General features: G+C 39.3%; 2 protein-coding genes and 1 non-coding gene across 5 annotated transcripts; 2 read left to right on the top strand and 1 right to left on the bottom strand.

Moving 5' to 3' along the window:
- The first annotated feature begins 72181 nt into the window (after positions 1-72181).
- Lrig2 (leucine rich repeats and immunoglobulin like domains 2) lies at positions 72182-127186 on the top strand. 3 transcript variants are annotated; one of them, XM_047546819.1, is made up of 19 exons: positions 72469-72904; positions 87026-87091; positions 89275-89349; positions 89456-89590; positions 90418-90561; positions 90688-90831; positions 91867-92010; positions 92211-92354; positions 95193-95273; positions 95981-96052; positions 96364-96432; positions 110891-111054; positions 113350-113670; positions 114748-115029; positions 116262-116711; positions 117034-117183; positions 118438-118725; positions 120889-121045; positions 127002-127186. In XM_047546819.1, the coding sequence occupies exons 1-19, from the start codon at positions 72669-72671 to the stop codon at positions 127030-127032; spliced, it is 3153 nt and encodes a 1050-aa protein (XP_047402775.1). In that variant the 5' UTR covers positions 72469-72668; the 3' UTR covers positions 127033-127186. The 3 variants fall into 3 exon arrangements, with proteins under 3 accessions (XP_047402784.1, XP_047402775.1, XP_047402767.1); XM_047546828.1 differs by lacking the exons at positions 72469-72904; positions 127002-127186 and adding an exon at positions 72182-72434 and having other exon boundaries at positions 120889-121723; XM_047546811.1 differs by lacking the exon at positions 127002-127186 and having other exon boundaries at positions 120889-121723.
- On the bottom strand, positions 96969-99530 carry LOC124980851 (eukaryotic translation initiation factor 4E-binding protein 2-like). Its single transcript, XM_047546840.1, has one exon. It carries the CDS (start codon positions 99454-99456, stop codon positions 99094-99096), a length of 363 nt encoding a protein of 120 aa, XP_047402796.1. The 5' UTR covers positions 99457-99530; the 3' UTR covers positions 96969-99093.
- Positions 104883-104986, top strand: LOC124968346 (U6 spliceosomal RNA). The gene has a single exon (XR_007105683.1). It is a non-coding gene; the product is annotated as a U6 spliceosomal RNA (small nuclear RNA).
- Positions 127187-144179: the final 16993 nt, after the last annotated feature.

Raw genomic sequence — 144179 nt, 5'->3', positions numbered from 1 at the left:
GACCTTGAACTTGCAATCTTCCTGCCAGTCTCCCAAGTAGCTAGGATTGCTGTCTTAAGCCACCATGCCAACTCTGTTTTCTTTTTTTAAATTTTGATTTACTTATTTTTTTGTTTTTGTAATATTGGGAATTGAATATGGGGAGTTCTACCACTGAGCAACAGCCCCAGTCCTCTTTATTTTGAGTCAGGGTCTTACTAAATTGCTTAGGGCCTCGCTAATTTGCTGGGATTAGCCTCAAACTTGCTATCCTCCTGTCTTAGCCTCCCAAGTCACTGGGATTACAGGCATGCACCACCACACCTGGCTTATTTTTTATTTTGAGACAGGGTCTCCCTAAGTTGCTTAGCCTGGCCTCAATCTTGTGATCCTCCTGCCCCAGCCTCTGGAGTCTCTGGAATTACAAATGTGTGCCACCACATCCATCTCTTCTTTTCTTATTTCTTTTTCCTCTTCTCATCAAGTGGTGCATTGCACCATACCAATGTTCAACAAATGTTTTTAAATCAGCTATTCAATCAGTGAATCAACCAAGGCTTGCTAAAGTGATACCTGCTCTTGTAGAAGTACACTCTGTATGCTAGCTAAGTGGTTAAACACAACAAAACAATAGCAATTACCTGTGGTAGTAATGAATGGCCACTTCCCTAAAAGCCAGTGACATCCAGAGAAAGGTCAAGGAATCTTGGGAGCATAGTCATTCAACTAGCTCAAACCAACCCAGGGAATGCCTCTGAGGAATTACTTGGTGAATAGAGCCATGGAGAACACCCATATTCAACAACGGTTATCTCTGACTTTCAGCACTCAGCAGACAGCCTCTGAGAAACCTTGCACTATGTCCCATCCTATTTTCACACAGGGAGTGAGAAGGGGTGACTCCTGTAACCCAGAGAGATTCCCTGACATGAGGACTGCTGAGAGACTGAGCAGATGCAATAGGAATGCCTGTGCTCTTCCCTGACTGCCTATTTTGGCCATCTCCCTGCTTTTAGATTCCACAGCAGAGGGATCAGAGGCTTGTGCCAAGCCAAAGATATGGGAGAACGATCTGGAATCTACCTCAATAGGTAGGGCTGATTAAGACAAGTTGGGGGTGCACAGTGGGGAATGTTCAGTAAACAAACCTCTTGCAAGAATCTGGAGTCATAACAAAGCCAAGCCTTCCTACTCAGTTAACCTCTGAACACCAGTGGAAAATTGATTTTAATGTGTAAATATTAGACATAGGTGGGATATGTTAATAAATCATAGTATCTTGAATGACCTGGTTGGCCTTCAGTGAAGAGAATCAGTAGTTTTAGTTTGACTGCCCTGATCAGCCCTACTCCTCTCTCCCAGCATCACGGAAAGATCTCTCCAGGGTGAGGCTGCAGGTGATCAAGTGTATCCAGTGTTCTCTGTTCACCAGGAGCTTTGGGTGTACCTGTGATTCTTTCCATCCTGCAAAAAGGATCTGCGAATTGGGCCTCAAAAGGCAGGGGCTTCCATCCTCATTATGCTTTCCCAGTATGGCGGCCCAATGGTGCTGGAAAAATTCTGCTCCCCCAGCATTTCCTGTACCCTGAAAGTACAGAAAGGAGAGGAGTTTTCTGTACTATTCTTCCCTATGATCTGCTGTGAAAGGTGTTGTGTAGCATATGTAGGCAATGGAGCATACTTACCTTGACTTTAAGCTCTGTAGTGACCCTGGGTACATAGATTCTAGGAGCAACTGGCCTCCTCTAAGTCTTGGCTGCTCTAACTGGTAGGACTCCTAAGCTTCTCATTCACTAGTTGTTATCAGCCAGAGATCCCAGGCATTCTGGAAGCTCTGCATGGGAGTAGGAGCTGCTGCTGTTGCTGTAACTGCCTGGATCTACGGCAAAGAGCCAAGAAACAAAATTGCTTCACGCTGTGTGGACTGACTCCCCCAGAGCTGGCACAGCCAGGGAGTCTACAGAGCCATCTAAACCTCTGTCCAAGCAGTCTGTCTCTCAGTAGCTACAGAAACAGTGTTTGTTATCCTTTAGTTTTCAGTAGACTGGTGAAAATCTGATGGCGACAGTCTGCGTTTCTGAAGCTGGAGAACCGAATAGGCAAAACCTTTAGAAATGAGAAAGCTGTTTCCACCAGTGGGGTCCTGTCCCCAGTTGTTGCTGTCAGTACTTTAGGGACTCAGTGAGAAGACTCCCCACCAAGAACTTGGAACTAAAGTTGCCCTTTCAGATTTGAATCTTAAAATCAATGCACAATGAATTAAAGTATAGTTATTCAAAGTTTTAGTAACAAGGATGAATAGTTCCATGGCCAGTAAGACTGTGCTGTAACTTGAAAAAAAATTCATCTAAATTCAAGAAAGAACATAATCATTCAGGTGCAGGGTTGCTGAGCCCTGAAAGCTCAGGAAGAGAGAGGGTCTTAGAGCAAATGCTGGTGCTGTTTATCCAAGGGTTCATAGGTGAGAGGTTGCACTGGCTTCTCATTTTGAAGAAAAGTAAATTGCTGATTCAGAGTTAGATGAGTCTGATTCTATCATGACTTATAAATATTCATAACATAAAACAGACTTCCTACAACAAACAGATCCCCTTGTTTCTGATTCTGTGCTCTGTAAGCAACCTACTCTGGCCATCTGACTTCCCAAGTGCTGGTCACAGGACTTGAGTGTTGGCCCCTGTAATTCTTTCTATTTCTATTCATAATTTTATGAATAAAATGGTATTTTGATTTTGAATATCAGCCTCTGGGAAACTTGAGTCTGCTTTGGGAGATAAATCTACAATCTATGTATTAGGAATTCATAATCTATTTATCAGTAGATTGAATTGTTTGTATGTGTGCAGGACTTGGGATTGAGCTCAGGGGCACTCCACCACTGAGCTATATCCCCATCCCTTTTGGATCTCACTGAATTGCTGAGAATGGCCTTGAACTTGCAATCCTCCTGCCTCAGCCTCCCAAATTGCTGGGATTGTTAAGACTCACTGCACCCAGCAGCAGACTAGATTTCTAAACCAATATGTCTAGTGATCAGAACTTCACCCTAGTAAGTCACAGATCATGCCATGGAGGACCGTTTGGAGTCACTGAAACTTCTTGATAGGCTTGTGGTCATTTGTGCTTCTTAGTCTGACTTCTAAAGTTTTCAGGCATAGTGAGGGTTCTGTCTGTTTCAAGAGACTAGCAGGATATAATTGTGTTTGCAGTCCTGGTCTGGCATGGAACAGATTGTGTTTTCCATTTTTACCTTAAGCAAGTTGCCTCATCTTTCTATCCCTCAATCTTCTCATCTATGAATTGGTGATAACAAAAGTATCTACTTCATAGAACTGTTAGGGAAAAATGGTACTGCTTGTTAAACATTTCATGTAGTATCTAACATGAATAGATGCGCAATAATACAAACTTGTTCTTTTTTTTTTAATAGCTCTCACAAGATGCCAGGCTCTGTGCTAAGCACTGATAAACTTGCCTAAAGTTAAACACTTGGCAGGTTGTAGAACCAGAACTGGGAGTTCAACCAGGCCAAAGCTTATGTATTTGACTAGTGAGTTAAACTCTCTCTGACTGCTTAATAAACACACCAAAGAGTGTAATGTCACCTTTAAAGGAATAGATTTGGAAGTCTGTATATTTATTCCTAAGCCTGTTTGGAATTCCTCTTTTTACTTACCTAAGAAATCTGATATATATTTTTAAATATCTGTAACAAAGGCAAATCTTCGTTTTTTAAGGGCAAATCTTTGTTCTTTAAGATCTTACCTTCCAGTGACTAGGATGTAGTTTAATGGCAGACTGCTTGTCTGCATTCCTAAAGCCCTGAGTTCAATTACCAGCAACACACACACACACACACACACACACACACACACACACACACTTACACACACAAAATAAATAAACAAATAAAAAAAAGAAGCAAAGATGTGACCTTTCAGGGCTGAGGTGTATTACAATGGTAGAGTATTTACTTAGCATGTGCAAAGTCCTGGGTTCAATCCCCAGTACCACACATGCACTCTCTCAAGGATTTGATCTGTTGGGTGTGGTGGCACCTGACTGTAATCCCAGGGACTTGGGAGGCTAAAACAAGAGGATGTCCAATTCAAGGACAGCCTCAGCAATTTAGCAAGGCCCTAAGAAACTCAGCAAGACCCTGTCTCAAAATAAAGAATAAAAAGGGGGTGGGGATATAGCTCAGTGGTAAAGTGCTCCTGGATTCAATCCCAGTGCCACAAAAACTAAACAAAACTTTGAAGTCTGACAATGAGTTTGAGCTTGCTTCTGTCAATTGCTACACAGCTAGCCTTTGGCAAGTTACTTAGTCTATGTCTCATTCTTTTCAACCCTAAATTGGGAGTAATATTTGTAACCATTACATAGGATAGTGCCCAGTAAGTAGTGAGTATTACCTATTTTATCATTGCCAATAATGTTCAGAATTATTTATTGGGGCAAAGAGCTCCAGCCTGTTCTGCTGTCTTCTAGGTCATCTGAAGAGACTGCTGTTCATATCATTTTATTGTGCATACTTAAATCAGTAACTCTGGTTTAAATACTTAATCCCTTTTGTTTACAAACAGTTAAATAACCAGGTGGGAGCAATTAAGCACCCCCAAGAACCAAAGTGCATGTGCTTTTCTATCCATTCATTTAGATCTAGGCCTCAGACTATATTCCAAGTACCTGGGAGTTCTGGAAACATCCTACATATAAATGTGACATTAAAAAAATCAATTAATTTGCAAGTTTGATGTCAGAATGATCTTTTCTAACATAGTTTTACAAAGACTTTTCTCTTTGTTCTGCCATTCATTTTGTCCAAAAACTGTTTATTCTTCTCTTATCATTCCTCAAATACTAAAGGACTACATGGACAAAATTGCATCCTGAACTTTGTTTTCTCTGGGAAGGTCTGGAAAGGAACATTCTGAAAGCATAAGAACTGGATTTTTCTTTTTTTCCCTGGTGTTGGGAATTAAACCCAGGGTCACTTTACCACTGAACTACATCCCCAATCCCCAGCCCTTTTTATTTGGAGACAGGGTCTCACTAAATTGCTTAGGGACTTATTAATTTGCTGAGGCTGGCTTCAAACTTGCAATTGTCTGCCTCAGCCTCCTGAGAGGCTGGGATTACAAGTGTGCACCACCATGCCCCTCAAGAATCAGACATTTTAAGACAGAAATTGGGGGTTGGGGCTGTAGCTCACTAATAGACTGGTAGAGTACTTAGTATGTGTGAAACCCTAGGTTCAGTTTCCAGCACTGTAGGGGTGGAAGGAAGACAATAATTACATTTATCTTATAACTTTACCCTGGATCCTATACTGAAAAAGCAGAAGATAAGTCTGCAACGGTGATGCACAAGGACTAGGCACCACGTGAAAGAGGCACACTTTTGGTTGCACTGACTTTCTGAACCTTCTCCTTCTCAGCCCACCTGGAGAACCTCCCTGCCAACCCAAATATGTGAGTCACTGCCGAAACAACAGCACTCTTCACTTCAGGATCGGGTGAAGATTACCCAGTAAAGTCATTCTCTTTATACTCCTAAGATATTCCCTGGGAAAGAGGAAATACTTGAATACTTGAGAAGAGTAGATAAAGTCATGCATATTGGCATCATTCACATGTCTATTTGAAATTTATAAAAAAATTTTTTAATCTCTTCAGTCCAAACTTAATCTATTTGAAACTGACCACTGAGAGTTGGCCTCTTGTCTAAAGGTTTGGATGTAAGTAAATAATCTAGAAAAAAAAAAAAAAAAAACATTTAAAGACCTTGTTTTTGATCAGACTGTTCAAAGAAAGTCTTAAGTGGGTGAAAGTTCACTAGGCTGAAACAATAGAAATATTCGAGGTGGAATAAGGTCTTCACTCTTAAAGCAAGGTCTTAGTTCACCTTTGTTAGCCTTCTCTTGTAACAATGCAGACACACTACTTGGCTTGCCTCTCCGAATATTTTTCAAACTGATCTTGAGGTGTGTGCTACTCATGTTATTGGGGATTAAACCCAGGGCCTTGCACATCCTAGACAAGCACTCTACCACTAAACTACATCCCCAACCCTTCTATTATTTTTTATTATGAGACAAGAGTCTTTCTAAACTGTCCAGGCCGGCCTCAAACTTGCGTCAAACTTGAGATCCTCCTGTCTCAGCCTCCCAAGTAACTGGGATTATAGACATACACTACCATGCATAGCCTTCTCAAGATTACTATCAAGAACAAAACAACAAAAGAAAGAAAAGATTACTATCAAAACCACCCAGAGGGTCTGGGAATGTGGCTCAGTGGTACCGTGCTTGACTAGCATGTGCAAGGCCCTGAGTTCAACCCCCAGGATCTGAGCTAAAAGAGACAATCTGACTCATGCCCGATTTAAACTTTACTTTTCAACTTTAACTCTGATAGAAAAATGAACTTAATCCTTCACTAAATGAACCTTTAGGTTTGGAGAGGCGAATATTAAACAATATTTATTTTTACCTTACTGGCAAGTGAACCCAGGGGTGCTCTACCCCTGAACCACCTCCCCAGTCCTTTTCATTTTATTTTGAGATAGGATCTTGCTAAATTGCCCAGACGGGCCTTGAACTCACAATCCTCCTGACTCAGCCTCTCATGTCATTTGGGTTTGCAGGCATGTGCCACTGCACTCATCAAAAAATAGGATTATTTCAGCTATGGCCTTATAAACTCTTTTAATAGTAATGATGTGCAAAGCTATTTTTGACTGAGGGAAGACTTTTAAAGAACAAATAGCCACCAGGATTGGTAGCTCATACCTATAATCCCAGCTACTCAGGAGACCAAGGCAGGAGAATCATTAATTCAAGGCCAGACTGGGCAATTTAGCAAGATCCTATCTCAAACTAAAATATAAATAAAGAGCCAAGGGTATAGAGTGGTAGAGCACTTACCTACCATATTCTAGAGCCTGGGTTCAGTCCCCAGTGTAGGAAAAGAAAAAGAACAAACAGTCAACTTTCAGCTACTTACAACATTTTACCAACATAACAAAGACATATCCCTTACATGATTTTAATGCACACCAAAAGAATAGGGTTTAACATGATTGCTGCTAGAATATGCCCGACCCTCCCCTTATTCTGTAACTGGACGAAAAAGGAGGGGGATATTGGTTTATACCCCTTCTGAGTTATTCTTCTATTGGTTGGAAATTGCATGTTCTTCCCAGCTGCCCATCACATGCCCTTCACTAGCCATCAGCTCCATCATGGGTCCCCATTCAGTTAATTGAAAGCCATTGCCCCAAACTCCTGGTCTCTCTTCTCTCATAGGATATTGTTCCCTGTGATTGGTGTAATATAAGAGTCAATGTGAAAGAGGGCACATTTTTTTTTTGTTTTTGGTACCAGGGAATGAACCCAGGGGTGCTTAACCAGTGAGCCACATCCCCAGCCTTTAAAATTTTTTTTTTAAATTTTTTCTACTCTCAGTAAGTACACATCAATTTCATTTGGGAACAGGAAAAATGGGAAGGCTTCAGATTTCAGAGTAATCTTAGTAAAGTAATATGTGGTATTGAAAAATTTTTTCATTATCTTTTTTTGATAGTGATAAATTTTTTTAATTTTTAATTTTTAATTTTTTTAGATGTCAGTAGACCTGTATTTTATTCATTTATGTATATGTGGTGCTGAGAATCGAGCTCAGCGTCTCACACATGCTAGGCAAGTGCTTCACCACTGAGTCACAAGCCCAGCCCAGATAAATATTTAAAAAAAATATTTTTATACATGTATATAGGGTAATAATGTCTGTCTCATTCTACCATCCTTCCCATCCCTACCACCCCACCACTCCCCTTACTCCCCTCTGCATAATGCAAAGTTCCTTCATTCTTCCCTAGCCACCCCCCACTATGGAGCAGCATCCACTTACCAGAGAAAACATTTGGCCTTTGGTTTTTTGGGTTTGACTTCTTTCACTTAGCATGATATTCCCCAGTTCCATCCATTTACCTGCAAATGCCATAAATCCATTCTTCTTTAAGGCTGAGTAATATTCCATTGTGTATATATACATTTTCTTTATCCATTCATCTGTTGAAGGGCATCTAGGTTGGTTCCATAGTTTAGCTATCATGAATTGACCTGCTGTAAATGTTGATTTGGCTGTGTCACTGTAGTATGCTGATTTTAATTCCTTTGGGTATAAACCAAGGAATGGATAACTGGGTCAATTGGTGGTTCCATTCCAAGTTTTCTTAGGAATCTCCATACTGCTTTCCAAAGTGGTTGCACCAATCTGCAGTCCCGCCAACAATGGGTGTGCCTTTTTCCGCACATCTTCATCAGCACTTATTATTGCTTGTATTCTTCATAATTGACATTCTGACTGAAGTGAGACCCAGCCCTTTTAAAAATATTTTATTTAGAGACAGGGTCTCATTAAGTTCCTTGGGACCTTGCTAAATTGCTAAGACTGGCTTTGAACTCATGATCCTCCTGCCTCAGCCTCCCAAGCTGCTGGAATTACAGGCATGCACCACTGAGCCTGACTACATTTTTCAGTTTCATCCATATATTCTCCACATCTTCACCACAAAAGGTAGTGTAGACCTAGTGAATGATTATAGTAACTTAAGAAAATTATGATGTAGGGAGGGGAAAAAATTAAATTGAACACAAAACCTGTTACAATTGCATAACTTACAGTACATTTTCTAGGTACACAGGAGCTGTATTTAAGCTGCCTTCCTACATGTTCCATCAAGACTTCCACTTAATTTCATTAATTAGAAACTAAGACTTGTGGCCACATAGATTCACTGCTTCAAGACCAAAGTCCACATTCCATGCTTGAACTTCTCATGTTACCATGGTTTCAGCCTACTGAACTTTCACCCACAAAAGATTCTATAATGGCAGAGTGGTGAACTTTCACCCATAAAAGATTCTTTAATGACTGGGAATGTTGGCAAATGCCTGTAATCCAAGTGACTCAGGAGGCTAAGGCAGGAGGATGGTGAGTTCAAAACCAGCCTCAGCAACTTAGGGAGACCCTAAGCAACTCAGTGAAATCCTGTCTCTAAATAAAATACAGGGGCTGGGGTTGTAGCTCAGTGGTAGAGCGCTTGCCTAGCATGGGCGAGGCACTGGGTTTGATTCTCAGCAGCACATATAAATAAATGAATAAAATAAAGGCCCATCAACAACAATAAAAAAAATACAAAAAGGGCTGGGGGTGTGGCTCAGTGTTTAGGTGCACCTGGGATCAATCCCCAGTACCAAAAAAAAAAAATTTCTATAAGGAGGGCCAGCAAAATGAGTCTCCTGCCATTCTACCACTATAAGAGAACAAATAAAATTAGGGATACTCATTAACCAAGTTTATCTTTTACTGTACATCCAAGTTTTAGTGTACTAATGGTAATCCTGCTAAATGACCTTTCTGCTCATCCCAGGAAAGCTAACAAGTCATCACATCCTTCCCGTAGGTTACCTTGTAGACAACCCAATCTATGATCTTTCTAATGTGCCTTCAGGTGTAACAGCCCCTGCCATTTCCTAACCTCTGCTGTGTGATTACCCACCTACCTCTGGGGTGCTCCAGTCATTACCCTCAGAGTTTGTCTGTTCCTAGGAACTGTATCTTCCTTTGCCCAATGGCTCATTCTTTACCTCTGAGCCACTAAATCAAAAAACCCTAAATGCACCAGAAAGCTCCTGAATACAGGTTGTGGCCTTTGGCACTCAAATCACACAGAAGAGTTCAGGTGGGTACATGGGCCCTCCAAATGTGACCCCTATTTAAGTCTTTTCATCATGTGGCATGTGATATTGGCCATACTGTGAGTTCAACCCAGGGTTTCACACATGCAAGGCGAGTGCTCTATCATTGAGCTACATCTCCACTCCCTCTCCTTATTTTTATTTTTTTATTTTTTTGATACTGGGAATTGAAGCCAGGGGTACTTAACCACTGAATCACATCCCCAGCCCTATTTTTTTTTTTTTTTTTTTTTGATACAGATTCTCACTAAGTTGCTTAGGGCCTCATTAATTAAATTACTGTGGCTGGGCTTGAACTTGCAGTTCTCCTGCTTCAGCCCCTCAAGTCACTGGGATTACAGGCATGGGCCACCACGCTCAGCCTGTCTCCTTATATTTTTAATAAGCCAATAACTGTTGGAACACTGACAGATGCACACACATGAACACAACTTTCAAGGGCAAATGTTAATTCATAGAGATAATATAAAATCTAAACTAAAGCTGCATGTGAAGGGAATTCAGTCCACAGACTTGATCAGGAAGAGTGTTCTGTTGTGGCTGTTTTTAAATGATTTTTAATGTCTTTAGAAGGTTCATACAATTCTCATTTTATTCCAGTCTAAACTTCTCCCTGTTGCATTATATTCAAGTGCTTCACCCATGTATACTACTGTCCTGTCTTCTGAAAGCATTTGATATGAGATCCCCGAAACTAAAACCCTCAAGGGGATAGATACATATTTTCCTAATTGCCCTATAACACATGAACATATCTCCTTTTTCTTCTGGGTTTTCTTTCTTTCCTTTTTCCTTTTATTTTTTTATTTGTTTATTTTTGGTATTGGGGACTAAATGCAGGGCATCACACATGCTAGGCAAGTGCTGTGGCACTGAGCTACATCTTTGGCCCTTTTCTATTTATTTTGTGACAGGTTCTAAGTTGCCAAGGCTGGCCTCAAACTTTTAATGCTTCTATTTCAGCCTCCTGAGTAGCTGGGATTACAGGCTGCACCATTGCACTGGGCTTATTCTCCTTTTAATCTGTGCCTCTTGGATCTCACAGGCCATTCCCTTAGCTACTCCCAAACCACATGAAATTTTTAAATTTTTTTTTTTTTTTACGGGTCTAGGTCAGTTCTTAGATATATCTTCTTCACCAGACTTTGAACTACTGGAGATGGAGGGGAGGTTTGATTCTTTGGGCTACATATTAATAATAAATATTTCCCAAGGTATTCCTTAGTATTAACATGCCTTACTATTGTCTGGCAATAATTACCTCAGGATTTAGTTTAATAATTTTAATTTCTTCCTATTATACCGTAAAACATTTTCATTTGTTCAACAAATATTTATTGAATATCTACTATGTGTTAGGCATATGTTCTAGATAGTGGGGAGACAGTAATGTATAAAACAAAGCTCCCTCCTTCATGAAGCTTACTTATATTCTAGTAAAGAGAACAATTTCAGGCTGGGGATGTAGCTCAGTTGGTATAGTGCTTGCCTCATAAACACAAGGCCCTGGGTTCAATCCCCACCAGTGCAAAGAAAAATTTCAGTAGACATAATATCTGTAATGCTAAAGATTTAATGTTCTCTGGCTTTCAGATTTATTTGTCTTGTATGTATTCTTGTTTGTGTATCTTTCATGTAATCAGAGGATTTTTATCTCAAGTAATTGCATATTGCTAAGTATCTGCCTAATAATAAAATGTTCAAATATAACTAGTCTACAAGAAGTTAGCTCAACAGGTAGAAGATATTAATGATACCAACATTATCAACTTTGGCTGCCTCTACCACCTCCCTCCCTCCTCCTCCTTCTTCCTTCTTCTTTCTTCTTTTTTCCTCCTTCTTCCTTCTTTTTTGTACTGGGACTGAACCCAGGAGTGCTTTACCACTCAGCTACATTCCCAGGCTTTTTTATTTTTTATTTTGACCCAGGGTCTCAGTAAATTGCCAGGATTGGCCTTGAACTTTCAATCCACCTGTCTGAGCCTCATGAGTCACAGGGATTATAGGTGTCCACCACCATGCCTGGCAACTCTTGGCCTTATTCTGTGTACAAATAAGTTAATACCCTTTGTCTCATTGCCAAAAAGTATCTTACTAACCTTGGTCAGTTCTCCCTCAAATGCATACAGTTGGAAACAAGAGAAACAGGGAATGATATATTAGGTATCAATTAGCATCACTGAGAAAAATAATGTAACATTGTTGATGTTTCTTAAAAAGAGGCATTCTGGACAATAGTGTCATTGTGGTCAAATGTGGCTCAGGACAGTCTTTAAACTGAAAGTTCTCCATGCTGCCTTCTCTCTCCATTAATCAGGAGGGTCATAAAGGAGTTCTTTTCTTTGGATCAAATCTTCAGGATCATAAAGGAATACTTTTCCTTGGATCAAATCCTTAGGATCATAAAGAAGCACTTTTCCTTGGATTGAATCCTTGGACTGGGGTTGCAATCTCTTCTTGTGCCTGCTGTGGTATAGTCCTCTGTCTTCAAGAGGGTTTCCAAATTAAACCATTAATGCAGACAAGTTAAGAAGGTAACAAATATGATGGAAGTGATTTGAGAATTTGAGCTGACACACTCTGGCATTCAGACATGGCTGGAGGACCTGCCTGCCAAGATTTCGTGTACAGGAGGGATTACCAAGAGCTCATCTGAAAGGGAGAGATGACTTACAAGACAAGGTTGGAAGAGAGAGGAGATTCGGGGTACAGACTAGATTCATGTTTGAATCCTAGGGAATGGGAGCTAAAAGGGCATGCCAAACCCAAAAGAGTGGTTATCTGTACAATCCTGTGAGACATTAGAACTTTAATGTAGACCTTTCAGATGGGCTGTACTACTGCGTGGAGCAATGATTGGTGAAGGGTGCTTTTGCCCGCTGAAATGTGTATTGAAGACATCATAGGCCAAAGCAGCCAATATCATGGCCCCAAAGGAAGCAGGGCAGCATTGCACCCGAGTGAGTACTGGAGGCATATCACAGACATCAACAACACCAAGTGCTTTGGACCTAACCTGTGTGTGTACAGGTTGGCCTCAAAATGACACAAAAATGAGTCAGAGAAAAAAGGAGGTACCCATATGAGTCAAAGCATTGTTAGGAGTAAGAGTTAAGAGTATAGTTCTATAGGTAGGGAAGGGAGTTGCAAATAGGAAATTGGGGAGTCTAGAACAAACTCTACAGAGCTGGGTCAGAATTACAAATATCACTGAGTTCTTTTTTTTTTTTTTGAGGGGGGATGCTTCTTTGGTTTTTATTGTTGCATTATAATTAGTATATAGTTTTCATAAATGTTTGTACATGTGCATAATGTGTTTGTGGTTGTGTAATAGCCTGTACTCAGAGGGCCTACATACAATAATAGCCTAGTATTTTTTGTTTGTTTGAGACAGGATCTCCCTAAGTTGCTGAGGCTGGCCTTGAACTTGAGATCCTCCTGCTTTAGCCTCCCCAGCTGCTGGAATTAGAGGCATATGCCATTGTTCCCAGCCCAGACAGGTCTTGAAATTCGCAGACTCATGTAATACTACTCCTTTAGCAGCCCTAGTAGCTGGAACTACAGTCACACACCATTGTGCCCAATAACAGCCCCATACAAATCAGTATACCTAGAATCCAGATTTTATTGGGGGTGGGGGGGGCAGGTTACTGGTACTGGGGAGTGAACCTGGAGTGCTTAACCACTTAGCTACATCCCCAGTTCCTTTTATTTTTTAAGTTTGAGACAGCATCTCCCAGTTGATTAAAGCCTCATTAAATTGTTGAGGCTGGTTTTGAATGTGTAATCCTCCTGCCTCAGCCTAGAACCCAGATATTTTAAAATATTATTGTCCACTAAAGGAATAAGAGTTTCTCAGAGAAAAGACTGAGTTCAGGACTGGTGCTAGGAATATATAAGATAAGCCTGTTGTGTCATAAAATTAGGAAGCTCAAAGAATTTTGAAGACATGTCAAACAGTTTGAAGAGACTCCCACTGTCCAAGTTAGAGACTATTTGAGCACCAGAATAAATACTGTTAACAATAGATTATATACCAGGAGTGGTGGCATACACCTGTAAGCCCAGCTACTCAGGAGGCTGAGGCAGGATCCCAAGTTCGAGGCCAGCCTAGATAACTTAATGAGACCTGTCTCAGAATAAAAAATAAAAAGGGTTAGGGATATAACTCAGTGGTAGAGTGCCCCTGGGTTCAATCCCTAGAACCATACAACACACACACACACACACACACACACATACACATACAATAGATTATAATCCATTGAATAAAATAGGAATCTGAATTCATACTGGTAAAGCCAGCCTCAGCAACTTAGAGAGATCCTAAGCAACTTAATGAGACCCTGTCTCAAAATAAAAACAAAAGGGCTGGGGATGGGGCTCAGCCATTAAGTGCTCCTAAATTGAATCCCTGGTACCAAAAAAAGAAAAGAAAGGTTCGAGGCCAGCCTTGGAAACTTATCAAAGCTGTTTCACAATTTTAAAAAAAGGAAAAAATGATTATTTGACAACTATTATAGTAATAATCGATTAAGTTAAGAAACATCATTGGATAATAAAATTAATGGATAAAAGTTTGATGAGAAACAATCTTTACAGTCTCATACTATCTCAATAAGATATTTGTTAACTACAAAAAGAAAACCAGTAGTTTTGAAGTGGAAAAACCTGGCAGACACTATCAAGTCATCAAAATTAACCTTAACAATAATGGAACAAATCAATTCCTGATATTATGTACAGATCACATCACTTCTGTGGTATTCCTGCTAGGAATGCATAATCTGAGTCTAATCATGAAGAAGCATCAGACAACTCAAGTTGAAGAACATTCTACAAAATCATTGGTCTGGAACTCTTCAAATATGTCAAGGTCATAAAAGACAAAATGCATAAAATCTATTCTAGAGTACAGACTAAAAATACTTGACAACTGAATGCAATGTATGATCTGGAATTTCTTTTACCATAATTGACATTTTTGGGACAACTGTGCAAAATTTGAATGAGGTCTGAAGATTAGAAAGTATTATTGAAGCAGAAATCATTGATTTTTCTTTCTCTTTGTGGTGCTGGGGATTGAACTTAGGCCTTACACATATGAATCATTATCAACTTCTTAATTTTCATTATTCTACTGTGGTTATGAAAGAGAATGTCAATGCTTTTAGGAAATATACACTTGAGTATTTAGAAGAAAGGAGCATCATGTCTACAACTAATTTACAAACAAAAAAGCTCTGAAAAAATTATACCCACATACATACATACAGAGAGCAAGTGAGCAAGTCTATACAAAGTATTAACCTAGGTTGCTAGAAGAAAGAATTGAAATTAACAAGCAAGTAATTCATGACTAACATCAGTAATTCTGAGAATATGCCCCAAAGACCTTTTTATCGTCTTTGCCAATTATGATGTAATGTAAGACAGCAGCCTATGTGGCAGAATATCTTGAAAACCAGGAATCCACTCTGTTAATTTGAGATACACTTCTAACTCAGAATCAATTCAATTCATTCCAAGTTCAGTTCCAAATTCCTCTAGCAAAAATCACTTATTGTTTTTTGTTTTATTTTTTACTTTCATCTTTATATTAGGTGATTACATTAACAAATTCCACACAACTCTCCCTCTAGAACAATAGAAGAATCCAATTTGTGATAAACAAGTTGAATCCAAATAAATTCCAAACACTTGTATAATATAGAGATAAAACATTTTGGACCCGAAGCTCAAAGCTAATTAAGAATCAGCAGGGGCCACGGATTGAACCACCTCCAACCTCTCTTTGCTCTATTATTCCTATATCGCTGGTTGCAGGAAGCAGCCATATTGAAATACAAATTTTACTTGTTTCTTTGAAAAAAAGAAAAACAAATAGATGGTTTATTCTAAGAATGTACAGGAACTTATAGTCTAAACGTCCATAAATACATATTCTAGGAACTCTTATCACCTCAGAACCCTACTACAGTTTCTCTTTAATCTTTTTAAACATCCTGATTTTGTTACAAAAATTGCAGCTGCATCTATGGCAGGAAGAATAATAAGATAATAATTGGTCAAACATCAAAAGCATTTGGGTGGGTCTTCCACAGACCTTTAGTCTTCTCTCCCACCAACACCACGTTCTTAGATTTTTCTCCCCAGCAACATACATGTATTTTTTTGTTTGTTTCTTCTTTTTCCTTTCTCTTGAGTAATTACTATGAATTTTTGCCAGGGTCAAGAATTCTTCTCAGGAAAAAACCCCAAATAATAAAATAGCAGATAAACAGTACCTGAAGATGTAAACTCTTTACAGGCCCACGCCTCCCTTTGATTTCTTTCTCTATACTGAGTGGGATTAATTGGTGGAATTGCACGTCCTCAGTTTTGTACCAGGGACAGATCCTCTGCACGTCCTCAGTTTTGTATGAGGTAGAGATCCTCTGACCTATGCTAGGAAATTCCTATTAACTTCACTGGATAAATTTGGAATTACTTTCATCATCCAGTATTTACTAAGAAATAAACACATATTATTTTATGTGGGCTGTGAACCTAACATATATGTATACATCCAGCAAGTAGTTCCTTTCTTTTTTTAGTACCAGGGATTGAACCCAGGGGCACTTAACCACTGACACATATCCCCAGTCCTTTATAAACATTTTTTATTTAGACAGGGTCTCTCTGAGTTGCTTAGGGCCTCACTAAAGTTGCTGGGGCTGGCTTTGAACTCACAATCCTCCTGCCTCAGCTTCTTCAGCTGCTGTGATCACAGGCATGCTCCACCACATCTAGCTCAGCAAGTAGTTCTTGATGATAAAATGTTATAGTTAGGGAGAGTTTTAGAGATCATTCAAGTTGGCCTCTCTTTCATGTAGGAATTTCCTCCATCACTTTTCCAGCAAATGATTACCAGCTAAAACCCGGTTTTTTGTTATAACAAGGAGCTCCCTATGGTGTTGGGCTGCCCATTCCATTTCTGGACAGCCCTATCAGAACCCTGGCTTCTTTGGAGTCTCACAGCATATGTCTACCTCTCTCTTCCCAATGACAACCCTTCACACATTTGGTAGCTGCTAATCTGTCCCAACTAAGGTATCACCAGATCTCATGATAATTTTTTAGATCACATTAAATTAATGTGTGAACATCCAAAGATTCACAGTAGTTAGTGGAAAGTAAGATTGTGGTCCTGTTTTTATTGCCTTGCTTATAGGTATTTCTAATTTTCATAATAAATACTAACTTTAATAACAATGACAACATAAATTTTTTTTTGTTTGTTTCTGATAGATGCTGTTTACTAGCATGTATACCTATTTTCCTACAACAACCCTCAAGGATAGGAACTACAATTATCCCCCCATTGCACAGATGAGGAAACTGGGGCCCAAGGTCACAGAACTAAATTAAGTGATGAAATAAACTAGAACTCAGGTTTGCCTGATTCTTAACTTTTCTTCCTATAATGAAGAAAACATTTTTTTAATTTTAATTTTTTGGCTGCAAGAATTGGTGGGGGGGGGGTTAGTGTAATGTCCAGAAATTAATACAACGTGCTATCTTTGATTGAACAACACAAATTATGTTGAGATTATCATGTCCTTTATTTGCATACAGCATGAAGAATACACATGATATTTTAGCTATGATATGAAGTCATTGGCTCATATAGAAATTACCAAGTAATCCTCTGGTTCTTACTTCATTTTTCTTTTTCCCTTGATTCCACCTCTCCCCTGTCCCTCCCAGTAATCAATTTTTCAATTTAACTGTTAACCTTTTTTCTCTATGCTGATATAATCGCATAATAGACAAACAGAAATACACGAATTCAATATAGCTTTTTTTGTCATTTAAAAAGTGACTGCTTTTTGCTGGGTGCAGTGACGCACGCCTGAAATCCCAGCAATTTGGGAAGCTGAGATAGGAGGATTGAAAGTTCAAGGTCAACCTCACCGATTTAGCAAGATCCTCAGCAACTTAGTGAGACTCTGTCTCAAAATAAAAAAAATAAAAACGGTTGGAGGATGTAGCTTAATGGTAAAGCATCTGGGTTCAATAATCCCTAGTAACAAAGTACCAAAGTACCAAAAAAAAAAAAAAAGTGACTACTTTTAAAAATATTTTAGTGCAAATTTTATTCAAAACAAAGACAAGTCATACCTTGTAATATTCTCTACAAGTAATAAAAATTTTCTCTAGATTAAAACGATAAACTGCTGCTTTACCTGGAAGGCCATCTTCCATTACAACTTCACATTGGGACTGAGTAACCAATTTATCTTATTTGTATTTGGAATTTATAAAAGTATCTAAAAATTAAAAACTAGCAACCTTTGTTTAAGATTTCTTCTCTCTCTCTCTTTTTTTTTTTTTTTTTTTTTTTTTTGCAGACAGGGTCTCACTATGTTGCCCAGCCTGACCTTGAACTCACAATCCTGTCTCAGCCTTTCAAGGATCTAGGACCACAGGTGTGTACCACTGTACCCTACTAGACTTTTAATAGTATATGTACTGTTGATGAATTCCTTTAGATTCTCAGAAAAGTGTCTACATTTTTTTTTTTTTAAACTGGGGATTGAACCTAGGGACCCTTAACCACTGAACCACATCCTTAACCCTTTTTGTAAATTTTTTAATTTTGAGACAGGTTCTCACTAAATTGTTTAGAGCCTGGCTAAGTTGCTGAGGCTGGCTTTGAACTTGTGATCCTCCTGCCTCAGCCTCCCGAACCACTAGGATTACAGGCATGCACTGTAACACCCAGCTAATAAATATTCTTTTATATATGTCCTATAGTATTTTTACTCAATAGTCTGATTGAACTAGTAGTTTTAGTTCAATAAAATAGATATCGAAAACTAAGATTACTGGGTAAAGGACTATATGAATTTTTAAAATAATAGCCATTGTCAGATTGCCTTCTGAAAAGGCTACAACACTCTTTCAGTAGCCAGCGCATGAAAATGCCCTTTACCCAACATCCCTGTAGCAATAGTACTATAACCTATTCAGCTGTTATTCTTATGCAAACCCTGTGAAACGAGATCAAATGAAATTATTTAACAAATATAATAAAGATTATCTATCCCAATCGATAGCCACTGTAATTCTGTCAAAATATTAAAATTCTTTCATTAATATTTAGGAAATATACATGAGGTGTTTTTTTGTTGTTTGTTTGTTTGTTTGTCTGTATTTTGGGTTCTGGGAATTGAACTCAGGGGCACTCATCCACTGAGCCACATCCCCAACCCTATTTTGTATTTTATTTAGAGACAGGGTTTCACTCAGTTGCTTAGAGCCTCGCTTTTGCTGAGGCTGGCTTTGAACTTGTTATCCTTCTGCCTCAGTCTCCCGAGCTGCTGGGATTACAGGCATGCACCACCACGGCTTACATGAGCTTTTAATTAAGTAAATCTCACAAGTGTATTCTATCAATGTGTACGATTACATATAAAATGTACACAAATCATAAGTGCACAGACTAATTCATTATTACACAATAAACACATCCATGTGGCTACCACCCAGGTCAAGGAACAGACATTACCAGCATCAGTAGCTCACAAGCCCTCTTCATGCTCTTCCCAAATATTGTCCCCTTCCTCCTTCCTAAAGAGAACAACAGTCCTAACTTTTAACATTACAGGATAGTTTTGCCTGGCTTTCAAATATATGAAATAGAATCATGCAGTCTGTTCTTTGTGTGTGTCTGCTTTATTGCCCTCAACATTATCTTTGTGAGATTTGTTTTAGATGGAAGTTTATTCAGTTTCACTAATGTACAGTAGTTCATTGTATGAATAATATACTGCAACTTATTATCTATTCTGTTGCACAAGAAATTTCAGGTCCTTTTGAATTGGAAAACTGCCTCCATACTCCCAGCTTTGTACCATCAGAAATTTACATGATTACATTTCTGTCTACATGAATTATTGACTTTTAACTACTCGATAGGGCCAGACAAATTTGTATCAGTCAACTAGAGATCTCTCTTTTGGTTAACCTTAAGGCCCTAATAAATATTAGTTGGTCAAAGTTGTCCAATTAATTAAAACTACCTATGGCCTCATTTAACAGACGTTTCTGCACTTCATCCAATTCAATTTAACAAATATTTATTGAAAGTCTACTTTTGGCTGAGCACAGTTGTGCACATGTGTAATCCCAGGGATTGTTGGCACACACCTGTTACCCAATGACCTGGGAAGCTGACACTCGAGGATAACAAGTTGGAGGTTGGCCTCAGCAACTTAATGAAACCCTGTCTCAAAATAAAAAGGACTGGGAATGTATCTCAGTGATAGAGCACCCCTAGGTTTAGTACTCAGTACCAAAAAGAAAGGAAGGAGCTGGGCATGGTGGTGTACACCTGTAATCCCAGCAACTCAGGAGGCTAATGGATTACAAGTTCAAAGCCAGCCTCGGCAACTTGGTGAGACCCTAAACAACTTAGTGAGACCCTGTCTCAAAATAAAAGCATTTTGAATGTGGTTAAGTGCCCCTGGTTTCAATCCCTGGTATCAACAACAACAACAACAATGAAAAAAAAGAAAAAGAAAAAGGAAAGAAAGAGAGGGAGGGAGAGGGAAGGAAATCTATGGTGTTCCAGGCGCTGAGTGGGCTGACTGGGGTTAAAACAATGAACAAAACAGACCAGACTCACACCCTCATCAGATTTACATTCTAGTTGATGAGATACTTGTAAACAAAAACTTGAGTAATCAAGATAATTTTATTTGAGTGCGTGATGAAGGTGAAATGGTGCAACATTGGGAACTAAAGAGGGAGTCAAATAACTTTAGAAGTTAGCTACGTGATGACTGAAGTTTAACATTCCAAGCAAGGGGAATGGCAAGCACAGAGCCCTTGAGGAGGGTATGGGCTTCAAGACAGGAAAGTCAATGTACTGAGAGTAAAATTAATGGAAGCAAGTGCAAGAAAGGTAGGCAGGAGCTAGATCATTTAGGCTCTGAAGTGCTTTTGTTACAGATGCATTGGTGAGATGGACAAGGAGATGTACCACTCAGATCCTTTAAGGAAAGACTTGATGCCAGACAGGAAGTGTGGTCAGCAGACAGCCTCGAGTTGACAGCTCTTTCAGGGTTCACCTCAACTGCAGAGAGCCCTGCTACAGAAGGACATATGCTTCCTGTAGCAGACCACCACCTCTAGAGAATGAGTGACCCAGTATAAATAAAGCCCCAGCCATTCTGATCAGACATCCTGATCAGTTCTTACAGTCAGTACCTGTTTCAGAGCTACCTGATGGGTTGTTAAAAGCTTTGCTGGGTTTCAACACTCAATTTTTTTCTCTGTTCCATTTTGCTTCTTCTCCCTTTCTGTCACAGACATTAAATCTGAACAAACATCTCAAATCCTGAATTCCATCTCTCATCTGTGAACTCAACCTGCGACAAATGGGAAACCACTGAAGAATTTTAAGCAAAAAAATTCAAATTTAGATTTTAGATTATTCTTGCTGCTATATAGAGAATGAATTCTAGCTGGGCGCAGTAGCACATGCCTATAAGTCCAGCCTCTCGGGAGGCTGAGGCAGGAAGATCACAAGTTCAAAGCCAGCTTCACAATTTTGTGAGCATCTAAGCGATTTAGCAAGACCTTGTCTTAAAATTTAAAAATAAAAATAAAAAAGAGGCTGGGGATGTAACTCGGTAGTTAAGCACTCCTGAGTCCAATCCCTGGTACCAACAAAAAAGCAGGGGTGGCGTGGGGGACTGGGGTTGTGGCTCAGTGATAGAGCGCTTGCCAAGCATGTGTGAGGCACTGGGTTTGATTCTCAGCGCCACTTAAAAATAAATAAAAATAAAGGTTCACTGGAAATGAAAAAAAAATTTTTTTAATAAGAGAGAGAATGGATTATAGGAAGTAAAAATAAAAAGATTAGTAGTAATGTGCCAGGGGAGAGGCAGTATGGCTTAATCGAGGAAGAAAAGAGGGAGAAATGTGTGGATTTTGGATAAGATTTGGTTGTAGAATAGAAAATTGATTCTTTCCAAGCATTTTGATCAACTGTCTGAAAACATATATTTGGCATCTAGGTTCGATTTCTTAAGTGCTTTTTTATTTCTTTGATCTACTTGTCCAGTAATCATTTCAAAAAAAGAAATGGTTCCTGCCTGTGCAATATGGTACCTGCTTGCCTAGATGGTCTCCTTCCTTAAATCTCCTTCCTGTTTACTGTTCCAGCCCCCTCAGCTTTTCCTCCATTCCTCTAGAACAGCCAGTTTGTTGTTGTCTCATGCCTGGGGTGTTCAGGTTTTGCCCACCTAAATTCTCCTCATCCTTCAAGGCTCTATTTCTATACTACTTCCTCACAGAGGATTTCCCTAGCTCTGCCTTCTCTACCCTTAACCCCCACCCCATGGGGAGGCTAATCATGTGTTCACATAAATCTGTGTTCTCTTTCCTAGCACTTATCACAAGTTGTAATTATGCTGTGATTTTTATTATCTCTTTCTCACCAGACTTCCACAAGGGGCAGGAATGTGCTTGTTTTGTTTTCTGCTTCATCACTGTGTCTTGCACAGTAACTGGAACCCAGAAGATACACAATAAATACTTGTCAAATGAATGAACATGCCCTTAATGGGCCCACATTGGCATTTAGTGTCAATCCATGCCAAAAATATAAAAAGATTTTAAACTACAAATTTCAGGATCTCTTATTTTCTACATTTCTTATAAAGTTTAATAACCATATTATATGAGTGTAATTTTCTTTTTCTTATGGTACTATGGGATTGAATCCAGGGGTGTTTTGCCACTGAGCTACATTCCAAAGCGGTTTTATTTTTTATTTTGAGACAGGGGCTTGCTGAGTTGCTGAGGGTAGCCTCAAACTTGTGATCCTTCTGCCTCAGCCTCCTGAGCAGCTGGGATTATAGGCAGGTGCCATCGTATTTTAAAGTGGTATAAATATTTACAATAATAATTTTTAAAACTCTGCTCTATTCCCCAATCTTAATCTCCAGATATACAACTACTTTAAGCAAATTTGCTCAATCCTCTGTCTTTAAAAAAAGGTCTCTTTTCACCCTTATAAATCAAGTGCAATTACCACTATCAGTAATTTTAATCATATTTCCATTTGTGGTTTGCAATCACATTGGTGATTCATGTTTTGTTTTTGTAGTACTGGGGATTGAACCCAGGGGCACACTACCACTGAGCTACATTCCCAGCCCTGTTTACTTTATTTTGAAACAGGGTCTTGTCAAGTTGCCCAGGCTAGCCTTGAACTTATGATCCTCCTTTCTCAGCCTCCTGAGTCACTGGGACACTTTGGTGATTTCTTTCAGTATTAAGGACTAGAAATCTTTATTTGTTAAAAATGGCAGAACATGGCATATTCTTTTATCTCAAAGGTGTTCTAAATTTCTTACCTTTGTTTACTCTTCCTCTTCAGCATGAAAATTATCTTTCTCTATCTCTTTTTTTTTGGTTCTGGGGGTTGATTCCAAGGGTGCATGCCCAGTTCCTTTTATTTTGAGACAAGGCTTCAATAAGTTTCTGAAGCTGGCCTCAAATTTGTGGATCCTCCCGCCTCAGCTTCCTGAGTCCCTGGGATTACAAGCATGCATCACTACACCTGGCATCTCCTTTTTGATTGAGATATAATTCACATACCACAAGATTCACCTTTTAAAAAATTGTCTTTCTTGGGGGCTGGGGATATAGCTCAGTTGGTAGAGTGCTTGCCTTACAAGCACAAGGCTCTGGGTTCAATCCCCAGCACTGCAAAATAAATAAGTAAATAAATAAATAAATATTGTCTTTCTTTATGAAAAAGATGGTAAGATAAATTGACCTTACATGGTTTGCCAGCAGACGTGATTTGGCTTTCTAGAAACAATGGTCTCTTGTCCTCCTTGAAGAACAAAAGTGTTCCAAAATTAAGGCAAAATAGCACAGAAAGGCTGAGTCAGGGAAATTCAAGGCCTCAATTTTGTCTAAGGAAAAAGGAGTAGTGAATGCCTTTCAGTGATTTCCTCTCATAGGAAATCATTTCCCCTAGTTCATCATTCCTTATTCATATCATTGGTCTTTTATCAAACATCATGAGCAGAATTAGATACTTTTTTTTTTTTTTTTGGTAGTACTAGAGATTGAACCCACTGCCTTGCACATGCTAGACAAGTGTTCTACCACTGAGCTATACCTCCAGCCTTTTTTATTTTATTTTGAGACAGGATCTCACTAAGTTGCCCAGGCTGGCCTTGAACCTGTGATCCTCCTGCTTCAACCTCTCTGGCCAAACTTATTTATTTATTTATTTTTGGCAATTCCAATGACAATTTAGTAGGCCATCATTAAATGGGACATATCTAAAAAATGCCCCTCTCTCTTTTATGTACGATTCACAACACCCATCTAGGATCAATGCCTTGCTGTTTCTCAGCTGGGTGTATCCCATGCTTTACTGGTTTTGCAAAATTAGGCAATCCAATAGTGTAGTAGTAGGTTGGTTCAAAAGTTCAACTTTTCTCAGAAAGTGGTGGATATCAAAGTGATGCCACCACTCATGAAGACTTTGCTTCGTTTTAAAGACCACTGAGGTGATCTCATTGCTTCCCATGGAGGTGCTTCTCCGACCATAATCTTTACGCACAAAACTCACTGTTGAAAATGTATTATCACCTGGGCCTCACTGTCTTCTTCCACAAGGTTGGAGGCGGCTGACTCTACGTCACAGAGAATTCAGAAGTCTGCTTGTTCTCCAGACATACATTCATGATCTGTGGTCTGGTTTAGGTCAGTGGTTGAATTTTGTTTCCTGGCTCCCTCTACATTAGTGGTTAACTCTAGATAGATGGTCAGTTCTGGTAGGTCAGTGGTTGATTCTGAGGACAGCGTGAGGAAAGCCACAGCCTGGGCACACAGGACAGGGAGTACCAGGACCTTTCAGAACATGGTGCTGGTGCCTCAAGGAGGACAGGTGGCTGACTGGTGAGCAGGCACCTAAATTAATTTTTTGTGTAGTTTGGTGGACTCAGGTCCACCAAAGAGTCACCTGTGCTCTAGGTACTTTTACCTTTGGATAACCTTTGTAATATCATATTTACATATTGAAATGTAGTCATATTCCAAATCAAATACCAAATTTTGTTGTAGGTAGGGATGTGACTCAATGGTAGCTTAATTCCTACCATAAGAAAGGAAGGAAAGAAGGAAGGAAGGGAATAAAGAAAAGAAAGTTTGCTCTAAGATTATAACAGAATTTTGTGTAAGTGTTTTTAAAAAATGGTGGCACACACCTGTAATCCTAGTGACTCAGGAGGCTGAGGCAGGTGGATTGTAAATTCCTGGCCAGTCTCAGCAAACTGGTGAGATCGATCTTGTTTTAAAAATAAAAAATAACGGCTGAGGGTGTAGCTCAGTGGTAGAGTGCTTGCCTAGCATGCACAAAGCCTTGGGTTCCAAGCCCAGAACCACAAAAACCAAAAAAATAAAAGTTAAAAAGGACTGGGTATACAGAACAGTGGTAAAGCTCCCCTGGGTTTAATCCCCAATACTCCTGATCAAAAAAAAAAAAAAAAAACCCCAAGGAAAAGTGTTGTGGGGGGAGGGGCTTGTGAGAAAATATATCACATTTTAAAACTCTGAGATCAGTGAAGCATGGTGGTACATGTTTGTAGCCCCAGTTATTATAGAGAAGTTGAAGACCAGCCTGGGCAATATAGTGCATAGCAATACCCCATCTCAAAAATAAATAAGAATAAAAAATAAAATTCAAAAATCAGATTAGCCTTAGTAAGGGACCCTAGGGCCTCCCCAAATGATTTGCATGCTTTTTTGTTTTTGTTATTTCTTGCAGTGCTAAGAATCAAACCCAGGGCCATGTGCTAGGACCTTCCCAAATGGGAAAAAGAGTTAAGAGAATAAAAATGATGAAAGAATGATTAGTTTCATGAATAGAACATCTGTAGGCAATATTACTGAGTTTGACAACTGAACTTTTCCTGTGTAGTTCTGGGAGTACTGTCCCCATCTTTGTTTAGCAGTAAGAATTATTCCTTCCCCCAGCCCCGGGGAAATTTCCTGTTAGGTAGAAGGAAAAAGTGGTACCAAGTTGGTGGAGATATATTTTGAACCAAGCATTTGATCCTTTTTACACACTTCTCTCATTACACCGGGTAAAGAGCAGCCTCTTCCAATGCCTAGAAATTTCCTTATGCTAAATCACAGTCTCTGGATGCTCTATGGGAGTTTTGCTATCCAGGGGGTTCAGTAAAAGTGACTTTTCATGTTATATCTTTTGTACCTTTTGAATTATCTATGTGAGAGGCTGAGACAGGAGGATGGCAAGTTTGAGGCAAGCCTGGGCAACTTAGGAAGACCCTGTCTCAAAAATTTAAAACATTTTTGAAGCGGGGGTGGGCAATGATTGGGTACCTCAGTGTTAGAGCACTTGACTACAATGCAGGAGGCACTGGGTTGGACGCCAGTATTGCCAAAAAAGAAAAAAAAAAAAAGTAAGTTATTATTATAAAGACTTGATTAAGATGGAAATTTAAGATTTAGTTATCAGACTAACACAGCCTCTTGGATTTACTCTTTTCATACCCAGTTCGTTCATTTGATTTGTGATTTAGCACTGGGAAGTTTTAGTTTAGGAATCTCTTCCTGCAAACCACACACTCCCCCAAGTTATCTAAACAGATCACTTTATGCATGACATCTCATTTCTTCCACTCCACTCTTTGTTTCCCACTAGCAAATGAAACATCTTGTTAAAACAGAGACTACCACCTCAAGCTTGAGATCAAAATGACAGTCACATGTCAGTCCTGCTATTTACTAGCTACATGACCTTTCTGCGAGGCAATAAATGTGCAGGGATTCTGTTTCTCCTGTGAGGCTACGGAAGGTGCATTCACTAGATCAGGAGTCAGAGGATAGGCTGCGACTTCTGGCTCTCCCACTATGTTGTGTGACTTTGGACGTGCTGCTTGTCTTGTGAGCTTAAGTGTTTGATGAAATGGGAATGGTACTTCCAGGGAGGTTGTGAGACAGTGAGAAAAGCAAGAAAGTAAGATGCTTGGTACCTGGGACATGTAGCTGCTCAAGCCACAGTAGCACCTTTTTCTTCCTCCTTCCATCCACCTGAGTTGATTTTGTTTGTTTTACTTTCTAAAATGGGAATAGTGAACTTTATTGCCAGGCACAGTGCACACCTGAATTCCCAGTGACTCAGGAGGAGGAGGCAGGAGGATCTTAAATTCTGGCAACTTAGGCAAACCCTGTCTCAAAAAAGTAAAAAGAGCTGAGGTTGTAGCTCTGTTGTAGAGTGCCCCTGGGTTCAATTCCCAGTACCTCAAAACAAAACAAACCCAGCATCTCATGCAGACTCCCTGCCTCTCATAATACTTTATAAACTGTAAAGCAGAAAGTAGAATGTGTGGTTCTTTGGGCACCAGGCTGTGAATTTTACTGACCTCTCTAAATTGTGCTTGAATTCCAGAGAAGAGCTGTTTTTCTAGGTTGGAATTAGGCAAGCTTTTCCTAGAGCTAGCCCCAGGCAGTGTGAGGGCTGAGGCCCAGGGCTTCCCTTCTAGAAGGGGAGCCAAGGGCCAGTATTGTTCTTCACATACCTGGATGCTGGCTCACTCCCTCTGGAGGAGAGAGGCTGCTCGGGCCTTTTGAAGCACATTAGTGAAAACTCACATGGAAGCCAAAGCTGGAGAGTATGGTGATGCTGCTGCTGCTGCTGCTGCTAATAATAATAATAATAATAATAATAATAATAATACAACCTGTTGCAGGAGCAAACACTTGAGTCCCAGCTACTCAGGAGGTTGAGGCTGGAGAATTGCTTGAGTCCAGGTGTTCAGGGCCAGCCTGAGCAACAGCGAAACTCCATCTCAAAACAAAAATGATGATGATGATGATGATGATGAACCACATCTGATGGTCATATACCATGCTCTGGAAGAAGTCAGTGTGGTGCTTTCAGCTCAGTACTTTGATTTGTAAGGTTTTTATTGCATTTTCTATCTCTTGAAGTTTTATATTTATATATGAAGTTTTATATTTATATATGAATTTACATGTAGTATGTAATTTAAGCAGTTTTTTACATTAGGGGAGCAAAATTTTTTAAAGGGTTGAATTGAACATAAAATTAATTTTAGGCAGGACACTTTTCAAATTGCAATGGGTAGAGCTGGAAGTTGAACCACGGTGGTTTCCAGGGCAGGGCCCTTTGGCCACCTTCACCTCAGTAAATACTGCTGATTGACTGGCTCTGGCTCTGGCTCCAGTTCCAGTTTGCCTGCCAGGGACATCCAGACCCAGGAGATCTGACAAATCACTAGCATCCTTCACTTCTTTATTCTGATAATTTACACTTATCTGCCTCCCTATGCCCTGATATACTTTCCCTTTGCTTCTGTTTCTTTTGCATACACTAGCAGGGACAGACTTCTTCCCTTCTCTTTCCTTCCTAAAGGTTAATGTCAAAGACAGGTCCAGGCCAGGTCAGAAAATGTTACATCAGAGATACTGCTGCTATATTTACCCCCACTTGCCTTTCAAGCAAAGCAATTTATACGATGAAAAGCAGCAGAGACAAAATGTCCTGGCTATCATCAGAAAAGAAAAAAAAAATTAAATTGTAAAACTCTGCATGATTTTACTTTGTAATAAATTTCTCTTTGTGCTAAATTTTCTTTCCCTCCTTTCACTTTTTAAAAATTCTCTCTTAGATAGTTAAAGAAATGTATTACTTCACTCCAGGCCCAGGGACCTGCAGTGGCCATTCAAGGTTTAATCTATTCTAGGCTGTCACCATTGCCTCTGAGAAGAAAGACTAAACAGAAGAACTACAAAGTTATCACTGGATTTGCTTTGGTGTGAAGTTTCCATATAGACCTCTGTACTCTATATTGCTACTCACCAACCCCTATGAATCAATTATTTTTATTTTTTATTTTTTGAATGTGTCAGGCTGGCTTCTTAAACAAAGGGGGACATTGATTTTTATTTCTTTTCTTTTTTTTTTTTGGTACTGGGGATTGAACCCAGGGGTACTCTATCACTGAGTTATATCTCCAGCCCTTTCTATTTTTTATTTTCAGACAGGGTTTCCCTAAATTGTCCAGGCTGGTCTTGAGACTTGCAATCCTTCTGCCTCATCCTCTTGAGTCACTGGGATTACAGGTGTGCACCACTGTGCCCAGCTAACTCAATTATTTTTATTCTCCAAGACTCAGTTCTCTGCTCCTGAGTAAAACAGGAAGGATCCATTCTATTTCACCTGGAGGGGTACTGTTAGGTGAATAAATGTGAATAAGGTCTTTGTTTTTTTTTTTTTTTTTTTTTTTGCGGTGCTGGGGATCGAACTCAGGGCCTTGTACTTGCAAGGCCTGAGCTATCTCCCCAGCCCTGAATAAGGTCTTGACAGATGGTGGTTAATTCAGTTCTGATTCAATTCAACAATTCCCTACCCTCAAATGTTGGGGTCAAATCTGGGCCTTGCACATGCTAATCAAGTGCTCTGACACTGAGCTATACCCCAACAAACACCTTTCTTTCTCTCTCTACTTTTGTAATGAGTTCTCATTATATTGTTCAGGCTGGCCTTGGACTCCTGAACTCAAGCTATCCTCTGTTCTCAGCCACCTGAGTTGTGGTAACTACAGGCAGGTTCCACCCAGTAGCAATCACTTCTTGAAGATACATTAAGTGTGACAGAGGCTAACTCCCAGAGTAAGACATTGTACCTCCCCTAAGAGAGTTACAGTTTGATAATTGGTAAAAGATGATTTTACAAAGAACCATAATCCCAGGTAGCAAATAATGAGTATCAAGTTTTATATGAGGGGGGGAATTAAGAGATTAGAGGTAACTTGTAAAGGAGAAATGGCATTTGAGATAAAGCAGAAACAGAGGACATTCTAGAGAGAGAGAGACTAAAGAAAGGTGTAGAACTGGGTGTGGTGGCTCACACCTGTAATCCCTGATGCTCAGGAGGCTGAGGCAGGAGGATTACAAACTCAAGGTCAACCTTGACAATTTAGTGAGACCCTATCTCAAAATAAAAAGGACTGGGGATATAGCTCAGTGGTAGAGCACCCTGGGTTAAATTCCCAGTACAAAAAAAAAAAAAAAAAAAAGAAAGAAAGAAAAGAAAAAATACTGTTCAGGAACAACGTCCCTACTTAACCAAACATGTTTTTTTGTTGTTGTTGTTTTTGTTTTTGTTTCTTTAGTTGTGGATGGACAGAATGCCTTTATTTTGCTTATGTTTATGTGGTGCTAAGGATCGAACCCAGTGCCTGGGGCTGTAACTCCACTGAGCCCCAGCCCCAGCCCACCAAACATGTTTTTGATGGGGCTCTTTCCCAAGTGTTCACAAGGAGGAGTGGCATTTCATATGGGAGGGAACATGAGGACATTCCAGATAGAATGAAAACTCCTGGCTCCCCATTAGAAGATGAGCTTTCTGACAACAGGACCTTTGTTCTTCACCTCTGTCCTCCACTCTGTGGGCAGCCTAGCAGTGGGCCTCACTCAGGGTCAACAAACTGAAACTCCACCTGAGGGCCAGGGTACACTTACCCTCTGCTTTTGTTTCAGGTATTTTTCTTTGCAACAAATTTCGTCTTTGCAGTAACCTTCATCTTTTTATTCAGAGGTTGTAAAGAAAGGTATTGGGGATTGAACACAGATCTTCATGCATAATAGGCAAGAACTCTACCACTGAGCTACAGCCCTTGTCCCCAAATGTTTATTTTTATTTATTTATTTTTTTTGGTACTGGGGATTGGACCCAGGGGCACTTAACCACTGAGCCACATCCCTAACACCTTTTTTAATTTTAATTTTTGTATTTTTTTTATTGTGAATAAATGGGATACATGTTGTTTCTCTGTTTGTACATGGAGTAATCATAAATTTACATAGTAATCATAAATTTACATAGGGTAATGTTGTTTGATTCATTCTGTTATTTTTTCCCTTCCCCCCACCCCTTATTTTTGTATTTTAATTAGAGATAGGGTCTCACTGACTTGCTTAGAGCCTTGCTAAGTTGCCGAGGCTTTGAACTCACACTCCTCCTGCCTCAGCCTCTGGGAATACAGGCATGGGCCATGGCTCCCAGCCCCAAATGTTTATTAAGGAATTGGTGCTTTGATTTAAGATTTTGTTTCCAGAAATTAAATTGCAAATTCTTAACCTTTTCACTACTAAGGAGCTCTGAGGTATGGGTCTCAATTCTTCAAAAGATTTTAGCCTGCCAAATAGTTGAATTGATTAAATCATTCATTTTTCCTTAAGATAAGCAGATCTACCACAAGAGTTGATGGAACTCTAGACAAAAGTGAAGAAATTTGGGTAGCCTAAAAAGAACTGACAATTTGTATGAGGCCCTTTTGAAATGATGGGTACGGCTCACACACCTTCATTAACACCTTAGAGACTCTAGGACAGTGGCACTGGGGGCGTAGAGAAGGTTCAGGACCAACATTTTCCTTTAGTATGCTTAAATGTCCAGTTTTTTTGAGAGCTCCATTTATAGTGAGGCCTAGTGGGGCAGCTTATTGTCTTAGCAACTAGGGAGGCTGAAGGAGGAGGATGGCAAGTTTGAGGCCAAGCCTTGGCAACTCAGTATGACCCTATCTCAAAATAAAAAGGACTGGAGTTCAGTGCACCTGGGTTACCAGTACTCCCTGCAAACCCCGCAAAAAAAAAAAAAAAAAAAAAAAAAAAAGAGAGAGAAAGAGAGAGAGAGAGAGAGAGAAGTATTTTATAGGAAGAGAGTTGAGCTGGGAGTGGTGGCACATGCCTGTAATCCCAGTGACTCTGGAGGCTGAGGCAGGAGGATCACAAGTTTGAGGCCAGCCCCAGAAATTTTGGCCATAAAGCAACTTAGCAAGACCCTGTCCCAAAAAATAAAAGACCCCATTTGTGTGCAATGAATCAAAAAATAATAAAATAATTAAAAAATAAATAAAAGAAACTAGAGATGACACTTCATGGTAAAAAAAAAAAAAAAAAAAGGATGGGAGTTGAGAAGAGAGAACAGGTACTGAGTAATGAAGAAGGAAAAAAGAAGAGCACCACTGTGGGTATTCTTTGGCCTTGAGGATGATGTCTGCTGCTTTTAGTCTATTAACTAAATTAGAGCTTACTTTGGTTCAGTTGAGAAAGCATTGTATAAGAATAGGAAAATTACAGATTCTGAAGAGAGGCATATTTAGATTTCAATTCCTGTTTCTTCTCACCACCTCTATAACTTCTGAATATCATAGAATAAAATAATTATTATATATGAGATAAGATATGTTAAAATAAATAAATAAAAATCCAGGACTAGGAATGTAGCTTATTGGTCCTTAGCATACTTGAGGCCCTGGGTCCCCAGGGGAACTCTAGCATAAAAATAAATAAAATGAAATAAAATAAAATAAAATCCTGGCATTAATAGACATTAATTGAAACCTTCAGAATTATAATTGTGTTTTAATTTGGAGGCCTCAGAATTACACTTGCACAATTGACATTTTCTTATGAAATTTAAGTCTGGTTGAAATAAATTAGAAAGACCTCAGATATTTTTAGTAAAGATAAAGTGTGAGCCAAACAAAAGAGCATGACCTTAGTGAATCTGCTGATAGCTGGGAAGATAGACTGTTGACAAAGCCACCAATCTGTGTCAGAATTTTTCATTTGATTTTTCTAACACCTTGATCAGTTTTAGATTGGAAAGTTATTTTCAACATGAAGATCATCAAGAATGTACAAGTATTTATTTCTAGTTGCGACATAATTGTTTATTTCTATTTTAGAATCCTCATTCCAAAATCTCCTGGGTTGTAGGCCTGACATTTGGGGATGCAGTTTGTGTTTCCAAGCTTTTGCTTGACTTTCCTGTTTTATTTTGTTGACTAAGACCAGATGCTGGCCCTTAGCATCAGGGTCCTATCTAAACCAAGGGCCTTATCTCTCAATCTCTCCAGGGGCTGTAGAGAGCATGGGGGTGGGGAGGCGAATTCCCTAGCACTATTATTAAATCCCTCCTAAGCAAGACTATCTCTTTTTTTGTTTGTTTTTGCTTTTATTAAAACTTCTCCCAGTAGTGATAACACTTGCATATTCAGTAGATATTCCTGCTGTGTTTCTGAGTACCTTAATTTCAAAGAGAGTAAAAGAAAACAAAACAACCTACCTTGTTATAAACGATCTAGAAATCCAAAGAAGGAACAAGATAGGTGTGTGCCTCTCCTTCGCCCCACGCCTGAGGGCTCCTCCTCTGGGAAACTGGTTTGGTCAGATGGGGGTAGATAGGTAGATTTTTCCAGTTTTTAAGCATATTCCAGAGACTAGAGTTGAAAAATCAGTGACGATTTTGCAGATTTCTCTAAAATTGGTATGGAGCTCTTTGAACTAACTCTAAAAAAATAGCAAGACCATCCCATAGGCAGGATTTCTGCCCGAGACATCCTTCCCACTTCTTCCCTGGGTTACAGTCAGCTCAGTCACCCCCTCCTCAGTGAGGCCTTTCCATCACCTCTCCCCTTAGCATTCCAGGGGTGGGGAGGGGTGCAGGTTTTCAGTCTCCTTCCCACTCTGCTCTAACCTCTGCTGTAGCTCTGTAACACACTGATTACAAGTTGTCAGAGGGAGGCATATGTTCCTCAAGAGATGTGTATGTGTGTATGTGTGTAAAAACAAGTGCAAGATCTGGTATACAGTATTTAACTCCAGTTTGCAGAAGGAAGGAAGGAAAGGAGGGAGGGAGGGAAAGGAAAGGAAGGGAGAGAAAAAATTCTGTTGTGAAGGAAGGAAGGAGTGGAGGAAAGGGAGAGAGGAAATCCTGTTGTTTCTTCTCCCGAACCCCTGTCCTACAACTCCTTACCCTTAATACCCTCCTTCCCCCTCCCTCCATGAGAGAGGATAGTCTCCCAGGCAGGGAACACCAGTAGAGTTTTCTGCATTTTTAAAAAAAGCAAGTGCGTGTTGAGTTCCCAGTTCCCCAAGAATGGCAGATAGTCCACATGGAAACAGACAAGGTGTTTAAGCACTGAAATAGTACATTCAAAAAATTTTCCAGTTCCAATCAAAACCTTTGTTCTGAGTGGAGTCTAGCCCTGTAGAAGAAAAACTGAGAGTTTCAGTTCTTTTTTTTTTGACTCTGGTAATGACTTGGGGCTTTTTCTTTGCTCAGTTTGTTCATCCATAAAAATGAGTCTGTGTTAAAAAATGTGAGTTGTGATCCATTAACAGGTTGTGTCATCAATTTAGCAGGTTGCAACTGGCATTTTAAAGTAAAAATCAGAGTACATCATTTGTGGTAAAGATTGTTTCATGACACTTGGTTTCGGCAATATGTTATGATGTAAGTATTGGATCATGGTTCAAAATGCATTTTTTTTTGGGGGGGGGGTATGGGGATTGAACTCAAGGGTGCCTAACCACTGAACCACATCCTCAGTCCTTTTTTAAATTTAGAGACAGCATCTCACTAAATTGCTTAGTGTCTTGCCAAATTGCGGAGGCTGGTTTTGAACTTGAAGTCCTCTTACCTCAGCTTCTTAAGCTGCTGGGATTACAGGCAGGCATCACTGCACCTGCCCCCAAATGTATTTCTCAATGTGTGTCTAGGTCAAAAATTTTAAAGACAAAAACAATGAAAAAGCTAAAAACTGGTGGGGATGTAGCTTTGTGGTAGAGCCCTTGCCTAGCATATGCAAGGCTCTGGGTTCAGTTCACTCCCCAGTTTAAGGTGGAGAGAAAGAAAAGAGGAAAAGCTGAAAGAAAAAAGAAAAAAAAAAAAAAAGAATTAAAAAGACATTGCACTAGGTGATGAGTGAGGCCCCTTTCATCTTAATCTATATGAATTTGTCAGGATCTCAATGCAAACACCTAACAGAGAGGAAAAAAAGGAGAGGCAAGAATTGAAGAGAGATAAATTAGAACAGTTAAAACAGGAAGCAAACTATAAAACAGGAAGAACCAAAAGAGAGAGAGAACGAGAATGAGAACGAGAGAGAGAGAGAGACAGAGAGAGAGAGAGAGAAGAGTACCTACCAGAAAGGTAAAAAGTAGGAATTCTCTTAAGAGAATTGTTCAGTTCGTCCCCGCCGTACGTTGCCTGACTTCTCTATCATCTATTTATTTTGAATCAGGGTCTCACTAAGTTACCCAGAATGTTAGCAACTTAGCAAGACTCTGTGTCAAAAATAAAAAGAACTGGGGAGCCAGGTGTGGTGGCGCACACCTGTAATCCCAGTGGCTCAAGGAGCTGAGGCAGGAGAATTGCAAGTTCAAAGCCAGCCTCAGCAACTTAGCAAGACCCTGTCTCAAAATAAAAAATAAAAAGGACTTGGGATGTGGCCCAGTGGTTAAGCACTCCTGGGTTCAGTCCCTGGTACCAATAAACAAACAAACAAAGAGCGAACATAACAAAAAAAGAACTGGGGATATGGGGATACAGCTCAGTGGAGAGCACCTGGGTTAAATCCCCAGTACCAAAGCCCAAACAAAAACTAAGTTACCCAGGCTGGCCTCCAAATCCTGATCCTCCTGCCTCAGCCTCCTGAGGAGCTGGGATTGCAGGTGTGTCTCACTGGGCCTGGTTATTGCCTGCCTGTTTCTTTCTCTCCACCTGGCTCCCTTCTCCACCTCTGATATTATGTAGTCTTATATAGTCTTTATGTTCACCCTGCCCTTTCCAACTTCTCCCACCCACATCTCGGGGCACCCACATAACTATAAGTATGCAGGGGCAAGGTCTAATTACCACTAGGTGTCTGGCTCCCGCCTCTGTTCATCCTTGGTGGTCTGCAGCATGTGCTCTACACACTCTTGGAGTTAAGCAGTGTGTGTTTAGAACGTGGGATCTGAAAGAGGAGGGAGATAAAAATGGGCTGCCAAGTGTAGATAAAGTCTATTGGGTACTGGCAAAGGGCAGTTTCCATTCTACTTTCTGCATGTGTGCTGGAATAAACTGAGAAAGTCAAATTAAATAGGAGAAATACAGATTTATTAATGTGCAAAACGGGGAATTCATGGCGCAGGGTAAATCACAAGAGTGCGATTACCCACTAGCCCAACATGGTTCAGAAAGCCATCTGCCCCCTTTTATATAAGGGAGGGAGAGAGTGGGAATGTCAAGAGAATGGTAAATTAATTTTAGGGGGACCCAGTGGGCTTCAGGACATACAGTGCTCTGGGAAAAGGTCCATTGGACCTGTAGAACCAACAGTAGATTGTAAATTATTTATAACAACAGACTAGAGCTGGGGAGATAGCTCAGTTGGTAGAGTGCTTGCTTGTCTTGCAAGCACAAGGCCCTGGGTTTGATCCCCAGCACCGCAATAGACTATACTTGTTCTTGAAATAGGACAGAATGGTGTGACAGAAGTCTGTCCAAGTACAACTGTATAACTTATCTTTTTTCTTACAATATGAGTGTAGTCTTCTCTGGTTAGTGAAATTTCAGCAAGAAGACTGAGGCAATTGTGTCCCTCTTTTGGTCAATCCAGTTAGGTAGTAAAGGGACTTTTCAGAAAGCCTCTCACTGGGCTGGAAAGGAGAGAAAACATGGAAGGTGACACAGACCTTGACTATGAGGTGGGTTCTGAGGACTCTCAGTGCATCAAAGCACCAGTCTCTGGATATCATTTTCCTAGCCCCAACATTAGCAATAATTCTCTGCAGGAGCTGGTTATGGTGGCTCATGCCATCATCACAGCCACTGGACTTGGGAGGCTGAGGCAGTTTGAGGCCAGCTTCAGAAGTTTAGCAAGACCCTGTCTGCGAACAAAAAGTAAAAAGGACTGGGGATATAACTCAGTGGTAAAGTGCTCCTGTATTCAATTTCCACTTAAAAGGAAAAAAAAATTTCCCTGTAATCCCAGTTGTTTGGGAGGCTGAGGCAGGAGAATTTTGAGTTCAAAGCCAGCCTCAGCAATTTAGTGAGGCACTAAGCAACTCAGGGAGACCCTATTTCTAAAGAAAATACAAAAAGAGCTGGGGGGTTTACCCCTGGATTCAATCCCTAGTAACAGAAAAACAAACAAACAAACAAACAAAAATCTCTGCAGGAGCCCAGGTCTTTCTACCGAGCCAGAACAGTGTAGATTGAAAACTTGTGCCATTACTAATCAATTTCCGGTTTGATAATTACTGATCAATAGAGTCAGAAGTGCCTCCCATTACCCACTCCCTGCCCTCCACCCTAATCACCATACTTTGTTTCGGGGTGACGGGGTCATCCAGGGAGCTCCAAGCTGGGGCAGATAGAAATGGGTTTTTGAAACTCTGCTGCAAAACTGATAGAAAGAGTTTGGGCCTCAAGGCAAGGATGGTCTGATTTCTAAAATTCCTTCTAATTATTAGATTCTTAAGAACTAAGATTTAAAGGATTTAGTGAAGAAATGAGAAGTGATAGAAGATTTTAGTAGGCAACAAGTCTGGTTATAAGGGGAGCCCCAATTAGGACAAGGAGACAAGAGATCTTAGTGCATAAGCCTAAGCCCCCTACTCTGGTTATAAATGCTTCTGGATGGTGCTTAGCAGAAATTCATGAAAGATCTGCTTATTCTCAAGGCCTATGGAGGAAAAAGGTTAAAAGCAGTTATAGTTTGGTTAGTGTTAGGGTTAGAGTTAGGGTTAGGGAGGGGGGCAAGAATGGAGGAAGCAAGGACTGTATAGAGGGAAAAGAGGGGTGGCAGGGGTGGGGGGGAAGGGAAAAAAATAACAGAATGAATCAAACAACATTACCCTATGTAAACTTATGATTACACAAATGGTATGCCTTTACGCCATGTACAAACAGAGAAACAACATGTATCCCATTTGTTTACAATTAAAAAAAAAAAAAAAAGCAGTTATAGTTTGGATCTAGAATATACCTCAAAGATTCTCTTGCTGAAGGTTTGGTCCCTAAGGCAGCAGTTGGGGCGGGGGGTTCTTGGGAAGTGATTGGATTATGATGCCTCTGACCTCATCAATGGATTAAGTCATTCATGAATTAATAATTTTTTTGTGTGTGGTGTTGGAGATTGAACCCAGGGCATTGTGCATGCTAGGCAAGCACTCTACCAGCTGAGCTATATCCCCAGCCCCTGGATTAATAATTTTGATGGCAGCTGGGCACAGTGGTGCCTGCCTGTAATCCCAGTGGCTCACAAGGCTGAGTCAGGAGGATTGAAAGTTCAAAGATAGCTTCAGGGGCTGGGAAGATAGCTCAGTCGGTAGAGTGCTTGCCTTGTAAGCACAAGGCCCTGGGTACCCAAAAAAAAAAAAAAAAAAAGGTAGCTTCGGCAACTCAGTGAGGGCCTAAGCAACTCAGCAAAACCCTGTCTAAATAAAATATAAAAAGGGCTATGGATGTGGGTCAGTGGTTAAGTGCCCTGAGTTCAATCCCTGGTCTACCCTCAAAAAAAAAAAAAAAAAAAATGTTTTTTATGGCATTATTGGGAAGTAGTGGAAATTGTAGGAAGCAGGGTCTTGTTGGAGGAAGTAGGTCACTGAGGGCATGTGCTCAAAGGGTTTATCTTGCCCTGGCCCCTTCCTTCCTCTCTCTCTCTGCCTCTCAGTCATCATGAGGTGAGCAGCTCTGCTTCACCACACCTTGCCTGCCATGATCCTCTGCCTCACCACAAGCCCATAGCAATGGAACCCCCAGACCATGGACTGAAACCTTGGAAACTCTGAACCAAAATAAATCTCTTCTCTAAGTTGTTTTTTCAGGTATTTTGTCACGGGGATGCAAAGTTGACTAACCCAAAAGTCATTCCTCGGGATTCTTGGATTATCTGAGTCCCTGCCTAGAAGTTAAAGGTGAGCAGGTTAAATGCCAGGATTCCAGGGTTCAAGTCTTTTGCAACTGACCAAATGACCTTTGACATCTGGCCTGTCCTCTCTGTTTCTCATTCTTCCTTTTTTGGGTATTCAGGTAGAACAGAGTGCCTTCCATTGCTGAGCACTTTTTAAGGTAATTTGCATAAATCAAGAAGTGATAATAGTAAAAAAGAAAAAGTAGTATATATTCTTATTTTATATTAGAAAACTGAGGCACAGAGAAATTTAGAACATTGACCCAGGTATTTGGGTATGTGACTGAGTTAGGTTTAGTCTTACTTGAGGTTTTGTGACGCCAAGGTGAGTAACCTGTGCTTGTTGATAGGAGTGGGGATGGAAATGGTTAAAGAAGAAGCGGAAGACCGTTTTGACCCTGTTCTGGAGAAGTCATGGACCACTGCTTCCGTGGGGAAGGCAAGTCCTGGTTATTCTGGGTTTCCTACTCCAGAAATGACACTGGTCTAGAGCTATAGTTTTCAAAAGTTTTGCTCTTGTATTTTGTAGAGAAAGTTTGAAGTCAGGCAAGGTGGCACATGCTTATAATCCCAGCTACTCAGAAGGCTGAGGCAGGAGGACTGTGAAATTGAGACCAATTTGGGCAACTCAGCAAGACCCCGTCTCAAAAACAAACAAATAAATAAAAATGCCTGGGCTGTAGCTCGGTGATAGTGCTGTGGATTAAATCCCCAGGACTGCAAAAATAAATAAAAGAAATAAAAATAAAAGATCTGGGAGTGTTGATCAGTGATAGAGGACTTGCCTAGCATGCAATTCCCTGGGTTTAATCCCTAGTATTGGGGGAAAAAAAATTGAAAAGCCATGTGATCCATTGTGGGTTTTTTTTTTTAAATCTTTCATGGTATTGGAGAATGAACCCAGGGGCGCTCTACCAGGAGCTGTACCACTGAGCTACATCCCCACCCCTTTTTAATTTTTTTATGTTGAGACAGTGTCTCTCTAAATTGCCCAGGGTGACCTTGAACTTGTGATCCTCTTGCCTGAGCCTCCTGAGTTGACAAGATTGCAGGTGTGGTTGATGGTGCCTGGCTCCCTAGTACATTTTAAAGTTGATATTTAACGTTTTGTGTTGTACGTTTAAAAGTTGTAAGACATAATTATCGGCCTTTTGTGAATATTACTATAATAAAACAATGAAGTCACTTTTATTTACTTAACTACTGAGCTATATCCCCATCCTTTCTTAGTTTTTAGGGTCTAGGTAAGTTGCTCAGGGTGGCCTCAAACTTGCCATCCTCCTACCTCAGCCTCCCAAGATGCTCAGATTACAGATGTGTGCTACCATCTGGCCAATATTTCACTTCTTAAGCAGTAAAATTTTATTAGAAATTTGTCTCTTTATCATGTGGAAAACCCAGGGTCTTTTTTTCTGTGGTACAGCAGATAGCCCTAGGGCTTCAGGCATGCTAGGCAAGTGTTCTGCACTGAACTACATCTCCAGCTCAAGAACTTTGTCTCTTGAGGAGATGAAAAGAGTGGGGTGGTGTTTATGATTCCTTGGTTAAAATAATTGTGGAATTTTCCCTTTGATGTCTTGAAAGTTTTTATACCTCAGAGCAATACATCAGTCAGCAGGATTCTTACTGGGTAAGAGGTAAGAGGTAACTTTTTTTTTTTTTGGTAAAGTGGATAGGGTTATTGAGAAAATTAGATGGGGAAAAGAAATCAAGGCCAGAAGAATTCCCTGAAATGAGTGACACTAAGCCATTTACTACAAGTGAGGGATGGTTACATAGATTCAGGAATAAGTTTGTACTAAAAAATATAAATATGATGAAGGCAGTATAGTGAACAGAGTAAAGAACCCGCACATTTTCAAAAAGAAAAAGGAAAATTATCTGCCTGTGTTCTGGCAACATAATCAGAGAGTGTGGGTGACAGCCATCTTGTTCTGGAATGGTTCCAGCAATATTTCAATCTAGAAGTGAAAAACACTTGGAAGAAGAAGGGATGGAACTTAAAGTCCTATTTTGCCTGACTACCATGAATCTGTTTGCTATAAAAATGTAAATGTTGAGTTTGTATTCTTACCTCCAATCATAACCTCATTGTCTCTGCCCCTTCAGGGCATCAGTTGGTTTGTTAAGGCCACATACACCCACCTTGTATTTGATTGCATTTGATCAATTGATGTAGACCCTCATCTGGGTATAATGCAGTGTTGGAAGTCATTCATTATTGCTTATGCAATAGCATTGATCAAAGCTGCAATGGATGAATTAAAACCTAAAAATATAAATATATAAAGACCTGCTGGAAGAACATGTAAGTGTTGAATGACTTTAAACTTGCCTGGAGATGGATGGAGAAAGTTGGTGAAGGATCTGTCAACATGCTTGATGAAGTGGAAGAACATACTGAAGGTCACTGGGATGGGTTAACAAATGAGTTGGAAGAACATGTTAAGTCATCTACATCAGAAGAGGAAAATAAACTAAAACAGAATTAACAATGTTGGGGGCTGGGGTTGTAGCTCAGTGATAAAGCACTTGCCTAGCACGCACAAGGCACTGGGTTCAGTTCTCAGCACCACATATAAATAAATAAAATAAAGGTCTATTGAGAGCTTAATTTTTTTTTTTTTTAGAAAAAGAATTGGCAATGTGGATAGTACAGAAATGTGCCCAGGTGTTTTGAATCACACAGACATTAAAAGACAATATTATGGAATGTGATCTCAGATGGAATGCAGCATTAAAGTCACCTGTATGATCACTGAAGCTTACAATCCCAACAGCAACACTTTCATGAGTTAAAAAGAAAGAGATAACAACTTCTAATTACAATGTTCTTCTAAAAAAGTTTTTGGCAAATACCTTTGACTGTCAAGGATCCCAACCATCCATATCACCATGGCAATCCTCTACTCCTGATGTTCAGTCATTGACATTGACATAGCTTGATGATGCAGGGTAACTCAGCAGAGCATCCTCCTCCTGAATAACCACAAGACTCAAAAGACTTGCTCTCTCAGGGTTGGGGATATAGCCCAGTGGCGGGGCATTTGCCTAGAAAGTGCAAATCAAAACAAAAGAACAGAACTCCCTTGCCCCTTGTCTTCTTGGCAAATCTCAGCTAGTTCCTTCTTTTTAGGGTCCCTCCCCTTTTATCTGAGGAACTTGAAGTAACAACTCTGCTTTGGTTTTTTTGGGAGGGTGATAGTAGGAATTGAACCTAGGGCTTCATGCATGTTACACAAGTGCTAAGTGAGCTATAGCTCATGACTCTGCTTTAAAGGAAATAACAGTTTATTGTCAGCCAATTTGAATGACTGTGGATGGTTCTAAACACAGATTCAAGTTACCCTCAATAACACTTTCCGCCCAATAACACTTTCTACCATGGAAAAGGTTACATGAACTTTTTATAGTTATAGAACACAAGAAAATCATAAATCAGGGCTGGGGCTGTAGCTCAGTGGCAGAGCACTTTTTTTCTTTTTCTTTTTGCCGTGCTGGGGATCAAACCCAGGGCCTTGTGCTTGGGAAGTAAGCACTCTACCAACTGAACTATATCCCCAGCCCCAGTGGCAGAGCTCTTGCCTAGCATGTGTGAGGCACTGAGTTTGATCCTCAGCACCACATAAAAATAAATAAAGGTATCATGTCCATCTAAAATGAAAAAAAAAAAAAAGTCATAAATCGATGCATTTACCAATCACGTGAGTGGGGGCATCATGTAGGTAGGACCATGGAACTACACCCCAAGCCCTTTTTAAAATTTTAAAAAATTGAATCAGGATCTCACTAAGTTGCTGAGGCTGGTCTTGAACTTGCAATCCTCTTGCCTCAGCCTCCTGAGTAGCTGGGACTACAAGTGTGTGCTACCATGCACAGCTGACTCTGGCCTGCTTGAGACCATAATCAAGATGCACTACCCCCAAATATAACTAGGAGACCAAAATATGCCACTCTAAAACATGTCTTTTTTTTTTTCTTTTTTGGGTGCTGGGGATTTGAACCCAGGGCCTTGTGCTTACAAGGCAAGCACTCTACCGACTGAGTTATCTCCCCAGTCCCTAAAACATGTCTTTATATGGGTGTAGTGATGCCCTTCTGTAATCCCAGCTACCCATGAGGCTAAGGTAAGAAGATCACAAATTCAAGGCCAGCCTCAGCAATTTAATAAGATCCTGTCTCAAAAAAGTGATAAAATAAAATAAAATAAAAAGGACTGGTGATGTAGCTCAGTGGTAGAGTCCCCCTGGGTACAATTCTAGTACTACAAAAACAAACATGTCTTTTTGGCATATTGATTATTTTACCTGTTTTGAGAAACTGCAAACAGAGAAAATAAATTTGTATGTAAATAGGACATTTTCATTTGCAAAAGTCTTTCTCTTTCTGCAGCAGAAAGAGAAGCAAGACTAATCACTAGAGGCTCTTTTGCAGCAGAGAAGGCAAGACCTTAATTTGCATAACAAACCCCACTGTGTTAAAGGTGCTTTTCCTGGCCATCTCTTCTTAACACACACTTAATCTTGTCTTTCTCCATACCTTTTTTCCCTTTGTTTCAGAGAATGGTGGTATTTAAACCTTAAATTTAAACTTTCCTTGAGACCTACCTTAGAGGTTTACCCCAAATGTCTTCTTGTATATATGAAACTATATACCCGTGTTCATAAACTTCTGTTTGTTATTCTTCTTTTAAAGAAGTACTCCTCTGTTACAGGGGTCCCAGTTAAGAACTATGAAGGGTAGAGAAAATTATTTTTTCTCCCCAACAAGATGTAAGGCTAGATTTATCAGAGATTATGCAATATGTTAAAGAACAAAATTACAATTTAGTTTAAAAATCTTTTTTTTTTTTTTTTTTTTGGTATTGGGAATCAAACCCAGTAGTACTCCACCACTGAGCTACATCCCCAGTTCTTCTGATTTTATTTTGAGACAGGATCATGCTGGCCTTGAATTTGCAATCTTCCTGCTGCAGCCTTTGGAATCTCTAGGATTACAGGCGTGTGCCACCATGCCTGGCTTAATTTAACAGTCTTAATTGGCTTTATTTTGTTTCTAGAATTGGGCAATACTTTATTCCATAAAACAGAAAATTGTTCCACTGGGCTGAGCAGAAAAGTTCAGTTTCATAGATAGAGAAAGGCTGAAGAAAGCAGAGAAGAACATGAAGAGCAGATTGGTCATTTCAGAGTTATTTGCCTTATAATACCGGATAGAAAAAAAAAATAGCTGGTTTATCAATTATCTTTTTTTGATGTAGTGATTAAGATAATAAACATTATCATGCTTATTGAAACTGAACTGTTTGGGAAATTTAACCATCTCTCTAATCCAGAGTTCCCTAAAGGTGCAAGAAACACCTTAGTTTCAGCTTGGTGACTGCACAACTGACTGCATTTTCATTTTTTAGCCTGGTTTGTTGCAAGATCTTAACCTGTTTAATGCAAGATCTTAGTTCACGTCAGTGGCCTCCTGTATTTTGTGTTTAGCAATCCCAGTGTTAGATCCCCATTGGATAGAGAGGTGTTCAGAGGATATTCATTAACTTGAAAGTTATTTCATTTGGAGAAACTTGAGTAAAAAAATGCAATTCTACTGATTTTGGCACGTTTCATAAATGGAGACAAGGAGCAGTTGAGATGTGTTCCTTGTCTTAGGTCAGGTGGCTTTAATAAAATACCTTAAACTGGATAATTTACAAACTACAGAAATTAACCGCTTACACTTAGGGAGACTAGAAAGTTCAAGATGAAGTCATCATCAAATTCAGTGTCAGATGAGGGCTGGATCCTCATAGAGCTTCCTATGTGTCCTCACATGATGCAAGAGGCAAACACCTCCTTTATAAAAGCTTGGTCCTCAAGACCGGATCACCTCCTAAAGTCCTCACCTCAGGCTAGGGATATAGCTCAGAGGTAGAGTGCTTGTCCAGCATAAGGAGGTCCTTCATTTGCTCTCTAGCACCCCCTGCAACCCCCCACCCCCACAAAGGTCCCACCTCTTAATACTATCACATTGAGGAATAAGTTCCAGTAGATGAATTTGAGGAATATTATTACTAGTAAGTAGTAGTAGTATTTTGTGGTGCTAGGGATCACAGACTCTCCTATGCGAGGCAAGCAATTTGCCTGAGGTATATCCCCAGCACAAGGCATATCAATATTCATACCTTAGCAACACTTTTCTTTATCTTGTTATCTTTTTTGGTGCACATACAGAAGGAAGTGGCTCTTTAAATCACCCTAAGTGTGTTTCCAGTTACTCAGGAGGCTGGGACAGGATTGCATAGAATCCAGTCTGGATAATTTAAGTGAGACCCTAACAATGAAAAATAAAAAGGGTTGGGGATGTAGCTCAGTGGTAAACCTACTTGGGAATAATCCTCTACCTAAGGGAGGAAAATTAGGGGAGTGCTTTTAGGTATCCTGAAGATAACAACTCCTTTGTGACTCTGGAGTTTCTGAACTCTGCAGGGTATTGAGAAGGGTACAGAGGACTCTGGGCACAAGCCATGGAGCACAGCTTGAGTCAGGAATAACTTCATTTTTATGCAAGTATTTATCCCTGCTCAGGGGTAAAGGAGGGCCTATTGTGATTCTACTGCCAGTTGGGATGAAAGAAACAGTCAATGGAGAACCAGCCTATTATCTCAACTCAGTCTCCTCCAAACAATGCTCTGGTTGATAGTCTCCACTCCTTTTCCAAGGGGAGGGAACAGCTGATCTATGAAATCTTCTGTCCAGGAGTGAAAAGGATTTGGACAGACTGTTCTGGGGGAAGGTCATCTTATCAGAATGTCATCCAAGCAAGCCCCTTACCCAAATTTACACAATATATTCACTGCATTTGTGCACAGCAGAGCTACTCAAAATATAAATCATTGGAATATCTTAGGAGAGTTAAAAATGCAAATTGTTGGGCCCTACTCCAGACCTACTAAATCAGAATTCCAGGGTGAGGCCCAGGAAGCTGTGTTTTAACAAGCTCTGCAGGAGATCTTTAGGACTGCCAAAGTTTAAAAAGTACTGCTACCTAGGACACACATACCTTCTCTGTCCTTGTCTGTCCTCTCTCTCTCTCTCTCTCTCTCTCTCTCTCTCTCTCTCTCTCTCACACACACACACACACACACACACACACACACACACACACAGGCCTACAACTCCTGCAGCTGCTAATGCCACTTGCTCATTTTCCTGTGGTTTCCCTCAGCAGGGCCCTGGGATTTGTTTTTCTTCACTGTGGACCTTGATCATTTCCTGCTGCTTCCAAGAGGTTGGGAGAGGAAAGAGCAGGATGAAGGCAGGAGGGAGGGGAAAGGGGTTAGCTGAGGCAGTGGAGCTTTCAAGAATGAAAAGGAAAATGCTTAGTGACAATGTTTCTTTGTGAAGAGTTCAGCTTTATGTTGATGGAGCTGCAAGTCATTAGCAACCCCAGCACACGGTGGGAGTTGACCTGGTCATTCTCCAGGGCCAGATCGCCCTCTGCTGCTGACTGATAAATAATATTCTGGGACTGGACCTGCCAAAGAAAAGAGGAAGAGTCTCCGGGGATGGGGTGGAAGAGAGGACGTGACTAAGGCCAAAAGGTCAATAAGTCACCACTTCGGACTGTAGCAGAATCTTGTTAAAATCTTGTTTGCAGGGAAGGAAGATGTAGCCAATTTAGTGGGTGTTTCCAGGATTCATCCAACAAACAGTGGGGTTCTGCCAGGATCTCCCATGATTCCATGCTCCCAGTTTGCTCTGGCTCTGTAGCCACTCATTGCTCACCCTTCCCTCGCCCTGGACAGAAAGGGTGTTTAAATTGAGAATAGGGAAACAAAGAGAAAAAATGGTGGAAATATTTGGTACGGAGCCATTTATTTATTTATTTTCTTTCTCTCTCATTCTTTTCCACTTTTTATTGGTACATTAAAGTTATACATAACAATGGGATCCGTTATTCTGCATTTGTATGTGCACGCAATATAATTTGACCAATATCAGGTATAGGACCATTCAGAGGCTTTTAGTCAAGGCTCAAGACTTTTAAAAAATTTTTTTTCTTTTTTCTTTTTTTTTTTTTAATCTTCTTTTCTCAGACTCCTTTGTTTCTATTGTGTCTGTGAAAGCACTTTGTCTTTTAGTCTTTCTTCTCCTGCCAGGGAACTCTTACCCCACAGCTGTGGAGTCAGCCCTTCTTTCCAATTTTATTGCCCCACTTTATTAGTATTGAGAATGATGGCTCATGTGGGTCACTGGTGGAGAGAGCAAAGATTTGTTCCCAGAATAAAAGTTCAGGCCCAGCAGTTGCTCCTGCCAACACAGGCAGTGACCCATTTCCTCGTGCTTCTTGCCTTTGCCCCTTCCCATCTCTGACCGTGGCTGACCACAAGAGTGCCTTTGCCCCACCACTTTCCACCCTCAGGTTTCTGCAGAGTGTAAAACTCCTGTCAGGGAGATCCCTTTCATATCAGGTCTGGAAAAAACTATCCTAAAGGGTCTGGGATGAGGTGGGGGCAGGACATGGGATGTGGAAAGTGGGCTTAGAGGTGGGAGTATAGGCAGGGAACAGACAAAAGTAGCCATCAAATTCTTGTTTTGGTGTTGGTACCAGAGATAGAACACAGGAGACTTCTACTTCCGAATCACACCCCCAACCCTTTTTAAATTTTATTCTGAGACAGGAATTCACTAGGTTACTGAGGCTGCCTGGAGCTTGAAATCTGCCTTGTCGGCTTCCTGGGTAGCTAATTACAGGCATGTTTCACTAGACCCAGCTTAGCAATCAAATTTTTCAGAATATTATGATGTCACAAAATACTCTAACCTCTCTGGCAAACACTCTGATGTGTAGGGTGATAGGGTGAGTCTATGTGAGGCTGAGCCCTTTCATCCCAAACAAAAATAATGGTTTTTTTTTTTTTTTTTTTTTTTTTTTTGTAGCAGGGATTGAACCCAAGGATACTTTACCAATGAGATGCATCTCTATCCCTTTTATATTTTATTTTGAGACAGGGTCTCACTAAGTTGCTGAGGCTGGCCTCAAACTTGGAATCCTCCTGTCTCAGCCTTCTGAGTTGCAGGGATTATAGGTGTGTTCTGTGGCACTCAGTTCAATTTCATATCTTGCAAGGAATTTACTTGGTTGTCTTCTTTGTGAGCAGGGTTGCATCTCTAAGCAACTTTGTGCCTGGAGTTGGATCAGAACTCTAAATAGGAGGAGTATATTCATAGGCACTTTCGTGAGAAGTAGTCTGGTCTCTGTACGCACAGGCAGGTAGGAGTTTAAGGAAAAGAATGGTTATTAGAAGGTATGAACAGCTACATAATTTTCAGGATCCAGTGAAAAATGAAAAAGACAATGCCTCTTGACAAAGAAATATTAAGAATTTAAAGGTGGTAATAACAGAACACTAAACTAAGAACATTAAAATAAACATGGGCCCATATGTGATGGCACAGGTGCATGCCCGTGAAGCCAGCCTTGGCAGATTCCCTGTGGTATAGTTTGGATATAAAGTATCCAAAGACACGTGTGTTAAAGGCATGGTACCCAACTGGTGGCACTATTTGAAGTGATGGAACCTTTAGGAGGTGGGACTTAGTAGAAGGAAGCTAGGTCACTGGGGCAGGCCTCGAAGGGGCTATTGGGACCCCAGCACCTTCTTGACTCTGTCTTTGCCTCCAGCCACCATGAGGTGAAAGGACTCCTCTGCCACACACTCTGGTCATAATGTACTGTGCTGCCACAGGGTCAAAGCAACAGGGCCAAGTGACCAAGGACTACAAACTCTGAAACCATGAGTCAAAGAATGTCTTTCTTTTCTTTTCTTTTTCTTTTTTCTTTCTTTTTTTTTGACAGATCTGGTGATGAACTCAGGGTTGCTCTACCAATAGGCTACAACCCATTCCTATTTACTTATTCATTTAGAGGTAGAGTCTCACTCAGTTGTCCAGGCTGGTCTTGAGCTTACAATCCTCCTGTCTCATCCTCCCAATTCTCTGAGATTAAGGGCATGTGCTACCATTTCTGGCACTTTTCTTCCTTTTATATTTATTTTTAACCACTGAGTTTACTTAACCACTAAGCTACATCCCCATCCCTTTTTATTTTTCTTTTGAGACAGGGTCTCACTAAGTTGCATAGGGCCTTGCTAAATTGCTGAGGCTGGCCTTGGACTTGTGATCCTCCTGGCCTTAGTCTCCAGAGCCCATGCCCAGTGAGATGGTGTTCTGATTTTAACTGAGGTCCACAGGCAGCACTGCTCAAGGTCTGCTTTATTTCCTTTTCCCCTTCCCCCTACGCAGATTCAGTGCTATATTTGTGGGCGAATGAAGTAGCCACATCCTTCCTGACTTCTTTCTCAGAATTAGGAAATCCAGATTAGTATGAAGAACATCACTTGTCATAGATATCAGTCATTAAAATACTAAGACGAGGGGCTGGGGTTGTAGCTCAGTGGTAGAGCACTTGTCTAGCACATGTGAAACACTGGATTCAATCCTCAGCATCACATAAAAAATAAATAAAATAAAGGTATTGTGTCCATTTATAACTAAAAATATTTTAAAAAATACTAAGACTAGGGCTGGGGAGATAGCTCAGTCGGTAGAGTGCTTGCCTTTGCAAGCACAAGGCCCTGGGTTCGATCCCCAGCACCACAAAAAAAAAAAAAAAAAAAAAAAAAAAAAAAAGATACTAAGACTAGCCAGGGACAGTGGTATATACCTGTAATCACAGCAACTCAGGAGGTGAGGTAGGAGGATGGCAAGTTTGAGGCCAGCCTGGGCAACTTAGTGAGACTATCTCAAAATAATAAAAAGGGCTGGGGTTGTAACTCAGCAGTAGATAACACCTGGGTTTAATCCCCAGTACCAAAAAGAAAGAAGGAAAAACAAAACAAAACAAAAAAAAAAAAAAAACAGGCAACACAGCAATGAAGTATAATACATAAACATATTTAGTATGTTTAAATGTATTTCAAATATGTATTTAAATGGTGTAAGTCCCAATAATTAAAGTTGCTTTGCTGTTTAAAACAAGAAATGGTTGTTGTTACTTCTTCTAAGGGAGGTGACAAGATACTAGTTGGTGGAAAAATAGATCTATCTTGGTCTCTACTTCATCCAAAGGCCATTGAAGAAGAGGAAAGAGTTACGTTTCAAAGTGGCCCGAGAGGTAGGAAGTAGGGTAAGTGTTCACAGCTAGCAATGCACAGTCCTGAGGCTGGATCTGCAACAAAGGCTTGGGTTGAGTTCCAGGTTAGAGAGGTGGGTTGTTTTACGGAACAGAGTGAGTGGGTGGCAAAGGAAGAAGCATCTGAAAATTATGTAAGCGAAGGGGGCTTTAGGGGAAAAAAGATAGTCAAATGCACTTTTGAGTGTCTGTGTTTCTACAACATACATAGGCTAAATCACCCTCCCCAAGGTCAGTTACACACACTAATACCATGGGCTAACAAGTGATAAAATAAACATTTACTTAATATTTGTGTATCACATATTTCTTTTTTTTTAATTTATTTTTATTGTAAACAAATGGGATACATGTTGTTTCTGTTTGTACATGGAGTAACAGCATACCATTGTGTAATCATACATTTACATAGGGTAATGATGTTTGAATCATTCTGTTATTTTTTCCTCCCCCCACCCCTCCTACCCCTCTTTTCCCACTATACAGTCCCTCCTTCCTCCATTCTTGCACCCCTCCCACCCCCCATTATGTGTCATCATCCACTTATCAGTGAGATCATTCGTCCTTTGGATTTTTGAGACTGGCTTATCTCACTTAGCATGATGTTCTCCAATTTCATCCATTTACCTGCAAATGCCATAATTTTATTATTCTTTATAGCTGAGTAATAGTCCATTGTATATATATACCACAGTTTCTTTATCCATTCATCAATTGAAGGACATCTAGGTTGGTTCCACAGTCTGGCTATTGTGAATTGAGCAGCTGTGAACATTGATGTGGCTGTATCTCTGAAATATGCTGATTTTAAGTCCTTTGGGTATAGGCCGAGGAGTGGGATAGCTGGGTCAAATGGTGGGTCCATTCCAAGTTTTCTAAGGAATCTCCACACTGCTTTCCAGAGTGGCTGCACTAATTTGCAGCCCCACCAGCAATGTATGAGTGTACCTTTTTCCCCACATGCTCTCCAACACCTACTGTTGCTTATATTCTTGATAATCGCCATTCTAATTGGAGTGAGATGGAATCTTAGTGTAGTTTTGATTTGTATTTCTCTTATTACTAAAGATGGTGAACATTTTTTCATATGTTTGTTGATTGCTTGTAGATCTTCTTCTGTGAAGTGTCTGTTCATATCCTTAGCCCATTTGTTGATTGTGTTATTTGTATTCTTTGTGTAGAGTTTTTTGAGTTCTTTATATATTCTGGAAATGAGTGCTCTATCTGAAGTATGAGTGGCAAAGATATTCTCCCACTCTGTAGGCTCTTTCTTCGTATTGCTGATAGTTTCCTTTGCTGAGAGAAGGCTATTTAGTTTGAATCTATCCCAGTTATTGATTCTTGCTTTTATTTCTTGTGCTATGGGAGTCCTGTTAAGGAAGTCTCACCCTAAGCCAACAAGTTGAAGATTTGGACCTACTTTTTCTTCTATAAGATGCAGAGTCTCTGGTCTGATTTCAAGGTCCTTGATCCATTGTGAGTTGATTTTTGTGCAGGGTGAGAGATAGGGGTTTAGTTTCATTCTGTTGCATATGGATTTCCAGTTTTCCCAGCACCATTTGTTGAAGAGGCTATCTTTTCTCCATTGCACATTTTTGGCACCTTTATTTAATATGAGAAAATTGTATTTATTTGGGTTTGTGTCCGTGTCCTCTATTCTGTACCATTGATCTACCTGTCTATTTTTTTTTTTATTGTAAACAAATGGGATACATGTTGTTTCTCTGTTTGTACATGGTGTAAAGGCATACCATTTGTGTAATCATAAATTTACATAGGGTAATGTTGTTTGTTCTACCTGTCTATTTTGGTGCCAATACCATGCCATTTTTGTTACTATTGCTTTGTAGTAGAGTCGAAGATCTGGTATTGCGATACCCCCTGCTTTGCTCTTTCTGCTAAGGATTGCTTTAGCTATTCTGGGTTTCTTATTCTTCCAGATGAATTTCATGATTGCTTGCTCATATTTCTTTTTTTCCCTCCTTTTTTCTAATTTTTTTTTTTTTTTTTTGGTGGTACTGGGAATTGACCTCAGGGACACTCTACCACTGAGCTATACCCTAGCTCTAATATGTTTTGAAACTTCACTAGGTATTAACATGCTATTATTTATTTTCAATAGGTTCAAAAAACTATAACTCAAGTACTTGATAAATTTTAAATCAAGTATAAAAATTAATAGAGGGGCATGGGCTTAGCTCAATGGTAAAGCTCTTGTTCAGCATGTACATAGTCCTTGGTTCAACCCCCAGTGCCACAAAAACAGAAAAAAAAAAAAAAAAAAAAAAAGGCGAGGAGAAGAAAAGAAAAAAATAAAACTATTCACATGGGCAAAAAAATAAATCAGTATGCTTTGAAGTTCAAAATCAATGGATTTGGAAAACCTTTTCAAAATGGGTTATATGTAGAACAGAAAAGACTGTCTCAGGAATGTTCAGAGGTGGCCTAATTACTAAGAACTGCAAAAGCTGAGCTGTAAACTCTCTCAAAGCTTCCCTTATGTTCCTCCTTCCTTGGGGTCAAAGTCCCTAGGACTCAGCAGTAATCCAAGAATAGCTTTTTACCTCTCTGGGATTAAATTAGATGTCATTAGGTTAAGAAATCTGGTCATTGTTCACTTTCAACAATGTAAAACTTGTTACTTAACACTTAAAGCATTCAAGGCAGGAGGGTGGTTACTAATTGTTGTTGTCATAGTCTTGTCACTGTAATTATCACTGTAATAACTAGCCTGGGCTAAGCGCTCCACTGGAAAACTTCAGATGGAATATCGTGTTTAATCCTAACAGTATCTAGGCTATGAATATTTTTCCCCTCTTCCCTTCCCTATGGATATTATTTTTAATTCCCTTTTTATAGATGAGGAAATTGAGACAAAGAGAAGTTAGTTTACCTTAGGTAACAGAGCTAATAAGTGGTAGAACTGGGATTTTTCTTTTTCTTTCTTTCTTTTTTGTTTTTTCAATGCTGGGGACCAATCCAGGGCTGTACACATGCTAGGCAAGTGCCCTAAACCTGCAATTTTAATCTAGGTTCTTCCAGAACCAGTTTACTTAATCACCACTCTATATTGCTTCTCAAATGTACTGAGATGAAATGCTCTTGAGGTGCTCATGGTCTTTTTGGGGATACTGGTAGAGAAACACGTTGATACTACCATGTGATGAGCACTATAATAAAGCGTGTATCAAATTCATGAAAAGACCAAAGAAGGACCCCCAGCTCTTGACATTTGAGTTGGGCCTGAAAGGACAGGGGAGATTTGCCACTTGGAGAGGAGGAAAAGGGTATGCCAGGCAAAGGAAATTGCATATAGAAAAGGCGTGGGAAATGGCACATGCCTGTAGACCCAGCTACTCAGGAGGCTGAAGCGAGAGGCTCACAAATCCAAGCCCAATTTGGGCAATTTAGTGAGACCTTGTCTTAAAGAGCTGGGAATGCAGCTTAGTGGAAGAGCATTTGCCTAGCGTGTGTGAGACCCTGTGTTCAATCCCCAGTAACACACACACAGGTACCGGAGAATGGAACACAAAACATGTCAGATTTTGGGAAAAGTTCATAGTTTGCAAGAGAATAGGATGGTACAGTGAGGAATGAGAAAGGAACCAGTTTGTAAGAGAACTTGAAGACTGTTGAATCATGGAAAGTGTGAGGAGAACAACAGGGTCAGAGCTTCAGTGATATGCTGGTGTGCCTTCACCTAAATCACTGAATGTGGAGAACCTAAAACTTTTTTTGGGAGGGGTATCAGGGATTAAACTCAGGGGCTCTTAACCACTGACTACCGACCAACATCTCCAGCCACCCCCCCGCCCCCATTTTTTTAGACAGGGTCTTGCTAACTTGCTGAGGTTGGCCTCAAACTTTTGATCCCCCTGCTTTAGCCTCCTGAATCATGGGATTACAGGCATGCACCACTGTGTCCTGCAAAAGACAGCAACTTTATTCCAGTATTCCTAGTAATAGTCTTGAGAATCACCCTGATTACAACAGCTTTGGTCACAAGAATACTTTAAACCAATTATAGGGGCAGTGGATAAAATGCAATGATTACCATAGCCATTAGGGGTCTCCTGCTTGACCCCTGAAGTCAACTTCCCCAGAACTCCATGGATCTCCAAATGGAAAACAGAATTACTTAGAAAGTGGAATTAATCAAGTCATCCTCTGTGTCATATAACAAAGATTCAGAGAACTCACTAAACTAAAGCCTTGATTTTCACATAACCTCATTTATTTTAGTAGCTCGGAAAACTTCACGCTCTCTATTAATCCAGTAAGTCTTAACACCTTCAGAGATTCTGATATCATTAACGTAGACATCAGTATTTTGTTTTCAGCATATCAGGTAATTCTAATGGGTAGCAGAGACTCAGAACCACTGCTTTAGTATTTTATCCTTGCTACTTCTTCAGTCATGTGCTTAGTTTTATGTACAACTAAACTATATTGAACCTAAAAAAAAAAAAAAAAAAAAAAGCAATACAGATGCTATAGCTTGAATGTGTCCCCTATATTTTATATGTTGGAAACTTAATCCCCAAAGTCATGTATTAGTAGTATTTGAGGGTTGGGACCTTTGGGAGGCATTTGGGTAATAGGGCTCTGTCCACATGAGTGGAGTAATATACTCATGGATTAGTGGGGTATCGCAGGAGTGACTTTGTTAGAAAACTGAGCTCTCTCTGGCTCCTTTGCTCTGTCTCTCCATGTGATGCGCTCTGCCATGTTATGATGCATCAAGAAGGTCCTCGCTCACTGGATGTGGTGATGCATGCCTATAATCCCAGTGGCTCAGGAGACTGAGGCAGGAGGATCACAAGTTCAAAGCCAGCCTCAGCAAAAGTGAGAACCTGTCTCGAGATAAAATGTAAAATAGGGCTGGGGATGTGACTCAGTGGTCGAGTGCCCCTGAGTTCAATCCCTGATACCCGCCCCTTCCCACAAAAGAAGAAGGTCCTTGCTAAGTGCCAGTGTCATGCTCTTAAAGTTCCCAGTCTACAGAACTGTTAGCTACATAAGGTTCTATTCTTATTTTTTTTTCTCCCAGTACTGGGGATTGAACCCAGGAGTGCTGTACCACTGAGCTACATCCCTAGCCCTTTTTATTTTTTAGTTTGAGACATGGTCTAAGTTGCCTGGGTTATTCTCAAACTTGCAATCCTCTTGGCCCAGCCTCCTGAGTAACTGGGATTATAGCTATGCACCATGCTGCCTGGAATAAGCCTCTACTTTTTATAAATTACCCAGTCTTGGGTATTTTGTTATAGCAACAGAAAATGGACTAAAATAAAGGGCAAACATATAATAAAAATAATTGTTAGGTCGGAATTTAGGTGACTGTAGGGGGCAGAGCTGAGCAGCTGGAACAAAGGCCAGCCTGCCAAAGGTGACCATCAAGTGGGCTAGAAAATTCCACTGACCATTCACATCCACCTGTCACTCAGCAGGACCCCCACTTCCATCCCGACCTATAAAAACCCTGGGCAGCCAGGGCCACGTGCGATTTTCTCCGGGTCCCTACTTGAGCTGTACCCCGGGGGTCTGGGAATTTCTCTTGAGAGCCAAATTCCAATAAAACTTGCTCTGGCCACTTTCTGTCCGATTTTATTTGGCCACTAACCGTGCCTGCCGAGCTTATAATAATAACTAATTTAGATTTATGACTTCTAGACACACTAAAAGTTATAATACATACATTATTTCATTCCATCCTCCCAAAAATCTTATGAGATAGAGAATATTATCTCTTTTTCAAATGAAAAAACCAAGGTTGGGCTGCAGTTGTAGCTCAGTGGCAGGGCATTTGCCTAGCACATGTGAGGCACTGAGTTTGATCCTTACTACTGCATAAAAATAAACAAAATAAAGGCATTCTGTCCATGTTCAACTACAAAAAAAATTAAAAAGAAAAGAGAAAAAACCAAGGTCCAGAGAATTTAACTTAGTTGTCCAAGAACATGCATCTAGTATGTGGTTAATAGAGGACTTGAGGGGTTGGGGGTGTAGGTCAGTGGTGGAGTGTTTGCATAGCATGTAAGAGGCCCTGGGTTAAATTTCCAGCCACACATACACATGCACATGGAGGACTTGAATCCATATGTGTCTTACTCCCTGCATATAAACTCTGTTAAACATTGTTCCAGAACTGTGACTGTAAGAGATTTCATTTACAATTCAACATTGCCCAACCTTCTTTAGTTCCTGACACACCTATGCATTTGTTAGGGCCTGCCAGGTCATATTTAGGTGGAGTTTAGTTTTTAAACCACCTCTTAGTGCCTTCAGTACCATCTACCGCATTTTATACACATCATATTTCATACTCTGAAATTACACTTAGTTTATATCCATATGTGCAAAATGGGGGTGTGATCTAAATATGTGTTCACAAATTATGTATTGTGCACTTAAGAGTTTATGTCTACACTCACACACACACACACACACACACACACCTTATTTTATACATATATAAAAGTTGTGGACATGTAGAAGGGAGAGAACAGTGATTTAGAGTTCTACTTTTGACTACTCTGTAAACTTACACCCAGATTTGTAGAATCTCCTTTTAACCATCTGTAAACAGAGAGATAGTGCTTGCTTTTTTTCTGAGGATTATCTAAGGATCCAATGAAAGCTCAGACTCAGGAAGGAGTCTTGCCCATATATTTCTTTTTCCCAGCTAAATGATTTGTACCAATGAACTCTAATAAATGTACATGATGTGCTAGTCAATTTTTTGGGGGGATTAAACCCAGAGGCACTTTACCACTAAACTACATCTCCAGCCCTTTAAAAAAAAATTTTTTTTTTTTTTTTTTTTTTTTTTGAAACAGGGTCTCACTAAGTTGCTTAGGGACTCTCTAAGTTGTTGAGGCTGACTTCGAACAGTTCAAAGTCAGCCTCAGCCTCCTGAGCTGCTGCGTTACGGGTGTATGTCACTGCACCTGGCACCAGTGTCACCTTTTACAGAGTAATGTTGTGTTTCTGCATATCTCTGTTGATAAGCCTAAATTCTTCTCCCCTATTTCTCATCTACTGATACCCTTCTGGAATTCTGTGTAATGAACATGGGTCAGAGATTGTGAATTTAATAGGAAGCTGGGGAAAAGGCAGAAAGAAAGGGAGAGTAGGAAGAGTAGCAGAGTCATTTTTAGCACACACTTTTTTTTGTTTTCAGTATGGGCATTAAACCCAGGGTCTTATACATGCCAGGCAAGTGCTCTACCACTGAGCCACACTCCCAACCTCCTATTTTTACATGCTATTGGTGGGAGCATAAATTGGCAAGAAGTTTTAGAGAGCTTATTTTCAAATGAGAGGTCAACATATCAATCCCATTTTGTAATAGATAATAAAAAAATAAAATCTCAAGCTCATATTTACACCAGATTTGCACAGAAAAAGGTACCAAAACATAGACAATAAATGTTAAGCAGAGGCTATAACCCTGGTGAGAGTTAGTGTCTGGAAGGGAAAATTTCACATTTTCCTTCATATTCTCCTGTATAGTTTGAACTTGCCTATAATCATTTATTATTATTATTTATTTATTTTTGCAAAAATAAAATAAACCCAGGGCAGAGAATAGCTAGCTATGCACACATCAGCTGTGCTCCTGTGTCCTTAATCCTCAGCTCCTCTCTGCAAGGCAACTTTCAGTCCCAGGAGGGCACTGACTCCTGCCTGCAAGCTCTCCTTGTGCTGTTTTTCATTTCATCACCAACTGCTTAAGCAGCAGGTTCTCAGTGGCTGGTCATCTGGAACTGCTTCAGGAGGACAAACAAGAAGGACGAAGCTGCCAGTGCAGATTACCCAGTTGGCCTTCTTGACAGCAGAAAACAATTTAAACCTCAAAACATTAAGGAAAACGTCATACTAAAACATTAAGGAAAACTCCTTCATGCCTCTTCCTGAATCTGGTAGCGAGTTGGGTTGCACTGAAGGAATACTAGCAGTTGCATGTAACAAGCATCCTGCTCCATGACTTGGCAACGCCTCTCCCCGACCCTACTTGCTTAGGGTTTCAGTTCCACAGGCTAAATTGCATGGCCATTCTGATCCCCTATGTCAAACTGGGGCTTCCTCTTTGGAAAAATAGAATGTTTCACCATTCTCTTAAGCAACATGCCTGTAGGAGCTCAGGATAGAGGCAGATTCCTGAAAAGTGAGGCAATGAATTAAGGTAAGAAGTCCAGTGTGGAGTCAGGCAAATGGATATGCAATCTCCCCTCTGACACTTCCTAGTTCTGTGATTTTAGACAAATTATTTCACCTCTGAGTCCAAGTTTCCTATTCAGTAAAACAGGAAAAAATAAATATACTCACCTTTTAGGGTTGAAGGTGCTGCTGCCTTTAAAAGCTTAGTACTAGCTGGGCACGGTGGTGCACGCCAGTAATCCCAGCAGCTCCAGAGGCCCAGACAGGAGGATATCAAATTCAAAGCTGGATTCAGCAATTTAGTGAGACTCTGTTTCTAAATAAAATATAAAAAAGGACTGGGGGGGCTGGAGATGTGGCTCAGTGGTTAAGCGCCCCCTGGGTTCAATCTCTGGTACAAAAAAAAAAAAAAAAAAAAAAAAAGAAAAAAGAAAAAAGAAAAAGAAAAAGGCTTAGTACTGTCTACCTGACCTAGAGGAATGCTCAGAAGGTGTTACCTTTGTTGATGTGTTTTCCTCATTTCCTATCACCCATGACAATGGCACTGTTAGGAGTCTGGGCTCTATGTAAAGTATAAAAAGGCATTATCTAGATTTTAATAATTGAAAGCTGGAATTCATTGGGAAAAAAAAATGCTGGGCTCCACAGCAGGATGTGGTGGCACTCACTTGTCATCCCAGCTCCTCAGGAGGCTGAGGCAGTAAGATTGCAAGTTCTAGGCCAGCTCCAGCAACTTGGTGAGACCCTGTCTCACAATAAAAGAAAAAGGTTTGGGGATGTGACTCAGTGATAATACTCAATACATAGTACTAAAAAAAAAAAAAATTGCGATACAGAGTCATATTGTCTGAGATCAGTTCCTCGCTTTATTACTTATTATAAGTATGACTTTGGGCCATCCTCTGGGTCTCAGTTTTTTCACTAGCAAAAATGAATATAAGGATTCCCCTCTCGTATGGATCTTGTGAAGATTAATTGAGGTAATGCATTAAAATCGTAAAGGACCTGGAATATAGGCTTCTCTTTCTCTCCTTGTCTGGGGGACCTCTCATTAGTCCAATTAATAAGCTGTTGCTGTCACTGCAGTTCAGCCCCAGGATCAGGGTCCCTTAAGGATAGGCATTATTCTGTGGAAGTGTGATGATGGGGAATTTCAGGGACATCCTCATTTCCACAGGGGAGTGGAACACAGAACCACAGTTGGCAGCAGATGGACCTCCCTGGGCTCAGGTCTCCTGGGACATCATGAGGATAATCACCGAGAACTTCATTAGAATGAATCTGTCTGTTTGGCAGAACATCAGGGTCCCATTCAGGGACAGAAAGGCTCTGGCCTGGAGATAATGACCAGCCTGAGGCCTCTGGCCTTCTTCCATGCCCTGACCTTCAGCTCCCCTTGGGCACCCACAAACACACATGCATGCAGGCACGCACGCAAGTTCCTGGGCTTTTAGTCAACTAAAGGGTTTGTGGGTACATTCCCTGCCTGGAAGACTGGTGATCAGAGTGAGGCTGAAGGGCCCAGAAACGCACGAGTGCTCCGCTGATTGCTGAGAATGACCAAACTCTGAGGTTCCCAAGAGCCTATTAAATCATCACAAGTGCCTCATCCAAGAGAGAGCTCATCCCTCCATTTCTTGAAAGGATAAAGGAGCAAGTCTGGGGAGTGGCCCAGATAGCTGGAAAAAATAAAGTCGGACCCACTGCAGGTTAGCTCAGAAGCTCAAGCAGCCCAGGGTTGATTGGGTACAGATCGGAGGTGAGCATTTTCAACACTCTCCTCACCACAACTTGGCAGCATAAAACTGGAGTTGATGCTGAGACCGTGGGGTGGAGTGGGGGGTGAGGGGGCATGTTGAGAAGTCAGTCATTTTCTCAACCAGTTAACATGGCATCTATCTCTTCAGGCATGTATTTTGGGGAAGAGGGTTCCTGTCACAGTCATTCTGCTGACATCTGGCTCCTACCTGCTATACTGTCAACACTCCTACTCACCACCTAGAATTGTGAGCTTCTGTGCTGGCTTCGGCCCAAAGAGAATGTGGAAGAAGAATGCCATGTCTCCTCTTTCTTTTTTTATGGTTCTGGGGATTGAAGGCAAGAATACTCTATTACTGAGCTACACACCCCCAGTTCTTTTCACTCTTTGGTTTTGAGGCAGCGTCTCACTACATTGCCAAGGCTAGCTTTGAACTTTTGATCCTCCTGCCTCAGCCTCTCTAGTTGCTGGGATGAACAGACGTGTGCCACCACAACCAGCTCCATGTTTTCTTTCACAGCATTGTTTTTTCCTTTCTTTTTTCTTTTTGGTACCAGGGATTGAATTCAGAGGCATTCAACCACTGAGTCACATCCCCAGCCCTTTTTTGTATTTTATTGAGAGACAGGGTCTCACTAATATGCTTAGGGCCTTGCTGTTGCTGAGGCTGGCTTTGAACTCACGATCTTCCTGCCTCAGTCTCCTGAGACACTGGGATTACAGGTGCACCACCACATCTGGCTCTGTGTTGTTTCTTAATTCCTCACAATCACAAAAATACATATGGTGTGTATAATAGACTTTACTGTAGATCTCAAAGTGTGATTTTCAAAGTTTGGTCCATGGACTGGCTACTTAAGCATCTCATGGAAACTTGCTAGAAGGCAAATTGAGACTTGCTAAATTTGGAAGTTTAGGGGACCATCTCTTTAATCTGTATATTAATAACCTTCCAAGTGATTCTGATACTAATAAAATTTAAGAGCTTATTGCTTTATGTTTAAGGATATCTTGAAAAAAAATTACAATGTAGGTATAATATAAAGCTGCTCCCCTGTCCTTTATGCTCCAGTCATTTCCCCGCCTCCCAACTTCTTGTCAGTCTGTGAACGTCCTAGCTAGCTATTGGTTCATCAGTCAGATTGCAAGTATCCTTCTCCGTTATTGGTCCCATTAACCCATGGAATTCGACTGCTTAAGGATAACTCCCCGCCATTTTCTCTCTCTTCTCCTCACTTCCACATTTTTTTCTCTCTCCTCCTCGCTTTTCACACTCTCTCTTGCACACCTTCTCTCTCTTTTCCTCTCATTTTCTCTCTTACCCTGCAGGGAGACACTTTGTTTGCTTAATAAACTCTCTTATGTGAGTTCCTGTGTCCAGAGTGGTTTCTGGGTTCTTACATTGGTGCTGTGACTTGGATGGGCTCTTCCACTGTCTCTTAAGCAAGTGTAACCCCATCTGATGCCCCAGTGCCCCCCAGACACAGCCTCACCTTCCATTCACCCGGATGCTCTGCTCTGCTCAGCATCTATCACTGGACTTCAGATTGGTGAGTTCCCTAGGTGGGTTCCCCTAAGCTGAACACTCCTCTGCCAACCTGAGAAGTGACCATTGAGTGTCCAGGACCCTCGAGGCAGCTGAGGGATGGGGGTGCCCCCAGCCATGACTTTTATAGTTACGGCTGGCCCCTTAGTTGGTCTTATCTGCCAGGTGGGTTCCTGATTTTATGGTGGAGATTCTCTCTCAGGGTTGAGGCTCTTCACGCTCACGCTTACACTTGCACTCCAAAACCCTGACGTCAGGTCCTCAACTCTTGGCTTTTGCCTGGCAGACAGACTGATGCTTGTGTGATGACACCATCAGTGTGCTGCCTTCTCGTCTCCAGCCAACTACTCTGGCCTCGGAATGCCCTGGTCACAGACTTGGCTGTATCAGTCTCCACCATGGGATCTGGGTCCTCCATTCTGGCAGATTCGCCCCTGGGATTAGACAACTTTAGAACCCTTCGCCTGACCCCTGGCTTAAAGCCATCAAAACTTCATGATATTTGGCCAAGTACCCTTTAGATAATCACTCCAAAATGACCGCATAGTGGCACACAGCTTCTGTGAGCGAGTGGGCAGATGGAAAGGGATTCCTTATCTTCAAGTCTTTTCTTTCTTGCACTTCTTTGCTCTTCCTGCAAACTCGAATGCCTCCTTTTGGCTTCTTCTCCCCCTCTTAATCCCTCCTCCTCCTCCAACTTCGACTCAGCTAACAAACCACCCTGATACTGGTCCGCTGTGACAGAGGCCCCTCCGGCCCCTGCTCCTCCATCTCCTTTACCCCATTCTGTTTCTGCTTCCATTCCCCTGCCCAGCCCACCTAGTCCTCCTGCCACGAGGGCCCACATACATATTCTAGTACCCCCTATGGGAGGTGGCCGGTGTGGAGGGAGTAACCAGCCCAAAAGTCAGTGGCATGTCACAGTAAGGAGTATGATATAGCAGCCCCATTCCTCAAAAGTAGTTGGAGATAATGTTTCACAATTTTCTGCATCCAAACCTGAATTGATTACTAACCAGGAAAAAGGGTTAAAATGCCCTAGGCATCAAGTTTCTGCTAGAACCTGTTATCTCAGCTCCTTTCAGATCTCAATCAAGGCTTACATTGAAATGTAAATGGAGGAAGCCAGAAGGTACAAACCCAAGGGAAAAAAAAATGTCCATTTTAAATTTCTCCTGGGCTGCAATACAGAACACTCTATCTCTCCCTCTCACCCTTCTCTCTGCCATTCTCTTTCCCACTCTCTCATGCTATAATTAATGGCCGTTATTTTTCTTCTAGGACTCTTGTTTTTCTTAAATGCTATATTTTTTGAGCTCACAATTTTGATCCTACATACCTAGGTTAATGATTTTTGGTCAGTTCTTTTTATCCAACTCTAGAGTTATTTTTGAACATCTGTTACATTGCAATGGAAATAAACATTACAAGACCTTTGGCTTTTGTGTTTTGTTTTGTTGTCTGTGTACAACTAAATATAAGCACACATAAAATTAAAATTTTAAAAATGGATCCAAATACTTTTAATTCACGTGATTTAAAAAGGTTCAATTTAAATTGGGTAAACTAATAAAAGTAAAATGTTTTTAAAACTAACTCATAAGTCTCTAGGTGGTCAAACTCATAAAATGTTGATGTTTATAAAATGTCTAACATCAATTTTTTCTAGGACTTTTCTTCAACAGGAAAGAGATGGCAAATACTGTTGGTACACTTGTCTGATATCTTTTTTTTTTTAACAATAAGATGAGTGAATCAGAGTTGACATGTATGGGATTACTCAAATGTGTTTGTTAGAGACATCTGATTAATTTACAAAGTTATTAAATAACATTGAGTACTCTCAACTCCTTAAATTCCATGGAGTAACATACTTAAACATTATTAGTGTTTTCATAGGTTGGTAAAATTTACTCTTAATATGTCTGTTAAGTTCTGTTCTTTAGAACAACTAGTCTTAAAAATTGGGGTTTATACAATTATGGTTATCAAGCTGCTATTCTCCAAATTAAACTTGTCTGTAATGGTAATTTTAAACTTATAATATTTATTTCTATCATTTAATGTTCTATTTTAGGACCTGTCATCAATAGGGTATATGTAAAATTTGTTATTTTTTACACTGAGATAAACAAAATTTTAATGTAAATGTATTTTTAAAAGTTAGTGAGAGCCTGATTTGTTTAAAGGTTAATATTGGGAAACATGAAAGCATATTGCCACTTTGCCACACAAAAGGAAAGTTAAAAGCTCTCTCAGCCTTTCTTTAATTCATGTTTTAGATATAATGAATAACTCAGCCAAAATTCAAAATAGCTATTGCACAAACTGAATGTTTTATTTTTGGTGATTCCATTTTGTATTTTCCTTGTAAACTCTGTTGCCTGATTAATATTTTGCAGAAGTACTACTTCAAGAGCAAACACCGTAAATTAACTTGGAATAGTAAGCCATCACCTATAGGACAGATAATGTAGACCCCAATTAGATAAAAGTGGGTAAATAACTGTAAAGTCATAGACATTGAAATTAAAGCCCAGCACCCTTATTTTATGACTGGTGAGACTGGCTTGCTGGATGGTTAAGATCAAACTTAGAGATTGAAATTAAATACAGAGGCCAAGAAAAACTAGTATCTTGCCCTAAAAGTCAGCCTGAACCCAGGGAACAAGAGGACTTCTCTAAGGAGCTTTGAAACTCTGGGTTACATGACCTCCCAATCAGGGAAGTTAATGAGACCACTAGAGGATAAAAAGTCAATCAGTGCACCTGCTGCAGAGGAGGGTCTTTGGAAAGGGAGACATCCCTGATAATTCCAAGGGAAGCCACCTCATCGAGGAGACCCTGCCTAATGAATGGCACTAAGGAGCTAAGAGGCTGCTCTCAAGTTCCCCATGAGTGACCCCTGTGGGAACTCGACTGACTCTTTAACAAGACAGGAACAGGTCAATTTGACCAGCTTGATCTTAGACACCTAGCAAAGCAGTTAAAACCAAAATATAAAGACTGGAAACTACAAAAGAGAGATTCTTAGGCAAATGTGCCTGATAACTATCAAGAGAAACTGCCAGAGTCAGAAGATTTTAGTCAGTTTAAGGCCTACAGACACAGGTAGGCTTAATCTATGTTTGCTAGTAACAGAAATATAGAGATCTCTACTAAATGTAGTGTTTACATTCCTGATAACCTGGACAATGTTAAAATTCCCAAATAAAGGCCTTGTCCTCTTCAGCTGTGTTAGGCCTTGTTATGGGAACAACTTCTCAGTTCTTCCACCCCCTGGTGAGGGATTATTGACTTCTGTCATCTTCTTGGTATTCATTGGCATGTTCCAGATTCTGCAACATTTATCTTGTACTAATCTCATTTCAGTACTCATGTCTTTTTGTTCTTCTCTCATAGAAGCACCCACCCCCAGATGCCTTTACAACCTGCTCTTCCCCAACCAGACTTCTACCATGGACCTCTTGATTGACCCGATTTCTAAAAAGGGAACTCCAAACTGCTTGCCCCATGCTGCCCGCTTCCAGCTCGAAGAAGCCAGAGTGGTCATCATCCCCCTTTCTCTACAGCAGTAAGGAGTTCCTAAAACTAGAGGGGGGAATGAAGCCAGAATTGGGGACAGGCAGTTAGTATAGAAATAGGGGATCAGTCAAATCGAGGAAATGAAGTCCATGAAAGCCATCTTCCTCTGGAAGTCTGGAAGTCGAAGACTGCCCCTGGGAGAATGGACTTTTTACATCTCACCTGCAAAACCAGGCCTAGTCACGTAGGCAGGAAGGAGAGATAAGCGGGGAAAGAACTGGAGAACAAAAGATCTTATAAAAACAGAAACAGGGGAATATAATATAAAGCTGCTTCCTTGCCCTTTACATTGCAGTGCAGTCATTTCCCCACCTCCCAACTTCTTGTCAGTCTGTGAACATCCTAGCTAGCTATTGGTTCATCAGTCAGCTTGCAAGTATCCTTCTCTGTTATTGGTCCTGTTAACTCACGGAATTCGACTGCTTAAGGATAGCTCCCCACCATTTTCTCTTTCTCTTCTCCTTACTTTCATGCTTCTTTCTCTCTCCTTCTCACTTTTCACACTCTCTCTTGCGCGCGTTCTCTCTCTTTTCCTCTCATTTTCTCTCTTACCCTGCAGGGAGACACTCTGTTTGCTTAATAAACTCTCTTATGTGAGTTCCTGTCCAGAGTGGTTTCTGGGTTCTTACAGTAGGGAAGGCAGGAGACTAATTTAAAACCTAATCACAGCAGGGACGATGGTGCATGCCTGTAATCCTAATGACTTGGGAGGTTAAAGCAGGAAGTTCACAAATTTGAGGCCAACCTCAGCAATTTGGCAAAACCCTAAGTAATTTAGTGACACCCTGTTTCATAATAAAAAAATTAAAAAAGAGCTGGGGATATAGCTCAGTGCTCAAGTGTGCCCCAGGTTTAATCCCTGGTACTCTCCAGCTGAAGAAAGCAATGGTAGAGTGTCTCTGGGTTCAATCCCCAGTACAAAAAAAGAAAAAGAAAAAGAAAAAAAAAAAAAAAAAAAAAAGAAAGAAAGAAAAAAGAAAAAAAGTCAACAAAAACCTGAATATTGAAGCTTGTAGGAATATTTTAAAAAAGTATGCCATGGTTTGTTTGTTTTGGAGTGCTGGGATTGAAACCAGGGCCTTGCACAATACTAGGCTACCACTAGCCACAACTCCAACCCTTTCATGGGTGTTGCTTCCCCTTTTGCAGGTAGAAATTGATTTCTCTCTCCTTTTTTTTGGTACTGGGGATTGAACCCAGGGGCACTTCACCACTGAGCCATATTCCCAGCCCCTTTTTGTATTTTATTAAGAGACAGGTCTTACTAAGTTGCTGAGTTTGAACTTTTGATTCTCCTGTTTCAGCCCCCCAAGTTGCTGGGATTACAGACATAGGCCATGGTGCCTGCTCTCTTTCTCTTGATTGTTCTCTTCCTTTCTCTCTCATTCCTCTCTCTCTCTCCCACCACACACATACACTCCCCACATTCTCTGCACAGAGCCCATAACATTTTTGAATTTTATGTTTATTATTTTTGTGAATTTTTTCCAGATATTTACTACCTAGTATTATTTACATACTTTGAACTTAGTGTATTTTGAACATACCTTACTTATTCTTGGCAGTTTGCTTTTTGCTATTGTTCACTAAGTTTTGAGATTTCTCTTTGGTGTTACCATGTCTACCTATACTCTGTTAGTGGACTTTAGGTTGCTTCCAATATTCAACTATCATATATCATGCTGCAGTTAATACCCATGTATATGATCCTTCCACCCACGTACAAGAGTTTCTCTAGGATATTTATCTAGAGATGGAATTGCTGGGTCCTCCATAATGTGCATTTAATTTTCCTAGATCTTTCCAAGTTATTCTCCAAAGTGGTAATATTGATTTAATCTGCTAGAAAGACAGGGTGCAAGAGTTCCTTATTGCTCATTGCCAATATTTGATACTGTTAGACTTTAATATTTTTGTTAATTTTGCCAATTTGGGGATATGAGTGGTATTTTATTGAGTTTTAATTTGCATTTCTGATTTTTTTAAAGTTCAATTTTGTGTTTTTGTTGTTTTTGGTACTGGGATTAAACCTAGGGACACTTTACCATATAGCTACCTCCCCAGTAGTTTTTATTTTTTATTTTGAGAACGGGTCTCTTTAAGTTGCTGAATCTGGCTTCAAATTTGTGATCCTCCTGTCTTAGCTTCCAGAGTTGAGCCACTAGTATTACAGGTGTGCACCACTGTGCCTGGCTAAAGTTGAGCATTTTTTTATATGTTTATTTTATCATTAATAGTGTTAGCTTTGTGTCACTATAACAAATACCAGAGATAACCAACTTATACATAAAAATGGTTTATTTTGGCTCACAGTTTTACTGATTTCAGTCCATGATAGTTTGGCCCCATTGTTTTGGGACCATGGTGGCACATCATGGTGGGAGTGCTTGGTGGAGCAAAACCACTCACCTCATGGTCAGCAAGCAAAATAAAGAGGAAGGAGCTCGAGTCCAACTGTCTCCTTCAAGGATATGACCCCAAAGACCTGAAGACCTTTCAGTAGGCTCTACCTCTTAAAGTTTTCCACCACCTCCCAACAGTGACAGCTGGGGACCAATCCTTTACCACATGTGCCTTTAGGGGACAGTTCAGATCGAAGCTATAGCATTCAGGTTTCTTCCGAGATTTCATTTTTATTTCCTTCATCTGTTCTCTTGGTTTTGTTTTGTTTTGTTTTGTTTTTTCTTTTATCCATTGATATGGGGAGGTTTTTAAAATCAAAAGTTTTAATTTCCAGACTTGTCTTTTTTTGTACTGGGGATTGAACCTAGGGACTTTACCACTGAGCTCATTTTCAGTCTTTTTTATTTTGAGACAGGGTCTTGCTAGATTGCTGAGGCTGACCTCAAACTTGTGATCCTCTTGCCTTAGTTCCCTGAGTAGATGGGATTACCTTGCCCAGTTTGCAGAGTTTTAAAATATATGCAGAATAGGCATTATAAATATCTTTTTTTTATCATAGCTTGTATTTTCACATTATGACATTCTGAAGTACTGCAATTTTTCATTTTAATGTAGTCAGATTTTATCAGTATTTTCCCACCAAGTTGGTATTCTTCAAGTCATGATTACAAACTATATCTGGGTTAGTAAAGAATGAGTTGTTGTAATAGAGAGACCCCAAAATCTGGTGACTTAAAGAACAAAGACATTTAGTTTTCTCACAACACCAGGGAGCCTGGGAAATGTACCCAACTACAATATGCTTATTATGGAAAAAATGGAAGAATGACTGTCAGAGACAAGGAACAATCTCTGTCACACCTTCTCCACCCTGAGGGCACATATAGATGTTCTCAATTTTTTAAAAAAATATTTCTTAGTTGTAGATGGACACAACACCTTTACTTTATTTACTTATTTTTTTATGTGGTGCTGAGGGATCCCAGCACCACATAACCCAGTGCCTCACTAGTTCTAGGCAGGTGCTCTACCACTGAGCCACAACTCCAGTCCCACAATTTTTTTTATTCTAAAAGATTTGCTTTTCACATTTAGGCTTCCCCCATTTCCTTCGTTCATTTGTTTGCTCCTTCCTCTTCCCTTTTTTTTTTTTTTTTTTTTTTTGTGGTGCTGGGGATTCAACCTAGGCAAATGCTCTACTGAGTTATACCCAACCCATGTTTAGGTCTTTATTAGGGTTTTATTTTCATTACAGTGTGAGTTAGGAGTCTAATATTCTTTTCTTATGAATATCAAGTTGTTCTAGCATATTAGTTTTTTATTTTATTGCAGTGCTGGGATCAAACCCAGGGCCTCATGCATGCTAGGCTAGTGTTCCATTACTGACCTACACTTTTGCCCCTAGCATATTTGTTGATTAATTAGTCCCTTTTTTATTGCCTTGTAATATGACCTTTGAATTTAAGTTTCTTTGTGTACATGATTCTAATTCTGGACTTTCTGTTTTATTTGACTATTTGCCTATCCCTATACCCCTTTCTCATTTTTTAATGACTAAAGTCTTAGTCCCTTGATCTAGGTGTGTGTGTGTGTGTGTGTGTTTTAAGTACTGGGGATCAACCCCAGGACCTGTGCAAACTAGGCAAGCACCCTACCATTGAGCTACATCCCAATCCCTTTCTGTTATTTTCAAATTTTAAGACAGCCTGATTAGTGACCCAGGTTAGCCTTTAACTTGATGTCCTCCTGCCCAGGCCTCCCCAGTATCTGGGCTTACAGTGGTGCTCCACTGTTCCTGGTTGTATTTCTCTTATTAATAATGAGACTGAGCAATGTTTTTATCTACCTTTTGACTCTTTATATTGCTTTTTTGAAGAGAATGTTATTTTGGTTTTAGAGGTTTTTTTTTTTTTTTTTTTCAAATGGTAACGGGGATTGAACTAGGGGCACTCAACCACTAAGCCACATCCCCAGCCTTATTTTGTATTTTATTTAGAGACAGGGTCTCACTGAGTTGCTTAGGATCTCACTTTTGCTGAGGTTGGCTTTGAACTCGTATCCTCCTGTCTCAGTCTCCCGAGCCTCTGGGATTACATGCGTGGACCACTGAGCCTAGCTGTTACGTTTTTATCTTATTTAATTTTAGTAATTCTTTGCAAATTCTGGATACTTTGTCGGTTATGTGCGTTACAAAACTCTCTGTCTGTCTTCTAAATGGTTCTGGGGATCAAACCAAGGCCTCACATGCTCTATCACTGAACCTGTAAATACCTTTTTATTGTCTTTTGTGAATGAAAATTCATTTCAATGTAGTCAAATTTATCATTCACTTATGACTAATCATTTTTGTTTTGCATCTTGAGATATATATTTTTACTACAAAGTGAAAAAAAAATTCTCCAATACTCTCTTCCTAAAGCTTCATGGTTTTGTATATCATCCTTAGGTGTTTGTTGTTGTTACTAGAGATTGAAGCCAGGGGTGCTTAACTACTGAGACACATTCCCAGCTCTTTTTATTTTTTATTTTGAGACAAGATCTCTCTAAGTTGCTTAGGGTCTTGCTAAATTGCAGAGGCTGGCTTTGAACTTGTGTTTTTCCTGCCTCAGCCTCTTGAGTTTCTGGAATTACAGACACACAACACCATGCCAGCTTATGTTTAGGTTTTGAATTGATTTTTGTTGTTGTTGTTGTTGTTGTTGTTGTTGTTGTTGTTGTTTTTTGCAGTGCTGGGGATTGAACCCAGGGCCCTGGGCTTGAGAGACAAGGCCTCTACCAACTGATCTATCTCCCTGCCCTTGAACTGATTTTTGTATGTGGTGTGAGAAAGGATTCAATTTTTTTTTCCAGTTGGATATCTAAAAGAGCTCATCTTCATTTAATGAAAAGAAGTCTATCCTTTCATCACTGTTCTGAAGTTCTGCCAGAGTCATAAATCAAGTGTCTAATCAAGTCTGATATACACCAATAGTCTATTTAACTTTCCCTGGGGCAATACTATACTTTGTAGTTACAGTAGGTTTAAAATTTTGAAATCTGATACAGCAAGTTCTACATTTTATTTTTTAATTTTTTAAAAATATGACCATTGCCTTTTTTCTTTCTTTTTGTAAAAAATATATATGACATAGTTAATATGGTATATTAGTATAGCATATTATGTCATACATATATATATATATATATTTTTTTTTTTTTTTTTTTTAATTTGTACCAGGAATTGAACCCAAAGGCACTTAACCACTGAGCCACATCCCAAGTCCTTTTTTTTTTTTTTTTTTTTGAGACAGGGTATTGCTAAGTTGCTTAGGGTCTCCCTGAGTTGGTGAGGCTGACTTTGAACTTGTTCTTCTCCCGTCTCAGCCTCCCATGTGGTTGGCATTACTGGCGTGTACCACCACACCCTACATCACATATATTTTATATATTGACACAGCTATATGATTTTTTTCCCTTTTGCTCTACGTAATGCATTGACAATGTAATGAACTGTAGACTCTTTGCTTTTTCTTCTCCTTTTCCTTTTTTGGTGTGGGTGGATTAAACCCAAGGGTGCTCTGTCACTGAGTTACCTCCCCAGCCCTTATTATCTTTTATTTATTTAAATTTTTTTAGTTGTAGATAGACACAATACCTTTATTTTATGTGATGCCAAGGATGGAATCCAGTGCCTCAAACGTGCTAGGCAAGTGCTCTACCACTGAGCTATAGCCCTAGCCCCTATTTTTAAAAAAATTGTTTATGTATTTGGTCCTGGGAATTGAATTCAGGGGCAATGTACCACTAAGCTACATTCTCAGCCCCTTTTACTTTCTATTTTGAGACAGGGTCTTGCTAAACTGCTGAGACTTGCCTCAAATTTGGAATCCTTCTGCCTCAGGCTCCCAAGCCACTGGGATTACAGGTGTGTACCACGGCAACCGACTTTATTTTTTATTTTGAGACACTGTCTTGCCAAGTTCCTAGTCTGGTCTGGAACTCTTCTCTTTCTGCCTCAGCACCCAGAATGGCTGGGATAACAGGTATGTATTACCGCGCTGGGTGCCTTCTCAGGTTTTTAATTTACAACCCAGAAAATCTGTGCTATTACCAACCCTGCCTTTGGGTAACTTCTTAACCACTCTGCGCTTGTTTCCTTATTAAAACTCAGTGTTACAGCCATTGAAGGACCAGTCAGGGCAAAAGGTGCAAGTGCTCTTTGAGAAGTATTATTGAAGTTTTATTCATAACGTTGGAGAGTAGGCATAAGGTAGCAAGAATTCACTGTTCTCAGTAATTTTTCTACAGCATGTGTTTTGGGATAAATAAAAAATTTCCTTACAGCCTTCACATTGTTGATTGATATATACCCTCTATCTACCTGTCCTATTTATTTTTCTGAAAGTGTATACGGAGAACCCCCCCCCCCCCCCCCCCCCCCCGCAAATGAAGAAAGAAGAGTATATCCTTAGAGACATGCAGGTGCTTGGAGTTCAGCATTTATTGAACTCCCAGCTACAACAGAAGCTGGAAAAGCCCATATGAATAAACAGGGCCCCTGTCTTCAGGAACCTATAGACCCTCAAAGACAGTGATTTCAAGCTTGGCGTTTGAAGAGGACCAATTGCCTCCCACTCCGCCAAACGCTTCAGGACAGCACGCGCAGCAGACAAGCAGCAGGGGGCAGAAGAGGCCTTGGCTCGGTTCTGGTGGTGGACCTGGCCGAAGCTAGAATGGAAGCTCTCGCGGCCACTCGCGTCTGCGGCTCGGAAAGCAGCCCTTCTGCTATTCCCCTTTCTTGGGGTCTAGAGAAGAGGACAAAAACAAAAACCGTGAGGCCTGTAATCCCTGCGACTCGGGAGACAGGAGGATCTCAAATAGAGGCCAGCCTCAGCAGTTTGGCGAGCCCCTGCCTCAAAACAAAAAAATAAAAAGAGCTCTGTATTTCAGAGGCAAAACACCCCAGGGTTCAATACCCAGTGCCAAAAAAGGAAGAAGAGGAAGAAGGCGAAGGAGAAGAAGAAAGATCCTTTCCTACTACTACAGTAGCTGGAATGAGAACTTTGGACTCTGGTGGTGGCTTTGCCCCACGGTTTCCTTTTAAGGAACCACTGCGCCCTCCAGCGGAGGAACAGCGGCGGAACTGCGGAAGGGCACTGCAGACCGGGACACCTTAACGTCCTTCTAAAGGAGCTGGGCGGTCTACGGTCTCGCCCCGACGCAACTTCATCTTTTTGCACCGATAGGCTGAGTCCTGTGCGTGAAGACGTTGCGTCGTGGGGCGGGGCGGGCAAGCGGTGTCCATAGGGAGCCTTAGCCGTATGTCTCCAGCCGCTGCCCTTGCTGTCGCGCCGCAGCTGTCTGTCGCCTGCTTTTAGAGGGTACAGGCGACAGCCGGGGCTTCAGGTGGTCGCGCAGCCGCCAAACGCTTCCGCTGAGCCGCCTTTTCTGCCAGGCTGTTCTTCTCGGTTGGGTCCCGGTCGGGGGAAGATGGCGCCGGCGCCCCTAGGCGTCTGGGAGGAGCAGCTGCTGGGGTGTAGGTCGGGACCCCTTTCCCGGCTCCTCTTTCTCGCCCAGGTCGTCCTCCTGCTGCCGGTCGCCTGGGCGGGCCCCTGCCCCGCACCCTGCTCCTGCCGCATTCCTTTGCTGGACTGCAGTCGCAGAAAGCTGCCCGCGCCGAGCTGGAGGGCGCTGTCGGGCCCGCTGCCCCCCGACATCGCCAGCCTGTGAGTAGTGGCTAAGCAGAGGGACCAAGAGAAGGGCGAGCTCCCCTCCACCGTTGATAGGAGGGCGTGGTCACCAGCCTAAGTTCTGAAAGAAACTGCATTCCGTTGTTGTGAACTTGGTTTTGGGTTGTGGGAGCCTGAAAACGCCGGTATTAAGGTTTTTGGAGACTTGAATGAAGACTGGGGTCGAGATTCTAGGGGCCAGGGAGTCTGTGATTTTCTGGTTAGGGTGGAGGTGAGGCAGGGATGTGTAATGTCAAATAACTCAACGTTTCTAGGCACTTCCAGGGACGAGGAACGATTGGGGCGGGGCGGGGGTTAAGTGAGGATCCCTCGTGGGCTGCAGCATCACTCAGCTTGAGTGGTCCTTAGACACGTGATTTTATAAACAGGTTCACTTGAGACAAATGAATTGTCTCCTGCCCCTAATTCACATATATTGCTTAATTTCATGTTGTAGTTTTGGTACTTGACAGTGTTGAAACTTCATCATGTACCAGGAGATCCAGGATTAACCTAGAATATTTTTTTTTTCTAGAATATTTTTATAAGCAGCGTTCGTGAGCTGATTTAGGAATCACTGTAAAGAAGGGCAGGAGTATATTTTTCCCCAAAATCATGTGATGATTTGTTTTAATTGCGTTTCCTTGTGGTGTAGAACCCAGGAATGAGACTTCTTTGTTTATATATAAGAAACAAGTACAATGGTTGAATGAATAATTCTGGAATCTCCACTGCTGAATTTTAATTCTGACAGACCTATATTACATAGTGGCATTTGGAAAGGTCACTAATCTGAGTCAGCATAGAGGCATTGGGAACAAAGGTAGGTATTAAATAACTAATTATGAGGATTCTTAACCACCAACATGCAGTTATTTCCCTGCCACTAACTGAGCAACACGATTATTAATTGACAGACTTCTAATAGAAGAGTCATCTTAAAAAAAAAAAAAAAAGGCCATCATTAAAAATAATTTTTAAGGGTGCAATTAAAGTATGGGGGGTGTTTTGGATTTTCATTGGAAATAGAATACAAATAGGTCTGTTGCAGAGGTTAAGAAGTATTTATATATTTGCAAATAGATTAGCATAGATAGGGAAAAAACCTAAATCATATTCATTGAGAAAATTGACCCAGTGTAAAAAGAATTGCAATATAATAATATGGTATCTTGCCTTTTTTTTTTTTTTTTTTTTTTAATACTAGTGATTGAACCCAGGTGTGTTTAACCACTGATCCACATCCTCAGCCCTTTTTATTTTTTATTTTGAGGCAGGGTCTAAGTTGCTTAGGGCCTTGCTAAATTGCTGAGGCTGGCTTTGAACTTTTGATAGATCCTCTTGCCTCAGCCTCTCTAGCCGCTGGGATTACTGGTGTGCACCACCGCACCAGCAATAATATGATTTCTTTTGTTTTATTATAGTAACACCTGTAGTTAATTCTGGTTGTGTTGACTCAAATTAAGGAACTCATGTCAGTGTGTAGGGTAGTCTTTGTTTTGTAGCAAGTGCCTTTTTTCTAAGAAATTCTTGGAATAGCCACCTGATTATGACAGAATCAATCTGGCATAAATTTAAAAACAACATGACTTCATGTAGCTCTAATTGAATAAATGTGACTTACTTTTTAAGTGCCTACATTGGTAGCTAAGCAATAATTAAATAATTAAATTATAATTAAATAATAATTTAATAATAAATAATGTAAGATTTTATGACTAAGTTTGATTTTTGTTTTATCAAGACATTGTATAAAGCCAAGTGGCATTCAGAAATTTTAAATGTCCTATAATGAAATTGACATTTTCAGTTGAAGTGAAATGCTCTCCAAAGCAATTCTGTTACAGAAATATAATTGGATGGAAGTCTTACATTAGTTAAAGCACTCCTAGAATATTAAAAGACATAATTGTGCTATTTTATTTTATTTTAGTTTTTGGACTGGCAATTGAACTCAGGGGTACTGAGCTACATCCCAAGCCCTTTTTCTTTTTTTTAAATTTTGAGACAGGGTCTTGCTAAGTTGCTTAGAGCCTCACTAAGTTGCTGAGGCTGGTCTTGAACCTGTCATCCTCCTGTCTCAACCTCCTGAGTTGCTGGGATTACAGGCCTCTGCCACCACACCTGGCTGATGGTGTTATTTTAAATAGAAATGAAACATTCTTCAACAGTTGCCATTAGCTTTAAAACCACCAAGTGCACCTGGGTTTCTTCATGTAAGTTAGAATTTTTAAAACATGCAGTGGGCTGTGAATACAGCTCAGTGGTGTAGCACTTCCCTAGCATATTTGAGGCCCTGAATTTCATACCTAACACTCTAAAATAAATAAAATACACGCAACGTTCTAAATATATTGGTGATTCACAGTCAAATGCACAAAATGTGGACAAAATTTGTTAATTCTGTTTTGTTTTGTTTTGTTTTGGTTTTGGTTTGAGATGCTGGAATTCTAATCCAGGGCCTTGTGTGAACTCAGCAAATGTTCTACCATGGAGTTTACACCTGGATCCAATACTATTTTTTTTTCAAAACTTATATTGAGGGCTGGGCAGATCCCCAGCACTGCAAAAACAAAACAAAATAAAAAAAACTTATATTGATACTGTCTGCTTTTCTGTATGAGAAACTCTGCAAAGTATTATTTTGTTATTCATAACTTGATTCTCTAGGTGGGTGCAGAACTCTGTAGCACATTGTTCTGATTGCACACATGAACACAAGCATTGTAGGACCAAATAGTTAACTTCTTGTTTTGCTAAGTAAGGGTGTTAGAACCCCTCTCTTGTAGTTGTCATCATGGTCACGTGACAATAGTGCCAAGAAGTTAGATGTACATAGTAGAATTAAAGACCATTCTATTAAATTAATGTAGCTTTTTTTTTCTTTCTTTCTTTTTTTGAGTACTGGGGATTGAACCCAGGGGCACATAACCACTGAGCCACATCCCCAGCTCTTTTTTGTACTTAATTAGAGACAGGGTTTCACCAAGTTCCTTAAGGCCTCACTAAATTGCTGAGGCTGGCTTTGAACCCTCAATCCTCTCAGCCTCCTGATCCACTGGGATTACAGGCATGTGCTACCGCTCCCAGCCATTTTTAGCCTTATGAAAATTTGAAATCTTGTCTTTACTGTTTTCAGTATAGACTGCTGAAAACTTCATCATAGATCAGTATTTGGGAACCAAATCAACTTTATTGAATTACATATGTATTTAGTTACCTATAGTTTTTTAATCTCTTATAACTATTTAAAAGTTATTGCATTTGTTCCTTTAGAATAGTGCGAACAGATTAATTCTTTAGCTTACAGAGGACATTAACTTCCATTGAAGAACTCTGGGTAAGTCTTTTGTGTGTGTGTGTGAGAGGGAGTGAGATACTGGAGATCGTCAGGTGTGCTCTACCTCTGAGCTATATCCTGAGCCTTTTTTATTTTTGAGACAGGTTCTTGCTAAATTGTCCCAGATGTCCTTGAACTTTGATCTTCTTGCCTCATCCTTTTTTTTTTTTTTTTTAATATTTTTTAGATGTTGATAGACCTTTATTTTATTCATTTATTTGTATGTGGTGCTGAGAATCAAACCCAGTGATTCACATGGTAGGCAAGCACTTTACCACTGAACCACAATTCCAGCCCCCTGCCTTAGCCTTCTGAGTAGCTGGAATTATAGGTATTTGCCACTGTGCCCACCCAGCTCATCCCCAGCCCGTTTAGTTTTTTATTTTGAAACAGGGTCTCACTAAGTTGCCTGGGTTGGCCTATAGTCTTCCCACCTCTGTCTCCCAAGTAGCTAGGATTACAGGTGTGCCAGTGTACCCAGCTATATACTTTACTGTTTAAATATCTTCTAACCTAATGAAAAACTGGCATTTCACCAGTGGAGAAAAGATCACATCATATTAAAACCTTAGCAAAAATATTTTTGAAAAAGTCCTTTGAATACATTCTTTTTTTTTTTTTGAATTTTTTTTTGAATACATTCTTAAGTCATATTTTTTATGCCAAAGTAAATGACACTATTCATTTGTTCTGTATTATTCCAGTCATGAAAGATATTAGGATGCTCAGTTGATGCAAATAACATCAATTTGTTATTACAGCCCATCCAAATGATTAATTCCATATTTGAGATAAAATCAAACGAATAGAATAGTTAATGTAAGCTTTATCTTGTAAAAGTTTTTTTAGATATGTTGTGTTCTTTACCTCTGCTTTTATTGCTCTTTCCCAGCTTTTCCTAAAAAAAAAAAAAAAAAATGAGAGTAATTTGTAACAACTGCCAGAATAACTAGTGGTGATTTAAATTTAAACTGTAAATAGAACAATAATAGTGAACTGTCACTATTGTTACTTTAGATTTGTAACTAAATGCTTCTTAATTTCAGGTTTCTTTTACACATTTTGTTTTTTTATTATCTGTTTCAAATTAATTGTGATGATTTGCTTATATAATAAAACTCGTGGCAGATTGCAGCAGAAAGAGCTTACCATAAATGTTGCTTACTTAAGGAGATATTGGACATAGTGCCAGGTTAGACTGTGGGCATTAAGAAGTGATGGATTACTTTAATAATGAGAAACATCTCTGCTGATGCTTGGCTTTGTAATTATACCTTCTCCATCAGCATTGTAAGTGATAAGATGATTGTTTTAATATCCTTCCACTTCTAAAACCTTTATAACTTAATTATAAAATAGTGATACAAAGGTGCAAACTTAGTTGATAATCAGAAAATGCTTACTAATGATAATGGAAAATGTCATAGCTTTCTGTATATTTTCATATATAAGCAAGTACATTTGTTCCACTATTTTTGAACTATTGTAAATGGGAAGGGAATTGTGCACAACCATAGAAATAAAAAGATGTATTCCATTTGTGTACAGTGAATCAAAATGCAGTCTGTAAAAACAAAAAACATAATAAAAAATAAATAAATGGGAAGGGAAGAGAGATATTGAAAACATGGATTGGAGTAATATGTTATGGCTCACTATAGATTCAGCTCTGTTAACTTGAAATTTGAGGGCCAGACTTTGGGTTCCCCAAAGTGGAACATAAATCAGTCTGGAAAACAAGTCTGGAGTGTTTGTATTTTCTGTTGTCGTTCTGAGATATATTACAGATTAGGAAAACAAGAGAACATGTAGATATTGTTTTTCTTTGTCATAATTAGCCTTGTTTGGTCAATTTATGGTGTTATTCTGAAAACATTTGGTAGGAAGGTTTCTTTTTTCTTTTAACTGTAGGATGGGTGTTTGAACCCAGGGACTGATGCCATGCTGGACAAGCACTCTACCACTGAGCCACATCCCTGTCCCATAGGAAGAATTCTGATCTCAGAAAAGTAACAATTAAAATTAAGATTTGTCTGGTACAGCCGTGTGTCCATGTCTGCCTATAATCCCAGTGACGGGTAGGCTAATATGGGAAGATTTCAAACTTGAGGCCAGCCTCAGCAATTTAGCAAGACCCTCAGCAACTTGGCAAGACCCTGTCTCTAAATTAAAAAACATATAAAGGGCTGGGATGTCGTTCAGTAGTAGAGTGGTCCTAGGTTTAATCCCTAGTACCAATAGCGACAAAAAATCCTATTTTCCTGGCACATTCTGTGAAAAGGTAGATTAAAATAAAACATGCCCCCTTTATTCAATATTTATAATACTTTCTTCAACGCTTATTTTTAAATAAAGTAATACTGTCAGTCAGGCGTGGTGGTGTACACCTGTAACCCCAGCAATTGGGAAGGCTAAGGCAGGAGGTTCATGTGTTAGAGCCCAGCCTCTGCAGTTTAGGGAGATCCTGGCTGGCCAGGTGCAATAGCACATGCTTATAATCTCAGTGGCTTGGGGGGCTGAGGCAGGAGGATTGCAAATTCAAAGGCATCCTCAGCAACTTAGTGAGACCCTGTGGTTAAGCACACCTTTTCCTTTTCTTAAAAAAAAAAAAAGAAACCATACTGTGTACTTTGTATTATTTTGTGTTTGTACATGTATTATTTTTACTGGCTGTGGACAATTTGATTGTATATGGAATTTTTGTAAGTAATTTTTCTGATCTACATGAGCATATAGGTTTCCTTTATGGTTTTGCTAGTACAATAAATTCCTTTTTTTATATGCAATTCACTGAAAATTTATTTTAATTAAAACAAATTACAAAATCATCAAAATATTTTTTTTAATTCATTATTATTGTAAATAAATAGGATACATCTTGTTTCTCTGTACATGAAGTAGAGGCATACCGTTTTTGTAATCATACATTTACCTAGGGTAATAGTTTTTGATTCATTCTGTACAATAAATTCTTGATAGACATTTTTTCATAATTATGTGAGTTTGTATGTAGACTCTTAGTAAGTGGTATCACTTGGTAATTCTGAATCATTAAATCTTGTGATACAGGTATATACCTGAATAAGTTGACCAAATTTTTGGTGGGCTATCTTATTATTGGCATCTTTATGTTGAATTCAGAATCAATACTTAGATTAGTGGTTTAATAAGATAATGTAGGGGAATAGATCCAATTAATTTATTACCTTGGGAAGTGGATTTTACGTACATTTCCAATAGATGAATACTCAGAGAAAGAGATATTGCTGGGTCATGTGACCTGTGTACTTAGCCTTTCATTTATAATCTTTTAACTTTTAGAGAAATCTAATAAAGTTGGTATTGATATTCTTATTTTATTGTGTAAAAGACTGAAGCTCAGAGATGCTGAAGTTCAGGACTTGCCCAGGGTCCCAGAACTAGGTGTGCAAAGGTTGTTCTTAAATGATTATGTAGAGACCTGCAGTTATAGCTCAGTGGTAGAGTACTTACCTAATATATGTGAGGTCCCGAGTTCAGTCCCTAGTACATTAGAAAAAAGTTTGTGTAGAATTTTCTCTGTGGTTGTTGAATTGGTGAATTTGGTGAATTAGAAAAAATAAAATATGTCTGTTTAAAAAATAAAAATCTTTTCAAATATTCTTAACTTCTACCTTCAGTTTTTTGGGATTTACGTAAAAAATATTGCAAAATGTATTGTAAATAGTACAAATGAAAGATAGGATGTTTAATTTGGAGTAGTGTTATGCCTCATGTACTCTTCAAGATTTATTTATCCTGAAGATATTTACCCAGTGTCTCCAGCTATCTCTGGTTGAACCATAAAGAAAAAATTATTCCAAAGGACTCTCACTCAGATCTCTTTTACTTCTAATTCAGACAATGCTCAGAAGTGTTGGGGTTTCCTAGCCTGACCATTAGAAGCAACAAATTAAAAAAAAAAAAAAAGATAAATAGGCCATTACAGACAGAATGTTTGACAGTTCCAAGAAGTGAGAACTTTTGGTATAAGGCTGTTACATTAAAAATGGTAAAGGGCTGGGTGTGGTGGTGCATGCCTGTAATCCCAGTGGCTTGGGAGACTGAGGTAGGAGAATAGCAAGTTCAAAGTCAGCTTCAGCAAAAGCGAGGCTGCTAAGCAACTCGGTGAGACCCTGTCTCTCTAAATAAAATACAAAATAGGGCTGGGGATGTGACTCAGTGGTCGAGTATCCCTGAGTTAAATACCTAGTGCCAACCTCAACTCCCCCCGCCCCCCGCCAAAAAAAGGATAAAGGAAAAGCAAACCTAGAAAGAGTTTTTAGAAATTCTTGTGTTTAGTTCATTGAACCCCATGAACACTTGGATCATCAGCATGATAAATCACACCATGATAATTGATTATGTAGTAATCCTGAGAATTAGTAGTAACATACATATATATATATTTTAATATATATATAGTTTTATGTAAGTGATTTTATATGAATTTTTATATAAATATATATAAACATATGTAATATATATATATTTTTTGGTCCCTATATTGAATTCAGGGACATTTTATCACTGAGCCACATCCCGCCCTTTTTATTTTTTTATTTAGAGATAGGGCCTTGCTAAGTTGCTAGGGCCTCACAAAGTTGTTGAGGCTGGCCTTGAACTTGGGATCCTCCTGTGTCAGCCTCCAGAATTGCTGGGGTTACCTCTGTGTCCCATTGTACCTGGCCTGTGTTAAAAGTGGGGAGAAAGGTACACACATATAGGGTTGCTGGTAGTAATGTAAATTCGTGCAACCATTATTGAAAGTGGTATGGTGATTCCTCAGAAAACTTGGAATGGAACCACCATTTGACTCAGTTATCCCACTTCTCAGTTTATACAAAAGACTTAAAATCAGCATTTTATAGTGATTTTATAAAGATACTTATTTCATTGATGTAGCACAATTCACAATAGCTAAACTATGGAACTCACATAGGTGCCCTTCAACAGATGAATGGATAAAAAAAATGTGGTTATGTATATATGATGGAATATTTCTCACCCTTAAAGAAAAATGAAATTGTGGCATTTGCAGGTAAATGGATGGAGTTGGAGAATATCATGCCAAGTGAAATAAGCCAATTCCAGAAAACCAAAAGCTGAGTGTTTTCTCTGATATGTAGATGCTAATTCACAATGGGCAGGGGACTAGGGAAGAACAGAGTTTCTTTAGATTAGAGGGGATTAAAGGGAGGGGAGGGCGTATGAGGATAGGAAGGGTTGTGCAGTGAATCAGACATTATTACCCTGTGTACTTATATACCTGTATGATTGGTGGGATTCTATATGAATAAACAGAAGAATGAGAAAATTATACTCCATTATATATGATGTATCAGTGCATTCTACTGTCATGTATAACTAATTAAAACAAAAAATAACAATTTTTAAATTTTATTAAAAGTTACATTGTAATGAGATGGGGATTTCCATTCATAAAAGAAAGGGCAAATTATGCTGGATAAATAAGGCATTGTCATATATGTAACATTAGATACAATGTTTTAACTTTTGCCAAGGGTTCTTTTACCAGAGGTTTTGTTGTTGAAGTTCTTAGTTTGACCTTTTAATTTTTAAATTTTGTTCCTCACCCCACCCCTTTGCTATAGATTTTTTTTTTTTTTTTTTTTTTTTTTTTTTTTTTTGTGGTGCTGGGGATTGAACCAGGGCCTTGTACTTAGAAGGTAAGCACTCTACCAACTGAGCTATATCCCCAGCCCTGCTGTAGATTCTTTGAACAAAAAAGATTATTCATGACTTGGAAGTTTACATGTGTCACTTGTGTAGAAGTAAACTCCTGCATCTCCACTCCAAATTGTTTTCTTAAATTTCCCCTCTCCAAATTGCTAGTCGGTAGCTAGTGCCTGTAATCTCAGTGACTTGGAGGCTGAGGCAAGGAGAATTGCAAGTTCCCAGGCAATCTGGGCAATTTTAGCAAGACTCTGTCTCAAAATATAAAGAGGTAGGGTGCTCCTGGGTTCAGTCCCTACTACTGTAAAACAAAACAAAAAACCCTGTCATGATTGCACTGTATGGTCTATAAGTAATTTACATCCTGATGTACTATACAACAACATTAATGACACCTCTGGTTCCACATGGTATGGCATCCCTATAGATTAGCATGAGTGGGAGCTGAGTTTATAGCACCCAGATAAGGCCTTTTCTGAGACCTTTACTCTTCAATTGTAATATCCATAAATTTTTAGATATCAGTGGTGGTAGAAAATAAAGTTTCTTGACTTAGTTCTTACATACATTTTTGGGGTATTTCAAGGAGACATACATTGAAAAATATTTATTTCAGGATTCTCACTTTAAAAACAATAGCTGGGCATGGTGGCACTTGCCTGTAATCTCAGTGACTGGAGACTGGGGCAGGATTCCAAGTTTCAGGCCAGCCTCAGCAATTTGGTGAGGTCTTAAACAACTTAGCAAGACCCTGTCTCAAAAAAATTTGAAGGGCCGTGGATATAGCTAAGTGGTAAAGTGCCCTGGGTTTAATCCCTAGTACCAAAACCAAACCCAACAAAAAACAACAAAGACAAACTATCATTAGCATATGCAAACTAAATGGATTATAATGCTTGGACTTAGAGAATACTGAGAGTTTCCAATTAAAAAGAAATGTACAAATTCTCTTTTTAAAGAAATATATTTTAGTTGTAGACAAACACCATGCCTTCATTTATTTTCAAGTGGTGCTGAGGCTCAAACCCAGTGCTTCACATGTGCTAGGCAAGTGTATCACCACTGAGCCACAACCCCGGCCCCCAGATTCTTAATCTAAGAGTCTTACCTCTGATATTTGAAATCTTCAAACTTCAGTCATCTTCACCTTTTTTGAAGTACTTACTTAAAAAGATAGAAGCCGGGCTAGGACTGTAGCTCAGTGGCAGAGCACTTGCCTAGCTCATGTGAGGCACTGGGTTCAAGTCTCAGCACCACATAAAATAAATAAATAAAATAAAACAAGGGTATTGTGTCCATCTACAATGAAAAACTATTAAAAAAAAAAAAAAAAAAAAAAAAGATAGAAGCCGAGCATGGTGGACCAAACCTGTGGTCCGAGCCAAGGTGGGAGGATTCCTTGAACCCATGTCAAGACCAACCTTGGCAAAATGGTGAAACCCAATCTCAAAAAAAAAAAAAAAAAAAAAGCTAGACTGGGTGCACACCTGTAATCCCAGTAACTTGGGAAACTAAAGCAAGTTTCCTTTCATCTTGGGTTCAAGGCCAGCCTCAGCAACTTAGACCTTGTCTCAAAATAAAAAATGAAAAGGACTGGGGACTTAGCTTTGTGGTAAAGTACCCCTGGGTTTAATATGCCAAGTGCCAAAAAAACAAAACAAAACAGGAAATAAGAAAGGCCCATTTATGGGAACAAGATTATGTCTGCTATGCATTATTGAAGTTAAAAAAATCTTATTTTTTAGACTTCTTTCAGTATACTTTTCATGATGTATACTTAACATGCTTTCAGTGTGTTAACAATATGATATGTATGAATTTATTTTAGTGCCTTGAAGTACTTTGATTGTAATAGTTTGCTAAGGGTTAAAGAACTGGTCTCTTAAGGATGAAATACTGTTAGAACAAATGTAATTATTTACACTTGTTACAAAATAGTTATGTGGATGCAAAAAAAAATGTGTATTCCTGTAAGCAAATGTCATGTGATTAAATTCCAGAGTAAAATTAAGATGTAAGTTAAAATTTATCCATTTTTAATGAAATTGATGTTGAATTTGTCTAGTTTTGGGATGATCCCGACTCTGAAAACTATAAATGTTACTTTCAGAAAGAGAAAAAGTTGTAATGTTGACAGTGTTTGTAGGGCTCATGGGGCATAGCACATGGTCCAATAAATGTTTATTGTAAGAATACCTGGGGCTCGGGTGGAACTTAGTGGTAGAGTGCTTGCCTAGCATGCATGAGGTCCTGGGTTTGATCCTAAGCACCACCAAAAGAAAAAAAAAAAAATACTGTGATCAGATCAAGTCATATAATTCTAGTTAGACACCTGCTGTTTTGATAACTTAAGCAGCTATACTGGTATATACTAGTTGATCCTATTATGTTGGAAGTGTATTTCAGTTCACTTTAGTGTGTTTTGTTTTTTAGTACTGAGGGCCTTACACTTGCTAGGCAGGCTCTGTGCCACGAGCTGTACCCCGAGCCCTAATATTTTAAAATCTCATTCAAGGAAGATTTGTTTTAGAAGATTATATGGGATGCTGACCTGTGAGACTGTTTCAGAGCATGTTTCCTTAAAACAACATTATCCTGTAGAGATGGTAGAAAGTATTTTAGGTATCTGGGTTTGCTTGAAAAGCTCATCATTTCTTCAAAGATACAGTTTAAACTACTCTCTCCCAAATAGAGATACTGGACAGTTTTCACTAATACTGACTACAAAGTTGTTTATACCATATAAATTGAGCTTTATTTAAAAAAATTATTTTTAGTTGTAGATGGACACAATGCCTTGATTTATGTGATGCTGAGAATCAAACCCAGTGCCTCACATGTACTAGGCAAGCATTCTACCACTGAGCCACAACCCAGCCCAAGCTTAATTGTTATTGCTTTATATTTGTTTAATAATGATTTTCTTTAAAAATGATTCTGATTACATCAGTGATGAGTGACATTCATGGGAGAATTCTTGAGGAAAAATATGGTCAAAAGTTATGCTGCCAGCAAGATTTAGAGATTGGAAGGCATTATGGATATGCAGTGTTGTGATTAAAATGAAAGCCCAAATTCTTAAGGGGAAAAGCTGCTAAATTTTAAGTTATGGTATGTAGAATTAGATACACCATGCTAGCATGCTATCCAGATGTTATTAACTCTTTATTTGTTATACTGGCCAACTTGGGGCAGAATATGGAATATTTAAATTAGAACAGTTGAATTTCTGCTACAGTTGAAATGCCACAAAACAACAACTTTTCACTTGTATGGAATTATGTTTGTTGTTTAGTAACAAGTGTGTGTTGGATAAAGTATTCAAATATAAGATTTATTTATCATTTGGTTCTGGGAGTTGAATCCAGGGCCTTGCACTTTCTAATAAGCACTTGGTTTACCACTGAGCTATACCTTCAATCCTGAATATAACATTTTTATGTGACATAACTTCATATATATTTTTTTATCTCGTGTTTTCCATCACACCCCTTTATTCATGAGTATCTTTGAGTTGATACATCATGACATATCTTGCACTAAAGACTTTTGAACTATTGGGAAAAAGTGATGGTATAACATAACCTTAGTTATGTCTTGGTGTAAATTAAGCTCTTGAATGAAAGTACCTAAATTTTCCAGATTCTCAGGCATGAATTTAGCTGAGAATAAATTGTTATGCTGTGATAGAGACATCATTGAAACCTGCATGCATCTGTCAACTGCATGTGGTTGTCACAGTAAAACAGATTGATTGTGTCCCTATTGTTTGCCATATTATAACATATAGGACATCACTTGGGCAGCTCGTGTGGCCTGATTCCACTTCAGTCTTGTAAAGATGCCAGGTAGCATCAAGGTGAATTTTTAAAAGCCAATTTAAATATTTAAACTTACAACTAACTTCAGTAAAATCTCTCCCATATCTAATAAACTGCTTGTGCTAGAAGTGAGATGGACTTTTGAATTTATTGTTTCCCTACTTATTAGCTGTGACCTTGCATTGACAAGTTATTGATCTCTCTTTAGCTCTTTCAGTGTTATGAAAGTGAGGGTTGTAAAAGCATTTGTTTTGTAAAGGAACCATTGTATGAAGTTAGCCAATTTTATATATGTATATATGTGCATATACACATATATTTGAAATGCATAGAAGACTGCCTAGCACTTAATAAACATTAGCCTCCACTGTCATCTTTGTCATCATCCTTACCACAATTGGGGGTGAGATTAATTTCTCTCTTCTGAAGCTAGCTAGCTCTTTGTAGGAAAACCACATCCCTTTGAAGGATGTGGTCAACTCCAATTTTAATACAGAAGCTCACTATATGGCTCACTATATGGCCTTGTGAAATCTACAGCTGATATTACATAATCTTACACTGTAAGGGATGAAGAAACTCGTTAAGTAAAAAAAGCAAGAGACAAAATAATGTGTAAATTCTGCCATTTGTAAAAATTTGCTGGTATATGTATAAAATATCTGGAAGACTGAGTAAGAAATAGTGTGCAGTATTTTCATTTGTTATTGGGAAGAGGAATTGGTTAGATGGAAATAAGGGTTAGAGATTTTTAAAAGAATTTCCCAATATATTTTTTAGTTTTAGATGGACACAATACCTTTATTTACTTATTTTTTTATGTAGTATTGAGGGATCGAACCTAGTGCCTCACATGTGATAGGCAAGTGCTCTACCACTGAGCCACAACCCCAGGTCCCAGGGTAGAGATTTTACTGTATCCCCTTTTATACTCTTTGATTATTGAACCATGTGAATATATTCTTAAATACTGAAAGAAGAAAACAAAATTAAAAAGTAATAAGCTGTTTTGAAATCTAGTCAAATTCTTATGCATAAACATTTATTTTCATCTGTATTCACATTTAAGAGGACTTTTAGAATTTAGTTTCATTGCCTCTATCTTTCTGTTTGTGGTACTGGGGATCAAACCTCGTATTTCATGTATGCTAGGCATGCTGTGTATCACTGAGCTATATTCCCCCATTGGTTTTTAAATTCTACTTTTCAAAAAATTAAGGATGATATTTTGTCCTCTTTCAGGGATTTGAGCCATAATCGGTTATCTGACTGGAACATCAGCTTGGAATCACAAACTTTACAGGAAGTGTAAGTTATTTTTTATTAATGTTAAATTCTTTGAAGTGATGTAAAAAAAATTGAATTTGGAATATTTAATCCAGTGATGCTTCCAAAAAATTGAATGAAATTTTTTTAATTAAAAATTGTTAGAAAACCTAAACTGTTGTGTTTTACTTTGTTATTATCTCATAAACTCTGGGCATTGAGTTGGTGATTTCGAGCTGCAAATTGTGTAGAAATACTATTCTACTTCCCCGGAGCCAGAAGCAATATTTTTCTTCTCTTCAGAATAAATTTTATTTTTTTTTTCTTTTTGGCCAAGTGTTAAGCAGTCAAACTATGTTGTGTGAAGTATTTATAATGTCTTGGTATATCATCTGAGGTGGAAGCAGCATGTCAAAAGTAGATTTCTATGAGTATTTGGGTATTATTTGAGAATATAGTGGTTGATACAATTTTTTTTTTTTGGTGCTAGGGTTGAACTAAGGGCCTTGTGCATGCTAGGCTAGTGCTTTACCACTGAGCTACATATACCCTAGCCTCAATTTTCCTCTTAACTCAAGTTTTTCCTTTAACAAAATGTATAATTTAGGGAATTTTAAAAAACTTTAGTATCAGTTATCGCATTGTGATGTTCCCAGAGATCAACTATTGAGCTTTGTGGGCCTGTTTGCCCCTGTGCCAAACACTATGCTAAATATTAAACTAAATAACTCTCAGACACCCTTAGCTCTGGGTTAAGTGTTTTTTTTTTGTTTGTTTGTTTTGTTTTTTGGTACTGGGGATAAAACCCAAGGGTACTTACCACTGAACCACATCCCTATCCCTTTTTATCTTTTATTTTGAGACAGATTCTTGCTAAGTTGCTTAGGACCCCACTAAATTGCTGAGGCTGGCCTTGAACTCATGATCCTCCTGCCTCAGCCTCCCTAGTCATTGGGATTGCAGGTGTGCACCACCAGAACTGGCCTTAGCTTTGTTTTTTGTCTTTAAATTCTTTTTTGAGGTGGGGACGGAGGAGGTACCAGAGATTGAACTCAGGGCACTTAACCACTGAGCCACATCCCCAGCCCTATTTTGTATTTTATTTAGAGACAGGGTCTCACCAAGTGAGGCTGACTTTGAACTTGAGACCCTCCCGTCTTAGCCTCCTGAACCACTGGGATTACAGGCGGGTACCACTGTGCCTGGCTGTCTTTAAATTCTTCATGCTGTAATATCCCATGCCAGAAAAAACTGTGACCCTGAACCATTGCCTGGCCTCTGTGTAGGCTGCTGTCACTGAAGTGGATTGCATAGTAAAAAAAAAAAAAAAAAAAAAAAAAAAAAAATTTTTTCATAGCAGAGCTAACTTCTTCATGCTTTTGTTTCCCCTGCATTGTTTTCTCCCTTATTGGAAATACACTGCTTCTAAATTGTTATGGAATTGTGGAATTGAGCAAACATTTGATAAGTTTGTTAGCCAAAAGTAGGCATTGAGGAAAGCCTGAAATCACTTTATTGGGAAGTTCATGAGTTTTATACTTCAAATGAAGTTCAAACTTCATTTGATTTCTTTTTACTTCTTGTTTCTTTTCTATATTCTAGATTGCTGACGTTGTTCAGTGGTTGAAAACCAGGTTAATGAAATATGACCGTATTAAATTTGTTCCTAAAACATTTGAGACAATCTGTTGAAAGAACTGCTGGGAATAGATGTTACATGTCATGTCATGTGTAAAATTAGTTATAAGTTTCATCTGTGAGTGGACAAATTAATTTCATCTGTGGTCCTAAGCCTTAAATTGAATAGCCTTAAGTTTTGATTGTCATAAATGCAACTTTTGAGAGAACTTTGCTGGGACTAAACATATTTACTGTGCAAAAAAAATTTCCTAGCCTTTCTAATATTGATACCAATACTGCTAGATCAAACACAGTGAAAAAGAGTTTCTTTTTTTTCCCCCCTGTGCTGGGCATTGAACCCGGGGTCTTGCACATACTGTGCAAGTGATCTACTTGTGAACTATATCCCTAGCCCTGAAAAAAAATTTCTTATTAAAATCTTTAATTTAGCAACAAATAGGTTTTTATCTTAGTCTAACTCATTATAAGTCATAGACTTTTTCAAATTTGGCACCTTTACTAAAGAATTTGTATTAGCCGGAAACTAGAATTCAGAAGGTAGCATTTCCCTTGTTAAACTTTGAAATCTCTTTCGCCTTGCTTAGGAAAATGAATTACAATGAGCTAACAGAAATTCCATATTTTGGAGAACCAACGTCTAATATCACTCTACTTTCATTGTAAGTAATTAAGATTTTAGATCTTTTACTTAAATTATGAATAGTATATAGTTTTTTGGGGGTGGATCATTGGCAGTAACTTCAGTATTATTTTTGTTTTTTATAGAATCCATAATTTAATCCCAGAAATAAATGCAGAGGCACTCCAGTTTTACCCTGCTCTTGAGAGTTTAGACCTCAGCTCCAATATAATATCAGAAATCAAGGCATCTTCTTTTCCTCGAATGCAGCTTAAATACCTGTAAGCAAAATAGAGTTTAAATTAGATTTGCTTTAAAGTGTGTTTTTACTGTTCATAGATACCTGTCTTCCCCTAAATGTCTCTTGTTTATTGTGATTTTCAATTTGCTTTAATTTTGCAACAGGGTCTCACTAAGGGGTCAGGGCTACCCTTGAACTTGTAATCTTCCTGCCTCAGCCTCTGGAGTCTCTAGGATTATAGGGACATGCTGCTATACCTGGCTTATTATGATTTTGATATATGTGAAACAGAGCTTGGGTTGGTTGGTTGGGGTTGGTGTCATCACATCCCCTGCCCTCAACAAAGAGACAAAGAATGCACTGTGGTCAGAAAATATTGGTAGGCATCCAGGGTAATTTTTGAGATACAATTCTAGATTTTTTAAATCAAGTCTTGTAAAAGGTAAATAGGAAGTAAACTACTAAAGCTTGCCCTATATGATGATGATGATTGCATATATACCATTGATTTTATTTACAAAACTTTTTCATATCCCTTGCTTCATGTCAACCTGAATGAAGTAGAAATAGGAATAAGAGGTGTGTGTGTGTGTGTGTGTGTGTGTGTGTGTGTGTGTGTGTGTATTGCTGGTGGTGGAACCCAGGGCTTTGCACATGCTAGGCAGGTACTCTGCCACTGACTACACTCCAGCTCTATCATACTAAATTTGTAGATACAGAACAAAGAAAGCATTTAATTGATTTGGGAAGTTTGTATATAGTTAAGTGATACAGCTGGACCCAGTCATAGTCTTTGGGGCAGCTTTCCAGTGTAGAATTTTTATTTTACTGAATTTTTTTCTTTTGCTGTTATCTTGCTCATTTTAGGAATTTGAGCAATAATAGGATAACCACCTTGGAGGCTGGTTGCTTTGATAACTTATCCAGTTCCTTATTAGTGGTAAAATTAAACCGGAACCGAATTAGCATGATTCCACCTAAGATCTTCAAGCTACCTCACCTCCAGTTCCTGTGAGTAACTAAATGGATGGATTGTAAGAAGATAATTTTTCCTTACAGTGGTTTTTTTCTTTTTGATTATTGTTAGAGCAATTCAGCAAACCAGTTTTCTGACTGTCAAACTTTTTTTTATTTAAGGGAACTTAAAAGAAACAGGATTAAAATTGTGGAAGGTCTTACATTCCAAGGACTTGACTCCTTAAGATCTTTGAAAATGCAGCGGAATGGAATTAGCAAACTTAAGGATGGAGCATTTTTTGGCTTGAATAATATGGAAGAACTGTAAGTACTAACAATTAGTATAGGGGATTTTAAGGAATGGAATCTTTCTGGGACTTTTTTGTACCAAATGGTTAAGATAGTTGCTTTAATTATACAATAATAGTAATGTCTCAGTTCTCTGTTGAAATAAGTATACCTAAAGCTGTATGTGTGTGTGTGTTGGGGTTGAACCCAGTGCCTCACACATGCTAAGCACACACTGTCACTGGACTGCACCCTGAACTTTCATACAAATCTTTTAAAGTTTTGTTAGCTACCTGGTATTTTTGTCATTTATTTTTTATTTTTTATTTTTGGCAGGGTGGGGTGGGCAGTTACCAGGGATTGAACTCAAGAGGCAACCAACCACTGAGCCACCTCCCCAGCCCTATTTTGTATTTTATTTAGAGACAGGGTCTCACTGAGTTGTTTAGTGCCTCGCTTTTGCTGAGGCTGGCTTTGAACTCAAGATCATCCTGTCTCAGCCTCCCCAACCTCTGGGATTACACGTGTGCACCACCATGCCTAGCTCATCATTCTTACAAACTTCTTGTGTAAAAAGTTTATATTCCCTAATTCTTTGATTGAGGAAAATTATCAGAATTCATCTGGAATAGAAGTACTATACCACTTGTCTTGTTGATTCTGTAGATCTGATATTTTAGACAATCTTAATAACTTCTAACGCTAAATCTTTTTTTTTATGTTTTTAGTTGCAGATGTATACAATACCATTGTTTTCTTTTTCTTTTTCTTTTTAAAAATTTTTTTAGTTGTAGATGTACACAATACCATTGTTTTATTTTTAATCATTTTTATGTGGTGCTTAGGATCAAACCCAGTGCCTTACACGTGCAGGCAAATGCTCTACCACTGAGCTATAGCCCCAGCCCATAGCACTAAATCTTAAGGTAAATATTTATTGAGTAAGATTTTTGTATTACTTAGGTTGAGCAAAGGTATATGTCTTTCTGGGGAAGACTTACTGAAGATTAAAATTGTACTTGCTCTTGAAATGCCTTGTTTTGAAATATTCTCTTTTCTTAAATTCTGCAGAGAACTAGAACACAATAACCTTACACGAGTGAACAAGGGGTGGTTGTATGGCTTACGAATGTTACAACAGCTGTACATGAGCCAGAATGCTATTGAAAGAATCAGCCCTGATGCATGGGAGTTCTGCCAAAGACTGTCTGAACTGTAAGTGTTAGATGGTATTTTGTTGGAGGCTGTGAGACCAGAATAGGTTAAAATAAATCATTTCCATTTTCTATAATGAGATCTAACATCCTTTCCTAGGGGTTTGTTGAAAGCTCTAAATTTATCATGCAAATACAGTAGAAATTTGTAAGTTACACCAAAATATAATGAATTTCTTACCTCCTATTTCCTATTTTTAGTGATTTGTCCTATAACCAGCTGACCCGCCTGGATGAATCTGCCTTTGTGGGCCTGAGTTTACTGGAGAGATTGAATTTAGGGGATAACAGAGTAACTCACATTGCTGATGGTGTATTTAGGTTTCTTTCCAATCTTCAGACACTGTAAGTTTATCCATTCTTTTTTTTACTTGAAATAAATTAATTCAGACCACTAATCAGGGGTCTATTTATGTATGTTAATATTTTTTCCTTGCATTAGAACAAGATAATCTTATTTGTCTTTATATCCATAGATAAAACTTCTTTCATAGCCAGTTTATTTTATACTTTATTTCTGAGTTAATCACATAAATAGTAAATCCTCTCTTACAGAACCAGTTGCTGGGGTCAGGAATGCAGCAGTCATTTTCTTGTTTCTGTGACTTGACAGTATATCAGTTCTTATTCTAAAAAATGCAGGATGTATAGTGGGAACAGTTCTGTTTCTAGTTTGCTGCATGACTTTGGTTAGAAGAAACAATTATTATCTGTATGTCCCAGGTACTTTCAGATACTAGGATGTTAACTGTTCTTTTCCATGTAGGAGGCTGAGGCCTGAGAGATGAAAATAATTTGCTTCAAGTCATATAATTGATAAACATTTGGATCAGGATTAGAACCCAAGTCTGTTTGACATAAAAGCTCATGTGTTGCTGGACGTGGTGGCACATGCCTGTAATCCCAGCGGCTGGGGAAGCTGAGGCAGGAGGATCCCCAGTTCAAAGCCAACCTAGGCAACAGTGAAGTGCCAAGCAACTCAGTGAGACCCTGTCTCTAAATAAAATACAAAATGGGACTTGGATGTGACTTGGTGGTCGAGTGCCCCTAAGTTCAAACCCTGGTACCAGTACCAAAAAAAAAAAAGCTCATGTTTTATCATGAGATGAACAAAATACTTAACTTTTCCTGGATATCCTTTCGTTTGTTTCTTTATATATGAAAGAATTTAGAATTAGGTGGTTGCTAAAGGCTATTTCAACCTGAAAATCCTTTGATTCTGTAAGTTAAATGTTTTGCCTTTGTGGAATATAGTTTTATTGAATGAAGAGATATTTTAATGAAATATAGCAGTCTCAAACATTCAATAGAATAAGAGAAAACAAAGAATAATTAGTACAATTTATAGATTAAAAAAATTTCTGAGGGTAGGGGCCTTGAATCCAGGGCCTCTCACATGCTAGGCAAACACTCTACTACTGAGCTACCATCCCCAGATCTTTATTTTACACTTTGAGACACAGTCTCACTAAGTTGCCCAGGCTGGCCTTGAACTTGTGATCCTCCACCTTCAGCCTCTGAAGTAGCTGGGATTATAGGTGTGCACCTCCACACTCTGCAGAATTTATAGATTCTTAATAGTTCTTGAATAGCTGACTTTATGATCATCAGTTTCACAACTGATAATTTCAGAAACGAAGTAGGCTCCCATCTGTGAGACCTAACCATCAATGAGAAGGAAACATGATAATTTTGTAAAGGTATCTATATACATGCACAGGTTTGTGTGTGTGTGTGTGTATGTATCAATATATATCTAATATGTTTATACAGCAAGTGATTAAAGATATATGTATATTTTAATTTTCTTCAGGTTTGTCCTTGAAAAGTAAAAAAATAATTTCCTTTTTTTTTGTATTATCAGGTGAAACTAGATCAGTGCAAATTCAGAAATTTAACATCAGATACAGCTGCAGCTATTTGACAATTCATAGGATGGCAAACAGATTCAGTGTACTGCTGGTGATTACTTTTAGAATTAAAGTTCAGGGGTTGGGCACAGTGATGTACGTCTGTAATTCCAGTGACTCCGGAAGCTGAGGCAGGAGGATTTCGAGTTCAAAGCTAGCCTTAGCAACTTAGCAAGGGCCTAAGCAACTCAGCAAGACACTGTCTCTAAATAAAACATAAAAAAAGGCTGGGGATGTGGCTCAGTGGTTAAGCACCCCTGAGTACTGCACCCCTCAAAACAATTAAAGTTTAGGAAAGAAATCAAGGAAGTAAGTAGTTGTCTGATGCCACACAGAAATAGTTAAGGCAAAACAAAGGATCAGATCTGAGAAACTCTGGCTTTTAGCCCAATGCTTTTGCAAAAGTAAATATATTTTTTACTTAATTCAGTTAATGGTTTCTCTTATTGCTTTGTTGTGGAGGAGGATAAAGTCCTGCTTGAGGAGTTGAGCCTCTGGTGGCTTCAGTGTTTATTCCTTAGTAAAATAGAATGAACTTTGTTAGTCTTTCATTCTAAGTAAAGATGGTTAAGCAAGAAGAGGGTTCTATCTCCTTATTGTTATTCATACAGCTTTATGTCTAACAAAGCAGAAAGCTTTGTGCTTTATTTTTATTATAAAATGGCCTAAGGAAGCAAAAGTGATTAATATTTTAAAACTGGTATTTCCTCCATCAGCACATCATCTGGTATAGTTGCATTTCCCAGCTGAGAATTGAGCAGTAGATTTTAAAAGATCCATAATTTTCCTTTAAAAAAAAATAGTGATTTCTCTACACATGGATATGTCATTCTTGCTTCCCAGAGGGTGTGCTTAATTGCTCTTGATCTGTAAAGCTCTCTATTGATATTATTCTTTGTCAGCCATTCTAAGTTCAGAGGCCCAGGGGAAGGCTTGGGTCACCCAGAAATCCCATTACTCTGAAATTAGATTAATAAGTCATATCCCTTGTATCCTTCTTTGGCAGGATCCTATCCATTTTTTTTAGACACTGTTAGGAAGATTAGTGTTATTAGCAAGATGCCCAACTTAATTCTTAGCTTATGAGAATTCAGGTCTTGCACGTTTATCACAGATATACCTTTAAAGTGGAATTGGGTCTTCGTTATAAATAACTGGTAAAATAAGGATTAGAATTAGCATGTGTACCTTGACTTGTCATGCTGGGATCCTGCCCAATGGTGTGATGGTCATGTTGACTAACATAACTTGTATTTTCCTGAAAATTTTTTAGAGACTTAAGAAACAATGAAATTTCATGGGCCATAGAAGATGCTAGTGAAGCCTTTGCTGGACTCACAAGTCTTACTAAATTGTATGTATTTCTATTTGTGTATGTCTGCAAAAGTGTCTTTTTAAGAGTCAGTTGTAAATGTGATTGGATTTTGATGTGACCAGAAAGTCTGAGCCTTCTGGCCCCTCTGTTAAAGAAAGAGCTTTGTTATTTATCAAATAGTTTGTTGTTGTTGTTAATGGGACACTTTTTGTTGTTAAAGCATTTCTATGAGCACTTTTGCTTGTAGAACTTGGGTTTCTATTCAAGTAAGAGAAATGCACTGAGAAACTATAATTGAACTGGAAGAGTGTTTAATCATGTGAAATTATGAGTTAATTCATCTAGAAGAAGGGAAGAAGAGTCTCTCATGTTGATTTTAGGTCTTCCATGTGAAGAATTTCTCCAAATGTGTACACTTGGCTCAATTTCTTTGACCTGATGATCTTTTGTTAAAGAGTGAGAAATGGAAAATTTAACCCATTTAAGCATAATAAAACTACCAGTTTTGTAATTGCCAGGATGGTTGTTCAGAGGTATTTTATTGAACTCCAACATCTTAGTCTTCTATATTATTAATAGATTAATAAATTTCATAAGTTCTTAAAAATGCTTGTTATTCTACACACTATGTGCAGTTTTTTTTATCAGTTATACTTCAATAAAGCTGTTAAAATATTGCAAAATGCACATGAAACTTATTTTCACCTTTTAAAGGTAAATATTTAATTAATATAATTTTATTTCAGAATCTTACAAGGAAACCAGATTAAGTCAATAACAAAGAAAGCATTCATTGGTCTTGAATCCCTTGAGCATTTGTAAGTATTTTGCATAATTTACTCATTATATAAATAATATTCACTATTAGTAGAGGTTGTCACAAGCATTTAAAGTGTTTTTATAAGCCTAGTGTGGTGGTGTACACCTGTAATACCTGTGATTCAGGAGGATGAAGCAGGGAGGATTGCAAGTTCTAGGCCAGCCTTAGCAATTTAGTGAAACTCTGTCTCAAATAAAAATAAAGAACTGGGGATGTAGTTAGTGGTAAAGCATTCCTGAGTTCAGCCCCTAATACAAAAAAAAGTTCAAGTGTTTATGTAACTTAATTGTAGAAATCTCTTCATTTCAGAGATTTGAACAACAATGCTATAATGTCTATCCAAGAAAATGCTTTTTCTCAGACTCACTTGAAAGAACTGTAAGTAACTTTTTTTTTTTTTTATAAATTTTAAAAAATCATCAAATTAGTACCCATGCTTATGCTTAAAATATAATGAAAGTGACTCAAATGTTTCCAAAAGAGTACCATCAGGCAGGAAAAAAGAAAGTGTTAATATTCAGTTATTTTAGTGTCTAGATGTAATTTAAAAATAACCCAACAGTGCCAAGTCCAGAGTGTGTGGCACTGAGACCTTCTCTTTTTGCTTGTGCTGCTAGTGTTCATAATTAGGAAATCTTAGCACTACTCCCTGTGCTTTATGTATGTGTCCAACTGTGTGTTTTTGTTTTTTTTTTTTTAATCTTTTTTTGTCTATCAGAAGCGTATGTTCCCAATTCTTATCCCTTGTGTGGGTTAAAATTAAGATATCAATGTGATTTTGTTCTTTAGTTTGTGAGGTGAACTAAGCTTTTGATGTAATTGTCAGAAAGGATGTCTCTACTCTGTTCAAATTACTGAAATGTTCAAACAATTTCAGTTGAAAAGTTTATTTGTTTTTTTTTTTTTTTTTTTTAAAGCGAAATTTGGAATTTAATTAAAATCAGAACAGGGATACATTAAACAAACAAACAAACAAAAAATACTTTTCTGATTATCAATTTTGAGACTCAAAGCATCCCCAAAACACTGGAGATCCAGCTTATTCCTGAGAGATATCAACCATTAAAAGATTTTTACTCTTTGAACTATTCACATTTTTGTAGCAGAAAACAGAACAAAGTTCTGCAGACATCCTTCTTCTCTTCTGTCTAAAAGGTCTTCATAAGTAGGGTCTTTTCATAGTTCAAAAGAAAAACAGCTTTCTTTCCTAGTCAGTGGAACTGTTACTTCCACCTGGGATCTGGTCTCTTAATAAGAGAGCGCAGGGCACCCAAGCCAACCACAAACTCCCAGAACACCAGTGGCTACTTCACTTGCCTTCCTCTGAGGGGATGGAGGCATCAGTCTTTGAAGGAGGCACTTTCCTGGGATTACTGTGCCAGTCAATAGTACCAGGAGAGTCGGGTGGGGAAGACAGCAGACGGGGTGGGGGTAAGGAGAAGAACACGGCTATCCTGAACAAGCCACAGCAAGGCAGAATGGTCCAGTTTTATAAACCACTCACGACAAATTCCAAACACACACACCCAAAACTTAAGGGGGAAGGAAAGCGTTCAGAAGGAACTGGGGAATACAAAGGATGGTGACATGGAACAGCAGACTCGCCTATGGACATTTCTTACCTTCCTAACATTGGAAGATGTTTAGTTAAAAAGTTGCTGTTCAAAATTGTACTGAAAACATATCTAAAAATAGGTCTGTAGTCCTCTTAAAAATAAAAGGTCACTCCTCACTTAAGAGGAGTGACAGATATTATCAGATACCAACACTTGAGGTATCTTTGATGTATATTTGAAAGACAGCCTGGTAGAGGAAAGGGAAGGAAAAGGAGGAGGGAGGAAGGGAGGAAGAAAGGAAGGTGAAAATTCAGAGTATGATGGGAATGGTAAAAAAACTGGGAGGAACACATTTTTAAGCCCATGCTTATTTATCCCAGCAGCCAAACAAAGCAGATCCAAACAGGAAAAATACGTAGTTCTTTTCTAAGAACATTTTGAAAGTCGACTTTAAACTCAAAATAGAAAAAACTGCAATCTAAAAGAACAAATATCATAATGTTGATTGGATTTTATAACAGTGACTACTGAAACTGGGTACTAAAATGGATCAACAGTCTTCAAAGGTCATTCTTAGGTATTATCTGGCAGAATACTACGATTGGGCCTTATCCACCATGTGGAGGCCAAAGTGCCTCAATTCCTTAATATGGACCTGCTCTGGGAGCAGACCAAAATCACCTGGAGATCTCACAGTACAGAGAACTCTGCCAGCAACAAGATTCAAGCAGGGAGGAATGGCAGAAGAATAGTAAAGTACACCTGGTTACCAAAGGACTCCCTTCGGTGGTGAAGATTAAAAGTATCTGCACACATTTATTTGCACTAAGTAAAGGAATGGGAAGATGAACTATAATACCAAAGACAGAAGACACTCCTCCCAGAGGAAAGAGGGGAAGTGGACTTCAAAACAGTGTCACAGGGTAATGCTACCAGAGTTGCACAAAACGCTGCCCCTAAGGACAAAACTCAACTCAAAAGGGAAAGCAGCTCTCTTTTTATCATTTCCCCCTTCTGGTTTTAAAGACCCCAAACCCAGTACTGAACCACAAGTGGGGTTCAAGGAAGAGAGACAAAGAAAAGGACACAAATAACGATAAACTCGCCAAACCTCTGTATCCCCCATATCCCAGATGGTAGAATGAGACTAGCTTTGGGATAAATTTAAGTGGAGAGTGGTTTCAATAGAAAAATGACCAGTGAAGCCACAGTTAGTTTTCCTCTATGGACTGCTTAGTGCTAAGGAAATACCCCAAGGGCCTTCAGGCTAATCTAACTGGGCAGGGGACAGGAAACAGGGAGGAGAAATGGTCAGATGAATCTCATCTTCCCATCATTTGGCACCAGAGGAGGAGTGAGAGGGGGAGACTGCATTAGGGATGCTGGTACTGCCTCTGTGTCTTTTCACTGTTTGATCCTACAGGCAAATCAGGTACACATAGGCATTGGTGTTGCTGCTTTTCTTCTCCTCCTTGCAGGGAAGTCAGATGTCCATCTCAAACTGAGCATCATCCCCAACTGCATGCTTCCTGTCATGATTGTTCAAGTTGTTCAAATTGTTTACTTCTACTTTGGAGTCCTCAATTAAGGTGCCAGGGCTAGTGACTCCGGGAATATTGGGCAGATGGCAGGGCGGGGTCTGAGCCATGGCAGAATTGCGACGGTCCAACAGAAACTTCCTATCATAAATGATTCGGGTTCCTCCCGGCGTGGTGGAGAAAAGCGTCCCCCCGGGCGTGGTGCAATAGTCATGAGGTAGCTGCGCGGCGTCGCTGATGGGCACGGTGCGGGTGGGGATGGCGCGGCTCTGGCTGGGCTGGTGGCCGCTGCCGGCGGACGAGGACATGGCTCTGGGCGCGGGCTCTCGGCTTTGTCCCGCGGGCGGGCAGGCGGGCGGCGGCGGCGGTGGCGGCGGCGGCGGGCCCGCACGGCTCCGGCTCCTCAGGCGAGCGGAAAGGCGCGCTCCGCTCGCTCCTCGTTCAGTTCCTCTCGCTCCCTCGTCCCGCTCCGCTCCCGCCGCCGCCCGATCCTCTGGCCTCCGCCTGCAGCCTCAGCAGCGGCAGCAGCGGCGACGACGACGACGACCGGAAGCGGGCCGAAAAGTTTATTTGTAATAGCAAAATTTATGTTCTTTTTCATTCATGATTTCTTTTATTGGTTTAGAGATTTCCTGGGGATGGGGATGGCTAGCTGGGCATTGGTATTAATTATGATTTCTGATGATTTGAATATGCACCCAGATGTCAGAACCACTGGACTCTAGCCATTTATTTTGTCTTGTCTGGAAGCTACTCATAGGATGGTCTGGGTTCCAGAACTGATTCTTGATGAGATAATGATAGAAATTCAAAGTAAGCTTTTAGAAACTCGGAATCATTTGACACTTTTGTTGTAATTTATATAATTATTGGTCTGGAATGAATTGGGACTTTTGAAAACTGGTTCTTAACACAGATAATTTGAGATAAAATGGAAATGTGTGAGTTTCTAAACTTCCTGGATTTAAATCTTGCTCTATTCTTTACAACTTGTGACAGTGGGCATATTGTTTAGCCTGAGACCCAGTGTCTTTTCTCAAAATGGACATAGTACTTCCCTCAGGGTTATATGGACATAAAATGAGATAACTTGTTTATTAAAATTTTCATTTATACTGTGTAAGGTACTATTCTGGATGCTGAAAGCATAACGGTAAACAAAGCAAAGTATTCTTGTATCATATTACAATTAATTTTACTGAGGAAGATAAATAATAAATCAGTAGATACCTCATCAGGTAATAAGTTTTCTGAAGAGAAATGAAATCAGGTCAGAGGTGAAGAGAGTGACAGGGATTGCTATTTTAGATAAAGTAGTGAGAGGAGACTCTTGTGAAAATTCAGCATTTGAACATGGATCTTAATGAAATGAAGCAGCAAACCATGTAAATATTGGGTGAAGAGGTTTCTGGGCAGGGAGAAATAAATGAAATGAGGTCAAAGAGGTAAGCAGGAGCCAGATCATGCGGGACCTAATAGGCTATGAGGAATGGAGGATTTTTCTTTTTTCTAAATGCATTGGAAAACTTTGGAGTTTTTTTAAGAATATGCTGAGCATAGAGCCTGGCACGTAGTAAAAGTTGAATAGGTAATATTAACAACAAAAATTTAAATCATCATCAATTATTTTCTGTTAGATTAAAAAAAAATTTGGAGAGGGGTAGTGTCTTGATATTTTCAATTATTTTTCCTAGCCTTGGTAACTTGTTAGGACAAAACCTATTGCAAATAAGTTGTATCTCTGTTTTGAATGCCAGCAAGACAATTTTGACAATTTTTTTTTTTTTTTTTTTGGTACTGGGGATTGAACCCAGGGGAACTCAACCACTGAGCCACATCCCCAACCCTTTTTATATTTTACTTCGAGACAGGGTCTCACTAAGTTGCTTAGAGCCTTGCTAAATTGTTCAGGCTGGCTTTGTGGTGCTGGCGATTGAACCCAGGGCATTGTGCATTTGAGGCAAGCACTCTACCAACTGAGCTATATCCTCAGCCCCTTGACCATTTTTATGAGAACCCAATTTAAGAAATAATTTTGATAGTTGCTGAAAGCAAATATTATAGTTTTAATCTTCAGAGATTGATTTAATAATTTGGGAGTTGTGTCAGAGATCCTTTGCTTGATTGACCAAACAAAGTTGGGTTCCTCAATCTCATAGGCCTACCTGTGTACTTTTTTTGTTAAATAAGTTTTACCAATTGCTAAACCAGTTTAGCAATAACCTCTCCGGATATGTTGTTACCCTACGGTGCCCTTGATATCTGATCTGGTTTCTCAGGTTTTTTGTTCTGCATTATTCCCCAGGTGATGTCTAATTACCCTGACCTGTCTTCAGCAAGAATTCTGTTAGGTTGGTTTAACCAAAATTCCCCTTCCCCCTTCTTCTCCTTCTCCTTCTTCTAGTTCCCCACCTTCCCACTATAGTTCTTAGTAATTTTCCATTTACTAACCCCACCTATTTCTTGGCTATAAGATTCCCAGTTGCCCATGCTATATTTAGAGTTGAGCCTAGTCATCTCTCCCACTTTAAAAAATCCTGCTGCAGTATTCTCTACACCTATCGAGATGGTCTCAAATAAAGTCCTCCTTACCATGCTTTAACAAGTATCACTGAGTAACTTTTTCTTTAACAGTTTTGTGCTGTGACTCCGGTAGGATCAGATTCATCATTGGACCCCCAGACCTCTCACCCAGGATCCCAAGTGTACACCTTGTGAAGCCTTTGTTTTCATTCCTGACTGATTGATCGGGGATCCAATGGTGAGTTAGACTGGTTAACCATTACTCCGGACAAATGTCCGTTGAAGCTGGTAAGGAGAGATTTTGATTCTTAAGATTCTGATACTTTCTGAAACTGGGATGAGTGCCAGACTTCTTTTGAAGGCTCGAAGGTCTTTCTGGCCCTGAGTGGAGATTATTCCCTGACTGCCTGGGCCAGAAATCCTTCCTGTCACTCTGAGAGGCCTCTCTGTTCTCCCCCTATTGGATTCAGTCTCTCCCATGTGAACTTTGTGTCACCTGACTCAGAACCCTTTGCTGATTATGCTAACTCTGTAAATTCTGTCTACCTCCTTGTTGAAACTTCATTGACCTCTTTGGGAAGCTTAAGATTTCCTCTAAGATTCTTACTTCTCATTGCTATTGTTTCTTCTCCTTTCTCTTTAACCACCTTTAATCTTCCCTCCAGTTCCCTAGGGTCCTTTGATATGCTCCCCTGCAAATTCTTACTTCCCATATCCTTCAGTTCATCTCTTTAAGGCCTTTTCCTTCCCACTCCAGCCTCTCAGTCACTTGAACTCTGCCCCCTGTCCTCCACTGGGGGCTCTCAAGGGATTCACAAGTAACCTCCCCCCCCAAAAAAAGAAGTAACCTCCCAAGACTGAAAAGGAAAATGGCTAAATAAAAATAGACTAAATATTTTATTTATACTCAGATGGGCTTTGGAGATATTCAGATAGTCCCTAGATATCTCTTTAGCCTCCATCAGATCATGTATCAAGCAAAAGAAAATCTTAAAAGTCTCCTTCACAAATATAATGATTCCCTTTCATTCTCGGGGAATATGTTCCAAGATCCACAGTGGATGCTTGAAACCGAGGATTGTACCAAATCTATCTATACTATGCTTTTTCCTATATGTCTTGTAGCTTTGCCACATAGTACCAAAGTATGTCTGTCCTTCCATGTTTTATGATCTGGTGCCTTCTTTGCATCACTATTCTTGTGCTCTGAGATATTATCAAGTAATACAAGAGGTACTATGATAACAGTTGATCTGATAACTAAGATGACCACTAAGTGACTAATAAGTGGATAGCATATACAGTGTGGATACACCTGACAAAGGGATGATTCATGTCCTGGTTGGAACAGTACAGGATTTCATCATGTTACACAGAATGGCACATAATTTAAACTTCATGAATTATTTCTTTCTGGAATTTTCTATGTAATATTTTTGGATCCTATTGACTATGGGTAAAAATTGTAGAAAGTAAAACCATGGATAAGAAGATGAGAAGATGGACCACTGTATTGGTAAACAGGTGATTTTTATCCATTTTTTTTGTCAGAAACACAACTTACTGCCTTTTTTTTTTTTTTTTTTTTGGTGCTGGGAATTGAACCTAGGGCCTTGTGTGTGCTAAGCATGAACTCTGATATTGAGTTTCACCCCTAGCCTGTAATTTTGTTTTTCAATTTATTTATTTATTTGTTTTTACAGTGCAGAGATCAAACCCAGGGCCTCCTACATGCTAAGTAAGGGCTCTACCACTGAGCTATGTCCCCAGCCCCCTATAATATTTTTGATACTTGCCTTTGTCAACAAAAAAGATAATGAAGATGATTGACTAAGTTTATTTTAATGTCTCATGAAATTTTCACAAACACTTGAAGCATAATTATTAAGAATATGTAAATTAAGTAGTTATAAGTGGAATAAAAGTTTATAAATGAACTTTTCAACAAAAATTATGTTTTATAAAATATTTCTACTTAAAAATAGTTTGAAAAACCTATTTGGTAACTTAAAACATTAAAGCTATACTGCTAAGTATAATGATAATTCATTGAATATGTAGATCATTTACTAATCTAAGACATCAGTTGCTGAATATGTCTAAATTTATCTACTTTTGACTTTAAAACAAAAACCAAGTATATTTAGATCTATTAGAAATGTGACATGTACCACAGTGAAAAATTGTACTCTGATTAAGCATATGACTCTAGAAATTATAACATGATACATTCATAAATCTTAAATTTATAGAATATTGGTGTGTTGCAGTTTACCTTTTTTTTTTACTTCCTAGTTTTCATTAGAAATAAAGATTATGGGGCTGGAACTGGCCCTCTAGCTCAGTGGAGAGCACTTGCCTAGCTTGTGTGAGGCACTGGGTTCAATCCTTACTACCACATAAAAAAAAAAGTGAATAAATAAAAGACCAAAACTTTAAAAAAGATTATGAAGAGTCAAGAATTCTAATTAATATATGCAAATAAAAATAGGAATAATGGTAAGGAAATGTATAAGATCTGAAGATGGAAAAAATTTTTTGCTACTATAGAGGTCATTGTTACTTATTTTTGCAGTGCTGGGAATTGAGCTCAAGGGTACTGTACAAATAAGCTGCATCCCTAATCCTTAATTTTTAAATAGGGGACATGCACTGAATGGATATAGAAATTTGGGATGAGAGAGAGAATACCTCATGTTCAACTGGCTAAAATTGAATGAATTTATTTATTATAATGGTGCATGTGTCTGTCTGTCTCTTTCTCTTTCCCTCCTCCATCCTACCCTCCTCACCCCATTCTTGGGGATTGAACCTAGGGGTACTCTACCACTGCGCTACTACACCTTTTTTTAAAATTTGGGACTGAGTCTTGTTAGGTTGCTGAGGCTAGCCTTGAATTTGAGATCTTCCTGCCTCAGCCTCCCAGATCTCTGGAATTACAGGCTTGTACCACCACATCTGGCTTATAAAGGTTTTATTTTATTTATTTATTTTTCTGGTACTGGAGATTGAACCCTGGGGTACTTTACCATTGAGCTAATCTCCCTCTTTTTTTTTTTTTTTTTTTTTTAACTTGCCCAGTTGCTGAGAGCCTTGCTTAGTTGCTGAGGTTGGCCTCAAACTTGTGATCCTGCCTCAGCCTTTTAGTAACTGGGTTTATAGGCATATGCCACTGCATCTGGCCTTACAATGGTTTTAAAAAGAAGTTTTAGTGCTTGCTTCGGCAGCACATATACTTAAATTGGAATAATACAGAGATTAACATGGCCCCTGTGCAAGGATGACTTGCAAATTTGTGTAAGTGTTCATGTTTTTGAGTGAAGGGAGGAGAAAAGGGTATGGGGGAAGGAATATAGTAGAGTGAAACAGGCATTATTACCTCATGTACGTGTATGACTGCATGACCAAAGAGATCCTCCAATATATGTAATAAGAAAAATGAGAGATTATACTCCATTTATGTATGATCTAGCAAAATGTATGCATTCTACTACGTACAACTAATTAGGACAAATAAAAAATTAAAAAGCTTTAGTGTCAGTAGTGTGCCTATGAAAAATTAAATTTTAATTTTCTTTTAGCAAAGACATGTTTTCTTGCCTTATTGGTTTGTTCTTTGTTTTATTTTATTTTTTTCCCTGCTTGCTGGGGTTTGAATCCAAGGCCGCTACACTAAGCATGGGCTAACTGTACCCCTGAGATATATCTTCAGCCCTTTTGGTATGCTACAGTGGGAATTAAACCCCAGGGCGATTCACCACTGAGCTACATCCCAGTCTCCCGCCCCACCTTTTTTTTTTTTTCCCCCATTTTGAGACAGGGTCTTACTAAATTGCTGAGACCCTATTTGAACTCCTGGGCTCTAGTGATCCTTCTGCTTCAGCCTCTTGAGTATCTGGGACTAATAAAGTACACCATTGCACCTGACTCTTCTGGAAAATCTTAAAGCATTTTTCTCTCGCCTTATAAAAAGATTTCAAAATGATTAGGTTTATTTGGTATGTTTAGTTATGTGGGAAATGTCAAATGAGAAGTGATGCTAAGCTTTCTGTAGGTTTTATTTTTGTTTTGTATCCTTATAAATACTTGAGAAGTTGCATAAAGTTCATGGAAATTTGTTAGTACTCTACTGTTCATGATATGTTTGCCTTGCCATAATATTATCAGTCATAATTTTGGTATGTTGTATGCCACAGAAATAACTGTTTACCACATGAATTCTCATTGGATCTTTGACTATTCTAAGTCTTACTTTATCATTCATAGACTATTTCTGATTTATTCTGATGTTTTCCTGGAAACTTTTTCAAAGAGTTGTAATCTAAAAGTGCTTTGTATTCAGAGGCTCATGGGAAGGGCTGACAGGTATATGTTTCTGATAACTTCTGATAATCATAGCAGTAATTGGACTGAATTCTAATGAAAGAATTTCATGAAACTGTTAACCCAAGATCAAGTAGAACAAGAATTAATTACCTGGGACTGGAAGAACCCATAAAAGATAAGGACAGTTTTTGTTTTGGAACATTGCTGATTCTTTAATGTTCTGTTTCCAGATTTAAGGTACTCCTTTTTGTTTTCTCTTAAGTCATCTGTAACTTAGAACAGTTTGCTAAAGCATATCTTTGTGAACAACAAGGAAACAATTACTTTTTCTCCTTTTCTGATCTCTCCATAATTCAGAAGCTTAGGGAGTATTCCTTTTTTTTTTCTAGTAATACGTTATTTGCATAAGTTCAGTAGGAATATGTTCTCCTTATAACAGGATACAATTGAGAACATTGGTTATATTACCAGGGCTTTGACTGGAATATCATTTGACAGTGATGTATAAAGTCAGATATGACCAGACAGCTTTAATAAAAGACCCAAAACTGACTTTATAAGCACAGGTACCTTAAAGTGCCCCTTGGAAATACTAGCCTGATGGTACCTTGCTTATGGGGTTCTGGTCTTTGGGCCTCATAAATGAGCAAGGTGGGTCCCTTCTTGGCTGTTCTGGAAATTTCAGAATATTTTTGAGACCCTCAAGAAGAGAAGAATTTCTTCAAATCTATAGACCAAAGGTAAAGTCTGGTGGCGAGTTTCACACTGGGCTCTGTGGACTGGAGAGAAAACTTTTAACAGGTTAATCTGGGGCTTAAGAGAGTATAGCTTTTGTGGTAAAGTGTTTGCCTAGTGTGCAAGAGGCCCTGGGTTTGATTGATCTCCAACATGACAAAAAACAAAACGAAGTCTAATCTGAGATTTCTTAAGTTCCAACAAAGCAAATTTAAAAAACCTTGTGGTCAGTTACCATTCTTGCTGCACCTATGTAAACATTCAGGCCTGATCTCAAAAGGTAACTATAGCTTATTTTATTTTGTAAATAAGAATGAAGGGATCTGGGTGTCGAAAGAAATCTTTGTTTCATTGGAAAACGGTGGTATATATACCCTGTGGATTCTACCACGTTCATTTTGCTAGTCCTTCCAAGTTTCCATTTCCTCTTATTTCCTCCAATATCTGGCTGCAGCTCTCCAAGTTGATGTTCCAGTTTTTCCTTCTGACTTGGCATAACTAAAACAGAACTTTCCCCCAAAGCCTTCCTTGCACAAGGAAGCTGGGTGACTTAATAGAAACTTCAGAGAAATCAGCAAGTGGATCATGTATAGCCTACCTTCATACCTTGGCTTTGTGAATAACTTAAAAAGTTCACCTTAACAGCTGGTGACATTAACAGAGGCATTCAACCTGCAATCCAGGGAAACCTGTCCGATTGTCATGGCTTGTCCTCACTCCTCCTGAAGGTGCTTTGAAACCACTATTTAGTAGTCTTTTTAACTGACCATCCTCTGGACTTAAAAATGAGTTTATGGCCAGTTGTGGTGGTTCATGCTTGTAAATCCCAGTGATTTGGGAGGTTGAGGGAGGAGGATTTCAAGTTTGAAGCCAACCTCAGCAACTTAGTTTTATCTGAAAACAAAAAGTAAAAGGGACTGGTTGTTGACTTGGTGGTAAAGTACCCCTGGGTTTAGTCCCCAATACTGCAAAAAAGAAACAAACAAATTGAATTTGTAGTTTAACCATTAGCCTCTGTTTTTCTTTTATTACCATAGAAATCTCCCTCATTAAATGCCTGACAGCTCATGCCACCTGGCAAATATTCTTTACTACTAGGTCCCAACAGATGATTCAGCTGGTCCTTAGTGAACAGAAGGTGACAGAATGAGAAAATTGACCTATATTGTTCAAAGGAAAGAAAGACATCTCTTTTTTTCTTTGAACTCGGGGAATATTGACTTTAATAAATATTATTGAATAATTTTTTTCTCTGACAGGTTTTTTTTTTTTTTGGTACTGGAAACTGAACCCAGGGTCACTTAACCACTGAGCCACATCCCCAGCCCTTTTTATTTTTTTAGGGCCTTGCTAAGTTGCTGAGCTGACTTTGAATTGTGATCCTCCCCTCCTGAGCTGCTGGGATTACAGGTGTGCACCACTGTGCTTGGCTGTAATACTTTTTAGGTCAACATTCATTAAAATTTGTGCTCTTTAGTATTACTTGAATTGCTTTTTATGACTATATTTAGGTAGATGAAAGAGTTACATATAAATCGAAAATTGTTTTCCATTAAAATTATTACTATAGTGGAAAAATTTAAAAATACACTTAAACCGAGAGAGAAAGACTCCTGAATCCTTGCTACTCAAAGACAAACACTTAATATTTTGGTATGTATTTATTGCCCTTATTGGGAAAATGCAGTATACTCTTATTAGGTGCTTTTTACACAGGGTCTGTTAGCGAAGGATGGAAAGCAAAAGAAATACAAGTGAAGGAAAGTACTGTGAATTAAATATTGTCTGTGTCCAGGCACTATGCTAAATGCTTCATTAAAAATTATTTTGAGGTAAACATTTCTTATTTTGAGGTAAACAATTCTTATTTCCATTTTCCAGAAATAAAAACAGAGATTTTGGGGCAAATGTAGTATGTTGTTGAAGGTTAGTCGTAGAGTTAGTACATGAGCCCAGGTCTCATGAGTTCAGTTTATATTATACCTAAGAAAACATAAATCAAATCATGTCACTCCTCTATTCTTAGCCTGTCAGTGACTTCCTGTCACATTGAGGGGAAAAAAATCAAAGCTCTTTCATTGGTTGGTTGGTTAGTTAATTAATTTATTTATTTACTTTTAAAAATTTTTTTTCATTAAATTTTATTTTTACAGACTGCATTTTGATTCATTGTACACAAATGGGGTACAACTTTTCATTTCTATGGTTGTACACAATGTAGATTCACACCATATTTATTTGCTTTTTGATACTGGGATTGAACCCCTGGAAACTACATTCCCAGCTCTTTTTATTTTTTATTTTGAGACAGGATCTCACTAAGTTGCTTGGGGCCTTTCTTGGTAGTTGTGGGGACAGGCTTCATACTTGGGGTCCTCCTGCCTCAGCTTCCTGAGTAGCTGGGATTAGAGGTTTGCCCCACTGTGCCTGGCTCCTTTTCATTAGTTTATAAGGCACTTGTTCCCTGCCCAGCTAGCTCTCCGACTTCATTCCTGTCACTTTCTCTTTGCTTTGTACTAAATGACCTTGCTTTTTTGGGGGAATGTGAGGGGTTTATGGTCTTGCTATGTTGCCCAGGCTGGTCTTAAACTCCTGGATTCAAGAGATCCTCCTTCCTCAGCTTCCTGAGTGTTGGGACTATGGGTGTGTGTCATCACACCTAGCTGACCTCCTTGATTTTTTTTTAAATTTTTTTTAGTTGTAGATGAACACAATACCTTTATTTTATTTTTATGTGGTGCTGAGGATCGAACCCAATGCCTCACACATGCTTGGCAAGCACTCTACTACTGAGCCACAACGCCAGCCTCTGGCCTCCTTTATTTTGCTAAAGCAAACTAAGCTTTGCATGTAGTTTCCTCTGTCTGGGATTCCCTTAGGTCAGATCTTTCACAGTCTGTCCTTTCACCACTTTCAGGTCTTTGACCAACTGCCATCTTCAAAAAGCTTTCCTTGACCACTTTATCTAAACTAGTAGCTTCTGTCTCTCATGTCTTTGCCTAGTTTTGTTTTTCTTCATGGCACTCAACGCTTTCTGACATTGTATTTTGCATTTATTTATTGCTTGTTTGGCTTTGGATACAAAAGCTCCATGAGGAGTATGTGCCCACAGCCTAGAACAGTGCCTGGCATATAGTGATAGACTTGAATATTTTCCTATGAATGAATGAATGATTGAAAAGTACTTAAGAATTCTTAAATGCAAAGGTAATTTAATTGTTTAATTAAAATTACCTTTGAAATAGTGACTTTTGAGGTATCCTTAAAGACTACTATGGAACAGACCAAAGATATTTGATACCAAACTTTAAACTTAGATGAAGATTTTCATCATGCACACAAAGCAGGTTATATTCTCAATTATTTGCTTTCCTTTTTTCTAAGTAGTCAAGAGATTTAAGAGAATGGTGATTTTTCAGATGTGTGTTGTCATCCTATTATATATCACAAATAATATTTTAGTGCCTCTTTGCAGTACACATTGCCATAGTACAGAAGTGTTTGTTTTGATGAAATTTGGAAATAATTATATATTCTTTACAACAAAGTTCTCTCACTATTCCAAAATACATAGTAAGCTTTTGCCCCCTGTTTTCAAAATTTTCAAAAGTTTATACCTCAAAAGTTTAAAAGGGGCAATGAATGTCCTCTACTTTTGATTCACCAGTTATTAATTTTTTGCCACATTTATCTGTTTCCCTTCCTCCTTTTCTTGGCTCTGGGACTTGTTCTTACTTTTGCTCTGTTATCACACACATGGATATTTATATACACAATGATTTTTTGTGTGTGACCACTTTAAAGCTATAGACATTATGACACTAGTGTTTAGAAATAGTTCAAACTCAGATTTCACTATTGTCAAAAAATGTCTTTTTTAGAATCCCCCCACCCCTTAAGAATCATATATTTCATTGGGTCGTAGTGACTTTTTAGTAATCTTTAAAAGGGTTCCCTTGCCATTTCCATCTCTTTTTGATGTTGTTCACAACATTGACATATTTGAAGAATTGAGCTTGAGAATCTGAATATTAGAATGATAGTTTTAGGATTAAATTAAAATTAAACATTTTGGCAAGAAAAATGCATGAAGGTTTTAATACTGAAGAAATTTAGATTGAAAAGTAAAACAAAGGGTACTTTTTTTCTTTTCTGCAGGATTCTGAACACAAGCAGTTTGCTCTGTGACTGTCATTTGAAGTGGTTACTTCAATGGCTGGTTGATAATAACTTTCATCATTCTGTGAATGTAAGCTGTGCACATCCTGAATGGCTAGCAGGGCAAAGCATCCTGAATGTGGACCTGAAAGATTTTGTCTGTGGTTTGTATTTTTGTCTTAAAATTTTGTGTATTACATACTTAACTGTCTTAACAACAGAATTAAAAAGAAAAAAACCAAAAATGCTTTCTCACTAGCATATCTATTCCCATTTTTCTGTGTTGTTCTCCAACCTGTTTCAGTATACATCTTGATATTTTTATAATCATAGGTTAAATTCTTGATTTAATATTTCATAAGCAGTTTTCCCTCTGTCTTAACCACCCCCAGTGCTAGGGATCAAACCTAGGGCCTCGTATATCACTCTACCATTGAGCTACGTGCCCCAGTCCACCTCTGTGTAGTCTTTATTTTTTGAGATGGGTCCCACTGTGTTGTCCAAGCTGTTCTTGAATCTGGGCTTAAGTGATCAAGTGATTCCTGCCGAATCAATAAGTAGGATTTTCTTTTACATTAATATTTATTGTAGATCTTGAAAAGTGCCACAGGTATTCTAAAAAAAGAACACTAGTTTATATTGTGACCAGCAGTGTGTGTCATCAATGCTGTAATTATACATGTACAGCAATTTTTATGTATAATAAGGTACTGATTTCATGTGTTTTATTTTTATGTACCTTAAGACTGAAGGGGCAGGGTTTTTTTTTTTTTCTTCTTTTCTCTTTTTTTCTTGAGGGAATGGACATAGTCATAGACAAGGTGTCTTGATTCTGATACATATAAATTCTAGTATAAATCTGTATTCTTTTCAACTTGGAAAGTTTTCCTTTACATTTAAGTTTCCTTTAAAGAAGAAGGAATGATTCTTAGCTTTACATGGAACATCCCTCAGCTTCCATAGGGGATTGGTTCCAAGATCCTTAGATGTTCGTCCAAAATTGCAAAGTAGTAGCATACAAATGTAGTATCTGCATACTGATTAATTCTAGATTATTTATGATACCTAATGCTATGTAAATGCCATATAGTTGTTAAACTGTTTTATTTAAGGAATAATACTTAGGAATAAGAACAAAAGTCTGTATGTGTTCAAAATAAGCATAATTGTTTCCTGTTATTTTTTATTTTTTGATCCTGGGGATGGAACCCAGGAGCATTTTACCAGTAAGCTATGCCCCCAGCCCTTATTATTTTTTATTTTGATATAGGGTCTTGCTAAGTTGCTTAGGGCCTCACTAAGTTACTAAGGCTTGCTTCAAACTTGAAATCCTCCCTCCTCAACCTCCCAAGTTACTGGGGTTACAGGTGTGCACCAATGCTCCTGACTTCCCCTGTTATTTTCATTCTGCCATTGGTTGAATTATTGGATGCAGAGCTTTTGGATATAGAGGGATGACTGTACAACCTTTATATTAGTATATCTGTCTTGAACATCAGTAGTGTTGGTGTTACGTTTGAGTACTTTCATATTTCCAGATCTAATTTTACAATCTACTTAAAGTTACTTGGGGTATTTACGAGTTCAGGCCCACAAACTACTTCCATCATTTTTATAAATTTTAAAGAAGGAAACAAAGAATCTAATAAAGATTAAATTCTGCATACATTACTGCACAATTCTTTTTTGATTTTAGTATTAAATGTGGACATTTCTCTTGTATTTTATGCTTCTTTCCCACTTATCACTTTTATGGAACAGTGAAATATTATTCAGTAAAGATAATAAAGAATTCATATGCCAGCTTCTCTGAATCAACCCAATAGCATTACTGTTTATGAATCTGTATAGTTGATTAACCAGTCCTACACCTGTCTAGTTGTACATTTGACATATTTGGATTTTTTCACTATTTTAATGTTCAAAGTTATTCACAGAGTACTTCTAAGTATTTTGTATTATTAACAGTACTCTCTATGAAATGGAATAAGTATGTTTTCTATATGAAAATGTGCCATTTTCTATATTGGCACAGAAAGGATAGTAGTTATTATATACGTATCTTATACATACAAAGAAAGGGGTAATAGAATTAGAACTTGTCTTGAAATTCTAATATAAGGTTTCTTTTTTTCTCCACTAACTGGTGATGTTTAAGAAATACATTCTAAATGTCAGGGATAGTAAAACTGGAACCTTAGGTTAGGAACTAGATAGTGTTCCTATCTAGGTTCTGCCAGTGACTTAATGACTTTGAGCAAGCCACTTGACTTTTCTGTATTTCATTTTCCTCATCTTTAAACAAAGGAATTGGACATCAGCTCCATAGTCTTTTTCAGCCTTAATATGCCACTGTGTAAATTAGAACTCAGAGTTTACAGTATTTGTTTTAAAATTGAATCTAAAGAAGCCCAAGTAAATAATTGACATGGCTACTGCTGCATTTTTTCCCCCCGCAGATGATTTTCTCAAGCCACAGATAAAGACACATCCTGAATCCTCAGTTGCTCTGAGAGGAGTTAATGTGACTCTAACATGTACTGCAGTGAGTAGCAGTGATTCACCCATGTCCACTGTGTGGCGCAAAGACAGTGAAATCCTGTATGACGTGGATATTGAAAATTTTGTTCGTTATCGGCAGCAAGCTGGAGAAGCTCTGGAATATACTAGTATTTTACATCTTTTCAATGTGAATTTCACAGATGAAGGAAAATATCAGTGTATTGTTACTAATCATTTTGGTTCCAATTATTCTCAAAAAGCCAAACTGACTGTGAATGGTAAGGAATTATGCTCCTTGACTATTTTTTAGTTTAGATGGATTTTTCCTTCTAAAAATTGAACAGTTTTGGAATCTCTTGACCAAGAAATTTATGCTAAATTTACTAACATTTGGGGGACTCTTACTGATATTGTCTTTGGAGTTGTGATAATGTATAGAGTGGGTGGGGCTTTTGCATTAGATAGCCTATCTACTTTGCTGTCCCTAACTGATCTTTGGTTGAGGGATAATTCCTTGGTACTAGGAAACACTGTTTCCCTGTACTTTTGTGCTTTTGGAAACATTCTTTTGAAATTCTCAGTTTTCTTCCTTAAAACCATAACTCTCTTCTGAAAATCATAAAATTTATTCCTGATGCTGTTCACAGGACCTTACAACTGAGAATGTGTAGGCTATTTCTGGGTCCAGTGATCAGTATTATTGTCTGACTATATCACAAAGAATCTTTTGAAATTAATGCTCTTTCTGTGGCTGTAGAAAACTTCTCCAAGATAGCTTTATCTATTGGCTATTATATTGAATAACCATTTTAGATTTTATGCATCCAAAAGATGTATTTGTGTTTTCTGTGTTTCTTAATGAGAGTTTTAAAGGTGTGTATGTATGTGTGTGTGTATATATATATATACACATATATATAATATATATATATATATATATATTTTTTTTTTTTTTTTTAAACATGCAGTTCCCTTGACAACTATGTTGATGTTAGTTTGGAAAGTACCATTTAACTTCATACATGTGAGAGTAGTATTAAATATCAAATTCTGAAATATGGAATTCAGAAACATTTGTGGCCTTCTGATTTCCCTATTTCCGTCAGGACAATCATAGGCAGGTCACATGTTCTAGAAGAGTTAGTTGTCACTGTGCTCCAAATATTCTTCTGAGTTTTTGAGAGGAAAGTTGGCTTTTAAAGTTGCAATGACTTCAATCTGGAGAGCATGTTTTCTCAAAGAAATGGAACATTTCAACAATTGATATTTTGCCTATCAGATTGGTGTGTGTGTGTGTGTGTGTGTGTGTGTTTTTCCCTCTGCCTACTTTTTCTTAATGATCTTTCTTGGAACAGAGATGCCATCTTTTCTGAAAACTCCAATGGATCTGACTATTCGAACTGGTGCCATGGCCAGATTAGAATGTGCGGCAGAGGGTCACCCTGCACCTCAGATTTCCTGGCAGAAAGATGGTGGTACTGACTTTCCTGCAGCTCGAGAAAGACGCATGCACGTCATGCCTGAGGATGATGTCTTCTTCATTGCCAATGTGAAAATAGAGGACATGGGAATCTATAGTTGCATGGCGCAAAATATAGCAGGAGGCCTCTCAGCAAATGCCTCACTAACAGTTTTAGGTACTTTTACTGCTTCAAGTATCCCTAGTATATTGGAAGCTATAAGAATTACTTTTGGTCTTAATGGGCAAGAAAAATAATTTTGAGATTTCAGTTGTGATTTTTTACCTTTGTTATTATTTTGTCACTTTATTCAAGTTATTTCAGCCTAGGATTAGTGGGTCAGATAACTGAAATCTGGGAGAATGCTGAGGGCAGAATTAAGGTTATCACATAAATTGAAAATTCAAATTCCTTTATTTTGTCTCCCTCTGTAATTTTTCTACGTCATGTATTTTTTTAACTTCTAGTAAGTTCACACTGAAAGCCCTACTTTTTTTCTTAGAAATATTCTAGACATTCTCTAATACTTTACATACTGTTTCACAAAGAACATAATTTAATTATTTTTCCCTTGTTAATTAAAAACATTAATATAAAATATGACTTGTTTTCTTGTTAGATTTTCCATTTTCCCTCTACTATGTCTCTATAATCCTATATTATGGCAAAACGTTTTTTCCTCAATTATTTCCCTAACCAGAATTTTTGTTTTATTTCCTTTTTTCTTATTAAGAGTCCTTTTCTTCACAGAAATCAAGTCCAAAGCAAATTCTGCTTTCCAGTTCTGTATTTCCTTAGAAGACAGGGGTTTTAAAAGAAGTTTGTTGACTTGTTACTTGTTTAATAAGAAAAATAAGTATTTTAAAATTTTAAGATTACAGAAAATTAAGTCACTCAGATTTTAGCATGTTCTAGACATTTTTTTACTCATTTTTATGTTTCCATTTAATATTGTATTGCAAGGATTACCCTGTCTTTAAAAGAAAGTCTTCATAAAGCATCATGTGACTCTATTTTTTTGCTAGATTTTTAGATATTTTCCTTATATTTTTAAATTGCAACTGACTTTGTAATAAATACCTTTGCATATAACTTTTTTAGTTCCTTGGAATAGCATGCCCAAAGTAGAAGTATGGAAATGAAATTTAGATTTTGGAGCATTGGTTGTTTGTTGTGCAGGGAGTCAAATGCAGGACCTCATACATACTAAGCAAGCATTCTACCACTGAATTGCACCCTAGCCTCAAATTAAGGTTTTTTTGAGACTTTTGTTTTTCTGAAACAATAACTTCTACTCTTCCCATCAATATATGAAAGTGCTCATTTCATTATATCCTCAGAAGTCAAATTCAGTAGAATTTAGAGAATAAAATTGTCTAGCTTGATAATTTTAAATGTTTTCCTTTTAGAGACACCCTCATTTATTAGACCTCTGGAGGACAAGACAGTAACCCGAGGTGAAACAGCTGTGTTACAGTGCATAGCTGGAGGAAGTCCTGCTCCACGCCTCAATTGGACTAAAGATGATGGACCACTGCTGGTGACAGAGCGACACTTCTTTGCTGCCGCTAACCAGCTTCTCATCATTGTAGATGCTGGACTGGAAGATGCTGGGAAATATACCTGTATTATGTCTAATACCCTTGGGACAGAACGAGGCCATATTTACCTAAATGTTATTTCATCCCCCAATTGTGACTCTTCTCAGAGTAGCATTGGGCATGAAGATGATGGTTGGACCACAGTTGGCATTGTTATTATTGTTGTAGTCTGCTGTGTTGTGGGCACCTCTTTGATCTGGGTCATTGTTATTTACCACATGAGAAGGAAAAATGAAGACTATAGTATCACAAACACAGGTGAGTGGTACCCAGATGATACCTATGATTTATACTCGAGTCAAGAACGTAGTATAGGATTTATTGTCAAGTACAAAAACTAAGGAGTTACGATACATTACATCTGATATAGGTGTAAGGAAGTTTTTCTGTTAAAATGTCCAATTTTCTTCCTATATGAGGAATAATTCCATCATAATTTTTTTGCAGGGGAAGAGTGGTGCCCTTTTTCCCCACCCCCTGGCCAGTTGTATCAGAGTAGAGCATATTGACAAAATAGTGTTTGGAGTGTTGGCTTCAACTGCCTAACTTTATTTGAAAGTTACATGTGTCTCTTTTACAGAGGAGCTCAATTTGCCTGCAGACATTCCTAGTTACTTGTCCTCCCAAGGAACACTGTCTGAGCCACAGGAAGGATACAGCAACTCTGAGGCAGGCAGTCACCAGCAGCTTATGCCTCCTGCCAGTGGTTATATACACAAAGGCAATGATGGTAAGGATGTTTTGTTGTTTATGCTTACAACTTCAATCTCTCCTGTTAAGTTTATTTTCTGGTGTACAGTTTCCCCATTAACCTGAAGTAATATTTTATTTTTTATTTTTGGGGATTTAACCCAGGGTGCTTTGCTACTGAGCTATATCCCCAACCTTTTTTAATTTTTGAGACAGGGTCTCATTAAGTTGTTTAGGGCCTCACTAAGTTCTGAGCTTGACTTTGAACTTGTGATCCTCCTGCCTCAGCCTCCCAAGTCACTGGGATTACAGGTCTGTGCCACCACACCTGGCCCTGAAGCAATATTTTAAAGTACTCAGTGAAAACATTTAGCCTCATGCAAAATAGGATAAAAGTTGACCAAAGTCTTAATAAGAGACTTTTCAGGGATAAGCGTCCCTCAGATCACATCCAGGGAAGTTTGTTTCTCCTACTGACATGTAGATTATTAGTGAAGTTTAAAGTGTAACAGTGGTTCTCATCATATAATGAAGAACGTCAGAGAGATATAAAACATTTTCTAATTAAACGAACTTGACTTCTCAACACTACCTCTTACTCCTCCTTATTTCTCAGTCCCTCACTCCCACCAGGAGTGACAAAACATGGGAGATGAATGAAGGAATAGAAAGACTGGATTCGATTCCTAGTTCTTCCTGTTACTAGGTCTGTGATCATGAACATGTTACTTAAGATCTGCTCTTTAGTTTATTTAACTTTTACTTCTATCAACCACATGCTTGTCAGGTAGGACTTAGACTAGGGATACTTTTAGCAGTTAGTATTGCTAACCTCTTGACTTTTAAAAGTAACATGGTCTCCCACGAAGTGAAGTCATCCTAACTCCTTGTTTTCTGTTCTACTTTGCATAGGCCAAGCATGTATCTTTTAGCACAGTGCAAGTACTATCTTGGATCCCTTGATATGAACTTGATTTATTCAGGCTGGGCAGAGATGATTTAATGTAATATTCAAGAGTATGGGCTCTGAAGCTAGAGTACCTGGGTTTAAATTTCACTCTGTTGCCAAGTTACTTTACTTCTCTGTGCTATAATTAGCTTATCTATGAAGTGAGGATAATGAATAGTACCTACTATACGGGGATGTTGTGAGGATTAAGTGAGTCCACTCACAGAAAGATCTTGAAACTTTACCTTGCTTATAAGGTTGAAGTGCTCAAGAATGGAAATTGGTGATTGGCAAAACTAATTCCTTACAGAAAAATGTTTGGGTTCTGTCCTATGCTGTTATTAGGTGGCACTGGTACCCGGGTGATCTGCTCAGATTGTTATGACAATGCCAACATCTACTCGAGGACCCGAGAATACTGTCCATACACCTATATTGCTGAAGAGGATGTTCTAGATCAGGCATTATCGAGCCTCATGGTCCAGATGCCCAAGGAGACATTTTTGTCACATCCTCCCCAAGATGCCACTGCCCTCGAGAGCCTGATATCAGCAGACAGAGAACTGTCTGCCATTCCTGCTAACCATGATAGAAAAAATGAGAAGAAACTTCCCTCTACACAATTGAGCAATGGTAAGGGATGTCTTTGTTGTTTTATATTTTGCTTTCACTTACCTAATGAATTTTTCCTTCCATCATATAGGTAGCACTCATTTGACAGGAAGCAAATTGTTATATTAGAATAAGTGGCCATTGTTAACTGGTGTGCACTAGAGCCAGAGGTTTTTACATATTGAGTTACAATATCTTCATCTGGAAGATGAAAACAACTTTTGTGGGGTAATAAGATTGCACTGTTGAATATTCAAAGGCCACACAGAAAAAGCTTTAGAAAAGTTTCATATAGGGTATTAATAATGTTTTCTTCCATTTTTTAAAATATTGGAAATTTGAAATGCTTAGAATATGTTTTGGGCAAAATTAGGTGAAGGTTTTTTACTGGGAAAACTTTAAAATGTTTTGTTTGGTTGCTGTTCTCTCAGGCAAGTATTTAATCTCAGCATCACTTTGCAGTTGTTTCTTTCTCCTGTGAGGTGTGATCAGAGCCATAATTGCGAAGACGGTTTTAGAATACTGTCCTCTGTCCTTCATGGCCCAGGAAAAGAAATACTATACTATGTAGGTCAGGCCTTTGATAACAGTTTGGTCAGTAAAACAGCATGTCCTAGACTGTGAAGGGTACTACTGAGCATACCTTCCTGACCATCCTGGCTTTTCATCACCTGTTAACCTGCTGTTAATCTGAGGTGGAAGATCATTGGAAATGGGGCAGGGGGTAAGAACTATAGAATTAGAGAAGAATGTAAATTATGTAGAAGGTAGTGGTATTTTCCAGGGATGGTTCTGGCATCTAAGGTGAGACTTAAGATGTGCTCTTTGGTTTTTAAGAGACTAATTCTAAAGATTTCTCAAGAGGGTAGAGAGCAGAGAAAAGTACCATTATTGAAGTTAGTTTCTTATGTTTACATTCAATGTCTAGGAAAGAAATGCACCAACACTTAATCAGTTTTTCCTTCTCTTAGAAGAATCACAAAAAGAGGGTTTAAAGCCGGGTGCAGTGTCACATGCCTGTAATCCCAGCGACTTGGGAGGCTGAGGCAGAAGGATTTAAAGTTCAAAGCCAGTCTCAGCAACATAGCGAGGCTCTAAGCAACTCAATGAGATCCTGTCTCTGAATAAAATACAAAAAAGGACTGGGGATGTGGTTCAGTGGTTAAGTACCCCTGAGTTCAATCCCCGGTACCAAAAACAAAAACAAAAAATCCCCCCAAAACAAAACAACAACAACAAAAAAGGTTTAAGAAGAACCAAAAGTATAGCATGTCTTTTTTTTTTTTTTTTTTTAACTTTTCATATGCCTTAATTTTTAATCTGATCTATAAGTAAGGAAATCAGTAGATGAGAATGCTGTAGTGCATTGTCCATTTTTTTATCTAGGGGTACTGTAGATTCGTGCTACCCAAAGTATGGGCTAGGACTGTCAGCATGAGCATTACCTCAGAGCTTATTAGAAATGTGATCATGGCTGGGTGTGGTGGCGTACACCTATAATCTCAGCTACTCTGGGGGCTGGGGCAAGAGATCACAAGTTTGAGGCAGCAACTTAGGAAGACCCTGTCTCAAAAGATGTAGCTCAGTGATAAAATATGCTTATATGTTCAACAAGATCCCCAGGTTATTTATATACTTATATGCATATTAAAGCCTGAGAAACTTGCTCTAGTTTACTTTTCACATGGGTTTTATTTGTGGGTATTGGTTTCCAGAATGTTAGTCTAGCTTTTCCCAAAATGCACCAGGTAAAGTGTAACTTTCAGTAAACAGTCTTTGAGAAAAGAGCTCACTACTGTAGTAAAAATGAGAAAGGTACATTTTTTTGAAACCAGAGTATAGATAATGTCATTTAACATAGTTGCTTTTGGTTATTATTTGTTGCTTGTTATTAGTTTGGTTCTTACATTCTAGAATTTGGAAGACAATGATTTTTTTTTTTAATGATTGTTTATTTTTAAAACAAAAGCATTTAAAGATATAATAGCAGGAAATCAGCAATTATTATGTGTCATGAAACTTTCATACCATTACAATATGTATACTTCCATTACAGTATATATGTTCCCAGTGATCTTACTCAGGAATATTGGGCATCTTTATTTCTTTGGGGATTTGGTTAAAAGTACATAAGTTTTAGAAAATTAATTTTGAACTTTGATAATTCTTGTCTTTCATTCTCAGAAACATTGCAACGGCCTCTGTGGAACATAAACAGAGAATTAGGCCTGCCTCATCCGCCCTTTGCGCAACAACCAGTCCTTGAGTCACCACAGCTTCATCGAAGTGAAGGCCTGGCAGAGAGGGATCCAGACTCTTCTTCCCCCATGCCCTGCCACAGGTTACACGACCATGCTTTTGAATTTAGTAGGACTCGGAACATTCAAGATGGTAGTGAGGGCACATGAAACCCATTCTAGGATAAAATCTGGGCACAGACGCAAGTTAATTTTGTATTTACTACCTCAGAGTTCAGAAGAAACCCCAAAGTCAGCGTTTGCTTTACTCTTTGTTTATGGTTACATTTGACCACACCAAGGTAGCACAGGCATGAAGGAAGGGTAACAGCTGACAGAAATGGGTATATCAAGTAAAAGATATGCAGCACTGGCAGAGGAATATACAGGACAAATATGCTTCCTGGTGGTTCCATGGAGATGTGCCCAGGTGTGCATTGGCTATCAGGAAGAGTCTCATTGCTGCTTAACTTGCTGGGATTATCTTAATTCTCAGAACATTCATGAGAAAACATTATTACTTTGATGTTCTACTTTACCTTTCAAGAGCAAAACTAACTTTGGAGCCCTCTGGGAAGTGTGCCTGGGGTTCTTCAGTGGTTTTAAGCAGGTAGTTGAAGCTGGGGCTTTGACATTCAAGGTCTTCAGCAAGAATCCCAGATTTGACCAGCTGGTATTAGGTCAAAGGTTTTTATATTCTTGTGAATTTTTTTTTGTCCCTATTGCCCAGGGATGTCATTGTAAATATATGTGTATTTATAAATAATTTTTCTATTCATTGACCATGTGTATTGATTATAATGTAAATATTTTTGATATGCCAGAATTATATATAATGTCTCTCTAATTATATTGACAGCAGCTTCTCAGATCACAGATTTTGTATAACTTAGTTTAGTGAGATCTAAAAACTATTTAAAGTTCTAAAAACTTATTTGTTAAGAAGTATATGTATAGAGGCAGGGTACTAGGTGATAATGCACATTCAATACAATCTTGGTGAAATTATCTGCTTTCTTCATGGCTGAAGGTTCATACATTTAATCATTTGCCATCTGTTTACAAGCATCAGGTGATATTACCTTTCTAGCATAAAAAGCCTGGCTCTTTCAGAGCCTGGCAGTCTTGTCACAGCCCTATAAACAGAAGAAGACTTGTTTGGGGACTATCTTCTTTCAACAGAGTGACTTACAGGGAAACCAAAGATCGCTTCTTTCTTGTGTTTGTTTTGTTTTTAATCTCTTTTTTACTCATGCCATATATCTTAAGGGAAGAGTACTCTTATGTTTAGGAAGAACATACAGAAGTTCCTATACTCTAAAGCTTTGGAGTGTTTTTTATAAGTGACTATGTGAGCCAAAAAGTTTTTTCAAATTTCATAGCAAAGAGCTTTATGTAAAGAAAGAACTTAACAGTCTAATGAAATGCAGTGAACTGAAGTTCTTTCTTTGCACTTTCAGATTTCTTTACATAACTATTTGATTCTTTCCTCTAAATTTAATATTTATTACTTAACTAATTTTTCTCTTAAATAAAAATATCTGTTTCTTAGTCATGCATTTCCAAGGTTCTAAACTCACATCAGATCTCAGCTTTTTGTCATAAAGTTTAGCTGAATTTCATACTTGGATTTAATCAATTTTTCTCCAGTGGGCAACAGCACTTCTTTAACTGTTTAGTACTGCTACACCTTTATTTTTCCCCTTGTACCTGTCAGGGTCTGTTCGTTTTCACTTGGAACTTAAATATGACAGTTTTACTAACCCTTCAGTCAGCATCTCTGTTCTTAGGAGGTTATGGTATCATTTGTATCGGACTGTCAGGAATTGAGACCTGCTTCACTTCTGGCTCTGCTCTTCACTACCTGGGTAATCTTCACTAGCTGGGTAATCAAGGATGAGTCCTTGTACTTTCCTAGGCCCAGTTTCCTCATTTATGAAATGAGGCATTTTACTAGATGCTCATTCTAGCCTTTTCCAGCTGTAATGAATCCACAGTTTCTCTAGGAGCTGAAGAAGATTATGCTACTTTAATAAAAAGTTGCTTGTGTGAAGTATTTGTTGAACAAGAGTGATACTGCTTGCTCTAACTTGATCCAGATTTATTTCCTCTATAGCCAGGAGTAATGGTCTAAGAAGTACACATGAGGAGCCAGCTGCAGTGGCACACACCTGTAATCCCAGTGATCCGGGAGGCTGAGGCAGAACGATCCTAAATTCAAAGCCAGCCTCAGTAACTTAGTGAGACCTTATCTCAAAATAAAAAATTAGAAAAAGACTGGGGATGGGGCTCAGTAGTTGAGTGCCCCTGGGTTCAGTCCCTGGCACCAAAAATAAATAAACAGACTAATCCCTAGCACCATAAATAAATACTCATGAGGAGAAAAATATTCTACTTCTAAATGGTATCAGTAACCCTAAAGAATCTTGTCTCAGTAGAAAAATTAACCTTTGCTTTCTAGAGCAGCAGGTCTGAATGCTAGAATTACAGCATACTATGGTATCAAGATAAGCTGAGAAGTGTGCCACAACTCATTTGTAACTAGTTTGTGCCTTACTTCCCTTTCTGATGTATTCAAAGTTACCGTACTCTAACTCAGAGATTTTCCTGAGTGGTAAATGTGGAGTTAAGGCTGGGTTGCCAGAGATCGTGTCCACGAATGTTGGCTGTTACGTGCGAGAGGGCAGAAATCAGGCTGTATGAGTCACTGCTCTAGAGACTGTTCACCCAGACATGCTCCCTCCATGCTGCTCCTACTGCCAGTGGCGTCAGAGTCTGGTGCCCTGAGGAGCCAGGTTATCCTTCATTATATCAGCTCAAATGGTTGAAACCTCTACCCAGATATTCTGAACTTGCCAGAACAACTAGTCCTGAATCTGTGTAAATGCAAAGAGCCTACTTTGGGTCTTAAAATAACAATATGTTCTAATCCTAGGAAGAATTTACTTCATGCTTTTTTCTCCCCTTCTTCCTGGTACAGGATTGGGCCCGGAGCTTTACACTTGCCCTACCACTGAGCTATATAATTTCTTTGAGACAGGGTCTTGCTAAAGTTGCTTAGGCTTTTCTGAACTTGAGATCCTCCTGCCTTAACCTCCTGATCAGCTGGGAGTATAGATGTGCATGTATTTTTAACCAAGTAAAACGGTGACCAAGTGCTTTACCCTCTAATGTACAGGATTGGTGGCTTATCAGTACTTTTTTCTAGTAGTGCAATGTCTGCCTGATGCTAAGTTAATCAGGGATGTTGCAAAGAAAGGCAAACAGAGAAGTCTGTCTCCCTACCTAGTTATCTCTTCATTTTAGGGATATATAAATGTTCTTAATTTATGCCCCTCTTAAGCTGATTCTTTGTTTTTTGTTTTGTTTTGTTTTGTTTTGTTTGGTACCAGGGATTTAACCTAGGGGCACTTAACCACTGAGTCACATCCCCAGCACCCACCCAACTTTATTTTATTTATTTTTTTTTAGTTGTCAATGGACCTTTATTTTATTTATTTACATGTGGTGCTGAGAATTGAACCTGGTGCCTCACACATGCTCAGCAAGCATTCTACCACTGAACTCCCAACCACAGTCCCCTTTTGAATATTTTGTTTAGAGACAAGTCTCACTGAGCTGCTTAGTGCCTTGCTAAATTGCTGAGATTGACTTTGAACTCGTTATCGTCCTGCCTCAGCCTCCTGAGCCACTGGGATTACAAGCATGCGTCACCATGCTCGACACTTAAGGCTGATTCTTCAGATCTTCCTGGAAGAAGAAATAGCATTTTTCTTGAACTCCAAGCCTTATAGCCATTAACTATTTCCCAGAATCTTCTAAATACTTCCTTTGTATGCAAGATACTTTCTAGAATAGGAAATATCAAGAACCTAGCCCAGTGTACAGTTGCTCCTAAAAGTGCTACATCAGAATGCTTTAAGTGTGTATTTTTCTGTAAGGTAACTTTCATGTTGCCTGCACATTGCCCATTAAGGGGTTGTAAAAGGAACTTCAGGCTGTTAAACAGTTTAGACTGTTCCCCATTTTCAAATGAAAAGGGATATGTTGTAGAAGCCTTTACTTAAAGTTGTCAGGCATCATCTATATGAAGGTGCAGCATATACTTGCTAATAATTCCATATAACTTAAATCTCTAACATCACATTTACCTGACAAGTGGACAGTCAGCCTTTCAGGGGAAAGATACATTGAGAATCTAAGTAGTTATCTATTAACAGTGTTAGATTTCTGTTTGAGATGGAATATGGGCAAGATGACTTTTAAGGTCTCTTATTTTATTGGAACTTTCCAAATACAATCGGACAGTTTTAAAATTTTACCCTTCAAAATCTTCTGTGTTTAATGGAGAATACTTCAATTTTGTTTGTTCATTTTTTTTGTTTTGTTTGGTTTTTTTTACGGTACTAGAGATTGAACCCAGGGTCTTTTATGTGCCAGGCAAGCATTCTACCACTGAGCCACACACCCAGCTCAGAATTTGTTTTAAACGAAAGAATTTTGGACCATAGATAACAAAGAGGATCTGACCTATGAGCATGGCTTCAAATGTAAAGTATGGGCTTGTTCTGAAGAGATCTAATGTAAGTGGCATTTCTGTAATGAAAAATTTAAAGCCTGTGTTGCACTATAATGCTCCCTTTTGCTCTTTGATTAATTTTTATTCTTTTTTTTCTTTCGTCAACTATATTAGGATAAAGATAACGATTGGATAAAAATTTCTGAACTTGGGGCTGGAATTGTGGCTCAGTGGTAGAGTGCTTGCCTAGCATATGTGAGGCACTGGGTTCAGTCCTCAGCACCACATATAAATAAATAAAATAAAGGTGTATCAACAACTAAAAAATATTTTTTAAAAATTCTGAACTTGACTAAATATGAAAAGATTCATTCCAAAATAGAGAATGGATAAGATATATAAGATTATGTGTGTGTGTGTGCGTGTGTGTGTGTACACATATATATCTAAGAGATGGGTGTGTGTACACATTCAAGTGTTTATGTGTCATAAATAGAAATGAGAGAACTTGTTTTTTTCTTATCCATTCCCAGTTGGAATGGAGTTGGAATTATGGTGTTCAGTTTTATACTTGATATTTTACCCTGGAGTGGCCTTTTTTTCATAATTATAATATCCACAGAAATGCCAAGGGGGTAATAGAGCAACAGAGGTAAGTGTGCTGTTGGTTCCCCCCCCGCCCCCAGGGCTGAGTGTTGAACCCAGAACCTCACACATGCCGAGTACATGTTCTGCCACTGAGCTATACCCGCAGACTCAAATGTGCTGTCATTTTATGTAACATCTTTCATTTTAAAAATTTGCTTATTGATACATATTATAGAGGTAATTGTGAAAACAGCTGGACCTTAGAAGGTTGAGCTAAGTTTCCCTTTTTGGCAACCTGCAAGTAATTTTTTCTGTTAAATGATCTCTTTCTCGGTTCGGCTTGGCAGGGGTTTTTCCATCCTACCTCTTCTACCTTTAACTTTTTGTTTGGAGTACAATCTAAACAATATCAGTTAATCTTGATTGATTTATTTCCTCCCTCCTTTCACATGTTCTGTATTAAGAGATGTGTTACAAATTGCACTTAAAACAACATGTGAAAACCCGAGAATCAACTGGAGGGCTTGTGAGAAGTAAGGTTGTGTGTGTGTGTGTGTGTGTGTGTGTTTTCTGGTGTCGGGGATCAAACCCAGGGCTTTGTACTTCTTAGGTAAGTGCCCTACTACTGAGCTATATCCCCAGTCTCCAGAGGTGGTTTTAAGAGTTAAGATTTAAGACCCATCTTTCAAGGTTGTGTGCTGTTTCTTAGGAGTCCTATGCCACACACCAAAGGGTGTGGCATAGGTGAAGAAACAGCTGGACATGTTTGTGCCTGTTTTCAGATGTAAGAAGTAAAGTGGTCTTATACCAACTATAACTGTTTTGGAAGAGAAATTGATCAGCAGGTGGTTAAGTGCTCTTGAAATGTCTCTTGGCTATTTAATGTGGCCTTTTGATCCTTAGAGACTTACTTCTACCCTATACTTTCCTCTGTTCTCTTTTTCCCTTGTTAGAGGATGTCAGTCCGAGCAGCCCTGGTATTAGATGTACCTAAAGAAAAGTAAGTATAAGCCAAGTTGTTGTTCAGTGTGGTTCTTTCCTGATATCTATATTTTCTCACACATAAGAATGTATATTTTATAGAGCATGTGTTTTGTCTGTTTGTCTACTGTAATGTCTTCAATAAAGCTAAAATACATTATGATCTTTTTGTCTTCACTTGCCTCAAGTATAAGAGTGAAATGGTTCATTTTTGAATTTGTGACCTTTTGAACAAGCCTTCAAATAGCTGAAAAAGAACAGTGAAGGGTTGCTCTTCTCTGGTTCTTGCCAACTCATACAGCTATGAGCCTACTACTGGCCACACCCTTCACTTGCTAGCTGTGCAGGACAGGAGCTGTCCTCTCCTTCCCTTGTGATGTCCATGTTGGTGCTAGGTGCCTGGCAGATTTGGAAACAATTCACTTAATAGTTCACTAGGAAGTAAGAGTACTTTCTGCACAGGGAAGAACTTAAGGGCTGGGGAGATAGCTCTGTCGGTAGAGTGCTTGCAAGAGGACCTGGGTTCCATCCCCAGCACCGCAAAAAAAAAAAAAAAAAAAAAGAAAAGGGAAGAACTTAAAGGCAATATTGTATAATTTGGTAAATCTTAGATTAACAGAATATTTGAAGGTCATCAGTATTCTGTCGCTTTGTTACTATACCATCCTGGGGACCATTTCCCCAGAATGTCAACTCATTGAAAACTGGGCTTAAAATATTGGTCCTGTTGTGTACATCTTTTGCACTTTAGTCTTTATGAGGCACTTTCCAAAAATAATATCTCATTTGAGTTTCAAACAATCTTATGATATAGATCAGGTAGATAATTGTAATCTGCATTTTGTAGTTAAAGAAACTGGCTCAGTGAGATTACTGTATTTCATTACATAATCATGGATTTTATGCCAATTTATTTTTGCAAAAGGGTACAACCATTAAACTTTAAAAAAATTTTTGTTTTGGTATTAAAAATCTTTATTACTAAACTGTTTTTGGTGCAGGATTAGGATGCCCAGAATATTTGTGAACATACCTTAAGATTGAATAGTCCAAAGTGACACACTTCATTTCTTTGTTACAGTTTAGTGAACATTTTTCTGATCTGAAAAAAACACATTGATTTGTACATCATATTTGAAATACTACATTTGAGCAAGTTTACTACAGTTGTGAATTATGAATAGAAAACGTAATCTTCTACGTCTGAAGATTCTGTGCCACTATCTATGACTTCATTATCTGATGCACCATCTTCAGTGCCACTCACATAAGGTGTGTGTTTATTGTTAGTACTGCAGCCCTCTCAATAGGACACAAGTCAGCTTTTGGAAATACACTGACAGTGTGCATGTGCTGAGAATTCTAGGCTTGAGGCTCCCGGTACTCAAGACAAACACGCATCCATATGCTCTGGTGAATACAGCACTGCTCTGTTTACCTTCTTTATTTTTATTTTTTAAAGTTTTTTAGTTTTTGATGGATCTTTATTTTATTCATTTATATATGCAGTGCTGAGAATCAAACCCAGTGCCTCACACGTGTGAGGCTAGCACTCTTCCACTGAGCCACAACCCCAGCCCATTTACCTTTTTAAGTGGCTTGTAGGACAGAATTATACCATGCAACGACTATGTGATGAAAGGTTTTAAACCAATTTATGGACTGAAACAACAGGGTGCTGTGATTTTGCAGTGGCAACAGTTACGCAGTGAAATATAGTATCACATACCCAACATCAAAAAACTTTCAGACAATAAAGCAAGGATTTGAATCCAGATTTCCTGACCCAATTGCAGATTTTCCCCTATGATACTTTCTGGTCTGAGCAGCATATCTTGTCCATTTTTCCTGTAATCCCAGTCGCTCAGGAAGCTAAGGCAAGAGGATCACAAGTTCAAAGCCAGCCTCAGCAACTTGGTGAGGTTCTAAGCAACTCAGTGAGACCCTGTCTCAAAATATGAAAAAGGGCTTGGGGGGCTGGGGTTGTGGCTTAAGTTGTAGGGTGCTCGACTGGCACATGTGAGCCTCTGGGTTCGATCCTCAGCACCACATAAAAATAAATGTACTGTGTCCCTCTACAACTGGAAAAAAAAAAAAAAAAAAACCCCGCTGGGGATGTTGCTCAGTGGTTAAACACCCTGGGTTCAATCTCTGGTACCAAAAAAAGTTCTGGAGATGAATAAAGCCTTCTGGGCTTTGATCAGTTTCAATGTTAAAAGTTTAGAATGTACCTTGAAGTTGATTTTTACTAAATTTCTGATTGAAAAACAGCTATCAGTTTTTTCTCATAAGGTGAAATGAAAAAATGTTATGGTTTTATTGTTTTGTTTTTTGGGGTTTTTTGGAGGCCTAGGTGACAGCATCCCACTGACCCAAAAGATGCTTGTTCACATTCATAGATAATTAGAAGCTTGTAACCCAGTGCTTAAGCTGTGTGTGCTGCAGGACTCACTGCTTTGGATCAATGGTTTTGGAAAGTACAATACCTAGAAAAGTGAAATAAAATAATGAAATACCAGCTCCCCACCCCACCCAGTGCTGGGGACTGAACTCTGGGCTTTGCACACACTAGGCAAGAGCTTTACCACTGACCTACGCTCCAGTCCCAAACAAAATTTTTATTACAGATTCAACAAACATAAAATTATTGTTACATACTAGTATTAAGATTTTTAACTGTATTCTTAATTTCTATATTTCATTACAGACAAGTAGGAGATCATTTGTGGGTGATGGGTACAGTCTGCAGACCCCTTCTGCTGGGACTGTACTAATGCAGTGGTATCATGATGGGGATTGGTCATACTCATTTCTGGGGGCTTCTTTTAATGCTTCTGGTATGGAGTGGTTGAAATTTGAGAACTGGGTTTCTGTTCAGAGGCCTTCCTGACTAAAAGCAACAGTTAAAACATCTTTTCAGCTAAGCTGCTTCCCCTGCTGCTGTAGCCTGTTTAGTAGAATCCTTTGCAGAATGCTATTCGCTTTACAGATAACTGTCTTTTTGGTCAGTAAGCTCTGGGATGGGCAGCCTGTGACTTTTGTTATAAAAAATTTTATCATGGATTGGAGTTGTGGCTCAGTGGTAGAGCACTTGCCCAGAACATGGTGAGACACTGGGTTTGATCCTTAGTATCACATTAAAAAATTAAGGTATCATGTCCATCTACAACTAAAAACTATATTTAAAAAAAGTATCCCAAGGTAGGTTAAGGGAAGTACAAGTGTCATACTGGGAAGGAGAAGGTCTGGCACTGTGAGGTCTGATGTGGACTTGTGGGTTGTTGCTTGAGTAAGGCTCTGTTGGGGCTGTTTCATTTGCTACCTCTGCTGTTTTACTCAGCCAGTGTTTATTGAAGTCTCTTCACAGATTTGTCACCATCCATTTAGTTCCCAGACCATCACTAAGGTCAGTTGTCAAAGCACTTTGACAAAAAGGCAAATAGGAAGCATAATCACAATCACTGCTGGGAAGAAATAAGGCAATTGATAGCAAAGATATTCTGCCTACCCCATTCAGATTCTGTTAAGTACTTTTCACAGCATTATCACAACAGCTCCTTTGAGGGATCTATTCTTATCCCCATTTTACAGATGATAAAACAGGTCAAGCAACTTGCCCCAGATCACATAATTAGCAAGCTGTAGAACCAGGAGTTGAAATGATCTCAAAGCACAAGTTCTTTTCCTGTGCCAAAGGAAGGGGAAAAGTGAGCTTGAGTCCCTTCTGTGGCACTTGGCCTTTTTTATTGGCTGAATTTTGTCCCCCCAAAATTCATACATTGAATCCCTATCCCCCATACCTCCATGTAATATTTTAAGATGAGGTCTTTAAAGAAGAGGTCATTTAAGTTAAAATGAAATCTTTAGAGTGGGCCTTAATCTGATGTAACTGGTATCCTCCTAAGAAGAGGAAATTAGACACATGTTGGAGCATAGTGGGAAGATCAGAGGCCATGGGTGGACTCATGGAGAGGCTGGCATAGCTGGACAAGAAGATGCAGACCTGTAATCCCAGCAACTGGAGGATGAGGTAGAAAGATCACAGGTTTGAGGTCAGTTTCAAAAAACAGAAAGGTATGGGGATATACCTCAGTGGTAAAGGGTTCTGGGTTCAATCACAGTACCAAAAAAAGAGAAGGTGGCCATCTGCAAGCCAAATTAGAGAACTCATACAAGAAACCAAGTCTGCTGAGTGATCTTGGACTTCCAGTTTCCAGAATTATGAGAAAACAAATTATTTAAGCCACCCAGCCTACTAAATTGTATTATGGCAGCCTTGGAAAATAGTCTCCCAGCAATACAGCCAGGTTGGTAGAATTTTTTTTCTTCCAATCCCAGGGATCCAATCCAGGGGGTTCAATCGCACATGCCAGGCAAGGGCCCACCCACTGAGCTACATTTCCAGTTCTGAATTTTGCAAGTAAGGAAATTGAGTCAGATTATGAGATTTGTCTAAAGTCATATGCCTCAAAGCTCCTGTTCTTTCCATTGAGCAGCACTGTTCTCTGATCCCAGTTGATTCTCTCCCTGTCTCCCCATACTGGTGATTGAACTTGGGGCTTTGTGCATGCTAGACAAGCACTCTACCACTGAGTTACATCTTCAGTCCCTCTCATTGTTTTTTTGTATTCTGAAATGCCTTGTAGAAATTTAATATTCTCAGACCCCTGAGGAGAAACCGGAAATGAAGCCAGGGAACACACTGACTAGCATGCTTGAGGTTCTAATGCATCCTCAGTTTCACAGAAGTTTAGACAAAAGCATCTGCAAGCACTGAGCCATGCTTGCCAGAAAGCAGGAAACTGACATGTCTTTTTGGCATAAAAAAAGTGCATCTGGGAACAAAGAAGCAAGGTACTTGGAGCTTTCAAGAATAAATGCTTTTAAGCTCCTATTTTATTCTTCTCATCCAAGGGGAAACCAGATTTTTAAGTCAATAGGTAAAATTCCATACGTGGAATGATGACTGTTCTTGAGTTACATGCAAGAGCAAGTGGTTTGATTTTCTCTTTCTAAATGTCCCATCAACGCCAATGTAAATTCCTCTCTCTTGAAAACAATAGCTGTATGATTCAGGTCGGCACTGATAGAGGCAAGCTTGAATTATTTATTCTTTGGGGCAAACTCCCAAAGCACATGAGTATATGTTCCATGCCAGAAATGACTAGTGCAGAGAAGAAATACAATTGCCTTCCAACAGTGAATTACTGCTGCCTCAGTGGCCTTGTTCTTTACACTTGTAACCTGGGGGTGGCTCAGGGACCACACGGATGCTCTTACTAAAATGGGACTTAAAAGGTAAGCTCAAGTGTGTGATGTTGAGAACTTCTGACTTTTGCAGAAGCATAAAATCATAATAAATTGCCGGTCTGTGGAAAGAGGAATGCATCATGTTGGCAGGAGCTGCCTCCCAGGCCCTGCTCCACCAGAAACTTCAGCTTTTTTCTCACACCTTTTCTAGACAGACCTGAGTTGCCCTGTTTTGTCTGCCAAATGTGTACCATTCCCTGAAGTTCCCTTGAACAGCAAAGACAAATACCCAGGGAGGTAAGAAGTTTGAAAACTACCTGTATCTTCCCCTGTTGAATATGTCCATATTTCTACCTTTGGGCAGCCTTGATTTAGGAGACACTCTTAAAAGCTGGCCATGCTCATTACTTTCCTCAGTCCAGGAACGGTTTTTTGTCAAGAGAAATGACTGGTTCATCTCTTTCTTTCCAGTTCTTTCTTGTGTCTTTTAAGTTCTGTATGATGCAAAACTTGTTAGTGAAAGGGTTACAGAGAGTGGTGAAAGTATTAGCCTAGAATTTCTTTGGAAACTTTTGAAGGCAAGGCATGGCTTTGGAATATCTCTGGTTAAGAAAATAAACCTGTTTTCTTTCCTCATGAAACCTCATTACTCTTCCTCTCCTTCCTCCCATTCCTCCATTTCCCAGTAAAGGAGTTTGGGTAAAAGAAGCAAGCAACTAAGTCCCCAGTTTGCCATCCATTGGCGGATGAGGTGGGGAAGCTTTCCCATGGTTGGGCCAAGGCTGCCAGTTCCTGCAGACTACTGGCTCCTTGCGGTCAGTCGCCCTCTTTTTACCACATGGTTTTAAAAAGTCGGTGGTGGACTTTGATCTTATCTCTACCTTAAGCCAGTTTCTTAGGTGTTTTGTGTTTCATTCTTTTATCTAAAAAATGGAAATAATCATGCCTACCTTATATACTTGTGGAGAGAATCATAAGCTATTGCATATAATGTATTAAACATAAAACCTAGCAGTGTTTGATAAATTTTTTGTCTGCTATAAGGTACTGTATGGGCACTCAGAAAATGGAGCATTCCCATCTCCCCAGGCTGGGGAATGAAGAATGTCAGAGTTTCCCAATGAGTCATTGCAGGGATAGCCCTGGAGAATTAGGTTCCTAGCTGGATTTTTTTTTTTTTTTTTTTTTTTTTTTTTTTTGTGGTGATGCTGGGGATTGAATCTAGGACCTTGTGCATGCTAGGTGAGCACTTTACCACTGAACTACACACTAAGACACTCCTAGCTGGATTTTGTTTAGGAACAAGAAAATGATTAAATAAAAAGTGCACTCAGCTGAGAGTCACTTGGAGGGATTCTGGCCATCTGCATTCATTACTGTGATCTTGGGAAATTGCCTGACTGCTGAGTCTTTACATCATGTGCAAAGGGTGCGTGTACACTGTCATCAGCTCTGAAATACTGTGTTCTTCAGGCATGGCGAACCATCTTCACCATGCCCCCAATGAGTCTTTGTTTCTTCTGGTTATTTTACAGTGGTTCTTAACTCCCAGGAAACACTAAATTTATCAAGAGAACAATGGTTGCAAATGCTCACATGGGGTTTTATAGAGAACAAAGCCTGCTTAGTTTAAATGAAAGAAATTAAATGGGGAAAAAAGTTAGGAGAAATATTTCTGTTTAATTGGGAAGTTTTGAACCTCCTAAAAAGTATATTATGTAAATCAGCCAACACCGAGCATTATTCCTTAATGAGGAACAGCATCCTAGGCCAACAAATTCCACCTTGTAGTGTAGTGACAGTGATTGCATAAGACTCCACGTAACAATTTGGAAAACTGAATTGTTTCTCAGAATATTCTCCTCAGTACTTGGTTGGTTTCATACCAAGAGGGATGACTACATTGGGAAAACTGCAAATGTTCTGGAACCTGAACACTGAGTTCAAATCATGCTACTCATATGTACAGGCAAATTGCTAAATTACTTTTAACCCGTTTCCTTCTCTGCAAGACAGTGATAATAATACTCATTCACAAGATATCTATGAGCACCAAGTGGAATCACTTCTATTGGAGAGAAGGTTTCTTTTTTTCTAAAAAAAGAAAGTGTTCAGTTTTATAAGTCTAACTTACTTGGGAGTATGGGTAAAATGAAATGGTGACCACTTCCTCAGGTTCCATTGACCAGTCAGTGGACTGCACTTTATCTCTGGGGAACAGCTGTGGTTTTTAATAGATTCCAGCATCACTCTAGTTTTCCTGAGGGTTTTCCTCTACAGGGATCCCTTGTTTGAACTGTTGGCCTGAAGAGGAACCGGCAGCTGCTGCATGCGAAGAGGCCTCTGTGGGCATTCCCTGGACACAGCACACAGCTGCTGCCCCCCAACAGCATGAATTAGGATGCTGTAATGAAAGCTTGAATATTTCATGTATCTTGTTTTCCAATTACAATCTTAAATATTCAATAAGTTGAGTAGCAGAAAGCTAAATAATTGGCCTGACAAAGGAATAAACAGAAAAACCTAAAAAAGAATTTGAAAACAAGATAAAAATGTCTTGTTCATTTTGGGAGCCTGCTTTACTTTTCCTGGTACTGGGTACTCCCTATCAGACTAGAACTCTGAAGACCCTGGGGCCATCTAACTTAACCTGATGCTCATTTTGAATTATTAATCTCTGGTGCCTTTGTAGACCCATCCAGCTACTTTTCAATAAATGGCACAGGACAAATGTGTGCTCATGCTCAGAATAGGACAGCTGATTGGAGAAAGGTAAGCAGAATCAGCAATCTTTCAGACAAGGAGGCCCTGTCCACTGCAGACTATCTTCCCAAGCTAGCCCAAGTCTGGACTTTGGGATTAGAGAAGAAAAAAAATGGGTTGGGGGTCTGGGCTAGCTGGAAGGTTTTCTCTACATATGTGTCTTGAAATCTAGATTTTATGGTATGTGAGAAATAGTCACATTCTCACACTGGTCCCAAGCTATGGAGGACTTGTGTCCCATTGAGAAGATGAGATATTTAAGCCCTTGAACATCTCATAGCAAACGACAGATGGGCCGGGGAAGAAACTGGTGGGGTCCTCTTAAGGGTCAGGGACCATATTGCATTTTTGTATTTTTAAAATACATCTCTTAAGGGGACTGGTGCATGACTCATGCCTGTAACCCCAACCACTAGGGAGGGTGAAGCAGAGCCCAGCCTGGCAATTTTAGTCATAACCTTATCTCCAAATAAAAAGGGCTGGGGGTATAGCTCAGTGGCACATTGAACCCTTAGTTTCAATCCCCAGAACAAAAGAACCAAAACCGACTAAACAAAAACCCTTCTCATTACCTATCTCCAGGTAGATTTGGAAATTAAACCTACACATTGGTTTGAACTAGAAGTGGCCTCTGGGTGGCGCTTCAGCACAGAGAACGGCAGCGGCCGTCGTTCCTCGGGCCTGCATTTCTCAGGCTACCCTCAAAAGAGGCTTCATGGGAAATCAGGTTTTCCTAGGTAGAGGGAAGGCCTGGCAATTGTCACTATTCAAACTGGGACCCTTAAGATGTCAGGGCTGCTAAAAGCACCTAGTGTTGAGCAATGTAAACACAGCTTTAGGTTCCTGCCAGGACAGAGCGCAGAGCACTTTGGCAAGCACTGCAGGGTTTGGGCTTGGCCTGTTGGGAGAGTGAGCCCACAGCTTCAGGCTTCTCTCCTTGTGTCCAGAGGCCTTGCTTAACAAACCCTGATTGAAAACAGCTTGGACAGCTGTCCACCCAAAGTCTCCCGATAAAGCCGACAGCTCCCCTTGCCCTCCTTCCCTTCCCTCCAGGCCCTCCCTTCTTCCCCTCCTCCTCACACACTGCATTCTCACCTTCTGCTATTTACAAAGCACTTTTCCCAGTGTGATCTCATTTGCTGCTCAGGCTCCCAGGGTGGAGAGACAGGTCGGGTTCTCCTTTTGAAGACACAGTGCCTCCTTGCAAAAAGATCTCTTCACCTGTCTGTCATGGCTAGCAAAGAGTGAGCTCCTTGGCGCAATTCTCGAATTCAACTTAGCGGTTTTAGGGCTCAGCAAGGAGGAGGTGCAAAAAATTATTTATGAAATGAATAAATATTTGCAGATGAAAAACTGCATTGAGGCATAATCTGGTGGAATCCATTCTAGAAGTCAGGACTTAAGATTCCTAGGACCAGGGCTGGGGAGATAGCTCAGCTGGTAGGGTGCTTGCCTTGCACGCACAAGGCCCTGAGTTCGATCCCTAGGACCAATGACATTGCTGCACTATGTACTAGTTATATCACTTGCTTTTCTGGTCAGAAATACAGTGTGTAAGTACATAAAGGGACCCATGCACATCTGTCTTCAGGCCTGGCATTCAAGAACACAACTGGAGATGGGAGTGGTGACGTACACCTGTAATCCCAGGAGGATCACGAGTTCAGAGCCAGTCTCAGAAAAAGCAAGGTGCTAAGCAACTCAGTGAGACCCTGCCTCTAAATAAAATACAGAATAGGCCTGGGGATGTGGCTCCGTGGTCGAGTGCCCCTGAGTTCAATCCCTGGTACACAAAACAAAACAAAACACAACTGTACTCTGGGTCAGGCACTAGGGCACTGGTCTGCTGTCTGTCAGGGGACACTAGGAGATATCGGGGAGCCGAGCCAGTTGGTCTTTCTGAGGTGTTCCTTGAAAGTATGGGAGTGTGTAGGCTCTCCCAATCTCCTATCCGTTAAAACCCTCCTATTTGTACTGATAGGATGTCTTGAGGGAAAAAGTTGATTCAGTTATTACGTATCCCATCCTATTCTAATTCATGATTCAGCATTTTCTTTCTTCATTTTTTTTTTAAGGTATGTGTTTCAGGCAGTTTAGGACTCTGGAATGAGAGAGACTATATTGGTCCAAATCCCAGTTTTACTACTCCCTAGCTGTCTGTCCTTGGATAAACCTCTTTGTGCTTTTGTTTCTCATATTTTCAATGATAATATAGTAGAGTAACTCAGAATATTGTTGTGAAGCTTTAGGGAGTTGATATACAGAAAACAATCAGAAAATGCCTGGCAATAAGCAGAGAGCAGGAGGTGTTCAGGTGTCCTGGATTTGAGCACTGGTCTGTGTTCATGCTGTGGGGCTCTTTGTGATTTTATAGAACTCCCTCGGTTCGGCTGCTAGGCTCTCAACCGTCCCCTCAGTTACAGCTTTCTTGAGATCTAAAGAGGAGAGGAAACAACCTGAAATGCATTTTTCTGATGACAGGGACAGTGGCATCTTTATTATACAGCCTCCTCAGCGACTCTAGATAGAGTTCAAGGGATTTCTTCTCTAACTGTGCTTAACACATCGCACACAGTAGGAACTGAGTAAAAGCTTATGGCTGAGAGAAAGGAAGAGACCTTGCAGAGGATAATGTTACTTAGTACAGAGTGTTTTATATGGACAAGATCCCTATGGAATACACACTTGTCCCCTAAGATCTACTGACTAAGCATGAAAATCACCAAGGAAATGTGATCAACTCAGAGGAGAGGGAGGGGGTCAGAGGAGAGAGAAGAAACTGGAGCAGTCTGTTATCTGACCAGACACATGGGTCTTTCCATTGCACATGATTCCAGTGGCTCAGGTCAAGTTGAAAAACTTGCAGCTGCTTGGGACATTGAAGGCATCTCCAATTGCTGCCCGCTCTGGAGATTTGTTCTACAGACATTTGCCATTCGTTTGTAGCCTCTCAGATGCTCTTCTTTATGACTAAACACCAACGACTCACCTGGCACTTCTGTGGGTTTCTGCAGGAAGGAGAGGTGGGTGGTAGACAACGCACTAGGCCTATCCTTAGTAGAAGCCTTTTCTTATTTCAGTTCTTATGCCAAATTAGACTTCTAGTAGATCCTCACCCACAACCTGGATCCCTTCCTAAGGCTTTGAGTAGGCAGCATGCAACTAGAGACTAGTTTAAGGTTCCATAGGGAATCGAAATCGAAACTCTCAGTGCCTTTCTAGTAACACATTAGCTATTTAATCAGCCAGGTCACTGATGGTAAGTAGGACTGTCTAGCTGCATGCCAACTCTGATCGGCGGATAAAGCCTGCCTGGGGAGTTGTGTTGAGAAGGAGTCTGAGTCTGTACCATTACATCTTGGGCTTAGGGGCAAATGCTGTGATCAGCCATCAGTGTCTGTCACAGGTGCAGGAATGGGGATAGCCCCAGCAGCGGAAGGTATTTACCTGCTTGAGCTGATAATGAGAAGAGGAGGCTGTTTATTTGGAAGTTGGGGAAACAATGATGGCTGACTGGTCAGCTATGCTCATTTAATTAAATCAGAATTAAACACTGAGTAGTTCAGCTCTTAGGAAAAACATGGTACCAGCTCAGGAAGGAAGTCAAAAAGGAAATAGAACAGACGAGTGTTCTGGTTTCAGGTCTCTATAGAGCCTTGTCAGTATTCAAAACCAGACTGAGGACGCTGCTATCCCACTCCTGGATATTTTCCCAAAAGATCTAAAATCAGCATACTACAGCAACACAGTCACAACAGTGTTTATAGCAGCACAATTCACAATAGCTAGATTATGGAATCAACCCAGAGGCCCATCAGTAATGGATTGGATTAAGAATGGATTAAGAAATTGTGGTATATACATATACATACATACAATGGAATTCTACTCAGCCATTAAAAAGAACTGAAATTATAACATTTGCCAATAAATGGATGGAAATGGAGACTACCATGCTACATGAAATTAACCAATCTCAGAAACTCAAAAGTTGAATTTTTTATTTGTTCTTTTTAGATATACATGACAGTCAATTGTATTTTGACATATTATACATACATGGAGTATAACTTACTCCAATTAGGATCCCATTGTTGTGGTTGTATAGTGTGGAGTTTACTGGTGATATATTTATATATAAACATAGAGAAGTTTTGTCTGATTCATTCTACTATCTTTCCTATTCTCATCCTACCTCCCTCCCCTTCATTCCCCTTTGTCTAATCCACTAAACTTCTATTCTCCTTTCCCACTTATTGTGTGTTAGCATCCTCATATCATTTGATTTTTGCTTTTTTTGGGATTGGCTTATTTCACTTAGCATGATAGTCTCCATATCCATTCATTTACTGGCAAAAGTCATAAAGTCATTCTTTTTTATGACTGAGTAATATTCCATTGATATGTACCACATTTTCTTTATCCATTTATCTGTTGAAAGGCACCTAGTTTGGTTCCATAGCTTAGATATTGTGAATTCAGCTGCTGTAAACATCGATGTGACTGTGTCTCTGTCGTATGCTGATTTTAAGTCCTTTGGGTATAAACTGAGGAGTGGGATAACTGGGTCAAAAGGTGGGTCCATTCCAATTTTTCTGAGGAATCTCCATACTGTTTTCCAGAGTGGTTGCACCAATTTGCAATCCTACTAGTAATATATGAGTGCAAAAGATCAAATGTTTTCTCTCATGTAGGGAAGCTAGAGTAAAACAAAGGAAAGGGGGAGGGAAGAATAAGATTACATAAAGAACTATTCCAGTACAAGTTCACAGATGAGTGAAAGGAAGTCTAGTGGAGTAGAAAAAGGAGAATGGGAGAGGGGTTCATGTATGAGTTTGTTGGGATGAACTCAAGTACTGTGTATAACCATAAGCTTTAAAAAACAAAACAAAACCAGGTTAAGGTGACAACATCAGATGCTTGTTCTGTTCTGAGTTGAAGTTTAAGACCTGGGAAGATCATAGAAGAAGAGTCAAACCATTGCTTGGCAACCAGAGGGAAGAACATAGAGAGTGTTTCCCAAACTGAGCTCCATGAATCACTCAGTATCCATGAGCTCTTGTAGATATTTTGCCATGAAAATTAGGCGGTGATGGAGAAGGCAGTTCCATGGTTTCAAATTTGGAAAACCTGTCCAAAAAAAAAAAAAAAAAAAAAATCAACAGTTAACTGGAACCCAGAATGGCTCTGGCCTGAAGGATTTATGAAAGAGAAATGTAATATGCTTCAAAAGCAAAAATGTAGGTTGGTTCAGGCTCTGAAAGGCCTTGAATGACAGGGTGAGAATTTTGGTTTTGGTGGATGGCATGGAGGATCTATGGGCAGATCGGGGCTGGGGTGAGGGGAATCACTTGATATCATGAAGAGAAGATGGAAAGGAGGAGAGGCTGGAGGCCAGAATCTCGTTAGGAAGCTGTTATATGGTCCAAACAAGAGTTATAAACAAATTCATGTAGGGCAGTTACAATGGGAATAGAAAGGAGCCAAAGTCAAGAGACATTTCTCAGTAGGTAGTAAAGTCCAGGCTCATCTGACTTTCTGCAGCTCTCAGGTGCCTGAGGGCTATACTGAAGGGGTACTGACCCGCTCTTCTCCACAGCTCCAAAACCAAAGCCAGCAGAATGAGAGGCAAATTGCTGAGATGGAGCAACTGATTAGACAGAAAGCATATCTTCCCAGCACTGGGGATGATTCAACCCAGGAAGAGACCAGGCTCTTTTATGGGCAAGTGACCATCTGCCCTGGACCACTAAGACACAGGACCACTCAAAGCTTCTTTCTGCTGGATAAGTATATGATTGATTTATCTTAGGAGTTTGAACAAAGAAGCCTTAGAACCTATCTAATAGGTGGCTTTCCAACCTGATGGAACAGGGTTCAGTGGTTGAGTGCATGCATAGCATTCCAAAGGTCCTGGGTTCAGTCCCCAGCACCCAAAGCAAACAAGCAAAAAACATCATCAACACACACACACACACACACACACTACCAGCTGAACATCACAATCCTCTGGGGAACTCAATAAAGGGCAGATTCTTGGTCTCCATTTCCAGAGAATTGGATTTGATTGACAGAGTCTGGAAATCAGTATTTTATGATGTCTTGAAATTTATTATAAGGTATACTTCGTTAAACTGAGGAATTGTTTTGACTTGCCTCTTCATTTTAGAGTACACTGAGGGTCAAAGACAGCGAGGACTTGCCTAAGGTCACACTGACAAGGGCATCAGTTAGAGGCAGAGCTGGGACTTGTATCCCATGCTTAGGGCTCCTCCTACATATCAAAAATTAATGCTTGATCCCTTTGCTTGGGTCTAGGCTGAGGGTACACAGTGACTAAAAGATTTAGAAACCATTTCCTACCTGCCCCCACACTCAGAGTCCCTCAAAGGGATGCGTCACTGGAGTCTGAGATGTATACAAGAGAGCACCGAGGGCAGAAATAACAATAACAGTTAGCCTTTACTGAGTGCCAGGCGTTGCCCTAAGCACTTTACATAAAAATTCCCTTAATTCACTCAATGACTGCATGAGATCCTTGTTGCCACCATGTTATAGATGAGGAAACCGAGGCACAGTGAGGTGAAGGAGGCAAGATCTCTCATCACATCATGTTCTGACAACTGCCTTCCTTCATCTTGGGTCACTCTGAGCCTCCACTCTGTGGTCACTTCTTTTGTTTCACACACTCAGAGCTGGACTCTTCCTGCCTTATTTCCCTTCAGAGAGCCATCAGAATGGAGCCCTAGGGGAGTTCATCTCCAGAGGCTGCCTACTACCAAGTCCCACCTAGACCCCCTTTACTGAGGGACCCCAGCCAGAGTGCAGAGGCATCAGGACTGTTCAGGGAGCCAGCAGTATCATGTATGAGGGACCAACTTTGTCCAGGGAGTGGTGCCTGCAGTCAGCCACAAGCAGGAAAGAGGGACTGCTTCTTTTGCCAACCCGGATTTTCTCCTAGAGGAGTGTGCACTTTCAAGGAAGTTGTTTTTTGGTGATGGAGTCTCCTCTTTAAAGCATATCCCCCCACCCCAAGTACCGGGGATTGGACACAGAACCTCCTGTGTGCTAGGTAAGCCCCCACCCAGTGCATTTTTGCTAGAGCAGAGCTACAGAGTTATGGGGCTTTACATAAGGCCTTGTTGCTGGTGGACACAGAAGAGGCACAGGTAACATCATCTCTGGAACTACTGTTGAAATCACCCATCCTGTTACTCAAGGACTGTGTGTTAGGACTCCCTTGACAAAACTTCCCTCCTGGGGTTAGTGACAGGTTTCTCTCCCAGAGATCCTGGAAAGGTGAATTCTCTTCGCTGTGTTTTTATTTTGCCGTGACTGCTAGGAAGCTCAGGAAGTGAATACTCCAACTAATTTTGATTTTTTGATAGGGTTGACTTCCTCCTAGACCGGGTGTGGTGGCGCACTTCTGTAATGCCAGCAGTGTGGGAGCCTGAGACTGGAGGATTGCAAGTTCAAAGCCAGTCTCAGCAACTTTTTTTTTTTTTTTTTGGCGGTGCTGGGGATTGAACCCAGGGCTTTATGCTTGCAAGGCAAGCACTCTACCAACTGAGCTATCTCCCCAGCCCCAAGTCTCAGCAACTTGTCCAGACTCTGTCTCTAAATAGAATATGAAAATGGGCTGCAGATATGGCTCAGTGGTTAACCCCCCCTCACACCCTGTTTCAATCCCTGGTATCAAAACATAAAAATAAAAATAAATTAGAAAAAAAGAATTAACTTCCTCTTGCTCAGTTTTTCCTCCAATTTTAATGATCATTAATCTGACCCAATTTTAAATTGCCCAGTAGTGTGTGTGCTTTTCTTTTAAGTTACCTCGAGTGGTTGACGAGGCAGTAAATAACTGAATTAAATTTCTTTGTTTTGAACTACAGTGAGCTACATCCCCAGCCCTTTTTATTTTGAGACAGGGTCTTACTAAGTTGCCCATTCTGACCTTGAACTTGAAGTCCTCCTACTTCAGTCTCCTGAGAAGCCGGGATTACAGGTGTGTGCCACAGCCCCTGACTGGGCTGCTCTCTCAGGTAGGGAGTGAGTTGAGACCAGCGGCCTGCGGTGCACTCGCCAGCCCTCTATAGCAAAGAATGATCTGGCTCCAAATGTCAATAGTGCCAAGGTGGAGACTCCCTGCTGGGTACCAACCATTATAATCATCTCCTCAGGCTCCACAAAGGCTCTTCAGCCTGGTTCTCTGTCCTTGATCTGTCTGAACCCTGACCGTGCCTCAGAATGGGCTGGGCAGTTGTGTCCCTACGGTGCACTCTGCATGAGGAGCATGCGCCCTGGTGCTCCCGCAGCCAAAGACGGAAACCTAATGGGGAGAGGCAGCAGAGAGCAGGAAGTAGAAAGCAGAAAGCCTTCATGCTCCTTGTTATTGCTGGTGCAAAGAAAGGCAGGTGCTACAGGAGGAGCGTGAGGGATAAGTGCCTTATTCCTATGACAGGAACCATCCAGAAAGCCCTTGGTTACGGAAGCCCCAAACCCCAAGTGCTTCACGTGCCCCCTGCGCGCATTCTCCTCCCTCCCTCTGCTTCTCAGACATTAACCCCACACACTGGTCTGGTCTCTGCAAGCAGGTGCCTCCTAGGTCCTCCCTCTCACAGGAGCCACCGACAGCTGACACTGAGCTCCCTGAAGTGAATATGGGTTGCTCCGGAGCACCTTGTGAGCAGGCCCAGGCCCCACGTGAACCCATCTCCCTTGAAACTCAGTGAGCTTCCTAGTGCAGCACTGCTCGGAGACTCCTCCAACCCTGGCAGCTAGGGCAGCATCCTTGGAAGGCTGTGCTCTGTGGAAAGAAGACTGCACAAGGATTAGCAGGCCTGGGCTGGCAGATTTGTGTACTGAAGAGCCCTGCATGGGGCTCTGTGCAGGCCTGAGTTACATTTGTCTCCTCTGTGGTCCCTGGCAACGGGCTTTGCATGGAGCTGGCAGTCAAGAATTATTTGTTGAACAGAATAAATGCAACACTGCTCTGCTTTGCTCTCCTATCTGGTGGGGTAGAAACCACCTCCACTCCTGGACACAGGTAGCAGCAGCAGCCTCCTCCATGCAGAGGATGTGGGACACATGGCAGAAGAGCTCACCAGCTCCTGCCCACTGCAGGTGCCTGGATACAG

The sequence above is a fragment of the Sciurus carolinensis genome, chromosome 1 (assembly GCF_902686445.1).
Source record: "Sciurus carolinensis chromosome 1, mSciCar1.2, whole genome shotgun sequence".
Classification (NCBI taxonomy): Eukaryota; Metazoa; Chordata; class Mammalia; order Rodentia; family Sciuridae; genus Sciurus; species Sciurus carolinensis.
Note: the sequence above shows the minus strand (reverse complement) of the source record. Positions and strands in the feature narration are given on the sequence as shown.

Coding starts and splice junctions, on each gene's coding strand:
- Lrig2 (XM_047546811.1), top strand. CDS start 72,669: ATGGCGCCGGCGCCCCTAGGCGTCTGGGAGGAGCAGCTGCTGGGGTGT. Junction 96,433..110,890: donor CAGACTCACTTGAAAGAACT/GTAAGTAACTTT, acceptor TCTTTTCTGCAG/GATTCTGAACACAAGCAGTT. Junction 118,726..120,888: donor CTCTACACAATTGAGCAATG/GTAAGGGATGTC, acceptor TTTCATTCTCAG/AAACATTGCAACGGCCTCTG.
- LOC124980851 (XM_047546840.1), bottom strand. CDS start 99,456: ATGTCCTCGTCCGCCGGCAGCGGCCACCAGCCCAGCCAGAGCCGCGCC.